General features: G+C 39.0%; 6 protein-coding genes, 1 long non-coding RNA gene and 1 other non-coding gene across 12 annotated transcripts in view; 3 read left to right on the top strand and 5 right to left on the bottom strand.

Annotated features, from left to right (window-relative positions):
- The window catches only part of LOC140751293 (uncharacterized), a 7,755-nt gene extending 2,686 nt beyond the window's left edge, over nt 1–5,069 (top strand). The window contains exon 2 of the long non-coding RNA XR_012103291.1: nt 3,002–5,069. This is a non-coding gene — a long non-coding RNA (uncharacterized LOC140751293). The remainder of the gene's footprint in view (nt 1–3,001) is intronic.
- Nucleotides 5,070–12,568: 7,499 nt separating this feature from the next.
- On the bottom strand, nt 12,569–12,685 carry LOC140751420 (U5 spliceosomal RNA). Its single transcript, XR_012103329.1, has one exon. It is a non-coding gene; the product is annotated as a U5 spliceosomal RNA (small nuclear RNA).
- A 2,506-nt stretch (nt 12,686–15,191) lies between these two features.
- Nucleotides 15,192–17,329, top strand: LOC140751316 (uncharacterized). Its single transcript, XM_073085224.1, has one exon. The coding sequence runs from the start codon at nt 15,304–15,306 to the stop codon at nt 16,864–16,866; it is 1,563 nt and encodes a 520-aa protein (XP_072941325.1). The 5' UTR covers nt 15,192–15,303; the 3' UTR covers nt 16,867–17,329.
- Nucleotides 17,330–21,555: 4,226 nt separating this feature from the next.
- On the bottom strand, nt 21,556–33,264 carry LOC140751387 (protein C-mannosyl-transferase DPY19L1). Its single transcript, XM_073085291.1, has 10 exons — nt 33,069–33,264; nt 30,834–31,084; nt 29,710–29,918; nt 28,947–29,124; nt 27,006–27,913; nt 26,399–26,511; nt 25,662–25,821; nt 24,586–24,711; nt 22,345–22,506; nt 21,556–21,961 (listed from the first exon to the last, which is right to left on the bottom strand). The coding sequence occupies exons 1-10, from the start codon at nt 33,160–33,162 to the stop codon at nt 21,934–21,936; spliced, it is 2,229 nt and encodes a 742-aa protein (XP_072941392.1). The 5' UTR covers nt 33,163–33,264; the 3' UTR covers nt 21,556–21,933.
- A 6,084-nt stretch (nt 33,265–39,348) lies between these two features.
- LOC140751353 (uncharacterized) lies at nt 39,349–53,533 on the bottom strand. The gene is made up of 9 exons (XM_073085257.1): nt 53,411–53,533; nt 49,204–49,277; nt 48,591–48,689; nt 44,674–44,805; nt 43,628–43,702; nt 41,263–41,336; nt 40,867–40,960; nt 39,797–39,956; nt 39,349–39,474 (listed from the first exon to the last, which is right to left on the bottom strand). Exons 1-8 carry the CDS (start codon nt 53,415–53,417, stop codon nt 39,819–39,821), a joined length of 693 nt encoding a protein of 230 aa, XP_072941358.1. The 5' UTR covers nt 53,418–53,533; the 3' UTR covers nt 39,349–39,474; nt 39,797–39,818.
- Nucleotides 53,534–55,904: 2,371 nt separating this feature from the next.
- LOC140751220 (modular serine protease-like) lies at nt 55,905–71,179 on the bottom strand. Its single transcript, XM_073085084.1, has 12 exons — nt 71,175–71,179; nt 65,346–65,462; nt 64,745–64,879; nt 64,158–64,338; nt 63,278–63,390; nt 62,812–63,014; nt 61,616–61,825; nt 60,374–60,535; nt 59,464–59,585; nt 58,291–58,467; nt 57,097–57,256; nt 55,905–56,118 (listed from the first exon to the last, which is right to left on the bottom strand). Exons 1-12 carry the CDS (start codon nt 71,177–71,179, stop codon nt 55,928–55,930), a joined length of 1,776 nt encoding a protein of 591 aa, XP_072941185.1. The 3' UTR covers nt 55,905–55,927.
- A 2,646-nt stretch (nt 71,180–73,825) lies between these two features.
- Nucleotides 73,826–116,399, top strand: LOC140751388 (modular serine protease). The gene is made up of 17 exons (XM_073085293.1): nt 73,826–73,996; nt 87,094–87,145; nt 90,511–90,621; nt 92,453–92,506; nt 93,036–93,152; nt 93,712–93,762; nt 94,285–94,401; nt 95,129–95,263; nt 95,557–95,737; nt 96,244–96,338; nt 97,243–97,445; nt 97,625–97,834; nt 104,555–104,716; nt 111,716–111,837; nt 112,226–112,402; nt 113,257–113,416; nt 114,626–116,399. The coding sequence occupies exons 1-17, from the start codon at nt 73,963–73,965 to the stop codon at nt 114,826–114,828; spliced, it is 2,184 nt and encodes a 727-aa protein (XP_072941394.1). The 5' UTR covers nt 73,826–73,962; the 3' UTR covers nt 114,829–116,399.
- Nucleotides 116,400–119,007: 2,608 nt separating this feature from the next.
- LOC140751390 (modular serine protease-like) lies at nt 119,008–143,285 on the bottom strand. Of its 5 annotated transcripts, none has more exons than XM_073085295.1 (9): nt 143,139–143,285; nt 142,562–142,595; nt 141,481–141,692; nt 139,235–139,444; nt 138,479–138,640; nt 138,042–138,163; nt 137,781–137,963; nt 120,097–120,253; nt 119,008–119,346 (listed from the first exon to the last, which is right to left on the bottom strand). In XM_073085295.1, the coding sequence occupies exons 1-9, from the start codon at nt 143,170–143,172 to the stop codon at nt 119,150–119,152; spliced, it is 1,311 nt and encodes a 436-aa protein (XP_072941396.1). In that variant the 5' UTR covers nt 143,173–143,285; the 3' UTR covers nt 119,008–119,149. The 5 variants fall into 5 exon arrangements, with proteins under 5 accessions (XP_072941396.1, XP_072941398.1, XP_072941399.1 ...); XM_073085297.1 differs by lacking the exons at nt 137,781–137,963; nt 138,042–138,163; nt 138,479–138,640; ... (2 more) ...; nt 142,562–142,595; nt 143,139–143,285 and adding exons at nt 120,844–121,020; nt 121,105–121,226; nt 121,543–121,704; ... (2 more) ...; nt 129,235–129,268; nt 129,814–129,957; XM_073085294.1 differs by lacking the exons at nt 119,008–119,346; nt 120,097–120,253 and adding exons at nt 132,868–133,206; nt 135,375–135,531.
- Between the last annotated feature and the right edge of the window lie 894 nt (nt 143,286–144,179).

The following is a 144,179-nucleotide window of genomic DNA, read 5'->3' as shown; positions in this document are numbered from 1 at the left end:
AGAAAGTGCAAATTTATTTGCCTTATGCAAAAAATATGCCGATGTTTTTTATGTAGAAAACGAGCCACTTACATTCACCAATAATATCAAACACCGTATAAAAACTACCGATGAATTTCCTGTTCATTGTAAGACATATAAATACCTTCATGTGCATAGAAATGAAGTACGGGCTCAAATAAAAAGTATGATTGATCAGGGAATTATCAGACCATCTAGTTCTGCGTGGAGTGCACCCATCTGGATTGTACCCAAAAAGGCAGATGCTTCGGGTAAGACTAAGTGGAGACTTGTGGTTGATTTTAGACGACTGAATGAAAAGACTATTGATGACAAATACCCCATCCCTAATATTAACGACATACTTGACAAATTAGGTAAATGCCAATACTTTTCGACTTTGGACCTAGCTAGTGGTTTTTATCAAGTGGAGACTCACCCTGATGACATACATAAAACTGCATTTAGTGTTGACTTTGCTCCCGGACACTTTGAATTTTTAAGAATGCCCATGGGTCTTAAAAATGCCCCATCAACCTTTCAGAGAGTCATAGACAACGTTTTACAAGGCTTACAGAATGAAATTTGCGTAGTTTACTTAGACGATATACTTGTATTTTCCACCTCACTACAAGAACATATAGTTAATTTACGTAAAGTTTTTGACCGACTTCGTCAATCCAATTTTAAGATTCAAATGGACAAATCCGAGTTTCTGAAACATGAAACACCGTATTTGGGACATATTATAACATCTGACGGAGTAAAGCCAAACCCTGACAAAATTAGTGCTATTTCAAAGTATCCAATTCCCAAAACTACAAAACAAATTAAAGGATTTTTAGGCTTGCTAGGTTATTACAGACGTTTCATACCTAACTTTGCAAGACTGACCAAACCACTAACTAGCTGTTTAAAAAAAGGTGCAAAAATAACCTTGTCTGAAGAATACATTGAATGTTTTAATCACTGTAAAACACTACTGACAAACGATCCGATATTACAATACCCTGATTTCACTAAGGAGTTTAATTTGACCACAGACGCATCAAACTTTGCACTTGGAGCTATTTTATCACAAGGACCTATAGGTAGTGACCGACCAGTAGCGTACGCATCCAGGACTCTTAATGACAGTGAATTAAATTATTCTACAATTGAAAAAGAATTGCTAGCAATTGTGTGGGCGACTAAATATTTTAGAGCATATCTGTTTGGCCGAAAGTTTAAAATCTTTACAGACCATAAGCCCTTGCAATGGCTCATGAACTTAAAAGAATCGAATTGTAGGTTGACAAGATGGAAATTAAAATTAGCCGAATATGACTTTACAGTAATTTACAAAAAAGGGAGACTTAATATTAATGCAGACGCTCTTTCTAGAGTTGAAATTCATAATGAAGATTTAAACCCAATAGCTGTTAATATCTCAACTTGTTCATCATCAACTGTTACCGCTCCAGATGATAGACCCTTTATAAGCCAATCGTCGACTGACACAGCACCAAACATAGAACCCTTAAGTAGTCCATGTTCCACAGTAACAGCAAACTCTCGTTTTTCTATTACTGACGAATTCATACCTGCGAATGACGTTGAAACTGTCAGATCACGTAGTGAAACCATGCATACCAGTAATGAAGATCCTGTACTTGAAATACCTATTGTCAATGACCCTTTGAATAAATATCATAAACAGTTAATTCTTAATATTTGTGAGCATCCATCTAACCGTAAACCAAAAGTCACAACACCTTTCAACACGTATGAAAAAGTAGTTACAGATATTTCAGCTAATAATTTTCAACAAGATTTAATAAATACAGTAAAAAATTTCATCGACCCAAAAATTCTAACTGCTCTTCTTGTAAATCCGCCTGAAAAAATGCTTACAGTTGTACCAATTTTGCAAGAATTCTTTAAAAATTCATCAATAAGATTAGTCCTAGTTAAGCATGAATTAGAAAATGTCAGCAGCTATTTTGAGCAACAAGATATTATACGCAAGTATCACGAAGGTAAAACGAACCATCGTGGTATCACAGAAACCTATTTATCCCTTTATCATAGATACTTTTGGCCTAAGTTAAAAGAATCTATAAGTAAATTTATAAATTCATGTACTACATGTAGTAGAGCTAAATACGACCGTCATCCAATTCGTCCAGAATTTAAAATTGTGCCACCTCCTAGTAAACCTTTTGAAATGGTACATGCAGATGTATTAACAATTAATCAAGAAAAGTACTTAACTGTAATAGACGCATTTTCTAAATACGCTCAAATATACAAAATATCTGATTGTACAGCCCCAAATATAGTAAAAGCTTTTCTTACCTTGTGCACTCATCATGGATTTCCAATTAATTTAACTACTGACCAAGGAACAGAATTTACTAATCAGGTATTTAGAGAATTTCTTCTGTTACATAATGTACACCATCACACTACTGCACCTTATTCTCCTAATGAAAACGGAATGATTGAACGTCTTCATAGCACCATACTCGAACACTTAAGGTTATTAAAACTACAGTATAAAAATGAATCCACTTCTACTTTAATGAATTATGCTATAATTGCCTACAATAGTTCCGTACATAGTTTAACAAAATGCAGACCCTTTGACTTAATATCTGGACATTTCGATCCGCGTGACCCTACTGACTTAAACTTAAATGAACGACTAATGCAACAATACATTCAAGACCATCGTCATAAAATGGATTTAGTATATAAAATTATTCACGACATTTCACAGACTGAACGTAACACACTTATGTCTCAACAGAATGCACGTAGAGAACCACAGATAGATTATGAAGAAGGACAAGAAGTTTACATTAGGAACCCGGTAGCTACAAGACAAAAAATTGCACCGCGTTACATACATGATAGAGTTATTTCAAACTTACCTGTACATATATACACTTCAAAGAAGCGCACACCCGTAGCTAAAAATAGACTGAAACGTAAACGCAAAACGTCTGGATTGCTACAGATGTCTGGTGATCCTGATACACCTGGCCCAAGCACAAGACATTCGACTTGACAGTTTAAATGATGGTCCTGGCATTCTTCCTTTCAAACTCGGACCTGCAAAAATAACCTCACATTATCACACCTTTTTACATGATATTAATTTTGATGAAATTCAGAAGCAATTAGATTTGACTAAAACTCAGTTAACTGATGTCACAAATAACTTAACTACTAGAGGCTTCGCTCTTTTTAAATATCAAATCATACACTTGTCTGACAAAATTAAGGAAATAAATTCTCAATTAGATACTTTTCTGCCAACAAAAAGAACCAAGCGTGGTTTAATCAATCCATTGGGATCCATAATTAAAAGTATTACGGGAAACCTCGATTATAATGATGCTTTACAGTATAAGCAAATGTTTCATATCTTACAGAAGAATGATGTAGATTTAGCTAATAGTTTAAATAATCACATAAGTTTATATAAGCAGATGTCTTTCCATCAAACAGAAATATTAAGTAATTTAAGTAGCAATCAAGTTAAGTTAGAAAAAGCTTTGACACGCTATATTAATACTACAAGTAATAATACTATACAGCTTACCCGTTATGTCCAATTGTCGCAAATATTAACACTTATAGCTGAAAATATTCAAGATTTGCGATTAGAGATAGATAGAATAGAAAATATTTTAGCGTTTAGCCGTACAAGTACCGTACATCATTCTGTTTTAAGTACTAGTAATGTAATTGATATGTTAAGCAGATTGAAAGATATATATAACCAAGATCAGATTATTAATTTAGTTGATGCTCGACTCTACTATGATTTAATTAGGTTAGGATGTTATTTCGTAGACAATAAACTCATTATTGTTCTTAAATTTCCCATTGTATCTCCATCAACTTATGACCTTTACCGTTTGTGTCCAGTTCCTAATAAGCACCATGAAGTTATAATTCCCCCATCTCCTTTTGTTGCAACCAACTCCAAGGAATATGCATACATGGAGGCAGAATGCCCGAAGGTCGACACCATATTCATATGCAAGCAACAAATGAGCTATCAAACCAGAACATCTCAGGACTGCATCAGCACACTAATTCATTTACAGAAAATAGATGAAACGTGTCACCCCACGCCTATTTTTCTGTCTCAAGAGGCTCTACTGGAGCTTGACGATCAACACTATATACTATCTTTTCAAACCCCCACGAAAGTACAAACGCTATGTGGACAGGAACGCCATCAAATCATCGAGGGTAGTTTCCTTGCTACTATACCGAGAACCTGCAGCATCAGAACAACAGAATTCACTATCACCAACGTCAACGATAAACTCCGTGGACAGCATTTCGAAATACTTACATTCACAAATTCTGAATTATTAGCCTTGTCATCTTCAAGGAATCGAAAAGCTCATTTCAACATAACTGCAATAGATCTTAATAAACTACATGTCATTGAAGACCAAATATCAATGGAAACTTCACCAAAAGTAACCGACGCCACTTCGATGAGTACTTACCATACTACTCTTCCTCTGTACCTGTTAATCCTACTGGGTACAATTGCTCTCGCTATTGCGTACATAAGGCGATACCGGCGAAATAGAAAATCAGAAGACATATCAAAATCGAATGTTGAAATATCTCTTCAACCGTGTGCAACCTCAAGTGAGCATCACTCGTCGACAGCTACACGAGAGGACAAGAAGGCCGCAATATTTGCACTAAACGTAGGCAAATAGTTGCTCAGCTGGGGCGGGAGAAGTTACGTGTAAGCGACAGCCCTACACGTTAAGGCTGCATCGCGCCAGCCCTACACCGTTCTCACGCTGCATCGTGCTTGCGCTGCATCGGGCCTTCGCGGAACGGCCAACGCTGACGAGGCGCGCAGGTGGCCGTCCCACGCGCGGGTGGCCGTCCCACGTACAGGTGGCCGTCCACCATGGAATCAGTTCACCTCCATCGCGGAAAGTGACTCGACCTATCCCATCAATTTATTTTTTTAATTTCATTTTTGTTAAAACTTGTGTAAAATTTGTGTTAAATTTAAATAAAAATTTAATTTGTTCGCGAAATAGACTGCAATTATTTCCTCGACGCCCAGCTCCCATAACTATGGCATAGATATGTTTCAGTACATTTGAGTTATAGGGAAATAATATTATTATTTTTCAAAACTAAAATCAATCTAGTAACTTTGCCTGAACTTTCCCTAAGGCGCTTTCTCTCGCCTCGAAAATCGTTAATCCTGATAATGTTGATAAGGACAATGGTAAAAAATTATTAAAATCGTGTATTGTCATCGGTTTTTGATATTTTTTCAAAGTTTTGGATTAAAAGAGCGTTCAAAGTGGATAGAAATCAGGTTCAAAGATTCCGTTACTGTTACGTACATACATACATACATACAACCCAAGCTAATAAAAGCGTGTTAATATAAACAGGACTATATTCAACGTTTTAAAATATGTAAAATTCTTCCAATCGATTGCAAAACTAAGCTACATCTAATAAAGGAAAACTTAAATAGGACTATCTTTTGCAGAAGGTCACACGTAGTAGCTCAACTCGTAAAATTAAAGGCAAAATATTTTAAACCTAAAACAACAAATTATTTTAGGAAGCGTAGCCTTAAATATGTTATACCAGACATTTGGAATAGTCTTCCATTTCTGGCTGAGGCTACCAGTTATCACATATAAAAATTGACAAATAATACAACCGGTTTCTATGTCACTACAAAGTAAATAATAATTCGCCAAGTACGAGTCGAACTCGCACATGGAGGCTTCCGTACCGCCGAAAAAATCCTGTTTGTTGTATGGAGACCTCCTTTAATATTCAACTTTATTTTATTTTTAGTATTTGTTGTTATAGCTGCCACTGTTATGCATCCTCTGTAAAAATTTCATGTGTCTATCTATTACGCTTCCGGAGATATAGCCCTGTGACAGACGGACAGACGGACAGACGGACAGACAGCGAAGTCTTAGGAATAGGGTTCTGCTGCTGGATTGCTGGACTGATTTTGATGAAATTTGTTGTGTGTGTTCAAGGGGACTTGAGAATCGTTTAGATTCACAATTTAGTCCGTGGGAAAAGGTTTTTTTAATTAATTTTTAATTCGTAAGTACTTGTTAATTTTGGAATGTTTCACATTGGATTCGACAGACTTCGCTACCATCGCAGTTTCAAATATTCTGTCTATTTTTCAAACCCGTAAGTGATAAGGGTTGTTCACCCTTAACATTATTTTTATTTATATGACAACACAACGTTTGCCGGGTAGTTTCATATAAAATATAGCCTATGTTACTCGTGGATAATGTAGCTTTCGAATGGTGAAAGAATTTTTAAAATCGATCCAGTAGTTTTTGAGCCTATTCATTACAATCAAACAAACAAACAAAGTTTTCCTCTTTATAATATTAGTATAGAAGTAAAGATTAAACTTATTACCGTCTGATTAATTTTACATACATAAACATTAAAACGAATATAATTAATATATAAATTTAGTATTCATTAAAATTAATCTAAATATATATAACTCAAAGGTGACTGACTGACATAGTGATCTATCAACGCACAGCCCAAACCACTGGACGGATCGCGCTGAAATTTGGCATGCAGGTAGATGTTATGACGTAGGCATCCGCTAAGAAAGGATTTTGATCAATTCTACCCCCAAGGGGATAAAATAGGGGATGAAAATATTACTTCGTAACGCGAGCAAAGCCGCGGGCAAAAGCTCGTAATATATACATGTTACATACCAGTCAATAAATCGCAAAATAATAAAATGTCCTCTGAAAATCGTCTTCAAACACACAAAAAAAGCGATTTAAAAGCACAACAGTCCCTATAGGTTTTATCCGCCTTAAACTTGACACAACTTGGCACAATTACTGTATTTTGCACATTTTGAAAATCACGATAGTACACGAGACACGTTGTAGTTAAGAGTTCGGGATTTTGTGAAGAGCGACGCGACCAGTCCGCTACGGAGACCGCGGTCAACTGCTGCGCAAACGCATTACGCAACTCTACTCGAGCGCGCGCGCAGTACAGGGAATTACAACCTTTTTAATCGGCGTACGTTAAAAAAATGTTTTTTTACTTGCTTATTAGACTCATTAGTGTACTATTATTTTTTTGTTTTTTTTTTTGTTTCGTTGATACAAAAAAATATTAAAGTATTTCTCATTTTGATCTGCTCCGTTTTTTAACCGACTTCAAAAAGGAGGTGGTTATCAATTCCGCCGGTATCTTTTTTTTGTTAGTGGACTGATTTCAATAATTCTTTTTTTCTTGTATAGAGACGAGCTGGAAGTTGGTCCCATTTAAATATGATGAGGATCAGAGTAGGTTCTGGAGACAAAATATGTAACTCCTCAACCGATGGGAACAATTGAGTTGTGTTTGGAGATATTTGATGAATGAAATTGCAAAGCTAGGTCATCATTGACTATTTAGTTAGGTTAGGTTGGAACATATAAGACAATATAAAACTAAGCTCGCAGGGCGCCGTAGCGCCGTAACTTCTATGGAAGTCGGTTGTATTTTTTTGTTAATTTTTTGACGTGACAACGTCTTAAATTAGGTTGCGGCTGGGAGTCACTTATGAAAAAGTGTAACGCCCGGTAACGTTACGATGAGTCACCGAACGAGAGAGAGGCCCGCCGAATGCCTTGCGTCTCTCTCCCACTCAACTATGATCGGTCTGCCGCGCGCGCAGCACTAGAGACTAAACAAAATATATTTCTATAGTTAAAATTTGTGCAATTCTTATTTTCATTCAATTCCTTGTTCCTATTGTGCAATTTAATTATATTCATATCAATAAATATTCTACCGAGAAAAAGACGTTGTCACGTAAAATCTTCGCCCGTAAAACCGACTTTACAGGCAACCATTTTTTTTAAATTATAATTTGTTTAGATTCAATTTCATATAACAAAACAAAGGTATCTGAGATTCATAGACATTTCAGAAGCAATTAAGAAATGTGAAATATTAAATGTAATATTTTAATAATTGAATTGTTTTTATTATTATTAAGAAAATAAGTATGTGATAGAATAATTGTTATCAATAAGATAAAGAAAAATAAAAAGTAATTGCTTTATTATACGCAAAATAAAATAAAATGAAAATAAAATATTATGCATGGTGATGTACCAAAGGTTTTAATTTCAACGTTTTGACTTAACAAATGTATGCATAAAACACTTCAGACGGCCAAGATAACATATAGTTGTCTCTCTCGCACCTATACAGTTGCATATGCCGTGGGAATAAGACAATACTATTACTACAAGTGGTTTCATAAACACCTCGACCATTCGGTCTTGATTGAAAAGTAAGAAATAGGTTTAATTCCAGCCGTTTTAAATTGACCTTTAGGTTTAGGAAGCTAAAGTTAAATTTCCATAAGAGTTATCTCTTTTTCAGTATTTTAAATAAAAGTATGGTCGAAGTATGCAAATTTGGCGCTGTTTATTACTATTGTCTTAGCCGTGAGATGAAAGAAATAACGACAGTGTGATAACATAACGAATTTTGACGAAATCGACATATTTGTGGAAATGTTTTCGGCGCAATGACTTTCGATGCGTAGGCGCAGCAGACAGTCGACACGTCATTAGTTGCGAGCTGGTGACGTAGCTTCGTCTCTTTTGCACGCCGTTGTATATTATATGTTAGAGCGGGACGGAGTTATGTTTACATCATGGACCAAAATGTAGACGTGGCCCGAGTCGGATCTTCCCAGATGGGGCGGCAAATTTCGGTAGGAGGAAGCCGCAGTTTTATATAGCGCTTCAAGATTTTTTATATTATTATCATTACGAACACAAGTATATTACGATATATACTACGTAGTAATTTATCTTTACGCCATGTTTAAAATTATTTACTATTGTAAGTAATATTTATTTTTACACGCTTTTTATTAGCTTCACCTGTATGTTTGTATGTTTGTTTGTATGTTTGTAACCGACTTCTTTGGGCGCGATTTTGACCCACTTTAAACGGCCAGATTTCGTTCAAACTTTGTAGATTTATTTCACAATTATACTATTTACTGTTCCTTAATTGATTCCTAGATTCATTTAGATTTTCTACTTTTTAGTTAATTTTATCATAAAAGCGTGTTTTTTAGTTTTTTGAACTATATTTATTACGTACCGTGTACTATTGCGTGTAAAAAGTTTGAATGTTCAAGTCTGTACTATCGTAAAAAGACTTATAACATTTTCATAAATTAGACTTTACTGTAATATAAAATAACAAATGTTGTTTATCTTATATATAAAATTCTGGTGTCACAATGTTAGTTACCGTGCTCCTCCGAAACGGCTTTACCGATTTTCACCAAATTTTGTATGCATAGTCGCCCTCACTACTGCCGCTACCGGCCGGCAAACGCTTTCGCGAAGCTGGCATGGCCGTGGACTGCCCAGATTTAGCGGACATTACTGAGCAGTCTGAAAATTCTTCCGCCTCTGATGTGCACCTCTCAGATTGACGTTCTGACAACCTGATTTTTCTTACTACTGGCGATGTAGTGCGTGATGCCAGTGTTTTTTCCTCCTCCTCTTTTTTGTTCAAATCTTTAGTTAAAGACGCCATTTTGAATCCCACGAGTATGGGGGAAAGGAAGGTCCGCCCGGGCAGTGCCCCCTGTACCCGGGTAAGCCTAGGTGTAACCCGCCACGGTGTCGGCCTGTACCGTGGCGGGAGTCGCACTAAAGACTGGCCACCCGCCAGCCATGCATCCCCTCGCGGTGCGCTGCCGCTTGGGATTGGGGTTATTTTTGATGTGAAACATCTATAGCCGCACGTAAAATCGATTTCTGGCGTGGCGACGCATGCCGTGACGCTATACGATGGTATATATATACAGTATTATACAGTCTATATGCAGTAGTGTGTACGATGTGGCGACGCGTCGCCATGCGGATCGTAATATTTTATTTTATCATTATGACATATTTAGTTCCTATCACAATGTGTTCTTTTCTGCATATTACTTTTACAAAATAATGTCGATGTTTCACATCTGCCAGGCGTCCCGTGACGGCTCACATTTTTTATAGAGGTTTTCTTCCTCACGGTCCGGCCAATTAAGGCAAAACACTCGGTCGCACCCGAGGCCGCGAGACATGACCACGACACCTCTCGTAGGTGGGATTACGATATACGACGGTGATTAGGCACAAACAGTACCTAACCTGCCCGGCGGCAGGGTTAGTGCGCACGGAGCCCGTCCTCCGCTGTGGGAATCGTTCCTCCGCTGTGGGAGAAACGCCCAGTGCAGGGTATTCCCTTACACCTCCCCCGCCTGAGACACCCATAACGAGTCCCGACGGGGGGTGAGCCACTCTTAGTCTGGACCCTCCCCACCAAGCCTGCCCGGTATGGGTATTCCTGCCGGTATAGCCTTGGGGATCATAAGGTCACTCAAGCCCCCCCACCACGACAAGGTGGTAGCTCGTCGGAGAGGAAGTATCCCTTACCACACCCTTCAAACCAGAACACAGTAGCGCTTGATGCTGCTGTTATGAAGCAGAAATTGGTGTGGCGGTGGTGCCGCCGGAATCGAACCACATAGGGTTCTACCGCATTACTTTAAACTATCCGTCCGATTTATTTAGTGTCAAAAAAAAGTTAATCTATTTACAATATGCGTACCGAAAATGTATCTAAATTAATAGTAATTTATGCATGATTATTTTGGCTATGTGGGTTCCATATAAAATTTACGTATCATCGTATCGTACATCAAGATAGCTCTGACAGCTAAGTGTAGTACCTTTTTTTTTTTTTTTTTTTTGTCGAGGGGGAAACCTTCAAAAGGTACCCGACAACGTGGGAGCGACGCCGAGTTATGTGGGATTTTTACCGCACTAAAACCCCCCCGGTGGCCGTCCTCTGCGCTGCAGGTCAAAACACATATCTTTATCAATTGTATTCTCCAGGTCATTCTGATGTACTTATAGACTGTAACATTGTAAAGTATCATTCAAATCCGATTAATATAAGGCACAAACATCCATCCATATTCGTTACATATTATAAAGGTTTTGATGCGGTGCAGTTTCAAAAACTCCACATGTCCGATTTATATAAGTTTTTGTTTAGAATCTATCCGCAAATCTCATTTCCGTCGCCAAAAAATACTTCGTGACAATAAGCGACAAATTTACATTTTAGCGACTAACACATTGTTTTCCGGGAGTACGATCCCGTATTGTATGTAATTGGTTATGTTAGATAGAAACATAAAAGAAAATACAAAACTAATTGAGCAGGCCACACACATAATTCATTAATTTAATAGTTAATTTCACAATTGATAAAAATGTTATTAAATAGAATTGATTAGCAGCTCATTCGCGGCTTTACGGAATGTATCCCGCGTAGCTTTAGTAAATTAAAGAAGTCGTTATGGCGAAGTCAACATTCACTGATGAAGGACCAGAATCGACATGAAGAGAATAATAAAGGTCATTCACCATCTTGGTGATTGGTAACAGACATATTAGACATATTAGACACGCTGTTTACATCGTTATCCAACGAAATATATTGAGCGCCGACTTCAGAAATATGTACTAAACCAACATTTATTTCAATTATTTTTTACTTTGTAGTGACATAGAAGTCAGTTGTATTTTTTTGTTCTAATCATCAGATCATCATTGTGTCAAGGTAGGAAAGTACCGCAATGAAAAAAAGAAAATTGAAATTGGTTAAGAAATACTCGAGTTATTCAAGTTTATAAGAAATCGTGTTTTTCCAATTTCACCCGGAAAACTGGCGAAAATTTTCAAATTTCTACGAAATGGGACCCCCTGTGAAACTAGCCACATACAATGTTGTATGAATCATGTCATGTAAACTTCAATGACCCACCGAAAATGCTTTCATTTTTGATGTGAAACATCTATAGCCGCACGTAAAACCGATTTCTGGCGTGGCGACGCATGCCGTGGCCACGCTATACGATGGTATATATATACAGTCTATATGCAGTAGTGTGTACGGTGTGGCGACGCGTCGCCATGCGCAATCGAATTCAATAAATAGTCATCGTTATCTGGAAAATGATCGTAATATTTTATTTTATCATTATGACATATTTAGTTCCTATCACAATATGTTCTTTTCTACATATTACTTTTACAAAATAATGTCGATGTTTCACATCTGCCAGGCGTCCCGTGACGGCTCACAATTTTGATGTGAAACATCTATAGCCGCACGTAAAACCGATTTCTGGCGTGGCGACGCATGCCGTGGCCACGCTATACGATGGTATATATATACAGTCTATATGCAGTAGTGTGTACGGTGTGGCGACGCGTCGCCATGCGCAATCGAATTCAATAAATAGTCATCGTTATCTGGAAAATGATCGTAATATTTTATTTTATCATTATGACATATTTAGTTCCTATCACAATATGTTCTTTTCTACATATTACTTTTACAAAATAATGTCGATGTTTCACATCTGCCAGGCGTCCCGTGACGGCTCACAATTTTTTTCATTAATTTAGATCTATAAAACCTTGCGGACGCAAGGTGTAAAAAAATAGAGTTAGACTCATTTGAGTGTTCCCCTCCACGGAAATCTTTAGTAAAAGGCGAAAGATTTATGCGTTTTGAAGGGAAACCAGAGTGACGAACAAATGCCTTTGGAGGCTTATATGTATTTTGAAAACATTCTCAACAGCGTGATTCAGCATTTACCTCACTTTTGTTGTAGTGACATCTAGCGCGAGGGGTTGAAACTAACAAAACTGTCACTTGGCGCAATTAATTACAGCACGCGCCAATAGGTGGCGTCACATTTGACATAAATAGCCACAAGTTCATCTATACTATAATATTATAAAGAGGAAAACTTTGTTTGTTTGTTTGGTTGTAATGAATAGACTCAAAAACAACTGGACCGATTTTAAAAATTTATTCACCATTCGAAAGCTACATTATCCACGAGTAACATAGGCTATATTTTATAAGAAATATATTTTATAAATAGATTTTGAGGCGTTACAAAGTTTGCCGGGTCAGCTAGTGATGCATAAACGTAAACAGTTTTAGCATTATTAAAATTTTTGTGGTAGCAGTATCGACAATCACATTTTTTGCAAATTACGAACAAAAACAATTTTTGCTTACAAGTTATGATTTTACACTTTCTAGTATGCACTAAAAAGCAGTGATAGCCTAGTGGTTAAGAAACTCGGTCTCTCGATCGACGGGTCCAAGGTTCAAAACCCAGGCACCTCTGATTTTCAAAAATTATGTGCGTATTAAAAAAAATTATCACTTGCTTAAACGGTGAAGGAAAACATCGTGAGGAAACCTGCATACCTGAGAGATTTATAAAAAAGAAATCTCAAGTGCACGTGAAGTCTACCAATACGCACTTGTCCAGCGCCGTGGACCATAGTCTAATCCTTCTCATTATGAGAGGAGACCCGTGCCCAGCAGTGGGACAGTAATGGGTTGACGATGATGATGATGAAGTATGCACTTAGGCAAAAATTGTCAAATTTCGGTCTTTGCTAGTCGAATATTTATTAAACTGCATTCCAACACTAGATGGCGCTAGCGCTTCAGTACCGCCATTTCCGACATATATATATTTAAAAATATATTTTACAAATAAGATGTAATGATTTTATTAGTTTAACGGAGTTTAAATTTAAGAGTAAAAGAGACCAAGGCTAAATCGCAAAAAAAATAACAATCCTAAAAAAATGAATCTAACGTACGAGTAAGTTATCCACCACAAGCATTTAAAGTGGTTCTGGTTCTGGATCAAAGATAGCTTTGCTCTTCATAGGTCTTCTGACGAAAGGTAGATTAAATAATTTATTGTTAATTAATCAGTGACCACATCATTTTTGCTGATATAGGATCTTAAACTGAATATACCATACACGATACGCGAGCCCTTATAAAGCTGCGCTTTTTGCTAGTATTTTTTAATTGTAGCCATATTACTAGCCTATGTAAAACCGATGAGTTCCTTCCCCCTGGTTACGTCAAAATAATATTAAAAAAAGTTTTGTCGAAAATCTTTACGATTTGTTAACATGCTTTTATTAGCTTGGGTTGTATGTACGTATGTATATATGTACGGAACAGAGTAGCGGAATCTTTGAACTCGATATTATTATATTATTAAAACGTAAGTATTATTTCTATCCGCTCTAGACGTTCAGGTTAATTCAAAATTTTGAAAAATTATCAAAAACCAATGACAATACACGATTTTTATAATTTTGTACCATTGTCCTTATCAACATCCTCAGGATTAACGATTTTCGAGGCCAGATTGTTCGAACGCCTTAGACAAAGTTCATCGCAAAGTTACTAGATTGATTTTTAGTTTTGAAAAATAATAATGTTATATCCCTATAACTCAAATGTACTGAAACATATCTATAATGCCATCTTGTAGAATGATTTTTAGGATTCCGTGACAGTACTACTATGAAACTTTGTATTTGGCTTGCTGGATAAAAGTAATGAAACGCCTATTTCACCGCTTTTGGAAATTCTACTTCAGCCTTTTTCGGTGCAGTCGGGTTTTTGAGTTTTTTATTAAATTACTTTAACTATATTTATAAGTACTATTCTAGTATACTGTGCTGGCACTTTAGTGTGAGTTCCTGGGACAGTTATTGTACAAATGTATCATTTTATTCAAAATCGACGAGTTTCCGCTTTTCAATGACCTTTTTGCAGATTTTGTTTTTGTTAAATTGTTGTCAGTTTATTTTATCAGTAAACTTTTCAGGTAATATCGCGAGAACTATCACTGAAAACTATTAGGACCTCCAGGTATTAGCTAATTACACTAATCAATAGCTTTTTTTTCAATTTTCTAGAAAATGCTCTGCTGTGTGAAGTTAGCAGAGGATTATTTCATTCTGCTTTATCTCCGTGAAGTCGCCAGAACTATTCCTGAATACTATCAGGAACTATAGAACTCATGTGCATGCGAATAAAATTCTCATTTTTTAGTGCTCTGCCAGCAAGTGCTGTGCTAAGTTCACCATCATTGCTCTACACTGAGAATTTGTCTGTGGCTAATGAGACTTTATATGCTAAAAGGATAGAATTTAAGGCACGAATCAAAAACATTTTTTTTTTATTTGACAATGACATCATTTGAAATTGACATTCTATTCCTGTTCCCGCTCACTCCCGCTTCAATCAAATTACAAAACTTCATTGTTTTGATTTGAAACTTAAACTTTCTTTTCAACTTCTATAAGTGAAGAAATGTCTGCAGCTAACCTGGAAAAGTTTCTAAAAGCGCTCGATTCCTTAAAACAGGACTATACATGCGGCGCATGTGGAGAACTTTGTAAAGATCCAGTAACTTTGAGTACTTGTTTTCATATGATATGTGCTGCACATTTTGGCACTTTGAAATCTTGTCCAACATGTTCCATACCTTTGGAAGGGTGCAAAACGTTTAGGGACGACCGTTTGCAACCCTGTGTGGACTCAGCTAAGGAACTCGATAATATGTTCAGTGCTTTTCGGACTTCGAATGTCTTGCAAGACAAAACCGATAATGCAAAGCGCACTAAGGTACCAAAACTTGATAGTACAGAGCCGAACGATAAAGAAAATAAAAATGTATCTACAAGATCGAATAAGAAGAAACCGGAACGAACTGGTAAGCATGATTCCACTATTACATCTATTGGTTCAGTTAAGGCGCTGGAGAAACGCAACACCAAAGGCGAGACCGCATTGCATATCGCCTGCCGTCTGGGTAAGATTGACCGTGTAACCGAATTGTTAAACCAAGGTGCTAATACTAACACTAAAGATAACGCAGGCTGGACTCCGTTACATGAGGCTGTACAAAATGGCCGCTTGGACCTCGTTACATTACTGCTACAATTCAATACATTAGTCAATGTACCTGGGTTGAACAACGAGACACCGTTACATGAAGCGATTCGTAACAAACATAAGGACATAATCGTTGAGTTGGTAAGAAATGGTGCTGATGTTAACGCACGGAATTCCAAAGGGGAGACTCCCATTATGCTTGCATCTGAAGAATTGAAAGCAGTTATAGACGAAGCCGCTGACAATGTTATCCAAACCCAAGGAGTCAATGTAACGATGATTTCAGAACTCAAAAATGAACTAGATTTTGATGATATCCACATTTACTGTGTGTCTACTTCCCGCACTGTACACAGTAAACTAAAACTACTTTGTAAGCAACATAGTAATGTTAATATCGAAGCAAAGTTCACGAAAAAAGTCACTCATTTGGTGGTCGACACGGATGATGATAGAATTTGTACCTCATCATTAGATGTTTTACAAGGAATTGTGTATGGCAATTGGATTCTATCATCCCAATGGGTGAGTCAGTCAACGGATGAAATCTTACAACCATTCAAGGAGTATGAAGTTATCGGCATCGGCTCTAAAGATCGTTGCGGGCCAAAGAATGCTCGTTACAATACATATATGCAATTACCTGGCATTTTCAATGGCTGTCACTTCTATTTACACAATTTTGGAACGAAATACGAGATCTCCAAATCACTTGTCGTGTCAAAACCTATTTTAAATAAACTTATCACAGATGCAGGTGGTATAGTGCTGAGACGGGTACCGAACCCTGAATTAATACCAGACACAGAGAAATTAGTCCCGTACCACGCTAAAAAGGGTGGTAAGCTAGAAATATGTTCGCACTACATAATATTTAAGGATATGTACGAACCGATGTATAATATGAGACATTTCAAAGCTCTACCCATTGGATGGCTGATTGATTGCATAGAAAAATATGAGTTATGTGAACCTTGAGTTGTTTTTCTTCATGAATAGACAGCAGTTTTACTTATCTGAAATTGTATATTTAATATCCACTGTGATTTATATTTAAGAATTATTCTGTTAGACATTCAAAGCTTAAACAATAAAGGTTGGCAGCTAAGTTTCTGTAATTATTTTAAGGTTTATTTTTAAGTTCTCACTCTGAGAGTATGAATGTGTCTAGCAATTGATCAATAATTGTTTTGATTAATAAAACAAAGTACAAATGGACATTTATAACCAACTCTATATCTATATTAATAAGCAAATTACATGTTAATAACTTGATATATTGTTGAATTTTGTGGTGTAATTACAATTTTGTGTTATTTATGATATTGATAATTTTACAGAATTATTATTATGTTAGAACTATTATTGTTATTCTTTTAAAATTATATTGGTACCAAATTGGCATATAACAAATTGTTTCAATAAATATCATATTTCAGAATGGTGGCATTTTTTACCTTTTATTTTTCCTATCTTTAGAAATAAACGAGCATGCAGTCCACGTGACGGTACGTGGCTACTGTCGCTCAGGGACATCTGTAATCAACCCCAAAAGCCCAAATTGGATCAGTTACACTTGTGGTCGGCGACAGATGCTTAGCTTTGATTACATCTCATATAACATGTATATAATAATACTCTATGAGGTAGACTAAGCTAGAATGCCTCGGATAAGTATGTCTCCCTTACCACACCTTTCAAACTAGAACTCAGCAGCGCTTAACACTGCCGTTATAACAGAAATAGGTGTGGCGGTAGTGTCGGGTCCAAAATCTCGATTTGCGCAGGAGTTATAAAACATTCCATTTCACTATATTACAATTTTCATAACAATAAAACAAATACAAGAATATATTTTTATTTAACATTAAATTAACTGTTAATACAATTTTATTCATAAATGCGTTGTGTTAATACTATATTTTTTCTAAACTTACTACTTATACGCAATATACATCATGTGGCTGACTTACAATGGAGTTTTTCCGAAGACATTGGATTAAAAAGCGTACTTACACACCCACTTACGTAAGTTACACTTCTCTGGCCTATAATTTGTATATGTTTAAAATTGTAAGGGATTGTGCCAAAGATCAACTCTCAGACAAAATCACTGAACCTAGAATCCTAAAATTTGCACATAGGCTTTTCATATAGCGTAAATGATCACTACGAAAGGAATTACCACCGCGGAGGTGGCGGAGTAGCTATTGAAAGATTTAAAAACCGTCAATTTTAACAAAAAAGCTCAAATATTTGTGTTCGAATTTTTGTATACATATAAAAAAATTATATATTTGGCGTATTTGGAAAATTTGGTAAGAGGGTAAAATAGGGGTTGGAAGTTTGTTGGAAGCAAGCGACCAATAGACGAAAATAAATATGCACATATACAAATAAATCATGTGTTTCATCTGCGCGCGCAACTTTTTCCTGAACCAAAAGAAATATAACTTCAATATCTTCTAAAATGCTGCATAAATTCGAAGAGGTCCTTTGAAGAGCTATATCTGTAATCAACCCCAGATAGGATTAGATATTCCTACCTGAGGTCGGCCACAGATGCGCCGCTACCAACGAGGACTAAGCTGGACGCCTCGGAAAAGTATCTCTCTTACTAAACTCTTCAAAACGGAACACAGCAGCGCCTACTGCTGCTATTAGGTAGAAATAGGTGTGGCGGTGGTGCCGCCGGAGTCGAACCACAAAGGGTTCTACTACCTTCGAAACACATGAGGCGAGCTTCGTCCTTACGTGGCAACGCATGGCTTCGGGTACCTGTTCTATGAGTTGGTTACATATACCCATACGGCAGTGACAATATTATTCAAACTTCAACTTTTTTTAAACATGACGTCACATATCACAAATAATCTATATTATAATACTATTTATAAAACCACCTTATATTATTTTTCTATTTAATAATACTACTTAATTATATTTAATATTGTATGAATAATATAAAAATATATGTATGGAAGAAGAACTTTAAATTTCATTTATGTAAGTACTTACTTTTTAATGTAATGTTTAATAATTTAATTTTTTCATACATTTTGTAATCAAAAGATTACGGATTTTCTTAGGCAAGGTACCTTTAAAATATAGAGGTTTTAGGAGTAAATATTGCTTAAAATATATTGGATTTTCTTAGATATAGAATTAGAAACTCAAATTTACATATTTTCGGCGTTTGGTGTTGAAACTTTGGGTCCATGAGGTCCGATGCCTGGTTGTTTAAACATGTCAACTCGTTTGGTCGACGTCTCTAGCGACCCCAGAGCTGGCATGGATTTCGCTCAAAGAATTGCTTTAGCTAGTTAATTGTATCAGGCGTTACTTTGCGGAAATCCATGCTATTAAGTTAAAATTAAAACTACTTCGCAACAATCCGCTACAAATATGTATGATGGTATATATTTTAAACCATGCAGTATGTACCTCCCTCTAACAAAGGATGCGTGCAGATGTTATTATAAATGATTCCCATAGGTACATGAATGTTGAAACTATATGATTATAGTCCGCGTCAAACTGCTAGTCCGCTGTACGCGGGCTTATACAACATTTTTAAAGTACGAAAATACAGATAGGTCAAAAATCATTAAAATTCAGTTAGGCCACTCTGGTTCTAGAAGCCTCAATAGTCCGCGCCAAACTGCTAGTCCGCTCTGAAGTTGTTGCGAGCAGGTGTAGACATACAATTTGTTATCGCGACGCGATTCATTACCACGCTTTTATTAGCTTGACCTGTATGTATGTATGTATGTAACGGAATCTTTGAACTCGATTTTACCCACTTTGAACGGTCCGATTAATTTAAGATTTTAAACAATTATCAAGAACCGATGACAATACACGATTTTAATAATTTTAACCCATTCTACTCATCAGGATCGTCAGGAATTTCCTTTTCCGATTTTCCTTGTGTGATTTTAACGTGGTTTTTAGTTTTTAACTATAATTATTTCTATATTCAGAGCGGACTAGCAGTTTTACGAGGATTATACCAGGCGTAAATATGTTGATAAGTCCGACTAGTAGTTTGGCGCGGACTATAACTTATTCACGCCTAATTCTAATAATAATTAAATTATTCTACTTATAATTTAAAATATTCACAAACCACTTTAATACAGATTATTCAATTCATTACAAAAATACTAGATCTATATACTAAGAAATGACTGTTTTTACCTAATTGTGGAAGCTAATGTTTTTCGGGCGTATCAGCGTATGTAAATATGTATGAATATGGAATTTCGTATGTAAATGTTATTTTAAATATAGATTGAAGGTGGTAGAACACTGAAATAGGTGTGACGGTGGTGCCGCCGTCGAACCACAAAGGGTAACAAAATCTATCGCTATATTACTATCCTAAGCCCCATTATTAATAATCAACCTATCCAACGTTTTATCTATCAAGACCGACATTTGTCAATTTTTCATAGTAGAAATTGTCAAATTTAACTTCGATCTTTAGTCGGCGCTATTCAGATAGATTGAATATTAATAATTGGCATAAGTTAGACATCCAGTGTTGCTAATTTAACGAATTTGTTGCAAAATTAAAATTCAGTCTTAGCTACTTTCAATTTCGTTTCTTTTATAGTCCGCGTAAAACTGCTAGTCCGCTCTGAATATAGAAATGAATCGCGTCGTTATAGCAAATTGTATGACTACACCTGGTCGCGACTTCAGAGCGGACTAGCAGTTTGGCGCGAACTATAACATACATTTTTGCAGTTAGCAACACTGGATCTCCTTTACATCAATTTAGCATCTTTATCTACATATAAGTACATTAAGGTTGAACATTAAAAGTCGCTAAAATACTAAGTATGTATTTTTAGTAACTTTTCATTGTAGTTTTAGTAACTTTTGTGATAGCCTAGTGGTTAAGAAACTCGGCCTCTCGAGGCGTCCGAGGTTCAAATCCCAGGCACCTCTGATTTTTCAAAGTTATGTGCGTATTAGAAATTAATTATCACTTGCTAAACCGTGAAGGAAAACATGAGGAAACCGGCATAGCTGAGATTTATAAAAATAAAATCTCAAAAGTATGTGAAGTATACCAATACGCACTTGTCCAGCGCGGTGGACTATGGCCTAATCCTTCTCATTCTGAGAGGAGACCCGTGCCCAGCAGTGGGACAGTAATGGGTTGATGATGATATATAAAGATATGTCTATAGATAGATATAGATGAGAAGTACTTAAGTATAGCGACTTTTAATACTGAGACTAGCAACACTGAATCTCTTCCATTATCTAATCCAGAATATTTTTATCTTGTCATCAACCCATTATTGTCCCAATGAGCACGGGTCTTCAATCATAATGAGAAGGATTTAGGCCATAGTCCACCGCGCTGGCCAAATGCGTATTGGTAGACTTCACATACCTTTGAGGTTTTTACACGCTTTTTATTAGCTTCACCTGTATGTTTGTATGTTTGTTTGTATGTTTGTAACCGACTTCTTTGGGCGCGATTTTGACCCACTTTAAACGGCCAGATTTCGTTCAAACTTTGTAGATTTATTTCACAATTATACTATTTGCTGTTCCTTAATTGATTCCTAGATTCATTTAGATTTTCTACTTTTTAGTTAATTTTATCATAAAAGCGTGTTTTTTAGTTTTTTGAACTATATTTATTTTGTATATAAATCTCTCAGGTATACAGGTTTCCTCACGATCTTCTCCTTCACCGTTTAGCAAGTGATAATTAAATTTTAATACGCACATAACTGAAAAATAAAAGGTTAGGAGAGCCTAGGATTTGAACCGAAATATTTTTATGTATTTATAAATAAATAGCAGTTTTAGCAACTTTTAATTTTGAGGGTGGCAACTCCCATTTTTGGAACTAGCAACATTAAATTTTTCCGGAAATTTAGTATCTATTACAAATTGATCATTTTTGTAGCTAGCAACACTGATTCTCTCCTTTACATCAATGATATTTTAATCTATCTATTACAAATTATAATGTCCTCGATACAACCGCTAGGGGTCGCTCGCGGACCGCGCCGTATATCAAGTGTCGAAAGCACGAGGCATGTACCTGTAAAATAATAAATAATAATTAAAAATATACACTTTATTTTTTTATATAATATTAGAGTAACAGACAAGCATGCAGTCCACCTGATGGTAAGCTACTGCCGCATGGACATAACCGTTCTTCTTAACATTAAACAATAAATAAATAAATCTGTATTCAACCCCAGATAGAATTGGATATTCCTACCTGAGGTCGGCCACAGATGCGCCGCTACCCCTGAGGACTAAGCTGGAACGACTCGGAAAAGTATGTCTCGCTTACCACACCGTTCAAACCAGAACACAGCAGCGCTTAACGCTGCTATTACAACAGAAATAGGTGTGGCGGTGGTGCCGCCGGAGTCGAACCACAAGGTGTTCTACCAACTTCAATATATCTCTTACCGTACGCTAATATCGTGTATTCGGAAAACAGCGTAGTGTTGGTTCCGGAAAACCGGATAGAAGTGATCCACCGGCGTCGTGAGTAACGAACGACAGAGTACCGGGTTCGACCTCAGGGCGGGCACCTCCGCGTCCCATATGTTCTCGAAGGTACAACCGGTACTGTAAAATAATTTCAATATTAATAATAATGTGTTTTTATAATTAACTAGCTGGACCCGGCAAACGTTGTGTTGCCATATAAATAAAAAAAAAATAACGATGAACAACCCTTATCTGTTATCACAACTTTTTTGATGTGAAACATCTATAGCCGCACGTAAAACCGATTTCTGGCGTGGCGACGCGTCGCCATGCGGATTGTAATATTTTATTTTATCATTATGACATATTTAGTTCCTATCACAATATGTTCTTTTCTGCATATTTCTTTTACAAAATAATGTCGATGTTTCACATCTGCCAGGCGTCCCGTGACGGCTCACATTTTTTACACGCTTTTTATTAGCTTCACCTGTATGTTTGTATGTTTGTTTGTATGTTTGTAACCGACTTCTTTGGGCGCGATTTTGACCCACTTTAAACGGCCAGATTTCGTTCAAACTTTGTAGATTTATTTCACAATTATACTATTTACTGTTCCTTAATTGATTCCTAGATTCATTTAGATTTTCTACTTTTTAGTTAATTTTATCATAAAAGCGTGTTTTTTAGTTTTTTGAACTATATTTATATTTATTACAAATTCAGTCAAACTAATTTAGTCAAAACGTAGTTATAGTGAAGTAGTTTGAAATTCGATTCCTCAGCCGAGGTTTGAATCTCAGGCACAGCCCTTCGATTTTTTGATTTATTTTAATGGCAAAAAAACATCGTGAGGAAATCTATATGCCTATTTCGCACAGATCTTTTAATAAATGCCTTGGAGGTATGTGAAGTCTACCGTAACGCCAATATTGACAGGCGTGGTAGTGTGTGGCCTAACTCACCTCTCATACGGAGTGTGCTAAGCGGTAAGACAGTAATGGGTTGATGACCAAAACTAATTTTGTTAAAGGAGAATGCCCATTCTTGGTACTGATTTTTCTCATGCGTCAAAATGAAAGTAATATTAAAATTATTTTAATTAGGGATGACTGAGAGTGTTATAAACGTAGGAGTAGACAAATATAATCAGAAAGCTTTGAACTGCTAAGCTATCGGGAGTTACACGTGTTATTGTGAGTCAACCATAAAACACAGACATATGCTGTCGTGGGATATTTTTTATATAATTTTAAGGAAAACATTTCCGTCATACATCATTTCTGTGTAGCTTTAACCATTAAGGTTTCACACGCGACGAAAGCTTAAAAAATGGAGTAACTTCTCCCGTTTTCCCCACATTTCCCTTCACTGCTCTGCTCCTACTGATTGTAGCGTGATTAAAAGTATACTATAACCAGCTCAGGAGTATGAAAAATAATTGTGCCAAGTTTCGTTAAAATCCGTCGAGTAGTTTTTGTTTCTATAGCGGTTATACATACAGACAGACAGACAGAGAAAAATTTTACTGATTGCATTTTTGGCATCAGTATCGATCCCTAATCACCCCCTGATATTTATTTTGCAAATATATTTCATGTACAGAATTGACCTCTCTACAGATTTATTATAAGTATAGATCATGAGTGTTTTAATAATTTAGTGGGGTTACTACCATCTCTTAAAACAATATTATTTTAATCATACATTGAAATTTCGTACCACAACCTCGTTAAAGTAAGATTGTTTTTACAGTATTAACATACATACATACATACATACATACATACATACAATCCAAGCTAATAAAAATGTGAGCCGTCACGGGACGCCTGGCAGATGTGAAACATCGACATTATTTTGTAAAAGTAATATGCAGAAAAGAACATATTGTGATAGGAACTAAATATGTCATAATGATAAAATAAAATATTATTACGATTTTTTTCCAGATAACGATGACTATTTATTGAATAAACATTTATTTTCATTAAATACAAAAATTTACGAATTCATTTCAAACCGTACACACTACTGCATATAGACTGTATATATATACCATCGTATAGCGTGGCGTCGCCACGGCATGCGTCGCCAGAAATCGGTTTTACGTGCGGCTATAGATGTTTCACATCAAAAGCGTGTTAAAAATAACGAGGGCACAATATAAAAATCCCACATCTACTACTACTACTACTAGTATTGTACAGTACTCACAGACTCTTCCCATAGCAGTACTTGGACTCTACGATGAGGAACGTGGCTCTAAGTCTACTCAACTCCTGATAGACTTCTTGAGATGTGAATTTCCCGTATACTTTGTATACGGAGTAGGCTCTTTGCCTGTAAAAATACAAATATATATTAATGTTTTATTAATAAACGTGGTAAAAAGGCAGCGATAGCCTAGTGGTTAAGAAACTCGGCCTCTCGATCGAGGGGTCCGAGGTGCAAATCCCAGGCACGCCTCTGATTTTTCGAAGTTATGTGCGTATTAGAAATTAATTATCTCTTGCTAAACGGTGAAGGAAAACATCGTGAGGAGACCTGCATACCTGAGAGATTTATAAAAAAAAAAAACTCATAAGTATGTGAAGTCTACCAATACGCACTTGTCCAGCGCGGTGGACTATGGCCTAATCCTTCTCATTCTGAGAGGAGACCCGTGCCCAGCAGTGGGACAGCAATGGGTTGCTGATGAATAAAAGCAGTGGTCTTGTGGCATTTAATTAGGCCTCCGGGTTCGAGGTTCCACTTCCAGGCACGAACGTCTTCGTGTGGACAGTAGCTAAGTGGCCGACACGGGAATCGAACCCGCAAACAACACATACATACACATGTGCATACATACACGCATGCACATATACATACATTTAAAAACACACACATCTGAGCACAGATCCCATTTTTCAAAGTCAGTAAAACATTACCCTTTGCAGCCGACTACAAACTTAAATAAAAAATATCGGTAGTCTGTAAAGTCGGTTTACTGACGATAGTTGAACGTAACAACGTCATATGAAAATACTGATGGAATGGTTGCATTTTTCAAAAGAAAAAAATAATTTTATTTGTCTGATGTCTGATAGATATTTTGTATGGATATAGAGAAGGATCAAATACGCGGAGACCGATTGCGCCTCTTTGTCGCTCGTTCCCTCTCGCTTGCACTTCAAGCCTTACATGGAACGCCTCAGAGCGAGGTAACGCCGCATGAGTCATGTGTTTTGGTGCGTGCAGCCGGCTCCATCGAATTATAAGACGTTGTCACGTCAAAAACAAAATGGCGTCACCTCGCCTCCTGGTTCTCATAGTGCGGATGTATTATGATGGGTCGTCGTGTGGCTAGCAGCACGGTGGCTGACAGGGGCATCGAACCCGCGAACGCTCCCACTCCGGCCCGCTCCGAGATCCACTCTAACAACTCCTCTTGTGGGTAGTCGTTGAACTCGCCTGAGGGTAGTCAAAGAAGAGGAAGGATTAAAGTATATTTTTTCAATAATATAGCAATAGCAGACGAGCATGCAGTCCACCTGATGGTAAGCTACTGCCGCCCATGGACATCTGTAATCAACCCCAGATAAGATTAGATTGTTACCTGAAGTCGGCCACAGATGCGCCGCTACCACTGAGATATACTTTTCCGAAGCGTTCCAGCTTAGTCCTCAAGGGTAGCGGCGCATCTGTGACTGACCTCAGATAGGAATATCCTATCCTACCCTCCTATCTGGGGTTGATTACAGATGTCTATGTGGCAATAGCCACTTACCATCAGGTGGACTGCATGCTCGTCTGCTACTCCTGTATTATATACTAGCTGACCCGGCAAACGTTGTACCGCCTCAAAATCTATTTATAAAATATATTTCATATAAAATATAGCCTATGTTACTCGTGGATAATATAGCTTTCGAATGCTGAAAGAATTTTTAAAATAGGTCCAGTAGTTTTTGAGCCCATTCATTACAACCAAACAAACAAAATAAGTTTTCCTCTTTATAATATTAGTGTAGATAAAGAAATAACTCACCAACATGCGCCATTTCACTCATCACATTTCTGATTAAAGCTGGTATGATTGGAAGAATGAGTATACACCAAATTATAGGGAAGAATCTGTTCCATCTGGAAGACTTTGAAAACCTGAAAATATAAGCAACTTTAAAAAAAATCTTTTTTAGACATCGTAAAAAAAAATAACATAATTTCCATCTCTTTTTACCACGCTTTTGATGGTGGTATATAGGGGAAGGAAAATCGTTAATCCTGATTCGTGACAATCCCGATGAGGAAAATGGGATAAAATTATTAAAATCGTATAGTGTCGTCGGTTCTTCATAATTGTTTAAAATTTTAAATTAATCTGACCGTTCAAGTGGGTAAAAATCGAGTTCAAAGATTCCGTTACATACAAACATACATACATACATAGAATAGAATAGAATACTCTTTATTGCACACTTACAGTAGAATTTAACAGTATTAATTAAGGTAAAAACAGTATGCAATAGGCGGCCTTATCGCTAAGCAGCGATCTCTTCCAGACAACCTATGCATGGGAAAGAAAAAAGGACAAATAAGGAAAGTAGGATAGGATAAGCTAATAGAAGCGTGTTAAAAACGGTTAAAATACTCACGAGTAATAGTTCTTATTGAACGCCAACGCCGAAACTAAGCACATTTGGGTCGCGAATAGCAGCTTCAGTCTCATCACTAGTAACGCCATCACACCATATACAGCCAACTGTGATATGCTATAAAAAATAGCCGGTTCCACTTTTAAACCGGTTAAAAACGATACCAGTTTATCCTCATCGAGTTTCACTTCCAATTCTTTCGTATCTAAATCACTTTTGGGCTTCCGTTTCCTCACTTTAGTTTCAATATTTTCAATGCCACTGTCTTCATCTTCTTCCCGTTTTAACTCTACCGCTGGATCTTCCTTCTCTTTCTTGCACTTCACACTTTTGATCCAAAACGTTACAACGTTGAACACACTGAGACAAACCAACGGAATTAGGAAGCTGTAACACATATTCTTGATGGACGAAAGCGGTAAAAAGTCGAAAACCTCAGAACAAGTGTAGATTAACGTATGAAATGTTTTGTAGTCGGTAAACTTGGACTGTAAGATGGCCCAAACGTGAGCATCGTCTTGCACTTCCAAGAAATCGCTGATCAACTTCTTCAAATACAACGAAGCGGCTATAACTATGAGAATTCGTAATAAAACCAGCCATGTTTCTATATACAAGTCCGTTCGGTTCTGAATTTTTATACGAAAAGAGCTGAAGAATAAACAGTACGCCGATACGACCAAAAAGAAAGACGTATAAAGAGACGACTTCAACATATCGTTTCCTTGGAGCAGTAAGACAGCTGTATGTAGACCACAGAAGTGGGAGTGGAGGAAGATGGACAGAGCTTTGATGTCTATTATCTTTAGTTGCTCCATAACAAAGAAAATGGCGGTTTGCGTCAAGAATATGAATTGGGAGAATTGCCAGAAAAGCAGACACAGGCAGTTTAGCACGAAGATTGGGACCTGTAACAAAAAAAAATACATATTATATGACAAGTATTTTTTAAAAGGAAACTTAAGAAAATATTAAAAATTTTATGACAATTTTCATTTACTTTTTATTTTTAGTATTTGTTATCATAATAGCCATTGGAATAAACGCATTGTGAAAAATTTAACTATCTATTTAATACTTTCTAGGATCACCCTCCCCCCTTCCTACCCCCTCCCGCTATATATATATGTTACTCTTCCTTTTGGAAGCGTATACACATGCATTTCCTTCTCTACACTATACACTTTTACCCCACTATCTCTCTAGTACTAGCGAAAACCTGGATGACTAATATTTTCTATCCCTACATCTACACCTGCATCTACCCCCTTTTCCCATGTCACCCATCCCCTACCCCTATTCCAACATTCTACCCCCTTCACCGTACTTTTACATACCGACATCTGCACCTCCAGTTCTGGTGACGTCCCTACATTCCACCCCTCGCAGCTGGATATTTGTACCACCTCATCCCCTACCTGCACTGGCACTCGCAAACCTCCCCGTATCCACTACATACATGCATCAGCACATTACTTACATTTTCCCCCAGCACCACCCCCACTCTTTCCTCCCTACTCACACCTACATTTGCCCCCAGCACCACCCCCACTCTTTCCTCCGTACTCACACCTACATTTGCCCCCTAGCACCACCCCCACTCTTTCCTCCCTACTCACACCTACATTTGCCCCCAGCACCACCCCCACTCTTTCCTCCCTACTCAGACCTACATTTGCCCCCTAGCACCACCCCCACTCTTTCTCCCCTACTCACACCTACATTTGCCCCCCAGCACCACCGCCACTCTTTCCTCCCTACTCCCACCTACACTTGCCCCCCAGCACCACTCCCACTCTTTCCTTCCTACTCCCACCAAGATTTGCCCCCAGCACCACCCCTACTCTTTGCCCCCTAGACACACCTACATTTGCCCCCCAGCACCACCCCCACTCTTTCGTCCCTACTCCCACCTACATTTACCCCCCCCCTCCCCCCTACCTGCATCTGCACCCCCCCGGCGCGGGTCCGCAGCCGGCCGGTGAGCAGCCAGGCCTGCAGCAGCAGCAGCGGCAGCGCGAGGTTCTCCCGCTCGTTGGGCGCCCACTGCACCCGCGTGCACTCCGCGTGGTTCGCGAAGTATTGGAGCGCCGCCACCAGCCCGCCTATGATGCTCCCGCTGGAAGAATTATATTAAAATCATGGATTAGTAAAGTTTACTCACTCCTAACAACAAAATCTAACCAGTTTACTGTCATCTATTTTCGTGTTTGGAGAATATTAAAAAAATGTAGTTTTTTGAGGATTTACGAAACGAATTTTTCGCCGCACTTTTTCTTCGACTTCGTGTTGTTTTTACACCACTTAACTGCACATGTCAGCAAATAACACCATGACAGTCGGAGACTTAATGGCAAAAAAGGTTGCCATTTACGTATATCTGCCATTTGTGGCTTCCTTCAATTACTCCCCCGGTGGCCGTCCTCAACGCTTGTTGGAGAATTCCGGGATCTCCGAGGGAACACAACCGGAGTCCTCCAAGCGCGATGCCCCGATCGGGCTCTGCCCTGAGGGAGCACTTTTACCTGGGAGACCACACATACCGTCGTCCTTCCCGGGGTTGCTTGCTGGACGGTTCGAGCTCCCACTCTTGCCGCCCGCAACCCCGAAAGCCCCCTTTTAGTCGCCTCTTACGACAGGTAGGGGATACCGTAGCCCTATTCTATTCCCGAGACTACACGTAACCTAACGTAGCCTAACTCACCTCAACACAGCAGCATGCAGGAACAGAGCTGCAACCGTCAACCCAGCAAGCCACCAAACCGCTTCCAGATAGAAGAACATCGGATGAGCCAGTCCCACACAACTCTCCACTGGACTCCGTCCGTCACCACGGTTCACCATATGGCACTCCAGGTGTGTGGCATTGTTCACCCAGGGTGTCAGGTAGCGGTACACAGCTGCTATTATAACCTGAAAATCGCATTGGCCCTGATAAGATTTTTAATTTTTGCAACAATATTAGAGCATTTTAATATATTACTCCTTACAGTTGTCATAGGTATGTGAAGTCTACCAATACGCACTTGGCCAGCGTAGTGGACTATGGCCTAATCCGTCTCATTCTGAGACAAGACCTGTGCCCAGCAGTGGGGCAGTAATTGGTTGGTGATACAGACAACTATTAACTCATCATCGTCATCATCAACCCATTATTGTCCCACTGCTGGGCACGGGTCTCCTCTCAGAATGAGAAGGATTAGGCCATAGTCCACCGCGCTGGACAAGTGCGTATTGGTGGACTTCACGTTCCTTTGAGATTTTTTTTATAAATCTCTCAGATAGTGAGGAAAGCAAACATCGTGAATGTTTGCCTTCACCGTTTAAGCAAGTGATAATTAATTTCTAATACGCACATAACTTTGAAAAAAAATGTGAGCCGTCACGGGACGCCTGGCAGATGTGAAACATAGACATTATTTTGTAAAAGTAATATGCAGAAAAGAACATATTGTGATAGGAACTAAATATGTCATAATGATAAAATAAAATATTACGAATTTTTCCAGTTAACGATGACTATTTATTGAATAAACATTTATTTTCATTAAATACAAAAATTTACGAATTTATTTCAAATCGTGACTACTTAATTATCGCACAGTCGATTGCGCATGGCGACGCGTCGCCACACCGTACACACTACTGCATATAGACTGTATATATATATACAATCGTATAGCGTGGCGACGCGTCGCCACGACATGCGTCGCCACGCCAGAAATCGGTTTTACGTGCGGGTATAGATGTTTCACATCAAAAATCAGAGGTGCGTGCCTGGGATTTGAACCTCGGACTGCTGGACCGAAAGGATCATTATCAACTCACCTCTGGGTAAACATTGAACCGGTTCAAAGCATTCACCTCATGTGGATATTCAACCAACTTATCGTACATCAGCTTCGTTATCCCAGCTATAAACTGCTTCTCCTCGACAACGGTTTTATAGTATGAGTAGTAGAAGCCCATCTCCGTGCGGAGAGACATCTCTCTTTCCAGGTCGGAGAGGTACGAGAAGCTGATGTTGTTCTCGAAGAGATTTGAGACATATCTGTAGTGTATGTAGCCGAGGGAGAGCGCTGGAAAAAAAATAATTATAATGCTTTCTTTTTATAACATAGGAGTAGCAGACGAGCATGCAGTCCACCTTATGGTAAGTGGCTACTGCCGCCCATCGACATCTGTAATCAACCGCAGATAGGATTAGATATTCCTACCTGAGGTCGGCCACAAATTCGCCGCTACCCCTGTAGACTAAGCTGGAACGGAATATTATAAAAAAGCCTAGTTGTTAACAAACTCGGCTTCTTTATCAAGGGGTCCGAGGTTCAAATCCACGGCACACACCTCTGATTTTTCAAAGTGTATTAGAAATTAATTATCACTTATTTAAACAGTGAAGGAAAATATTTAAAACCATGCCAGAGAGATCTTTAAAAAATAATTCTCAAAAGTATGTGAAGTCTACCAATACGCACTTGGCCAGCGTGGTGGACTATGGCCTAATCACTCATTCTGAGAGGAGACCCGTGCCCAGCGGGACAGTTATGGGTTGACAAGCGAGCCCCTATAACTGCATACAAATGAGTTCGTTATAATAACAATTATAAACAACTAACAGTATATTTCGTTACATCATCTACACATACTCAGATTCCAAACAATTAGTTTTAATTAGTTTGTTACTTTAACTAATTAAGAAACTAATAAACGCGACCTCATTCTCAACAATTTTATCAGTTAGAATTAATCTTTATAAATAAATAAATAATTTAATAAATATAGTTCAAAAAACTAAAAAACACACTTTTATGATAAAATCAACTAAAAGCTAGCTTTCCGTATTCTATTTCATTCTTTCATACATGAAAGGTAAGATAAGGATGTATGTTGATCTCATTCTACTGAAAAACGGAGTTGCTCACTGACAAACATACAAGTGAAGCTAATATAAAGCGTTTAAAAAATAGTATCTAAAATGTATGTGTTTATTTTACCCTTATAATTCTATATACTTGCTTCTTTCTAGTATGCAGTCTCTCACCTGTTTTCTCTAATTATTTCACTCTTTACTAATATATTTTGTGTACATTATGTTAGTGTTCAATAAATATATAAAATGTGTCATTTTTTATATAGGATTGGAAGGTGGTAGAACCTTCTGAGGTTTGACGCCGGCGGCACCACCGCCACACCTGTTTGTGTTATAACAGCAGTGGTAAGCGCTGCTGTGTTCAGGTTTGAAGTGTGGTAAGGGAGACATACTTATCCCAATAGCTCCAATTTAGCCAACAGAGCTAGTAGTAGCGGCACATCTATAGCCAACCTAAGATAGGAATTTAATTTATGGGGGGTTGATTACAAATGTCTACCATCATCAACCCATTACTGTCCCACAGGGCACGGGTCTCCTCTCGGAATGAGAAGGATTAGGCCATAGTGGACTAGTGCATGTTAGTAGACATCACATACCTTTAGTTACATATGTACAGAAACAGATTATAGATATCTATAGGCAGCCACCACTTACCATTAGGTGGACTGTATGCTCATCTGCTACTTCTATATTATTACTAGCTGACCCAGCAAACGTTGTGTTACCATATAAATAAAAAATGTTAAGGGTGAACAACCCTTATCACTTACGGGTATGAAAAATAGATAGTAGCCGATTCTCAGACCTACTGAAAATGCATATAAAATTTGGTGAAATCGGTAAAGCCGTTTCAGAGGAGGTAACTAACATTGAGACACAAGCATTTCATATATAGGATTATAAGAAACTTGAAAGATAGGATATTATTGGATCCTATTGAGGGATCTGTAGTCAATCAAAAATTTTCGCCCTGGCAGGACGATCTGTGCGTGTAACACACTTATTTGCTACACTTCAAAATCAAGTGATAATTAATTTATCATATGTATATAACTTTTAAAAAAAAAAAGATGCGTGCCTAGGATTCGAACCTCGTACCACCAGCTACGATGCCGGATTTCAACCCACTTTCACAGTTATAATAGTAATAATAAATAAATGCAAATTCAAAGTAAAAGTTGCTTTACCAAGAGTGACTATAACTGTTCCTCGAACAATCCTTTCAAAGAAAACTTTACGCGGCTTGCATTCAGTACCACTTTCCTCTGTGTTTTCATTCATTGTTCTTAATTATGTAGACATTTCCAATTTAATTAAAGTTTATATTGTAATTCAGAAACAAATTAACTTCTCACAGTGAGATATTCATGCCAAAACTGTCAATTTGACATTGCAATAATGTGAATCTGTGATTGATTGTCATTGTCAATCTAGTTTCTTTTTGTCTTGGCATCATGCATTTTGCGCATAACGATGCGAATGTCAGTTTTTTTACAGAATTTTTTTATCAACCAACATGACCACTGAAATTTAAAAAATCATATTGTGGATTGAATTTTTTTAGACAATCCATTTGCAATATAATTGTCGACATATTTAATTCGACGTAAAATACTTTTCATCCATTAACCAGCTCGGTGAAGGTCGTTTTATATCTGTATCTTAGATTATTTGGTTATTTATCACACGTTCACGCTTTAACTATAATACGGACGATACGCTACCGTTCCCGAGGGATAGATAAAAATCTCTGATCGCGAGCGAAGCCGCGGTTAAAATATAGTATAAATATAGGAAGTGTTTGGGCCTCAGCGGACACAATGAAAATACCTTTGGTATCTTTTAACACGTTTAATACTAGATTTTAAATATATTTATACAGAGATGTTGACTTGACTGGTTACAAATTGTGAGAGAGAGAAATGTAGGTAGGCTAAACGCCTTATTAAAATTGCGTGCATTTTAAAACGACGTCGAAATGTTGCGTTGCTACAAAACTATTATCAGGCGTAAACAGGAAGTAATCAAGCACTTTAGCCAGTTGCTGTAACAACTACCTGCTTAGCAAATGACAATCTATAATCATATCTAGATACGAATGGCACGGGCTGGAGAGTGGCCGACGACCTAGTCACGTTGTCTGACCATCGCCACATATTGGTGGACGTAGTGTTACAGCTTCCGGCTGTAGACGCCCGCCGTGCAAATGATCAGCCGCGTCGATGGGCATTGAAGCGGCTCAATCGAGACCTGCTCGTTGCTGCTGCCCACGTCGTTGACTGGTCTAGTGCCGCCGAAGGGGATGACCAGCTCGAACCCGAACGGGAGGCGATCCGGCTCAGGGATGACATGGCGGCCATCTGCGATACCGCGATGCCGCGTGTCAGACCTGCCTGGAGACGTCCTGTGTACTGGTGGACGGAGCGCATCGCACGGTTGCGTGCAGCCTGCCTGCGTGCCAGACGCCAGTACACTCGGGCTCGACGTCGCCGGTCAGCCGGCGCTGCGGAGAGGGAGGAGAAGTACGTGGAGTACCGGGTCGCAACGACATTGCTTCAGGGCGCAATCGCCGAAAGCAAGGCCCGGAACTGGAGCGCACTCGTGGAGGGGCTTGACCGGGACCCATGGGGACGCCCCTACAGGATGGTGCTCGGCAAGTTACGTCCATGGATGCCTCCTCTCACGGAAACTCTCGACCCGCTTTTCGTGGACACAGTGGTGGACAGCCTGTTTCCAGGAACCACTGACGAAACGGGTCCTCGCGCCGCGTCGCCGGATCTCCCTGGTTGGTCAGACGACTTGGCAGTCACTTCTTGCGAGCTCGACGGAGCCATAAGGCGCATGACGAGGCGAAAAACTGCTGCGGGGCCGGATGGAATTCCAGGCCAGGCTTGGGTCTTGGCGCTGACAGTGCTGGGGGGGAGGCTTCAAAACCTGCTCACCGCCTGCTTGCGCTATGGACGATTCCCGACCGTGTGGAGGCAGGCGAGGTTAGTGCTGTTGCACAAATGGGGCAAGCCTCGGGACTCCCCATCAGCCTATAGACCCATCTGCCTGTTGGATGAGGCGGGTAAGCTATTCGAGAGGATAATTTCTTCTCGAATTAGCCAGCACTTAGCGTGCCACGGCCCGGACCTCTCCGAAAACCAATTCGGCTTCCGGCAGCGTCGTTCGACGGTAGACGCCATTCTCCGCGTCCGAACGCTCTCAGTGCAGGCCATATCCCAGGGTAGAGTAGTCTTGGCAGTAAGCATTGACATTGTCAACGCTTTTAATTCTCTACCCTGGAGAGCGATCATGGAGGGCCTGTCTGCGCATCAAGTGCCTTCCTATTTACAGGAGGTTTTGAAGGCCTACTTATCAGACAGGCGTATCCGCTTCCCAGGTCGCTATGGGAGCGTTCACGAGAGGAACGTCATGCGCGGGGTGCCGCAAGGTTCGGTACTGGGTCCACTACTGTGGAATATCGCATATGACGCAGTGCTGAAAACGGTGCTCCCACTAGGAGTGAGCATCGTTTGCTACGCCGATGACACCCTCGTTCTCACAGAAGGGGTGTCTTTTTCGAGAACGGCTCGGCTAGCAGAGCTCGGGGTAGCACGCGTCATAGCGAAGATCCGCGGGTTGGGCCTACAGGTAGCGTCCCAGAAAACCGAGGCGATATGGTTCCACGGCCGTAGGCTAAGAGTTGAGCCAGCTGAGACCTCAGTGCGTGTCGGCGAAGCGGATGTCCGGATAGGCAGGTTCATGAAGTACCTTGGCCTAATATTGGACAGCCGCTGGTGCTTCGACGAGCACTTCGATCGTCTCGTCCCTCGGATTCATAAGGTAGCGGGTGCCATGCACAGACTGCTGCCGAATCTCGGGGGACCAAGAGAAGAAGTCCGCCGTCTCTACGCGGGTGTGATACGCTCGATTGCGCTCTACGGTGCGCCGGTATGGTCGGACAAACTGTCTGCCAGCCGGCGTCGTGCGCGGAAACTGAATTCCGCGCAACGTACGATCGCAATCAGAGTCGCCCGAGGTTACCGTACCATTTCGTATGAGGCGGCGACAGTCCTGGGGCGGTTTCCGCCCCTGGACATTCTGGCGGATATGGACGCACGGGTCTTTCATAAGATCCGAGTCCTCCGTCAGAGGACTGAACTCTTCAACGAAGAGACGATCGGAGCGCTTCGGAGGAGAGCCAAATGGCGAGCTCTGAGGTGCTGGCGCGAACGGCTTCACGAGCCTAGGAACATACGCCAAAGGGTGGTTGACGCTATCCTACCGAACTTTCGGGCCTGGCTGAAGAGCAGGGGTAGAGTGACCTACCGCCTTACTCAGATACTCACCGGACATGGCTGTTTCGGTGAGTATCTGAAAAGGATACAAAGAGAAGAGACGGCCCGGTGTTACCATTGCGGGCACGACGAGGATTCCGCACAGCACACGCTGCAGTTCTGCCCGGCGTGGGAGTCGCAGCGGCGGATCCTCGTCGAAAAAGTGGGACCGGATCTCTCTCCGTCGGCCATCGTCGGAGCGATGGTTCAGCGCAGCGAAGCCTGGGACGGCATGATCACCTTCTGCGACATGGTCATGTGTGCGAAGGAAGACGCCGAGCGAGCAAGGGAGCGCGCTGAACCCGCTCGGAGGAGAAATCACCGCGGCCGTACTTAGCGGTCCCCGGCGAGGTATCCCTGTAGTTCCGGGACAAGAATAGGGCTACGGTATCCCCTGCCTGTCGTAAGAGGCGACTAAAAGGGGGCTTCTGGGGTCGTGGGTGGCAAGAGTGGGAGCTCGAACCACCCAGCCAACGGCCCCGGGAAGGACGGCGGTATGTGTGGTCGCATACCGTCGTATGCACCAGACGGTGCGGTGAGCGATAAGCTCACCTGGGCGGAGCCCGACGGGGCAATGCGCTAAGAGGACTCCGGTTGCGTTCCTTTGGAGATCCCGGAGTCCTCTACGCAGCGCTGAGGACGGCCACCGGGGGGGTTTTAATGCGGTAAGAGTCCCACATAACCCTGTGTCGCTCCCAAGGCATCGGGTACCTTTTGAAGGTTTCCCCCTCGTCAACAAAAAAAAAAAAAAAAAAAGATACGAATGAAATCCTTCATTAGGTTGGCAACAGATATGTTGCAAATGTTAAAGACGAAGTTGGAATGCGATCATCCCACGGGAGTGGCAACGTATCTTTGATCGGGGTTTGATCTCTATTTTCCCCGTTCTGTATGAAGCTGGGACTTGTAAGAAAAAAATCTGACATTCCCGCGTGGTGGAGCGTGGTAAAATCCTTTGTGGTTCGACTCCGGCGGCACCCCCACGCCTATATCTGTCTCATAACCCAGAACACAGCAGCATTAAGCGCTGCTATGTTCTGGTTTGAAGGGTGTGGTAAGGTGGACATACTTTTCCATGGCGTTCCAGCTTAGTCCTCAGGGGTAGTGGCGCATCTGTAGCTGACCTCAGGTACGAATATTTAATCCTATCTGGGGTTGATTACAGACGTCCATGAGCGCCAGTAGCCACTTACTATCAGGTCAACTGCATGCTGGTTTGCTTCTATATTATAAAAAAAAAACAATACCGTATTTTTAGTCGAATAAGTCTATGACACATTTGTAAAGTAAAATCAACTTTTGATGTGAAACATCTATAGCCGCACGTAAAACCGATTTCTGGCGTGGCGACGCACGCTATACGATGGTATATATATACAGTCTATATGCAGTAGTGTGTACGGTGTGGCGACGCGTCGCCATGCGCAATCGACTGTGCGATAATTAAGTAGTCACGATTTGAAATAAATTCGTAAATTTTTGTATTTAATGAAAATAAATGTTTATTCAATAAATAGTCATCGTTATCTGGAAAAAAATCGTAATATTTAATTTTATCATTATGACATATTTAGTTCCTATCACAATATGTTCTTTTCTGCATATTACTTTTACAAAATAATGTCGATGTTTCACATCTGTCAGGCGTCCCGTGACGGCTCACATTTTTTTTATACTTGCGGCATAGATTAGTAAAGATTACTCACTCCTAACAAGAAAATGTACCCAGTTTTGAGAATTGAAATAGTTGCGTAAAAAAGTTTTGCCACGTCTCCGTGCTAAAATGTCCCTAAAATATTTGAAATAATTAATTATTTATTATGTAAATTACGCAGTATTAGTTATTTGTTCGTAAATTTTCTCTAAAAATGTTTTTCTTTGTCAAGAATTCAAAAAAATAACTTACTAATAAGCCGTTTGTGGCTTCATTCAATTTCAAGGCGGCGAAGTATCTTTACTAATCTATGACTGGGGGTCTACATTTAACTTTCTGCCCTGGCAGAAGATTAGTCCGCCACTGCTTACTGAACTGCATGCTCGGCTACTTCTGTATTCTAAAAACAAATGCTGGCTATTTCTTACATAAAAAGTAATCCCTCATAATGAAAGTTCGATTTTTCCCATTGACCTACATTGCACCCTCTTTTACAAAGTTTTTAGTCACGCTACGGGTATATCGCGTAATAATAAACGACGTTTAAATCCTAATTATGGAGTGCATACTGTGTAACATGTTATTTAAAAAGTCAGATAGAGTTAGAAGTTAAATAGATATTTCAAAACGTAAACTGCAAATTATTATACTAACCATATAATATTATAAATGCGAGAATGAGTTTGTTTGTTTGCTAGGCTTTCACGTCTTTATCCCTGTTTTTCTGTATCCCTGTTCGGGACCAGAATAGGGCTACGGTATCCTCTGCCTGTCGTAAGAGGCGACTAAAAGGGGGCTTCCGGGGTTGCGGGTGGCAAGAGTAGGAGCTCAACCGCCCAGCCAGCGACCCCGGGAAGGACAGCGGTATGTGTCGCATACCGTTCGCACCAGACGGCGAGCGCCAAGCTCTCCTAGGAGGAGCCCAAAGGGGCAACGCGCTGAGAGGACTCCGATCTCCTTTGGAGATCCCAGAGTCCTCTACGCAGCGCTGCGGACGACCACCGAGATGGTTTTAGCGCTGCTGTATTCGGTTCGGACGGGTGTAGTAAGGGTATACTTTTCCGAGGCGTTCCAACTTAGTTCTTAGAGGTAGCGATGCATGTGTGACCAACTTCATTATACTTACCAATACTTCCTATCAAATAACATTCAATCGAGAGGTCCGAGACTCAAATCCCAGCACGCACCTCTGATTTTTCAAAGTTATGTGCGTATTAGTAATTCATTATCACTTGCTTAAATGGTGAGAAACATCGTGAGGAAACTTGCATACCTGAGAGATTTATAAAACAATCTCAAAGGTATGTGAAGTCTACCAATACGCACTTGTCCAGCGCGGTGGACTATGTCCTATAATATTTCTCATGCTGAGACCCGTGCTCAGCAGTGGCACAGGGTTGATGATGATAATGATGAAGTAAAATAAAATACTATATACAAGCTTTAAAAATGTATTAAAATCCTAGAATCCAATTATATTTCTTTTTTCTTTTAATCAAGTTTTATCCATCCAACCAAGTCGGGCTCGTCCCACGACCAACATAAGTACGTCGTCAGTTCCTTCGATTGCCGGGGAGACACGTGCCCCACGCGTGGGCTTGTGGGGTGATGAGGCCGCTGTAACAACATACAAAAACCGTATATAATGGTAAAAATAATCAAACGCTTTCTACAGTCACAACCCCACCCTAGGATTCCCTGTGTCGTGTGTGCCATGGACACACACATAGACGAATACACAAACACCCAGACCCAGAAACAGAAATCTAAATTCATCATTTAGATATCTGTCTGGCCGGGGATCGAACCCGGGACCCTTTGCGCGTCAGACCGGTATGGTGACCGCTCCGCCACGCGGGTCGTCACATTAACATGGAACATTAAATTAAGACCCATTTAAAATTTTGGTAATAAAACTAAAAAATAAACTTAAGCCAACCGTCACCGCGGCGCGGTGATCGCTAGGTGTGCGAGCGGGACGCACTGCACGCACGCCGTACGAGCGAGCAGGACGCCAATACCGCGTGCAATACTGACACATACACGTATAAAGCAGTTTCGTGTGCGTCCCACCATTCTATGAAGGTTTCTTTGCAATTCTGAAAGCAAAGTAATAAAACAATTTTAATTAATAGTTATTTTGCAAATCTGAATAACGTTTGAACATCATTATATTTTATTGCAGTCCACCTGATAATAATTAGCTACTGCCTCCCATGGACATTTGTAATCAACCCCAGATAGGATTATATTCCTACCTGAGATCAGCCACAGAAGCACCGCTTCCTAAGGACTAAGCTGGAACTCCTCGGAATAGTATGTTTCCCTTACCACACCCTTCAAACCAGAACACAGCAGCGCCTAACACTGCTGTTATAACAGAAAGTGTGGCGGTGGTGCCGCGGGAGTCGAACCACAGAGGGTTGTACCACCCTTTCGTAGAGTAGTGTAGTCCGCGTCAAACTGCTAGTCCGCTCTGAAGTTGTTGCGAGCAGGTGTAGTCATACAATTTGCTATGGCGACGCGATTCATTTCTATATTCAGAGTGAACTAGTTGTTTTACGTGGACTACACATAGTTTCATCATTAGTAGGGTGAGTGAGAGTAGGGATAGAAAGTGTCATAATATTATCGTAGTGTAGTAGTTTGAAAGGTAGTAGAACCCTTTGTGATTCAACTCCGGTGGCACCACCGCCACACCTATTTGTACCTATTAACAGAAGTGTCAAGCACTGCTGTATTCTGGTTTGAAGGAGTGTGGTAAGGGAGACATACTTTTACGAGGCGTTCCAGCTTAGTCCTCAGGGGTAGCGTCGCTTCTGTGACCGACCTCAGGTAGGAATATCCAATCCTATGTGGGCTAAATTGCATATCTCCATTGGCGGCAGTAATAACTTACCAGGTGGACTGTATGCTCGTCTGCTACTCCTATATTATATAAAAACAGTTTCATAATCATCTTGAGTAGGATGAGTGGGAGTACGAATAGAAAAAGTGTTATAATAATACCTTCCTAAAAGATTGAGATGCCGTGCAATTGTCAGGAAAACCATTGACTCCACAACACGACCACGGCAGAGCAACTGTACTTGCATTTTGCGATCTGAAAACAAGTATTTTATTTAATAAAAAATTAAAATATAGACTGTTTTTTACACAGGGTTTTTAGGGTTCCGTACTCAAAGGGTAAAAACGGAACCCTATTACGAAGACTTCGCTGTCTGTCCGTCTGTCCGTCTGTCACAGGGTTCTGTAAAAATTTCAAGTGTCTATCTATTACGGTTCCGGAGGTAGAGCCCTGTGACAGACGGACATACAGCGAAGTCTTAGTAATAGGGTTCCGTTTTTACCATTTGGGTACGGAACCCTAAAAACCTGTAAATCTGCTACATTTTTAAAACGTACTCATTCACTTCGCAGCAGCTGAAGGCAAGACGTAGAATATGTCCCAATTGGCCATCTCGCTCTCTTATACCCTTCTGGAAAGAGATAACAAATATTATGATAAAACTACACAATTTCTAAAGCCTTCGCCTGCTCTTTCTGTAAACTTCCTTAAAGAAAATGTAAAAAGTTGCAGTGATAGATTTATATTTAGACATGTTAATAGCAAAGAAGTAATTAAAGTGTTCAAAGATATAAATATTAAAACTACTGAGGATTTATGGGGAATGTCTATAAAAATTTGTAGTTTTATTATTGAGACTATAGCTCCTTACTTAGCCAAAATTTTTAATTTATGCGTAGATCATGGTTGCTTTCCTGATCTAATGAAACAAAGTAAGGTCATTCCTCTATTTAAGTCTGGTGACAACAAAGATCCTAGTAATTATAGACCAATTTCTGTCTTGCCTGTTTTTAGTAAAATATTTGAAAAACTAATACTTAATCAATTATTAGTACACTTTAATTTTTATAATTTATTCCATAATAAACAGTTCGGCTTCACCAAAGGTAGATCAACCGTTGATGCGGGTGTTGAATTAATGCGAAACATTTTTGACGCTTGGGAAGATGCGCAGGATACTATAGGTGTATTCTGTGATCTTTCTAAGGCATTTGATTGTGTAGAACATAAAACTCTCTTGTTAAAGTTGGAATATTATGGTATACGCGGTACGTCTCTAAAACTGCTTAGGTCTTATCTAGATAATAGAGTACAACGAGTTCAGGTTAAGGGACACAAATCGTTAGGTTCTGGTGTTAAAGTAGGCGTCCCACAAGGCTCTATTCTGGGGCCATTCTTGTTTTTGGTATACATTAATGATCTACCGTATGTAATGCAGGACTTATCAAAGGTTGTGTTGTTTGCTGACGATACTTCCTTAATATTTAAAGTTAAAAGACAATCTAACGACGTGAGCGCTGTCAATAAAGCACTTGACATAATTCACAAATGGTTTAGCGCAAACAATCTTGTATTAAATAATAAAAAGACTAAATGTGTCCGATTTGCTCTGCCTAATGTTAAAAAGCTGACGATGAATGTTACCCTTAACAATGATCACTTAGAATTTGTAGATGAAACAGTTTTCTTAGGGATAAATTTAGATTCTAAACTACAATGGAGCCCTCAGATAGCAAAGTTATGTAGTAGACTTAGTTCGGCAGCCTATGCGGTAAAGAAGATAAGACATCTTACCGATATACCAACCGCTAGGCTTGTTTACTTTAGTTATTTTCATAGCATTATGTCTTACGGTATTTTGCTGTGGGGTAACGCTGCTAGCATAGATGTCATTTTTATACTTCAAAAACGTGCAATTACAGCCATTTATAGTCTTCGCCCCCGTGAGTCCTTACGAGAACTGTTTAAATCTATAAATATTTTGACAGTGCCTAGTCAATATATTTATGAAAATATCTTATATGCTCGCAAAAATTATTCTTCTTTGGAAAAAAATTATAATAGGCACAGTCATAATACTAGAAATAAAGATAAATTGGCCATACCTCAATTTAGATTAAGCAAGGTGTGTAATTCTTTTATGGGGAACTGTATTCGTTTCTACAATAAAATACCAAAAGACATTATCGATCTATCCGAGAAAAGGTTTAAATCTACTATAAAATTAACTTTATGTAAAAAAGCTTATTATAATGTAAATCAGTATTTAAATGATAAATCCGTATGGTATGACAACTCCAGCTCCAACATCAAAAATTAATTATATGTACCACTATGTAAAATTGTATATTATTTACTCTTTAAAAGATGCAAATATGCACACGTATGGAGTTTCTTGCGCCGCTTCTTCTCCATAGCGAAATACCTTCCGAAGCGGTGGTAGTTTGTTGACTTTCAAAAAGTATTCTATATGAATCAATTTTGAATAAATGAGATTTGAAATTTGAAATTTGAAATTTGAAATTTGAAATTTGAAATTTGAAATTTTGAAATTTGAAATTTGAAATTATGTAAGATAATAAACAGTCATTATACTTAGTCGAAAGTTAAATGTCTCATCCACTCTTTACTGTCCCACTGCTGGGCACGGGTCCCCTCTCAGAATGAGAAGGATTAGGCCATAGTCCACCGCACTGGCCAAGTGCGTATTGGCAGACTTCACATACCTTAAAAACTTTATTAAGATTTCTGAGGCATTCATGTTTCTAACAATGATTACCTGCACCGTTTAAGTAAGTGATAATTAATTTCTAATTATAAAAAGTTAATTGAAAGTCTAATTATTTTTCAATTATGTTACTGGTACAAATAACTACAAGTATCTTAATATACATCTAATGGAATAATAATATTTAGAATTACCTCAGCTATATTTGATGAGAAATAGAACATTAAAGCACATTCTAGAAGCAGAAGAAGCAGCACCAGAGTTGAATACTGAAATGTAACAAAAATATAATTTGTAACGAAATTAATAAAAAATACTGAAAGATATTAATTAATGCTGAAAAGTCTGATTTCATCAGTTTCATTATAGTTACAACTCGTACATACTAAAAAAAAACAAGATGCTTTTTCTAACTTTAATTTTTTAAAGCGATAATAGATGGCACTGAACACAATAATTAGTTGTTTGTTCAATTTTACCATGTTTTTATTAGATTTACCTGTATGTATGTAACGGAATCTTTAAACTCGATTTTTCCCCAGAGTGAACAGATAAATTCACAAGTTTGAACAATTATCAAGAACATGACAATACACGATTTAATAATTTTGTCCCATTCTCATCAGGATTCACAGAATTAACGATTATAAGTTATGCGATTTTAGCTTGGTTTTTAGTTTTTAACTTATAATTATCACTTTTATTTTATAAACCAAACATAGAGTGCACTGCAAACGTAAAACTATATTTTATCGTCTTAACTACTTTTTACATGGACAATATATAGCGTTATATATGATTTTAGACTAAAATTATCGCGGAATTGAGACATTGTATTATGTAACGATATTTCGGCAATAAAAACGCATATCGTGAGTACTCGTTACATAATAAAATATAGCGTTATACGCCATTATTTAACACTAGCTGACCCGGAATACTTTGTACCGCCTCTAAATCTATTTATCAAATATATTTCATATAAAATGTAGCCTATGTTACTCGTGGATAATGTAGCTTTCGAATGATGAAAGAATTTTTATAATCGGTCCAGTAGTTTTTGAGCCTATTCATTACAATCAAACAAACAAACGAAGTTTTCCTCTTTATAATATTAGTATAGAAAACCAAACATAGATGGCACTGCAAACGTAAAACTATATTTTATCGTCTTAACTACATTTTTACATCGACAATATATACACCATTACTTAACTTTAAGATATATTATAGAACATACCATGAACAGCAAAAATTGTGAACAGGTGATGGCACCATAGAACCCCATGAAGCATATAAAGAAGACAAAACATGATAGAACAGCCAGCCCTATACCAACATATAGGCTTAAACTTTCTTTTGTGAGTAGAACCTGCAAAGAAATATATCATCATCATCATCAAGCCATTATGAAAGGCGACCTGTACCATTGCTGGGTACAGGTCGCCTTTCAGATTTCTTATAATATAAGAATAGCTGACGAGCATGCAGTCCACCTAACAAGTGGCAACAGCCGCCGATGGATATCTGTAATCAATCCCAGATAAGATTAGATTCTAACCTGATTTCGGCTACAGATATGCCGCTACCCCTGATGACCTGATGTCACTAAGCTGGAACGCCTTGGAAAAGTATGTCTCTTACCACACCCTTCAAACCAGTACACAGCAGCGCTTAACACTGCTGTTATAACAAAAAAAGGTGTAGCGGTGGTACCGCCGGAGTCGTACCACAAAGGGTGCTACCACCTTTAAATATATTTAGCCCGCGCCAATCTGCTAGTCCGCTCTGAAGTCGCGAGCAGGTGTAGTCATACAATTTGCTATGGCGACGCGATTCATTTCTATATTCAGAGCGGACTAGCAGTTTGACGCGGACTACACCTTTAAATAGCTTTAAAAGGACTGTTGATACATACTCGTATAAGCTGACTTCCTAAAAGTACAATATCAATTTGACCCGGTTAATATAATTGCCGGTATTGTCTGGTGCCGTGTACTGTTCGATTAAATAATTATATCGCGTGTCGCCCCATCAGTTATAATTTGTAAGCCCCATGGGAAATAGACACACACCTGTACACACACATACCATGTATGGAATTATACAGAGACTTTTAAAACTGTACTATGTACATGGGTCGATAAACCTATAAATAATACCAAAAATACTTAAGGAAGTAACGGGTTGTCCTCAACCCATTACTGTCCCACTGCTGGGCACGGGTCTCCTCTCAGAATGTTAAGGATTAGGCCATAGTCCACTGCGCTGGCCAAGTGCGTGTTGGTAGACTTCACATAGCTTTAAAATGTTTTTAATTTAATTAAGATCTTGGGTATGCAGGTTTCCTCACGATGTTTTCCTGCACCGTTTAAGCAAGGGATAATTAATGTGTAATACGCACAAATTTGGAAAAATTAGAGGTGCGTCCCTGGGTATTGAACCTCGGACCACATGATCGAGGCCGTCTCAACCACTAGGCTATCACTGTTTTGTCCCTGTAGTTCTGGGACCAGAATAGGGCTACGGTATCCCCTGCCTGTCATAAGATGCAACTAAAAGGGGCTTCCGGGATTGCGGGCGGCAAGAGTGGGAGCTCGAACCGTCCAGAAAGCTACCCCGGGAAGGACAGCGCTTTGTGTGGTCTCATAATGTCGGAACACCATATGATGTGGGAGGAACGAAAACTGCTCCCCAGGGCAGAACCCAATAGGGGTTGGAGGACTCCGGTTTTATTCCATCGGAGATCCCGGAGTTCTCCAACAAGCGTTGAGAACGGCCACCTGGGGCGTCGCTCCTACGTCGTCGGGTACCTTTTGAAGGTTTCCCCCTCGATAAGAAAAAAGGGTATGTCAGCATAAGGGCGATGGGCATGGAATTTCGTGGCTCGGGGGTTCCCTCTGTTCCCGGGCAGATTCTCGGTTGGTTAATATCCCCCGGATGTTTGATATTTATTCATAATAATACAATGTTATTTAAAACATTATAATATACTAGCTGACCCGGCAAACTTTGTACCGCCTCAAAATCTATTCATCACATATATTTCATATAAAATATAGCCTATGTTACTCGTGGATAATGTAGCTTTCGAATGGTGAAAGAATTTTTAAAATCGGTCCAGTAGTGTTTGAGCCTATTCATTACAACCAAACAAACAAAGTTTTCCTCTTTATAATATTAGTATAGAATAAGGCCATTTAAATGAAATCTTGTAAATATATATAAGGCGTATCCAGAAGTCCTTATTCCATGTCAGTGCATGGTGGTACGTGGCACGGGGTATTCAGGTCAGACTATATTACATTATGCTCGCAACTTATTTCATTTGATACTTACAATCGATTTTCTAGTATAAACTAACCGATAGAATAGAATATACAGTTATTTATTAATATTTATTGAGGCATCATAATATCTTATATTAAAACGAGCTTTTGCCCGCGGCTTCGCTCGTGTTACGAAGTAATATTTTTATCCCCTATTTTATGCCCTTGGGAGTAGAATTGATCAAAATCCTTTCTTAGCGGATGCCTACGTCATAACATCTACCTGCATGCCAAATTTCAGCCCGATCCGTCCAGTGGTTTGGGCTGTGCGTTGATAGATCACTATGTCAGTCAGTCACCTTTGAGTTATATATATTTAGATTCTCGTGTCACAATGTTAGTTACCGTACTCCTCCGAAACGGCTTTACGAATTTTCACCAAATTTTATATGCATATTCAGTAGGTCTGAGAATCGGCTACTATCTATTTTTCATACCTCTAAGCATAGATTAGTAAAGATACTTCGCCGCCTTGAAATTGAATGAACCTACAAACGGCTTATTATAGTAAGTTCTTTTTTTGAATTCTTGACAAATAAAAACATTTTTAGAGAAAATTTACGAGTAAATAACTAATACTGCGTAATTTACATAATAAATAAATAATTTATAATAATAATTTCAAATATTTTAGGGACATTTTAGCACGGAGACGTGGCAAACTTTTTTACGCAACTATTTCAATTGTCAAAACTGGGTACATTTTCTTATTAGGAGTGAGTAATCTTTACTAATCTATGCCTCTAAGTGATAAGTGTTCACCCTTAACATTTTTTTATTTATATGGCAACACAACGTTTGCCGGGTCAGCTGGTTTTTTCTAACATTGTAGCCAACGAGCATACAGTCCACCTGATGGCACTGTACGAGCCAAGCGAGGTCCCAGGGGAGGTCAGGTCATCACCCCTTCCCCCAAACCGTCGAGTCCGACACGCACTTGGTCTGTATTTTTCGTTGAAAAACCCTGGATGGATTCCGCCGGGTCCTCGGGTACCTTTTGAAGGTTTGCCCGTCGTAAAGAAAATAGGGATAATCGTTAGTTTAAACTATAAAAAGCTACCAAAAATTAACATTGGACAATTGACTCAAACAAAATAATGTCATATTTCGATATTGTGTAGGTAATAACGGATAGATTCATTATTGATAACGGACGTAAGCCGTATCGAGCAGGTGTGTAGAATTTAAAAATGTAACATCTAATCATAAGCTGAATAAGTAATCGACAGCGGCTTTTGTGAGTGAGGAATTATCTTATATATTTAATTCTCGTGTCCCAATGTTAGTTACCGTACTCCTCCGATTTTTGATACCAGTGAGTTTTTACGGTTTGACAAATAATGACTGTTTTGGTATTTGTTTACGTATTTGCCCATACAAATTCCAATCAGCGCCCCTAGCGGATTTTATCAGAACCTAACATTAAATGTCTAAATTGACAAAATGGCGCTTTATGTTTGTCTCTCTTTTTTGCGAACATGTGAGGCAGACCAAAAGTCTTGAGCACTTATTGTTACGTTTACTCAGTCTACTGAAGCAAACGGAACAGAATAATGGATTGAGTAAACGTAACGTCTAATTGTGGGATGCTTTGAAAACTCATGGTAAGGGTACAGGACTCCGGGATCACCAAACTGAGTCCTCAGCGCGTTGCCCAGTCGGGGTCTACCCAGGTGAGCATAAGCTCGAAACACCGTCTGTGCACGACGGTATGCGGCCACACATACCGCCGTCCAACCCGAGGTCGCTTGCTGGACGTTTCGATATGATGGCCATCACCTACATACGAACTAACAATGCAGTTAAATGATAGATTCATAGATCTTACCTTCATATTAGTCGTTCCAAGGGTTTGTATAACAAATAACAATGTATTTTTAGATGCTATAATCCACAAACTGAAGGCAAATAGAAGGATTGAAAATACCTGAAAAATAACAAAAACTTTTAAAGACAAATTTCTATTTTGTAAAAAAATATTGAGATGTAAGTAAATGATAATATTATGTGAAGGAAGTTAAATCATTCAGATGTAGGCGAACCAAAACAAATGTGTAAGAGGTATTTTTTTTATAATATAAAACTAGGAAACGAGCTTGCAGTCCACCTGATGGTAAGTGGCTACTGCCACCCATGGACATCTGTAATCAACCCTAGATAAGAAAGATGCCTGAAGACCACAGATGCGCCACCACCCTTGAGGACTAAGTGGGAACGTCGGATAATTATATCTTTACCACACTTCAAACCAGAACACAGCAGCGCCTAACACTGCTGTTATAACAGAAATAGGCGTGGCGGTGGTGCCGCCGGAGTTGAACCACAAGGGGTCTACCCCATTAACAAATTGCATTACCAATTACAAATTCCATTAATCATAAGCAACAATTTAATCAGCTATTTGATTATCATGACTTACGATAAGCTAAGCAATAACTTACCATTGTAACAATATTTACTGATATCAGAATTATTGCAGACATTTTTGAGACTTTTGTCCAATTGTAGGCCATTTCTGAAAAATAAAATATTTTGATAAAATACGAAGAGTCAAATGTGTTTGATGAAGAAAAACACGAAGTTTTACACTGCTAGAAGAAAGATTTTTTATTAACTAAACTAGCCTTTACCCGAGCCTTTGCTCGCATTCAGTGAGCCTTGGTAACGGTACTTTAAAAAAAGTACCCTATGTTCTTTTCTGGACCCCTGACAACGTATGTACAAAATTTCATGACAATCGGTTAGTAGTTAAGGCGTGAAATAGTAGCAAATGTAAAGGTGATATAACATTCTGTGATTCGACTCCGGCGGCACCACCGCCACACCTACTATTTCATTCATAACAGCAGTGTTAACCGCTGCCGTGTTCTGGTTTGAAGTGTGGCAAGGGAGCCATACATTTCCGAGGCTTTCCAGCTCAGTTCTCAGGTGTAGCAGCGCATCTGTGGCCGAATTAGGCAATAATCGAATCTTACCTGGTGTCTAATATTACTAAGGCAGTGATAGCCTTTTTTTTTTTTTTTTTTGTTCACGAGGGGGAAACCTTCAAAAGGTACCCGGCGCCGTGGGAGCGACGCAGGGTTATGTGGGATTTTTACCGCACTAAAACCCCCCCGGTGGCCGTCCTCAGCGCTGCATAGAGGGCTCCGGGATCTCCAAAGGAACGCAACCGGAGTCCTCTTAGCGCGTTGCCCCGTCGGGCTCTGCCCAGGTGAGCTTGACGCTCGCCACACCATCTGGTGTGTACGACGGTATGCGACCACACATACCGCCGCCCTTCCCGGGGTCGCTTACCGAGCGGTTCGAGCTCCCACACTTACCGCCCGCAACCCCGGAAGCCCCCTTTTAGTCGCCTCTTACGACAGGCAGGGGATACCGTAGCCCTATTCTGGTCCCGAAACTACAGGGACAAAGGCAGTGATAGCCTAGTGGTTAAGAAAGTCGATCTCTCGATCGAGGGGTCCGAGGTTCAAATCCCAGGCACGCACCTCTGATTTTTCATAGTTATGTGCGTATTAGAAATTAATTATCACTTGCTTAAATGGTGAAGGAAAACATCGTGAGGAAACCTGCATACCTGAGAGATTTATATAAAAAAAATGTGAGCCGTCACGGGACGCCTGGCAGATGTGAAACATCGACATTATTTTGTTAAAGTAATATGCAGAAAAGAACATATTGTGATAGGAACTAAATATGTCATAATGATAAAATAAAATAGTATTACGATTTTTTCCAGATAACGATGACTATTTATTGAATTCGATTGCGCATGGCGACGCGTCGCCACACCGTACACACTACTGCATATAGACTGTATATATATACCATCGTATAGCGTGCGCCACGGCATGCGTCGCCACGCCAGAAATCGGTTTTACGTGCGGCTGTAGATGTTTCACATCAAAAATAAATCTCGAAGGTATATGAAGTCTACCAATACGCACATGGCCAGCGCGGTGGACTATGGCCTGATCCTTCTCACTCTGAGAGGAGACCCGTGCCCAGCAGTGGGAGAGTAATAGGTTGATGATGATGTCTAATATTACAAATGTCCATGGGCGACAGTGGCCAAAAATAATCAGATGGACTGCATGCTCGTCTGCTTTATTATATTACTTAGGACAATCAGTTAGAATGAATGTTTCGTACAAAAACTTGAATTATAAAACTATTTTTAAACTGTCCAGGGGTGTATGGGGAACTGCGTGGGGGTATTTTCTTTTAAAATATTCATAGCGTTGCACATTTTAAAGTATACCTATCTATCGGTTCGTCCGTTTGTATGTTTGTACTCGAAAACCACTAAGAGAAAACATTATTATATTTATTAGGGTCCTGTACCCAAAGGGTAGAAACGGAACCCTATTACTAAGACTCAGCTGTCTGTCTGTCTGTCACAGGGCTCTATCTCCTGAACCGTAATAGATATACACTTGAAATTTTTACAGTGTATGTACAAAGGTGGTCGCTATAACAACAAATACTAAAAATAAAATAAAAATGAAAATAAATGGGGGTCGCCATACAAGAAACCGCTATTACTCGACGTTTTTCACAGCTGTTCATATTTTCACAATGTATTTATGTAGCTGCTATAATAACAAATACTAAAAATAAGAAAAATATGATGATATTGGTGGTACGGAACCCTCCGTATGCGGATTCGACTTGCACTTGGCCAATTATTTCTGACTAGTTTTCACCCGCGGCTTTGCTGGCGATCAGAGGTAGATGACCATAGTTGTTTTTATCTCGTCCCTGTAGTTTCGGGAGTAGAATAGGACTATGGTATCTCCTGCCTATCGTAAGAGGCGACTAAAAAGGGGCTTCCGGGGTTGCAGGTCGCAAAAGTGGCAGCTCGAACCGCCCGTCACCGGCCCCGGGAAGGGCGGCGGTATGTGTGGTCGCATACCGTCGTACGCACCAGACGGTGTGGCGAGCGTCAAGCTCACCTGGGCGGAGCCCGACGTGGCAACGCGCTAAGAGGACTCCGGTTGCGTTCCTTTGGAGATCTCGGAGTCCTCTACGCAGCGCCGAGGACGGCCACCGGGGGGGTTTTAGGGCGGTAAGAATCCCACATAACCTCGTGTCGCTCCCACGGCATGGGGACCTTTTGAAGGTTTCCCCGTAAAAAAAAAGAAAAGTTGTTTTTATCTATCACTCAGGAACAACACCTTTTTTCGGGATAAAATGTATCCTATATCCTGTTCTAGCCTTGCCAAAATGTGTTAAAAAATTGATGACAATCGGCTTGGTACTTAAAACGCTTACTTAGCGTTCTATTTTAGTCCTGAGGAGTAGCAACGCCTCTGTGTCCGAACTCAGGTAGGACTCTAATCCTATCTAGGGTTGATTACAGATGTCCATACAACAATTGCCATTTATCATCAAGTAGTATGCACGCTTAAAATTTGAATAGTATAGGTACTAGCTGACCCGGCAAACGTTGTGTTGCCATATAAATAAAAAAATGTTAAGGATGAACAACCCTTATCACTTAGGGGTATGAAAAATAGATAGTAGCCGATTCTCAGACTTACTGAATATGCATATAATATTTGGTGAAAATCGGTAAAGCCGTTTCGGAGGAGTACCGTAACTAACATTGTGACACGAGAATTTTATGTATAAGATAAAAATGTAGAAGCAAAAGTCGCAGGCATAGCTAGTATAATAATAAAATGTCAGGAACTGGGAAAGTTGGCATTCCCGGGGAAACTAGTTAAGTGGTTTCAATTATTCAGGAAACAGCAATACGATATGAGGTCGTTGAACTTACATTGTTGGGTTTAAACCTTTTTTAACTGGCTTCACAAAGAAGAGAAGTTAACTATTCGCGTATATTTTCTTGTTTATTCAATACTAACTGACCCGGCAAACTTTGTACCGCCTCAAAATCTATTTTAATAAAATATAGCCTATGTTACGCGTGGATAGTGTAGCTTTTGAATGGTGAAAGAATTTTTAAAATCGGTCCAGTAGTTTTTGAGCCTATTCATTACAACCAAACAAACAAACAAAGTTTTCCTCTTTATAATATTAGTGTAGATAGGGGTAGCAGATGAGCATGCAGTTCACCTGATGGTAAGTAGCTGCTGCTGTCCATGGACATTTGTAGTCGACCCCAGATAAGATTTGATTCCTACTTGAGGTCTAATAGTTGCGTCGCTATCTCTGAGGACTAGGCTGAAATGCCTCGGACCTATGTCTCTCTTACCGCACTCTTCAAACCAGAACACAGTAGCGCTTAACACTGCTGTTATTAGACAGCAATAGGTGTGGCGGTGGTGCCGTCGATATAAATAAAGTAAATCTTAGTAAGAATGGCAAGCCTAGTTTTGGCTTAAATAATTATAGTTTAAAAACTAAAAACCACGCTAAAATCGCACAAGGAAAATCGTTAATCCTGATTCCTGACGATCCTAATGAGGTGAATGGGATAAAATTATTAAAATCGTGTATTGTCATCAGTTCTTGATAATTTAAAATTAATCGGACCGTTCAAAGTGGGTAAAAATCGAGTTCAAAGATTCCGTTACATACATACATACATACAGGTCTAGCTAATAAAAACGTGGGGAAAACGCAGCGTACACGCCAGCGGAAACGCTCAAACAAAGTGATTTATATATATGAACTACTTACTTGTCATGAATTTTTTGAACTAATATTCACAATTAACACCAACACAACACAAAATCAACTGGAGCAGCGTGGTCCATGCGGTTAGCATCACTCATATATATTTTTTAATTTTATTTTTGCATTACATAAAGTAATTAATAAACTGAAATTAATTCTAATTGTATTATTATTTTTTTCAAACTATTTCTTTTAGCAATACTCTGTTATTTATAAAAAATAGGTAAAAAAGTATTAAACATTGTAAATTCAATTTAAAATATAGCATTTAAAATATAAATGCATAATTGTAAATGCATTTTTAAATTTAGCATTTAAAATATAAATGCAATTTAAGAATAACGATAAAATTTTTAAATGTGTTTAAAATTGCTTTAAAGTTTAAAACTCTATTAGTGAGTAATAATGGTAATTACTTTGAGGTAAAGTTAATATGGAGTTGTATAACGCGCCTGCGTTACCCGCCTATCAAGATATGACTGACATAAAACAGCTGTTTATGTAACGTTTAGTATTTATGATATACTAGCGATTACACCCCGCTTTGCACGTTTTGAATATTACTTTAAAACAACACTGTAAGTATAGTATATAAAACTGCTAGTCCACTCTGAATATAGAAATGAATCGCGTCGCCATAGTAAATTGTATGAATACACCTGCTCGCAACAACTTCAGAGCGGACTAGCAGTTTGGCGCAGACTATACATTAAATATGCGGTTAATAATTTGATGAATTATTTATCAGAGAGTTCGTGTAATTTACACTGGTAGAACCCTCTGTGGTTCGACTCCGGCGGCACCACCGCCACACTAATTTCTGTCTAATAACAGCAGTGTTAGGTGCTGCTGTGTTATGAAGGGTGTGGTACGAGAGACATACTTTCCCGAGGTGTTTCAGCTTAGTCCTCAGAGGTAGCGGCGCATCTGTGGCCGACCTCAAGTAGGAATATCTAATCCTATCTGAGGTTGATTACAGATGTCCATGGGCGGCAGTAGCGACTTACCATCACGTGGAATAGAAACTCGTCTGCTACAGGAAAATAATGATGATTATTTTAGGATCTATTTTATTATCGTGTTTAAGAGATTATAATGTAACACTCCTCTTTTATGCCAGGGGCTTAAAATTAATTAGTTTTATTCAATAACTTACATCGCCATCTATCGGTGAAAACTTGAACGATTTAATGAAGTGAAATACAATGTATCAAACGGACTATAAGTTTCATAGTGAGTCTCATAGATGGCGTAAGTGTTACGTACTTTACAGATAACTAAATACATATTCTTATATATTGCATTAAAATGCTAATGTATAATGTATTATAACTTTGTTTCATTTATTATAATAATGTAGTATGTAAAAGAAATACCCTTTGTAATTCATTGAAAGTAATTTTACAAATTCGTTTTGCAGCGACTTCTAGGGTTGTAAAATTCTCGTCAGTTTAGTTTCGTAACAATAAAGTAGATGTCACTGTACGTAATTATCCTGGGATGATTTTTCTCGGAACAATAAAACTTAGTATATTTATAAAAGTGATCTTAGGCATTAAATTACGGTTATAATAAATACTCATCTTCATCAACCCATTACTGTCCCACTGACTACTGACCCACTGCTGGGCATGGGTCGTAGAACTTCTCTGAGTCCGGGAAGGCTAGGCTTCAGTCGCATGTCCCTGTAGTTCCGAGACTAGAATAGCGCTACGGTATCCCCTACCTGTCGTAAGAGGCGACTAAAAGGGGGCTTCCGGGGTTGCGGGCGGCAAGAGTGGGAGCTCGAACCGTCCGGAGAGCAACCCCGGGAAGAACGGCGGCATGTGTGGTCGCATGCCGCCGTAAACATCAGGTGTGCGGGAGGAGCCCAAAGTGCTCCCCCCAGGGCAGAGCCCGACCGGGGCATCGCGTTCGGAGGACTCCGGTTGTGTTCCATTGGAGATCCCGGAGTTCTCCACCAAGCGCTGAGGACAGCCACCGTGAGGGGTTTTAGTGCGGTAAAAATCCCACATATCCCGGCGTCGCTCCCACGTCGTCGGGTACCTTTTGAAGGTTTCCCCCTCGAAAACAAAAATAAAAGGCTTCGGTCGCTGTCGCCCTTACCACAACCTTAAAACTAGAACACAGCAGTACTTATATTGCTGTTATTAGGCAGAAATACCATTAAGCATTCTACCACCTTTAACGCTCTTTTCAACACACTCAGCTCAGCCCAACACACCTCATCTCAACACACCTAAACTCAGCTCAACACACCTAAGCTCAGCTCAATACAACTTAGTTCTACTCAACGTACCTCAGCTCAAATTGACACACGTTAGCTCAGCTCAACACATCTTAGTTCAGCTCAACACACAGCTCAACTCAACACACGTCAGCTCACCTAAACACACTTCAGCTCAGCTCAACATACCTCAGCTCAGCTCAACATACCTTTAATTACGAATTCACTTTCTTCTGCATCATATATTAGTTAAAAAAAACATTACACAAATAATCAACAGTACATTTATTTGTTTACAAATCAAAATTAATGTAATCCATAATAAAGTGTTCATGTTTGGATATCTCCGTGAAAGTGGTTCTCGCGTTGGGGTCGCACCTGTCGTCGTTGCGGGGCGCAGTGGACACTATGCCGCGGAGGTAGAACTTATCTGAGTCCGGGAAGGCCAGGCCTCCTCCACTGTCGCCTTCGCAAAGGGCCGTACCTGGAAAATACATCACAGTTTTATAATATAGGTAGCAACGAGCATGCAGTCCACCTGATGGTAAGCTACTGCCGTCCATACACATCTGTAATCAACCCCAGATAAAATTAGATATTCCCATCTGAGGTCGACCACAGATATGCCGCTACTTCTGAGGACTAAGCCGGAATTCCTCGGAAGTATGTCCCTCTTACCACACTTCAAACCAGAACACAGCAGAGCTTAACACTGCTGTTATAACAGGAATAGGTGGTAGAATATTTAGAAGGTGGTAGAACCCTTTGTGGTTCGACTCCGGCGGCACCACCGCCACACCTATTTCTGCCTAATAACTGCAGTGTTAGGTGCTGCTGTGTTCCGGTTTGAAGGGTGTGGTAAGGGAGACAGACTTTTCCGAGGCGTTCCAGCTTAGTCCTCAGGGGTAGCGGCGCATCTGTGGCCGACCTCAGGTAGGAATATCTAATCCTATCTAGGGTTGATTACTGATGTCCATGGGCGGCAGTAGCCACTTACCATCAGGTGGACTGCATGCTCGTCTGCTACTCCTATATTATAAAAAAAAAAAAAAACAGGAATAGGTGTGGCGATGGTGCTGCCGAACTCGAACCACAGAGCGTTCTACTTTACAAGTTTAGTACTAACCACCTCTTCTCATCTCACTGCAGTTCAGTGCTGCATCTGACCTTAGCACAGCTCAAAATGAAATTAAATATATTTGTTCTATATACGCCTGCGGAGGCACTTACTAATTGTCAGTTGGGAACGCGACATCAACTGAGAAGATCCGGTAAGAAACTCAGCGGGTTTGTCTCACTGCATCTCACCAAAACGCATCTCATCTCATCATGTTGGTGTTTTTTTTTAAATATTTATATCTAAACGATGAGGCAGACGGACTACCTAATGGAAAACAGTCACCGTCGCCTATGAACATTTGCAACACCAGAGGAGTCGCCAAAGATAATTATTAATAACTACCGTTCAAGAATCCAGCACAGAATTTGTCCGCGGTGATATACTCCCGGAAGGTGCTCGGGGACTCGTTGTAGCACTGATCGAACGGTACGTACGGAAGCTCTACCACTTGCAACACTTGCGAGGGTAAACCGTTAGCAGCGTTTAGACCCCAGCCGGCGATCTGAAAATATATATTTTTTTATAATATAGGAGTAGCAGACGAGCATGCAGTCCACCTGATGGTAATCTACTGCCGCCCATGGACTTCTGTAAACAACCCCAGATAGGATTAGATATTCCTACCTGAGCTCGGCCACAGATGCGCCGCTACCCTTAAGGTCTAAGCTGGAACGCCTCGGAAAAGTCTGTCTCCCTTACCACACCCTTCAAACGCAACACAGCAGCGCCTCACGCTGCTGTTATTAGGTAGAAACAGGTGTGGCGGTGGTGCAGCCGGAGTTAAACCACAAAGGATTCTACCACCTTCAAACTATTAACATTTTTATTATTATTCAAATTATTAACTTCAAATAAATTGGGGAATTAATTAATCTAATAAGGATAATGGGAAACTGTTATCAAATTATTGCATTGTCATCGGTCCTTGATACGTGTCCAAAGTTTCAAATTAATCAGAGTTGTAGAAGTTGGAGAAACTTAAGCTCAAAGATTCCGTTACATACATACATACATACATACAGACAGACCTATATACATACATAAATAGATACAACCCATTTATCAGTTTTAATAAAGCGCCCCACACTTTTCCACAGTTATATTATTTATTGTACCTTAATTGAATTACTATCTTAATTTGTACCTTAATTGATTTCCTAGAATGAAAATTTATTTCCACTTTTAAGTTGATTTTATCATAAAAGCGTGTTTTTCAGTTTTTTTAACAGTTACACATAAAACCCACAAACTCACAAACATACATACTTACATACAGGTGAAGGTATCACTAATAAGAACTAGATACACAATCAGCGACAAAAAAATGGCGCGACGAAAAGAGCACCCAAATGGACATTTGGGTGCGCTTTTAGGTTAGTTGTGTTTGAACGATCGGATAATAAACACGCCTCAGTACTTGTTTAAAAACTGCAAATCACACGTATAGTACGCTAAAAAATTATGGAATATCGTATTTTCGGCTTCGATCACTAATGTAATAGCGGGTTAAAAATAAAAGAATAATATTTAACTTACCGTCCCAAGTTTTTCAGGCTGAAGCTGCCTGGAATTCAACGAGTGTTCGAAATCTATGCATACAGGGCGAATGAAGGTTTGATATACTATTTCAGTCTCCAAAACGACTACTGCTATATCTGACTGGAAATTGTTTGAGGCGCCGCGGAATTGGGGCGGCATGTTGATTTCGACGATCTGAAAGAAGAAAGAAAATAATAGAAGGTAGAAATAATACAACAAGGAGTGAATGTATCTATCTTGTTCAATGATAGAAACTTCCTTTAACGTCCAAAAGATTTTGATTATTATCTTAAACATATTACGATTAAGTAGGTGGTTATGTATTGACAAATTTGCAAATGAGAGACTAATAAACAAAAAAAAAGATTTATTATACGCCCTTATGGTTTGAAGTCCCTATGGTATTAAAAAAAGAAAAATAAGGAAAGAATAATTAATTCGGTACAGACATCAACCAATTAATAGGCCATGTTTATCTACAGACACTGAACTTATCAGACACGGGCTGTGACAGACAAAATTATTTATCTAAACAACATGTGGCGATTTCCCGCTATTCGTCAAGAGATGGCGCTACAAGTATTCTGAATCACGCCATCGAAGTTTTATCATTATCTTGCATATATACAGCTCAGCTACGAACTGGGTCTGTTGGATTACGGCAGCTGCTCGGGCATGATCACCTAGCACACAGGGAGATGACTCGTATCATATCAAGATCTTCTTTTCCCAAAAATATATTAACTTATAATAAATATTACTCGAATCTGGATATCTTCCATTTATCCAAGAACAAATGCAAAAACGAAATAAAATAGTTACACTATAGCGTTAACTAAATACACTCCTTCTTATGAATGGTATTAAGAAAATGCGTATACACAAACTACACACACACACACACAAACAATCTATACACAGACAAACACACACACCCATGTGCACGAACGTACGCATAAATGCACACCGTTAATTGTCTGCCTATACTAATTGTGTAATCCTGTTTTGGCTTTATCTACAACATACTGTATACATATATTGCGAAAAGATTCTATGTATCGCTGGATTACCTAATAAATAAATTGTAGCTGTTTAAACTTTAAACATGTTTAAAAACTTCGATAGCGTGATGCAGTAGACCGCCATCTCTCGACAGATTGCTGTACTTACGTCAGAGTACTGGGCATCCTTGTCGTGTGTATCGTTCCAGGGCCGGTACACCTTGCCCAGCGCCACCGCGTACAGCGAGGCTGGTCGCTTACCCTCCGTGTCGTCCCAGAAGCAGTGAGCCGCTGGAAAACAATAATTATAGTTTAAAAACTTATAACCTCTAGCGGCTTAAGAGGGGGAGGGGGGAAGTGTCGGTCCACCCCGGGCTGGTTGCCCACAGTTGCTAAAAAAGAACATCAGAACCAAACAATCAAGTGTTAAACTCGTACTTAGCCAATATATTTTGACGTGACAACGTCTTATAATTCGATGTGGCCGGCTGCACGCTCAAAAAACATGACTCATGCGACGTTACCTCGCACTGAGGCGTTCCATTCAAGGCTAAGTGCAAGCGAGAGCGCGGAACGAGCTACTACGAGACACAATCGGCCTCCGCATTCGGCAGCGTTAGACATCTGTCAAACGACATTTTTAAAAAGAAAATTTTAATTTTATTTGTTTGATAACAAATTAAATTAAATTTTTCTTTTGAAAAATGCAACCGTGTCATCAGTATTTTCTTATGACGTTGTCACGTTCAACTATCGTTAGTAAACCGACTTTACAGACAACCGACTTTTTTTATTTCAAATATAGTGGTTAGGAAACTCGGCCTCTTGATCGAGGGGACCGAGGTTCAAATCCCAGGCACGTACCTCTGATTTTTCAAATTATGTGCCTTTTAAAAAAATAATTATACTTGCTTAACCGGTGCAAGAAAACTATATACCTGAGAAATTATGGTATGTGAAGTCTACCAATACGCACTTGTCCAGCGCGGTGGACTATGGCCTAATACTTCTCATTCTGAGAGGAGACCCGTGCCCAGCAGTGGGACAGCAATGGGTTGATGATAATAATTTATATATACCTGTAATAACAGCGGTGGTGGTGACCAGCGACCCACCACATACTTGCATGTACGGAGTCTTGGATTTCTTATAGATGCCGGTATGCCACGGCAACTCCCCATGTTTCGCACGACGACCATTTATGACGTACTCTTGACCTTCTGGGGTTATTTTGCCGCATACTGGAAGGAGAGGATTAATTTAGGACAAATATTAAAAAGCAGTGATAGCCTAGTGGTTAAGAAACTTGGCCTCTTCAACGAGGGGTTCGGGGTTGAAATCACCTCTGATTTTTCAAAGTAATGTGCTTATTTTATTAATTATCACTTGCTGGAACAGTGAAGGAAAGCATCGTGAGGAAACTGGAGACCTCCCATACCTGAGAGATCTTAAATTTTCAAGGGTATGTGAAGTCTACCAATACGCACTTGGGCAGTGGTAGATTATGGCCTAATCCTTCTCATAAGAGAGGAGACCCGTACCCAGCAGTGGGACAATAATGGGTTGATGATGAAGATTTAAAAACAAACACACTTAACATACTTAAGTTTTTATACTTTACAGGTACAACATGGAGAATAAATGAATGAGTAATTTGAGAACCAGAGGAGAGCATTAAAATTGATGACAAATACTCGTAAGTTTTGACGAAGGTATGAAAATGGAGAATAAATAAATGAGTAATTTGAGAACCAGTGAATGAGTAACTGACAAAAGAAAGTAATAATGAAATTAGTACATGTAGTAAAAAATAACGGGCGAGCATGTAATCCCAGATAAGATTAGATTCCAGACCAGAACACAGCAGCGCTTAACACTGCTGTTATAACAGAAATAGTACGGGTGGTGTGGGAGTCGATCCACAAAGCATTCTACCACTTATTTATTATTTATGCACACACAATAGAGATAAAAGAAATAGTGTTTATATATTTATAATGATTGTGAATAAGTGTAATTGGTGCGTAAATGCTCCTTTTTATATTAAACTAGCTGACCCGGCAGACTTTGTACCGCCTCAAAATCTATTTATCAAATATATTTCATATAAAATATAGCCTATGTTACTCGTGGATAATGTGGCTTTCGAATGGTGAAAGAATTTTTAAAATCGGTCCAGTAGTTTTTGAGGCTATTCATTACAATCAAACAAAGTTTTCCTCTTTATAATATTAGTATAGACAATAAATAAATAAATGTACAAATTGTGAAAATGTAAGTATGTATGTATGTACCACCTTCTTAGATCTGTAAATACAAACCTGCTGAACACTTAGCGATGTGACTCCACGCTCCATTCGGCTTGCAGAGCATGTTGGAGACGGTTCCGCGGTAGTTGGGTGCTTTGCACTTCGGCACGACTTTCGTGCCGGGGAACTCTCGCTCGTTGCATGGCCTCGCGGTCTGTGAGCTGTTCGTGTATGTGATGCAGCTGTAGTCGACGCTTGGGTGTGGGTGGAGCTCGCAGAAGCCTGCAGTTGGGTTAGGTTAGGTTAGAAAGGTTGGGTTAGAAGTAGAAAATAAGTGTGTCCCCAGTCCCCCTGATAGCTAAGTTGTCTACCGTATGACATTTGTAAAATATAAGATTTTCTTAAACTCCTTCTACCCCTGATAAGTTGGTGTGTCGGTGACACCAAGTCGTATAAGTGTTACCCTTACCACACTTGCAACCAGAACTCAAATTCAAATCTTGATTGCAAATTATATTTTTACTAGCAGCGCAAATTGCTAATATTTTTAAGTTCGCAAAATTCAAATCTTGCCAGGGGCGTAAAATTGACATCTCGCCGGAGGTACAAAACTCAAATATTACCAGAGGTACAAAATTCAAATCTTGCCAGGGGCACAAAATTCAAATCTTGCCAGGGGCACAAAATTCAAATCTTGCCAGGGGCACAAAATTCAAATCTTGCCAGGGGCACAAAATTCAAATCTTGCCAGGGGCACAAAATTCAAATCTTGCCAGGGGCACAAAATTCAAATCTTGCCAGGGGCACAAAATTCAAATCTTGCCAGGGGCACAAAATTCAAATCTTGCCAGGGGCACAAAATTCAAATCTTGCCAGGGGCACAAAATTCAAATCTTGCCAGGGGCACAAAATTCAAATCTTGCCAGGGGCACAAAATTCAAATCTTGCCAGGGGCACAAAATTCAAATCTTGTCAGGACCGCAAAATTAAAATCTAGTTAAGAGAATAAAATTCAAATCTACTGGTAGAAAAATTATATCTTACTGTGCCCTTAGCATCAAATAAATATAGTTAAAAAAACTGAAAAACACGCTTTTATGATAAAATCAACTAAAAAGTAGAAAAGTATTCTTCATTCTTTCATACATGCAGGGTAAGATAAGGATGTATGTTCTCTTTCTACTGATAAACGGAGTTACTCACTGACAAACATACAAGTGAAGCTAATATAAAGCGTGTTTAAAGGGCGTAAAAGTTTCGCTACTAACGTGAGCACTGCGGTATCTTCTCAAAACCAATGCCGTTGATGCAAAACGCATCGTTGTTCCCGTTCACAGCGTACCCGAAGTCGCATTCCACCTTGATGTAGACCACGTTGTACCTCTTGCCTGGTTCAGCAAAGGGATCTCCCTCGACCACGTATCTCCCATTCCCGGGGTATGGAGGCAGGACACATGCGCCTGTGTTTTCTCTGTAACAAATTAAATCAAAATATTACATGAAATATATTTGAAGGTGGTAAAACCTTTATTAATAAGCAATCTATGTTATAAGATTCCATTTGAGCCAAAAATGCGCAGCTATCTCTAAGGACTAAGTTGGAATACCTCCAAAAAGTATGCCTCCCTTACCACGCCCTTCAACCAGAATAAAGCAGCCCAGTCTTCACGTTTCAATATCTAAAGGTTTTGTTGAAGTTTGCCAAGCGTGTGGACGCGGCGTAAGATTACTTACTTTGTGGTATTCGTATTTGTTGCAGGTGTAGTGTTAGTCGGTTTGACAGGTGTCACGCTCGTCCTGTTGCACAGTTCATCGGATTCGTCCGAATTGTCCGCGCAGTCTTGTTTCTGGAAGAAGACTTTGCTTTTTCTTATTTGTTATTGAATACGCAGTAGTTGAGGGCCTTGTTGAAACGTCGTTATTAACTCATTACTGTTCCACTGCTGGGCACGGGTCTCTCAGTATGAGAAGGATTAGGCCATAGTCTACCGCGCTGGACAAGTGCGTATTGATAGACTTTTTTTTTTGCATGCAGTCCACCTGATGGTAAGTGGCTACTGCCGCCCATGGACATCTTGTAATAAACCCCAGATAGGATTACATATTCCTACCTGAGGTCGGCCACAGATGCGCCGCTACCAACGAGGACTAAGCTGATTTTTTATTTAACACGTTTTTATTAGCTTGGGTTGTATGTATGTATGTATGTATGTATGTATGTACGTATGTATGTAACGGAATATTTGAACTCGATTTTTACCCACATTGAACGGTCCAATTAATTTAAAATTTTGAACATTTATCAAGAACCGATGACGATAGACGATTTTTATAATTTTATCCCATTCTCCTCATCAGGATCGTCAGGAATTAGGATTAACGATTTTTCTTGTGCGATTTTAGCGTGGTTTTTACTTTTTAAACTATAATTATTTCTATTTTAAACAGCCCCAAGACAAGACAAAATTTAGTCAATAAGTTCATAATTAAGTTTGTGTTTCCATAGGTATGTGTATTTTTGGATTTCATTGTTTATTGTGTGTTATAATTTGTTGTTGTTGCTTAAGTTCTTGAAATAAATAATCTATCTAAATAATCTATCTATCTAACTTACCCCATCACAATCAGATCCTTTATCAACACAAGCACCATACGAACACTTGAACGCGTAACCCACACATGTGATGTCTGCGCATGCGCGGAGGGTCTCGTCAGACCCATCACCACAGTTTGGTGCACCATCGCAGAGGTCTGTTGCTGGGATCTGTTGTTTGTTGTCGCATGTGAACTTGCCTCTGAAAGAAGTAAGGCTGTTAGAACCAGAGTAGCCTAACAAAAAACGATTTACAATATGGAGAAAAGTAGGTAAGTGTATAGTCCGCTCTGAAGTTGTTGCGAGGTTGTAGTCATACAATTTACAATGGCGACGCGATTTATTTCTATATTCAGAGCGGACTAGCAGTTTTACGCGGAATATACAACATTTTTAAATTACGAAAATACAGATAGGATATGCAGCTTAACACTGCTGTTATTGCAAAAACAGGTGTGGCGGTGGTGCCGCCGGCGTCGAACCACAAAGGGTTCTACTACCTTCAAATTCCTATTTTAATATTTTGCCGCCCCCTAAATGCGGATAAAGCTGATTTTGCTGCCTCCGAAACTGTCCCATCCCCCGCTACGCAACCTTATTAATCTTACCTTACAACTTTTGTTTCATTGAAGCATCTGCCGAGTTCTTCATCAGAATTATCAGCGCACTCCTGAACACCATTGCAGGGAGCTGTACCATCCACGCAGGCTCCGTAAGCACAGCGAAAGTGATTGCTCTGGCACCTGCAGGAAATATAATACTCTAAATAAATCGTTACATCTTGAAGATTTTTTTCTTTTTATTATCTTTTATGCTGTATTTTTATTGTAATCAGGTTTATTAGGATTCCTTTGCTGGTAGCCTTCCTGCAAAACTTCCAATATTTAATAGCCAACTTTATGGTGTGGCTGGCCCCAAAGGAAGTATAACTTTTTTGTAATATAGGAGTAGCAGATGAGCACGCTCTCCACCTGGGGCTACTGCCGTGTCTGGACATCTGATTTTGTAATCAATCCTGAGGTCGCCCACAGATGTGCCGCTTTCCCTGAGGAATTAGTTAGAACGCCTCGGAAAAGTATATATCCGGAAGTAAAATATAGGCTATTAGGTAGAAATAGGTGTGGCGGTGGTGCCGCCGGATTATAAACACAAGGTGTTCTACCACTTTTACATGTTCTATCAACTTCAATAAATAAAAAATGTACATACGTTGAGTTCTTGCAAAGTGGGTAGGTCTCATCACTGCCGTCCTGGCAGTCGACGGCGCCGTCACACTTGCTGTCAAACCTGATGCACCCACCGTCACGACACTGCCATTGGTTCTTCCTGGATGATTAGTAAAAGTAGTAAATAATAATTAAAAATAAATAAGTCGCCAAGTACTATTCGAACTCGTATATGGAGGCTTCCGTACCACCATTCATTATTTTTTACTTATTTGTATTTGTCAGCGGCCACCGTTATGCAATCATTATAAAAAATCATGTGTCTATGTATTACAGTTCCGGAGATATAGCCCTGTGACAGACGGACAGACGGACAGACAGCCAAGTCTTAGTAATAGGGTTCCGTTTTTACCCTTTGAACACTAAAAATTAGGCTCATAAAAGTTTAAAGAACGTAAGTTGAAATATTACCTGCAATGATTTGACACTTGTGCAGTGATTCCCGATATTGCAGCACCAATTACTGTAACATAAAGGTAATTAGAACTAATAACTGAGGGAGAAGGAAGGTTCTCAAGTGGTCCCGTTTAGGTAAAGGGAGCAAAGTTCCTGTAGTTCCGGGACCAGAATAGGTGTAAGACGTCAAATCCCAGGCACGCACTTCAAATTTTTCCAAGTGGCGTATTAGCAGTTAATTGTCACTTACTTAAACGGTGAAGGAAAACGTGAGGAAACCTGCATACCTGAGAAATCTTTAAAAAAGTTTTCAAAGGTATATGAAGTCTACCAATTCGCACTTGTCCAGCGCGGTGGACTATGGCCTAATCCTTCTCATTCTTGTAAAGAGTTGATGATGATGACGAATTGTATTTTATACTGTAGATTGTTGCCTACAAAAGATCGTTAGGCAATTTACTTATAAGAAATTGTTACATTTAAATTTTTGGAAGGTAAAAAATGGATAAAATGATTGACAATAATGAGCGTTAATGGCATTTAATTGAAAAAGTTTATCGTTAACCATAAAAATGACATTAAAAGACAATTAATTAATTTAATTGAATACTATCTTGATGACTTAATGCTACATATTTAAATACTAAAGATAGAATTAATAATAAAAAATTGGTGGTACCCCCCGTATGAGAGTTTGATTCGCTCTTAACCAATTATTTTTATAATATTTGCTAGTTTATAGATAATACTAGCTGACCCGAAAAAATGTTAAGGATGAACAACCCTTATCAATTAGGGGTATGAAAAATAGATAGTAGCCGATTCTCAGACCTGAATAAGCATATAAAATTTGGTGAAAATCGGTATAGCCGTTTCGGAGGAGTACAGTAACGAACATTTTGACACGAGAATTTTAGATATAAGATTAAAAAGGAACTTACCAAGAAAACTAATAATAAAAGTATGCCACATATTTTAAATTGTACAAATAGAGCAACTATACTAATTTCATTTAACACACCGAATAACTTTAAACGACTGATTGAATTCAAGTTATAACTAATACATATTGTAATTAAGACCTTAAAAAGTAATAATATACAGATACCGCGTTCAAAATGTGTAATTTTGGCACCTTTATTCGAATTTAAGTACACAAGTAATTAAATTTCGTCGTAGTCATTAATTATATGAGACATTTAGGGGGGAGAGGGAGTTAAGCCAAAACTCGTCTAATTTTACTTTATTTTTAATATAGGAGTAGCAGACGAGCACGCAGTCCACCTGATGGTAAGCTACTGCCGCATGGACATCTGTAATTAACCCCAGATAGGATTAGATTCCTACATGAGGCCGGTCACAAATGCGCCGCTACCCCTGAGGACTAAGCTGCAACGCTTCGGAAAAGTATGTCTCTCTTACCACACCCTTCAAACCGATGGCTGCTACGTATAGCAAATATTTATAATTTAACAATAAAAAAACCCGACTGCACTAAAAAGGCTGAAGTAGAATTTCCGAAAAAATCATTTAATTAGTCAGTCAGTCAGTCACCTTGCTGTTTTATATATATACAAATATGTTTTTATAATCTCCGTTTAATTTCCTTTCATTTGATACCCTGCTCGATAGGTTCGGTTAACTTTTTTTTTAAATGTGTCAGTATGTCGCGCCAAAGTTCCGCCATTATGAATTATTTTTTCTAACACCTATCTAAGGACACTCGGGTCATTGAGACGAATATAATGACACCTTAATTGTCGACATTCATCCAGCCGTTTGTTAGATCCGACCAAATAAAGAAAGACAAACATACAAGATACCCGCGAAAAACATAACCTTTCCTCGGCACTCGGATAAAAATAAAAGGTAAATGAAAATTTGGTGGCACGGAACCCTCCATATGCGACTTCAACTTGCATTTGGCCAATTACTTAATTTAAGTTCAATTTAAATTAATTTTGCATAGTGGCGCTCTCTATGATTTTATTATAGAACTAAAATCAATTTCAATAGATTAGGTTTCGTCGTATTTCCACAAGATGCTAGCAGATGGCGCTGAAATCTCAATCTAAAATTGATGAACATTTAAAACAGATTATGTGTGATGTTGGTATAGTCCGCTCTGAAGTTGTTGCGAACAGGTGTAGTCATACAATTTGCTATGGCGACGCAACTCATTTCTATATTCAGAGGGGACTGGCAGTTTTACGCCGACTATACGGATCCCTCCAAATGCGAATTCGCCTTGCACTGGGCTAACTATGTAATTTAAGTTCAATTTAAATTATTTTTGCATAGTGGCGCACTCTATGATTCCATTATGGAACTAAAACCAATTTCAAAACATAAGAAGTGTCGTAGCTTTACAATGTGCTAACAGATGGCGCTGAAATCTCAATCTAAAATTGATGAACATTTTAAACAGATTATGTATCTTGGTACATACTATGGTAATGGAAATTTATTTTTTTTATTTTTATTTTATAATATAGGAGTAGCAGACGAGCATGCAGTCGACCTGATGGCAAGTGGCTACTGCCGCCCATGGACATCTGTAATCAACCCCAGATAGGATTAGATATTCCTACCCGAGGTCGACCACAGATGGTCCGCTACCTAGGACTAAGCTGGAACGCCTCGGAAATGTATGTATCCTTTACCACACCCTTCAAACCAGAACACAGCAGCGTTTAACACTGCTGTTATGAGGCAGAAATAGGTCATGTGTCTATTACGGTTCCGGAGATATAGCCCTGTGACGGACGGACAGACCGTCAGACAGCGAAGGTTTAGTAAATGGTTCCGATTTTACCCTTTGGGTACGGAACCCTAAAAACAAACAGTCGTATTTTTTCTATACATACTGACATAAATCTAAGCTTATACCACTACGAACTCTTCAAAGAGATTCGTTGAGGAAAACGGTAGGTATGTGTACCGGTTTTTGTAAATCAATAAAGTACCGACTCCCAGAGATATGACGTCGGATCATCGCATTATTAGTATTATATCATTACTAGCTGACCCGGCAAACGATGTGTTTATATGGCATAAATAAAAAAATGTTAAGGGTGAACAAATCTTATCACTTAGGAGTATGAAAAATAGATAGTATTCTCATTCTCATTCTCATTCTCAGACCTACTGAATATGCATATAAAATTTGGTGAAAATCGGTCAAGCCGTTTCGGAGGAGTACGGTAACTAACACTGTGACACGATTTTATATATATAACTAGCTGACCCGACAAACGTTGTGTTGCCATACAAATAAAAAAAAATTAAGGGTGACCAACCCTTATCACTTAGGGGGATGAAAAATAGATGTTGGCCGATTCTCATAGATACCGGATAAGCACAAAAAATTTCATCAAAATCGGTCAAGCCGTTTCGGAGGAGTATGGTCACGAAAACTGTGACACGAGAATTTTATATATTAGATTACACTTAGATTTCTGTATAATTAATATAAATATAATATAAATTAATCTTCTGTGGTTCGACTCCGGCAGCACCACTGCCACACCTGTTTCTGTTGTTACAGCAGTATTAAGCGCTGCTGTGTTCTGGTTTGAAGGGTGTGATAAGGGAGACACACTTTTCTGAGGCATTCCAGCTTAGTCCTCAAGTATAGGCAATACAAACCTTGTCCCTGTAGTTCCGGGATCCAGAATAGCGCAAAGGTATCCCCTGCCTGTCTTAAGAGCCGGCTAAAAAGGGGCTTCTGCCGTCGCGGGTGGCAAGAGTGGGAGCTTGAATCGCCCGGTAAGCGATCCCGGGAAGGGCGGTATGTGTGGCCGCCTATCGTCGTACACACTAGATCGTTTGGCGAGTTTTATACTCACCAGGGTAGAGCCCGAAGGGGCAAGACGCTTAGAGGACTGGTTGCGTTCCTTTGGAGATCCCGGAGTCACCACGCAGCGCCGAGGATGGCCACCGAGGAGGACGGGGGATTTACGGCATCGGCGACGCTTCCACGGCATCGGGTATTTTCGAAGGTTTCCCCCTCGTCAACAAAAAAGCGATATACATACATAATTTCAAGTATCTATCTCATCATCATCATCTACCCACTACTGTCCCACTGCTGAGCACGGGTCTCCTCTTATAATGAGAAGGATTAGGCCATAGTCCACCGCGCTGGCCAAGTATCTACATATTGGTAGACTTTACAACATACCTTTGGGATTTTTTTTAATCTCAGGTATGCAGGTTTCTTCACGATGTTTTTCTTCACCATTTAGCAAGTGATAATTAATTTCTAATATGCACATGACTTTGAAAAATCAGAGGTGCGTGCCTGGGATTTGAACCTCGGACCCCTCGATAGAGAGGCCGAGTCTCTTAACCACTAGGCTATCACTGCTGTATCTGTCTATTACGGTTCAAGTGACACAACCCACAGACGGACAGTTAGCAGAGGCTTAGTAATAGAGTTCCGTTTTCCATCTTTTGATACGGAACCCTAAAAATGATTATTATTATTGATATTGATTGTTTATTTTCTGAATGATGAAATCTCCTTAACGCCGCTTACAATAAAAAACAATTACGCATTATATTTACTTAATTATTATTGGAATAAGTCATTGTTTTTAATTGAAATAGTACAATCTGGTATTTCCATTCTAAACCCGTGAGTAAGCACCAATACGGCACCAAACTTTTTGCATTGTATTGTACTAAATACTTATTGTATTTCTTGGGTAACACTATTGGGTTTCACTATTGTGCGGTTAGTTATATTTTTCTTTTTTATCTTGCAGTGTACATTTTGAAGGTAAAACTCTCTGTGGTTCAACTCCGACGGCACCGCCACACCTATTTTTGTTGTGTTCGGTACTCTTACCATGAGTTTTTACGTTTTGACAAATATGACTGTTTTGGTATTTGTTTACGTATATGCCCATACAATTTCCAATCAGCGCCCCTAGCGGATTATATCAGATCTATAGTGTTAGTAACGTAACATTAAATGTCTGAATTGACAAAAGGCGCTTTATGTTTTGCCTCTATTTTTACGAACATGTGAGGTAGACAAAAAGAGTTGAGCACTTAATTATTGTTACGTTTACTCAGTCTGCTAAGTAGACGGAACAGAATAATAGACAGAGCAAACGTAATGTAAAATTTTGGGATGTCATGAAAACTCATGGTAAGGGTACTGGTTTGGTAAAGGAGACATACTTTTCCGAGGCGTGACGTCAGGTAGGATCTAATCTTATTTGGGGTTGACTACAGGTGTCTTATATGCTTATTATACTTTATTAGTCCAACATGCAATTGATCATGTGATGATCTTTAGTAAAGTTATTGTGCATAAGCACGCGAAGGTTTCTGAATTGGTACGGCCAATTTTCGGCAGATGGCGCCACTGTCATTCCAATGCAGGTACAAATTTTCAGTTATGTACGTCATGTTAGTTTTTAAAACGCGGACAAAACCGGACTCTACTAGTAGGCTATGTCATGGGGCCATCCATAACATCCATCTTCAAATGACATAGCAATTTTTTATCAGTTTTGTGTTTATAACGGGCCATCAATAAATAACGTCACACGAATTTCTTGATTTTCTTCCCCTATTGTAAAAGTTGGTCACATATCCCATGTCATCATCATCTTCATCATCATGTTCATCAACCCATTACTGTCCCGCTGGGCACGGGTCTCCTCTCAGAATGAGAAGGATTTGGCCGTAGTCCACCGCGCTGGCCAAGTGAGTATTAGTAGACGCACGGTATGCCATGTCATTCCCACAAATTAGAACTAATGGCAACCTAAAGACATGGCAAATGAGACATACATACATACATTCAAACATTACTATTCACCGTCGGATAGAAATAAGATGTTGTCTGAAGGCCCGTGTCTAACAATTTCATACCTACCTTTCTACCTATTCTACCTTTTTACCCCTTACCTACCTTAACCAAAACCTTACCTTACCTTATTACCTTTTTTTTTACTTTATACTTATTTCTACCTTTGGACCATATTTTTTAAGGCAGTAAAGTTTTGATAATAATAACACTATTAAGGTTCTGGGTAAAAACGGAACCTTGGGGTAGCAACGTGGATGTGCATGGTCCATCACACTGGCCAAGTGTGTAGTGGAAGACTTCACACACCTTTGAAAACTTTTCTTTCAGGTGTGTAGTTTTTCCTTCATTTCCGCCATTGATATGTCTTTTCTCATAGGTACACACGTAGCTTTGATAAATCAGAGGTTGGCACGGGGTTTGAACCTTAGACCCCTCGATTGAGAGGCATTTTGACCACTAGGTTATTGCTTCTTAATGATTATATTAACAATACGCATTAATGACACAAGCAGTGATAGCCTAGTGGTTAAGAAACTCCGCATCGAGGGGTCCGAGGTTCAAATCCCAGGCACCTCTGATTTTTCAAAGTTATGTGGTTATTAGAAATTAATTATCACTTGCTAAACGGCGAAGGAAAACATCGTGAGGAAGCCTGCATACCTGAGATTTATAAAAAAATCTCAAAGGTATGTGAAGTCTACCAATACGCACTTGGCCAGCGCGGTGGACTATGGCCTAATCCTTCTCATTCTGAGAGGAGACCCGTGCCCAGCAGTGGGACAGTAGTGGGTTGTTGATGATGATCATCATGATTAATGACATGCAATTAAGAAAGTTTTATCGTTATCTACGAAATCATCATGCCTAATAAAACACTGAGGTTATTAGGCAGAAAATAAAATAAAAATGGAAATTTAGTAGTACGGAATCCGTAAGCGTGTCAAATACGCACTTGGCCAATTATTAAACACTAATGTTTTAATAATAATATTGATAATATTGTTATACCATCTTCATTATATTTAAAGCAAACTAGCGTTATTGACGTCACATTTGAATAAAAAATCATTTGAGATTGAGGAAAGCACCTTGTACGTATAATGACCGGACTGACCGATTTGAATCGTTCAAAGTGAAGCGGATATCGCTTTAAGCGAATCGCTACGCTTATGAGGTTTTATATATCTAGTAACCAGCATTAAACATAGTATCATAAAAGAAGTGGTAGCCTTTTTTTGTATTTGAGGGGGAAACCTTCAAAAGGTACCCGACGACGTGGGAGCGACGCTGGATTATGTGGGATTTTTACCGCACTAAAAGCCCCGCGGTGGAGAACTCCGGGATCTCCGATGGAAAACAGCCGGAGTCCTCCGAGCACGATACCCCTATCGGGCTCTGCCCTGGGGGAGCTATTTACGCTTCTCCCGCACACCTGGTGTTTACGATGGTATGCAGCCACACACACCGCCGTCCTTCCCGGGGTCGCTTGCTGGACGGTTCGAGCTCCCACTCTTGCCGCCCGCAACCCCGGAAGCCCGCTTTTAGTTGCCTCTTACAACAGACAGGGGATGCCGTGGCCCTATTCTAGTCCCGGAACTAACAGGGACAAAGCAGTGATAGCCTAGTGGTTTAGAAACTCGGCCTCTTGATCAAGGGGTACGAGGTTCAAGTTCCAGGCACGTACCTCTAATTTTTCAAAGTTATGTGCGTATTACAAATTAATTATCACTTGCTTAACGGTGAAGGAAAACATCGTGAGGAAACTTGTATGCCTGATGAAGTTTTCAAAGGTATGTGAATTCTCCCAACACGCATTTGGCCAGCACGTTTGACTATGGCCAAATCCTTCTCACTCTGAAAGGAGACCTGCGCTCAGCAGAGGGACATTGCCATTCCAGCCTCATAACAACAGTGTATAAGGATAGCATACTTTTCCGAGGCGTTCCACCTTAGTCCTCAGGAGTTTGGTGCACCTGTGGCCGACCTCAGGTAGGAATCTAATCCTATCTGGGGTTGATTATAGATATCCATGGCCACTTACCATCAGGTGGACTGCATGCTCGTCTGCTACTCCTATATTATAAAAAAATCAGGTGGACTGCTCAAGCCAAACTCAATCTTATTTTTTTTTTGCAAAAACGCTCACCGCTTCTAACCGCGTAGATTTCACCACCGCTTCGCCCAAAGCCTGTTTCAAACGTATACTCGTGAATTGAGCTGTGAGCACATCAGTACGTAAAGAGCATTTGTACCGGGCGGGTGTTACGTCGCGAAATATATTGTTTATTTAGTTTAATACAAATTATGTAGTGTTGTTGTTGTTTTGTAGTGATTTAGCCATGTTTTACTAGTCAAATTGTGTTATTGTGTTACCAACATGATTTGGGATCTCTTGTTTATTAGTTTTCTTGGTAAGTACACATAATACAATATTTTGATGTGTTTTCCGGTTCGTGTAATAGGTTTGGTGCGAATCCGGGTTTGATGCTTAGGCAATGCTGTTTTGGGTGTTTTTTTGGTAAAACTGTACTTCGAATGACCGATTCGATTCGTATGACCCGTCGAATTTGATGTTGATTTTTTGAGGTCAAAGAAACTTCCCCTGTGAAGGGGGGGTTCAGCTGATTTTGGGTGGAGGGAGGGGGGAGGTCTTAGTAACTTAACCTGTGAAGGGGGGGTTGCGGATACCCCGCCCCGCCCATTTTTTTTTGTTTTTTTTTTTTTTAATTTTGACGTTACCTAAGTACTTCATTAGGAATTAAGACTAAAAAATTAAGGGATGTACATGATATTGAAAGAAACCAACCCCCTCCATCTCACCCCTCATAAATACTCTATAAACTAGTACATGCAGTCCACCTAATGGTAAGTGGCTCCTGACGCAAATTGACATTCGTAATCAACCCCAGATAGGATTAGATTCCTAACTGAGATCGGCCACAGATGCACTGCTACCCTTGAGGACTAAGGTGAAACGTCTTGGTAAAGTATGTCTCCCTTACCAAATTACATAAGTCTACTTTTCAAGATCGTAATTTTAATAAATTACTTAACTAAGAAACTAAAATTATTTTACTTAGGGTTTAAAGGTGGTATAATCCTCTGTGGTTCGATTCCGGAGGCACCATCACACCTATTTCTGTTGTAATAGCAGTATTAAGCGCTGCTGTGTTCTGGTTTGAAGTGTGGTAAGAGAGACGTACTGTTCTGAGGACCCAGCTTGGTCCTCAGGGGTAGCGGCGCAACTTTGGTCGACGTCAGGTAGAAATCTAATCTTAATTGGGGTTGATTGCAGATGTCCGTGGGCGGCAGTGGCTTACCATCAGGTGGATTGCATGTTCGTCTGCTACTCTTATATTATAAAAACATAAATAAAATCTGACTGTTTCCGAAAATCGCCACACACACAGAAAGTTCGTCGTTTATAGTTGAAAATTTCATAGAATACACGTCATAATAACGGTTATAATAATAAACAAATTAATTGTGACTTGCTTCAACGGAGAAGGAAAACAGCGTGAATCTTATATTTACGCTTGAGGATTTTGTAATAACATTATTATTTTCAAAACAAAAATCACGCTATAACAGTTATTGAAACTAAAAAGTAATAATTGTTGCAATCTAGTAACTTTGCGATGAACTTTCTCTAAGGCGCTAGAACAATCTCGCCTCGAATATCGTTAATCCTGAAGATGTTGATAAGGACAATGGTACATAATTATTAACATCGTGTATTATCGTCGGTTTTTGATATTTCTTCAAAATTTTGAATTAAACTGAACGTTATAAGTGGATAGAAATAGTGTTCCAAGATTCCGTTACATAGTTAAATACATACATACATCCCAAGCTAATAAAAGCGTTTTAAAAATAAGTTTCCACGGTGTATGAAGTCTACCTCATACGTGTTCAACTATTTGAACTATGGACCCTTAGGTCTTTGTATAAGTTTGTTCCTGTAGTTCCGGGACCAGAATAGGGCTACGGTATCCCCTGCCTGTCGTAAGAGGCGACTAAAAGGGGCTTCCGGGGTTGCGCACCGCAAGATTGGGAGCTCGAACCCCGGGATGGACGGCGGTATGTGTGGTCGCATACCGTCGTGAACACCAGATGGTGTGGTGAGTTTTAAGCTCACCTCCCCGTGCCGCTCCCACGGCATAGGGTAACTTTTGAAGGTTTCCCCCTCGTTAATAAAAAAAATGGCCTTAGGATAACTTATTTCTTTATAATATAGGAGTAGCAGGCGAGCATGCAGTCCACCTGATGGTAAGTGGCTACTGCCGCCCATGGACATCTGTAATCAACCCCAGATAGGATTAGATATTCCTACCTGAGGTCGGCTACAGATGCGCCGCTACTCCTGAGAACTAAACTGGAACGCCTCAGATAAGTCTGTCTCCCTTACCACACCCTTCAAACCGGAACACAGCAGCGCCTAACACTGCTGTTATTAGATAGAAATAGGTGTGACGGTGGTGCCGCCGGAGTCGAATTACAAAGGGTTCAAATTATTAGGGTTTCGTACCCAAGGGATAAATATGGAAATCTTTTAAAACGCCTCTGCTGTCTATCCGTCTGTCTGTTCTATATCTGGAAGCGTAATACAAAGACAATTGATTTTTTTACAGATTATGTATAACGGTTGTCGCTATAATAACAAATACTAAAGTAATGGAGCTTGAAAATAAATGGAGGTCGCCATAAAAAAAACTCTTTTCGGCGTTTTTGGCTTTAATTATTGAACCACAATAAGAAGAGACTTCAAATTTCCAGTTCAATAACAAATACTGGTTTGTTATTGAACTGGAAATTTTTATAGCCTAGTGGTTAAGAAACTGTGCCTCTCGATCGAGAGGTCCGAGTTTCAAATCCCAGGCACGTCTGTTTTTTTTATTTTAAAAGTTATGTCGGTATTAGAAATTAATTATCACTTGCTTAAACGGTGAAGGAAAACATCGTGAGGAAACCTGCATACCTGAGAGTTTTATAAATAAATAATAGTTAAAAAAAACTAAAAAATACGCTTTTGTAAAAAATTCGACCAAAAAACGAAAAAAAAATAATAGTTTAAATCGTTTCTTAAGGAGTTTACTCCTTAAGAAACGATTTGAGTTATAAGGCCCGGTACGGAAATTTTATGACGAGTAAAATCAAGTGTAACACGAAAAGTTGAGGCGTAACGGAAACCAAAATATGAATCAAGAGTGCTTTTATTAATTTAAAATACAGTAAGTTCAAATCCCATATGAAAGTAGTTATTACAATAAAAATAATTAGCAATATATAAAACATTAAAACGTCATTAACTAATTTGTTTACATTTTTGCATAAATTAAGTTATAGGTTTGATCATTTATAAACACTGTGAAAAATATGAACATTGGCGCCATAATATGATTAACAATCTTTTATGAACGTTTTTAAAGAAGAGTAACATATAAAATCAGTAAGCAATTGAATAAGATATAATATTAGCAAAATAAGTTTTTAACATAAAGAGGCTTTTGTAAGTTACTGATATATTAATTTAACTTATTAAAATGGATGCATTATTGATCAGCACCATCTATCAACGATAAACGGGCAAAATCAAAACAGTATTATTTAATATTTATTACAGAATTATTGCTAATGAATGATGTTCAAAATAAGTTATATAAAATTAGCAATACGTTTTAAATGAATTCTAGAATTATAAAACATTCAGAAACAATCCAAATTACATATAATAACATGTATATTGAGTCTCATATAAATTTCATCCGTAAATTGCAACAAGGATATTTTATAGATGGCAAAGAAATTATAATTATTAAGTTTTAAGTTATAAAACGTTTAACATTGTTTTAAATATAAATAATTATATTATATTAAAATTTACTTTAATATAAACAATTATATTAAGTTACCATTATAATATTTGGAACCAAAATACATAGATTGATAAACTTGCAAACTTACAATTTATAAAACTTGCCACTAGATGGCGCTATTTTATATTATTTTGTAACATACTTTATGTAATACGCATTATTGAAGTAATATAAATAATCCGAATAATTACAGATATATGTTTGTTTCTCTTATCATTTTAGCAGATGCGTTCATTTACCTACCCTTTTTTCTATTCGATATATATCATAATTATCATTCGTAAGGAGTAAACTCCAATCGTGCGTCGTAGCTGACACACACACACTTTTTGTTTTAAAATTTGAATTAAGAATAGTGTAAATAAGATAAAAATATTTTTTATTGTAAAAAAAGCGTTTTTTAAATTTTGACGTTACCTAAGTACTTCATTAGGAATTAAGACTAAAAAATTAAGGGATGTACATGATATTGAAAGAAACCAACCCCCTCCATCTCACCCCTCATAAATACTCTATAAACTAGTACAAGCAGTCCACCTAATGGTAAGTGGCTCCTGACGCAAATTGACATTCGTAATCAACCCCAGATAGGATTAGATTCCTAACTGAGATCGGCCACAGATGCACCGCTACTCTTGAGGACTAAGGTGAAACGTCTTGGAAAAGTATGTCTCCCTTACCAAATTACATAAATCTACTTTTCAAGATTGTAATTTTGTTAAATAAACTAACAAATATTTTACTTAGGGCTTAAAGGTGGTATAATCCTCTGTGGTTCGATTCCGGAGGCACCACCACACCTATTTCTGTTGTAACAGCAGTATTAAGCGCTGCTGTGTTCTGGTTTGAAGTGTGGTAAGAGAGACGTACTGTTCTGAGGACCCAGCTTAGTCCTCAGGGGTAGCGGCGCATCTTTGGTCGACCTCAGGTAGAAATCTAATCTTAATTGGGGTTGATTGCAGATGTCCATGGGCGGCAGTAGCTTACCATCAGGTGGATTGCATGTTCGTCTGCTACTCTTATATTATAAAAACATAAATAAAATCTGACTGTTTCCGAAAATCGCCACACACACAGAAAGTTCGTCGTTTATAGTTAAAAATTTCATAGAATACACGTCATAATAACGGTTATAATAATAAACAAATTAATTGTGACTTGCTTCAACGGAGAAGGAAAACAGCGTGAATCTTATATTTACGCTTAAGGATTTTGTAATAACATTATTATTTTCAAAACTTCAAATCACGCTATAACAGTTATTGAAACTAAAAAGTAATAATTGTTGCAATCTAGTAACTTTGCGATGAACTTTCTCGAAGGCGCTCGAACAATCTCGCCTCGAATATCGTTAATCCTGAAGATGTTGATAAGGACAATGGTACAATATTATTAAAAACGTGTGTTGTCATCGGTTTTGGATACTTCTTCAAAACTTTTAATAAAACTGAACGTTCAAAGTGGATAGAAATCGAGTTCAAAGATTCTGTTACATAGTTACATACATACCTACATACATACATCCCAGCTAATAAAAGCGTGTTAAAAATAAGTTTCCACGGTGTATGAAGTCTACCTCATACGTGTTCAACCATTTCAACTATGGACCCATAGGCCTTAGTATAAGTTACAATAAAATAATATGACATACTAACAAACATAATACTGAAAATTCGTACCTTCATTGGAATGAAAGTGGCGCCATCTGGCGAAAATTGGTCGTACCAACTTTGAAACCTTCGTGGGCTCATAGACAACAACTTTGCTAAAGATCATCACTTAATCAAATGAATAGGTACGATTCAATTTTTACTAATATCGATTAAAATAATCGAATTCTTGGTCCAAAAGATAAATTCTCCGATTAATCGATCTTAGATCGCCAACCCTAGTTCCCATGGGATTTCCGGGATAAAAACTATCATATGTCCTTTCTCGGGTCTCAAGCTATGTTTGTACAAAGTTTCATTAAAATCGTTTCAGTGGTTTAGGCGTGAAGAAGAGACAACCACACAGACAGACAGACGGAGTTACTTTCGGATTGATAATATTAGCAAGGATTAGGGTTTCGTACCTAAAGGATAAATATGGGAATATTTTAAAACGCCTCTGCTGTCTGTCCGTCTGTCACGGGGTACTATATCTGGATCCATAATACAAAGATTGTAGGTTGCCTAGAAGAGATCGATGATTAGCGATAAAATCGCCTATTGTATTTTTAAAATTATAATTTTCCTTGTGTATATTTCTTTTATGGGTACAATAAAGCATATTATTATTATTATTATTATTGTATTTTTTCAAAGTATGTGTAACGATTGTCGCTATAATAACAAATACTAAAGTGATGGAGCTTGAAAATAAATGGAGGTCGCCATAAAAAAAAACTATTTTCGGCGTTTTTGGCTTTAATTATTGAACCACAATAAGAAGAGACTTCAAATTTTCAGTTAGTGGTTAAGAAACTCGGCCTCTCGATCAAGGGGTCCAAGGTTCAAATCCCAGGCACGCACCTCTGATTTTTCAAAGTTATGTGCGTATTAGAAATTAATTATCGCTTGCTAAGTGGTGAAGGAAAACATCGTGAGGAAACCTGCATACCTGAGAGATTTATAAAAAAAATCTCACAGGTATGTGAAATCTACCAATACGCACTTGGCCAGCGCGGTGGACTATGGCCTAAGCCTCATTATGAGAGGAGGCCCGTGCCCAGCAGTGGGACAGTAATGGGTTGATGATGATGAATAAATACTAAATAATGAAATAATTCGCCAAGTAGGAGTCTAACTCACACATGGAGGCTTCCGTACCTCCATTCATTATTTTTTACTTATTTTTGCACGACTCATGATGCGAAGCATCAGAGAGTGCTTTACGATCGAAAAATTTTTTTCGCTTCATTTTGGCGGCTATTTTTATTATTATAGCCTTGATAGTTCACGGAATCAAAATATTTTGCATACCATTGTCGAGATAATTTAATGGAGATTAAATCCATACTTTTTAAAAATAGGTCAAAAAAATTTCCTGTCCGTCATGTGTGAAACCTGAAAACACTGTAACTTGTGAAAAAATCCATCATTTGAGTTAAATTTTTTTTTTAAAAATTCTAATCGACGATTGTAGGTCACTGAATGCGAATGATTAATTAATTCAGTGTCGTTTAATTGCAATTAATAAAAAACGAAAACTACAAGACTGTATATCTATAGATATTATGTACATTTATTCCACCAGGGGCGCTTGTGGGCGCTTGTGTACCTTCTTCCTACTACAGCTGTTTTTTCGGCAATTAATTTTGAACGACTTAAGTTTTTTTTTTTTTATATTTCATAATTAAATGAGCATTATGAGTCGTGCACTTTTGGATTTTCCAAACTTTTATTAATTTTATTATTTTCAACAATACTTAGTTATATGATACAATAATAGATGGCGTTGGGTGATGATGAATAATACGTAAACAACGTGCAATAAAATTAAAATAAGTATATTAAAATATGCTTTATGGTTCTTATTTATATTCTATTCTTATTAGTTATGCATCCCCTGTAAAAAAATCATGTGTCTATCTATTACGGTTCCGGAGATGTAGCCCTGTGACAGACAGACATACGGACAGACAGCGAAGTCTTAGTAATAGGGTTCCGTTTTTAATATTTGGGTACGGAAGCCTAAAAACAAAATGATTGAAAATGTGGTGGTACAGAACCCTCCATGTTCGTACGACTCGTTGGCCAATAATACTAACAACTATATTTTTTTGTATGTTACTATGATGATGAAGGAAAATATAAACAGATATCTTCTTAAATAAAAAACGCATCCTATTTCTATGTGGTAATAATTATGCGATCAGCGATTTATTAGATGTGATTATTGAAAATCATATTTATTGTTTATTTTTTGCATTTGTTTTCATACAAATCATTGAAGTAAATACATTTGGATTTTTTTATTATCTACCTATAGCGGACCAAGTCTAAGTATGTCTTTAAACTTAATATTCGATATACCTACACTTTAATTTTTTATCTTATATATAAAATTCTCGTGTCACAATGTTAGTTACCGTACTCCTCCGAAACGGCTTTACCGATTTTCACCAAATTTTATATGCATATTCAGTAGGTCTGAGAATCGGCTACTGTCTATTTTTCATACCCCTAACCTAAGTGATAAGGGTTGATCACCCTTAACAAGTTTTTATTTATATGGCAACACAACGTTTGCCGGGTCAGCTAGTTATGTATATAATTCTCCTATATTATAGGACGCTATATTCTTGAGTGTATATCACAATAAAAGAAACTGTAATAGAAAGTGATATTTGAATAAGTATATTTGATAATAATGATATTTATGACAGCATGACTTGACGCCAAAAGTCAATTATGTCTCTCTCCTCGCCTCACCTCACCTTGAAGGTAGAACCCTCTGTGGTTGGACTCCAGCGGCACCACCGCCACACCTATTTCTGTTTATAACAGACAGCAGTGTTAAGCGCTGCTGTTTTCTGATTTGAAGGGTGTGGTAAGGGAGACATACTTTTCTGAGGCGTTCTACCTTAGTCCTCAGGGGTAGCGGCGCATCTCAGGTAGGATCCTATCTAGGATAGGAGGTACGTCCTATCTGGGGTCGATTACAGATGTCCATGAGCGGCAGTAGCCCTTTACCGTCAGGTGGACTGCATACTCGTCGTACTCCTGTATTATAAGAAAAAAAACCTTTCCCTGCCCATCTGTCACCGCATTTCACCACCTTAGGGGATCCTTTCACTGCTTAATTATATCTGCCCCGTTACAATATTATAAATGGTAGGTAAAACTTGTATAGATCAATTAATAATCGACTCGTATATTGGGGAATTCCATCTGTGGTGGGGTTATACGTTCGAGATAGCTGTTTTCTTATCGAGTCCAGTTTTGCTAACGTCATCTTGTTAGCAGATAACAAAACCACAACAAAATTGATAGCCTTAGAATTTTTGATACGCTAATATTTATATTAAATGCTATTGTTAAAACTATTCAAATTAGTTTTATAGTATTACTAGCTGACCCAGTAAACGTTGTGTTGCCATATAAATAAAAAAATGTTAAGGATGAACAACCCTTATTACTTACGGGTTTGAAAAATAGATAGAATATTTGAAACTGCGATGGTAGCGAAGTCTCTCGAATCCAATGTGAAACATTCCAAAATCAACAACTACGTACGAATTAAAAATTAATTAAAAATACCTTTTCCCACGGACTAAATTGTGAATCTAAACCATTCTCAAGTCCCCTTGAACACACACAACAAATTTCATCAAAATCAGTCCAGTTGTTTAGGAGGAGCTCAGTGACATACACACGCACATAAGAAATATATATATAAAGATTTTAGTTAATTATTTTGTGTTATTTTAATAATAAGCGACGATGGTGCGATTTTATCAGTCTTAACATAACGGGGACCCCTTTAGTAACCTCCCGGCCCAATCTCATCTAATCTTACTTTGGGTAGAGAGAAGATTTCGGCAAATATCACATATTTTTTTAACAAGAAACAAAGTAAAATTACCATCATATAGTTAAAAATGTTAGTTATATAACGCATGTTTCTTGATTAATATGTGACCGAATCTTATACAATAACAGTCTTTCCCATTAGATATATCTTATATATAAAATTCTCGTGTCACGATGTAAGTTACCGTACTCCTCCGAAACGGCTCTACCGATTTTCACTAAATTTTATATGCATATTCAGTAGGTCTGAGAGTCGGCTACTATCTATTTTTCATACCCTTAAGTGATACGAGTTGTTCACCCTTAACATTTTTTTATTTATATGGCAACACGTTTCCCGGGTCAGCTAGTAATTAAATAAGAACATTAAGTTACTTTTTCTTTTTAGAATCAACCCAACGCGTTTACACTTGAAATAGTTTTTTTGAAAAATCTTACATGAGATTAGGGAAAGAGTTGGAGGAGGGAGGGATGGTCCAAATCTTACGACATGTCACTAGGGGCGGAGTAAATGTCCCCCTTGGGTTCCAAATAATACGATCACTCATCGTCACAACTATTTTTTTCACAGGATCTTAGTGTTTTAAGTTTCGTGATATCCATTTATAAGTCTCCATATGCAGGGTGAATTTTCAAATAGGCCTTCAGGACCAACCGAAACTATAAGGATTAGCAAACTTCCTAGAATTTTTTCCTTATAAGCAAAACTATCTGATAGTGGAATGATATAGAGAGTGTATGAGTATCAAAATGAACTCATTCGAATCCCGGCTAGGGAAAAATATATTAAAAAAAAACTAATGATTCAGTTTTAGTTTTTCTGCAAACCGGCCTTTTCCTTTCAGCATTTTTCGCTAATCCTTATAGTTTCGGAGTGTCCCCTGAAGGCCTATTTGAAAAATTCACCCTGTATACTTATTATAGAACGTTACGTTTACATACACATATAATAAATATCGCTAACACTTATGACCATAATGTATTTAATTTCCAAGAATTTGTACGATACCAAATTTTTAGAGGACGTCAAACCAGTTAAGCTCGTTCAAATCATTATATTTTATATACAAAATTTGAATATGTGGTTGAAATATTTGTGATTCGTCGCGGCTTCACCACAAACATCTTTTTGCAATAAAGCAAACGTGTATACAGTCTACCTGCGTAAGAGGCCACTGCCGGCCATCTATATTTAAACTCAGATAGGATTAAAGTACTTGAGGTCGGCCAGACGCGCTCCTGCTCCGTTTTTTTTTGCTAAGTACCTTCAATAAATATAGTTCAAAAAGCTAAAAAACACGCTTTTATGATAAAATCAACTAAAAAGTAGAAAATAATTTTCAATCTTGAAATCAATTTTGGAGTGCTCCATTTATCAATTTTCCAAAAGCAAAATTTTGAATTAAACTGAAAGTTCAAAGTGGATAGAAATCGGGTTCAAAGATTCCGTTACTGTTACGTACATACCTACATACATACAACCCAAGTTAATAAAAGCGTGTTAAAAAGTACCCGATGCCGTGGGAGCGACATAGGGTTATGTAGGACTCTTATAGCACTAAAACCCCAGGTGGCCGTCCTCGGCATTGCGTAAAGGATTCCGCGATCTCCAAAGTAACGCAACCGGAATCCTCTTAGCGCGTTGTCGTGCCGCGCATGGACATCTGTAATCACCCCCAGATAGGATTATATATTCCTATCTGAGGTCGGCCACAGATGCGCCGCTACCCCTGAGGAATAAGCCTAAGCCTCGGAAAACTACGTCTCCCTTACCACACTCTTCAAATCAGAACATAGCAGCATTTAACACTGCTGTTATAACAGAAATAGGTGTGTCGGTGGTGCCGCTAGAGTCAAACCACAAAGCATACCTTCAAATATACGAAATTGTACAGCAGTTACCATCAGTGGACTGCTGGTTTAATATTACAATATTAAAAAAAAAATTAACAAAAAAAAATACAACCGACTTCTATGTCACTACAAAGTAAAGTTATAGCAGTGATAGCCTAGTGGTTAAGAAACGCGGCCTCTCGATCGAGGGGTCCGAGGTTCAAATCCCAGGCACGCACCTCTGATTTTCAAATTTATGTGCGTATTAGAAATTAATTATCACTTGCTTAAACGGTGAAGGAAAACATCGTGAGGAAACCTGCATACCTGAGAGATTTATAAAAAATCTTAAAGGTATGTGAAGTCTACCAATACGCACTTGGCCAGCGCGGTGGACTATGGCCTAATCCTTCTCATTCTGAGAGGAGACCTGTGCCCAGCAGTGGGACAGTAATGGGTTGATGATGATGATGATGATGATGACAAAGTAAAGTTTAGTACATAGTTCTGAAGTCGGCGCTCAATATATTTCGTTGGATAACGTCGTAAACAGCTTTTCCAATATTGTTTATATTAATATGATATATAGATAAATATACTTAATGAAAAAAACTAACAAACGCACTAGTCGTCACTACGATTTTTGAAACTTCTCGATTTCTCTAGTATGCCATCATCAGACCCTGATTTCCTTATAATGGGATTACCTTGGAAATATCTTCTTTCCGAAAAATAATAATACTTTAAAAACTAAAAACCACGCTAAAATCGCACAAGGAAAATCGTTAATCCTAATTCCTGACGATCCTGATGAGGAGAATGGGATAAAATTATTAAAATCGTGTATTGTCATCGGTTCTTCATAAGTGTTCAATATTTAAAATTAATCGGACCGTTCAAAGTGGATGTAAATCGATTTCAAAGATTCCGTTACATACATATGTACAGATGAAGCCAATAAAAGCGTGGTAAAATAATCATCAATCGGTTCATAAACGACAAAGTTATCCGCGAACAATAATAAAAAAATATTAAAATCGTGTATTGTCATCGGTTTTTTGATATTTTTTTCAAAATTTTGAGTTAAACTGAACGTTCAAAGTGGATAGAAATCGGGCTCAAAGATTCCGTTACTGTTACGTACATACATACATACAAACGTACAACCCAAGCTAATAAAAGCGTGTTAAAAAACATATACGAGTGTATATGGTCGAATTGAGAAACCTCCTTTTTTAAAGTCGGTTAAAACAATAATAAGAATAGGTCAAATCGATGCTTTAAGCGAAATATTTTTTTATCAAAATAAAGGTGTTTCCTAGAATTCTACAATTATTGCCTGTTTATTAACTGTAAAGTAATTGTTTATATTATTATATATGACCGCGGGGATTTCCTTAAGTACGTTAAAGTATTTTAAAACGCACTATGTGGTAAATTTGAATAGACTAATAAGTCCCGAGCCGAAGTTTTGGTTTCGTCCAATCAGCCTAACCCAGCTACACTCACAGCCCCACACTAGGATTCCCTGTATCGTGGGTGCTCTGGACACTCAGAGACAAATACACAACCACGCAGACCTAGAAACAGAAATCTAAATTCATCATTTAGATGTCTGTCTGGCCGGGGATCGAACCCGGGACCCTCTGCGCGTCAGACCGGTATAGTGACCGCTTCACGACGTGGGTCGTCGCTACATACGAGTACATACAGTAACGTACGTAAGTATGTACATACAGTTGAAGGTAAAACCCTCTGTGGTTCTACCCGGCGGCACCACCGTCACCTATTTCTACTAATAACAGCAGTGTTAAGCGCTGCTGTGTTATGATTGTAAGGGAGACATACTTATCCGAAGCGTTTCAACTTACGAGTAGTCCTCAGGAGTAACTGCACATCTGTGGCTGACCTCAGGTATAGTTCTCGCCAATGCTAGTCCGCTCTGAAGTTTTTGCGAACAGGTGTAGTCATACAATTTGCTATGGCGACGCAATTTATTTCTATATTCAAATCAGACTAGCAGTTTTACGCGGACTATACTGATCTAATCCTATCTGGGATTATTTACAGATATTCATGGGCGGCAGTAGCTTACCATCAGGTGGACTGTATGCTCGTCTGCTACTCCTATATTATATAAAAAAATATATGCACAAAACTGCCGTATTAAACATCTCTGCAATGGGGTAAAAATGGGTAAAATTCAAATTCTGTGTTTTTACCCGACTGCCAAGAAAGGGTTATGTTTTTTTGAAATGGTAATTTTGTTTTGTTTTGTTTCAGCCCTAGCACCTACATTAGCAGGAGTTTTAAAAAATGAATTACAAAAGTGCAGGTAACGTTTTCATAATTGATATTTCGAATTTCAATTTTAATTGAAATAACTGTACTTTAAGGTATACTCCGCGCCCAACTGCTAGTCCGCTTTGAAGTTGTTGCTCACAGGTGTAGTCATACAATTTCCTATTGCAACGCGATTCATTTCTATATTCAGAGCGGACTAGCAGTGTTACGCGGACAATAGTATTGTGGTTTGACTCCAGCACCACCGCCACGCCTATTTCTGTTATAACAGCAGTGTTAAGCGCTGCTGTGTTCTGGTTTGAAGTATGGTAAGGGAGACATACTTATCCGAGGTGTTCCAACTTGTCCTCAGGGGCAGAAATGCTGTAGCCACCTTAGATAGGACTTTTATCTGAGGTTGATTACAGATGTCCATGGGCGGCATTAGCCACTTACCATCAGGCGGACTGCATGCTCGTCTGTTACAATGTAGAAAATTACTAAGCACTTAAACAAAAAACGGTTGTTACTGACACAACAAGATTTAAGATGTACAATAATCTTCTTATATATAAAATTCTCGTGTCTCAATGTTAGTTACCGAACTCCTCCATAACGGCTTTACCGATTTTCACCAAATTTTATATGCATATTCAGTAGCTCTGAGAATCGGCTAATATCTATTTTTTATACCCCTAAGTGATAAGGGTTGTTCACCCTTAACATTTTTTTATTTATATGGCAACACAACGTTTGCCGGGTCAGCTAGTAATTATTTATAATTATGTAACTTAATGCAAATGTAATCTTAAGTATGCACACGTATCTATGGATCTTGCATCTCTTCATCTCCATAAGTAATCTAATTAATCAATAAAGGTAGAACCAGTATGGTACCACCATCACACCTATTATAATCTGCGCCAAACTGCTAGTCATAAGAGAATAGGGCAACGGGATCCCCTGCCTGTCATAAGAGGCGACTCAAAGGGGGCTTCCAGGTTAGGAACTTCAATGTTTTGAAACAAGTTACGTAATATCATGGGGTTATGTACTACCTCAGATAAGATTTGACTTCTACCTCAGGTAGCTTACAGATGCATTGCCCCTAAGGACTAAGGAACGTCCCGGATAAATGTGTCTCTTACACCCCTCAAACCAAAACACACCAGCGCTTAACACTGCTGTTATAACAGAAATAGATGTGACGGTGGTGCCGCCGGAGTTTTACCTTTAATTAAACACCAATTGAACAGGAATATGTAACCTTTTTTAATACTATAATTCAGGGGTTCCCAATCTTTTGTAACCCGCGGCGCAGTTACAAGTTTAATATTCTTCCACGGCGCCCTGTGCCCTGTCCTAGCTAACTATTTGAAGAAGACAGTCGAAAGAAATAGGTAACTACAATAATAGTAGTTACCTTAGGTTGATCGAAACGAAATTTAAAACACCACAATATGAAATTGTACAATACGTTATTATAAAATAATTTAAACGGAAAACAACAAGAAAGACTTGAGGATAACAAAAATAAAATACGATATTTATTCAGTCAAATCAATGTGAAGGGTGAGCTAAGTGATCTCCGCGCAGTTTTTCAAAGCGGGGAATATCACTTGACACTGCTATTCTCATTTCTTGCTCCACATTGATCCGATATTTGTTCTTTATCACAGCTACATCTGAAAACCCAGCTTCACATAGATATGATGTTGCATACGGAATGAAAATTTTTAATGCTTTGGATGTTAAATTTGGATGTTCATTTTGAATCAATAACCAAAACGCCAATATCTGTGGTGTCCAATAATTAGAAGATCGGCTCACGGCGCCCCTCTTTACTTTCTACGGCGCACCAGGGCGCCGCGGCGCACACTTTGGGAACCCCTGCTATAATTCAAATATTATCTAAATATATATAACTCAAAGGTGACTGACTGACATAGTGATCTATCAACGCACAGCCCAAACCACTGGACGGATCGGGCTGAAATTTGGCATGCAGATAGATGTTATGACGTAGGCATCCGCTAAGAAAGAATTTTGATCAATTCTACCCCCAAGGGGATAAAATAGGGGATGAAAATATTACTTCGTAACGCGAGCGAAGCCGCGGGCAAATGCTCGTAAACTATAAAATATTGTTTATAAACTAAACATACTATACGATACGACAAAGATATAGAGAATATAGGTCATAGTTCATTTGATAAACTTATCCTTAATGATTAATATTCATTCTTTGATACGAGTTATTAACCAGACAAAATAAGATTTGAAAAATAAAATAATAAAGTTTTAAACTACTTAGTTGATAACGAAAATCCCAGTGCTTAAAATTATAGATTGACGACCCGCGTGGCGGAGCGGTCACCATACCGGTCTGACGCGTAAAGGGCCCGGGTTCGATCCCCGGTCAGACAGATATCTAAATGATGGATTTAGATTTCTGTTTCTGGGTCTGGGTGTTTGTGTATTTGTCTATGTGTGTGTCCATGGCACCCACGATACAGGGAATCCTAGTGTGGGGCTGTGAGTGTAGAAAGCGTTTATTTATTTATTTAAATTATAGATAACTAATAGTACCCGCGTCTTCGCCCACGTTTTAAAAATAAAACATAACACATATAAGTGAACATTTGTATAGTCCGCGCCATGCTGCTAGTCCGCTCTGAATGTAGAAATGAGTCAAAATGTACAATTATAGTCTGAATGTACAAATCTATACTAATATTATAAAGAGGAAAACTTTGTTTGTTTGTTTGGTTGTAATGAATAGGCTTAAAAACTACTGGACCGATTTTAAAAATTCTTTCACCATTCGAAAGCTACATTATCCACGAGTTACATAGGCTATATTTTATATGAATATAATAATATTTGATAAATAGATTTGAGGCGGTACAAAGTTTGCCGGGTCAGCTAGTTATAGATATTAGCGAGACGAAGACAGCGCGGGGCCCCTCCAGGCACCCCCGCTCTCGCCCACGGGTACATAGCTGCATTAGTATGCCCTTACGTTGCTACGGAATATATGCTTGGAGTTGTGCGCAACAACTTCAGAGCGGACTAACAGTTTGGCGCGGACTAACAGTTTGGCGCGGACTATACCTTCATCAGAATGACAGTGGTGACTTCTGTCGATAATTGGTCGTACCAGCTCAGAAACCAACATAGGCTCATGCACAACAACATTGCTAAAGATCATCACATGGGGTGCTTTTCGAAAATTGATAAGTGGAGCACTCCACGCTTTTTTCACAATTATACAATTTACTGTTCCTTAATTGATTCCTAGATTGAAAATTATTTTCTACTCTTTAGTTGATTTTATCATAAAAGCGTGTTTTTTAGTTTTTTTATACTATATTTATTTTTATTGTTTGTTTAATGTGAAATTATATATTTTTTCAGTTTAAACGAGTTTTTGTGTGACGGGGATACCTGTGTCAGCTTGGATCGGGTCTGTGATGGCGTGCCTGACTGCATTGATGGCTTCGATGAGCAAATCTGTTTACCTGGATCGTTAGTATATATAGTTTTCTACACAATAAATATAAAAGATAATCTTATATATAAAATTCTCGTGTCACAATGTTAGTTACCGTACTCCTCGGAAACGGCTTTACCGATTTTCACCAAATTTTATATTCAGTAGGTCTGAGAATCGGCTATTATCTATTTTTCATACCCCCAAGTGAAAAGGGTTGTTCACCCTTAACATTTTTTTATTTATATGGCAACACAACATTTGCCGGGTCAGCTAGTTTTATATAAAAAAGTCCATTGAAATGTTATGCCTGCCATTCACGCTACGGTGTACCGGAAAGGTCTACCTGTGCAGGTACGCCTGCGCGAATAGACCGGACTATGTGTGGGAATAGACCTGTGCGGTTTTGTAAACATGTGCAGGGAACCAGCGCTAGATCAAAAATCAATGCTTTGGTGTGACACCGTACGAGCGTTTGTCCAACGCCGCCGTCACCGAACCGACACCGAGAACGAGATGACGGCGCCGAAGGAGGGGTGCATACCTTTACAGCGTGCGGGTGTATGCGTGACAGCTGGAACAAACTACGAGTAAACCGGCGATATCGGTCGCGTCACGTCATATTAAAATCGGCCCGAAATAACCTCGTTCACGATATCGGCTCGGTGACGGTGGCAGTGGACAAATGGCCTACGGCGTGTCATCGTCTTCAATTGACGCCATCGCTACAGTACTGAGTACCGTACACGGTTCTGACGTGCGGTTGACCAGTACAGGCAAATCTGCGTACGTAACCTGTCCTGTAGCATTACCATGAGTTGGCATAGAAACGCCACTATAGAAATTGTAAATAGAAAACTATTGTCATTTTGCTAGTGAATAACATAACTACTATCGTTACGGTATTTCTTGACAACGTCTGTCAAATTAATGACTCATGGGACCGAATTTGTATGGCAATAGATCATAATGACATTCGCTAGCGATTTGATTTCGATAGGTTTTTTACGTATCGAGTTACGCCACTACGGATTTTAGTTCTACGAGTAACCACCAGAGGCGCTGTACAATTTTTCATACATTTATTTTACGCAGTCGCTAGCGAGTAATACTTTTGTAAACTCATGGTAGTGCTACTTTAGACCGTAGGGTGTATGGCTCACATTATATAAGGGTTGCAATTGTCAGAGGCCGCAATTCTATTTTTAACGTCAAGGGGGGTTAGTGTGAAGCTCAATTATTGTTTGCGGTTTCCTATGACACTTTACTATACATCTATGGCGGGGTCACAACTTTTGTCCCACGGCCGCCATCTTGAAAAAGGGCAAATAGTTTTCACGCTCTCGTAACTCGTTAAGAGATGGCGCTGTGTTTCTGAATCACGCTATCGAAGTTTTCTTAACATCTACACATGCGAGTTACAAACTACGACTCGTAGCACGACCAAGGGTGATATTTCATTGGTAAAATGTAATATAAGGGTGGTATCCACTCATTTTTCAATCTTTGTCCAATTTCAATGTTCAACATTTGATCAAATTTCTTTGACAGATGCCCATTCCACTCATCTAATATATTTGTCCAAGATACTTTTACAGTTTGTGTATGTAGTTGAGAAAATGGAAGAGCGACTGTTTCTGGCGATTGTTTTTGGCCTGAAAACGAGTTCTTCTAGCTGGAGAAATCTTTGGTCAAATATCAGTGTTGCTAGTAAATTAGGAAGTCATTCAATTTATTTGATCAAATATAGACAAAGATGTTTGAGTGGAATACCACCCTAAACGGGGTCATAACTATAACAAAAGTATGATGATATGAATGATGAGTTGCATCTAAATTGTTTGTCATATTTCGTTTTCCTTACAGTAACTCGAGCATGGTGTCAGGCGACTTCAGGACCAAGCGGAAATCTGACTGTTTGTAAGTGTGTAACAATAAGTAATATAATTTTCCTTATATAGTATTTTAGGGTTCCGTACCCAAAGAAACGGAACCCTATTACTAAGACTTTGCTGTGTGTCCGTCTGTCACAGGGCTCTACCTCCGGAACCGTAATAGATAGACACTTGAATTTATTACAGAGGGTGCATAACAGTGGCCGCTATAACAACAAATACTAAAAGTTTGAATATTAAAGGGGTCTCCAAAGAACAAACGGGTATTTTCGGCATCTTTCGATCTAACTATTAAACCGTACTAGGAAACATTTAAATGTTTACAATCTGTTTATTACTATATCTGCTATTATAATAAATATATATATAAGAACAATAAAACATATTTTCATATGGCTATCTTATAAAAATAAGTAAAATATAAGGAACCTTTGGTGGTACGGAAGCCGCCATGTGCGAGTTCGACTCGTACTTGGCGAATTATTTGAGAAGAAAACTAAAAATAAAACGACACTATCCTTTATTTTTATTAATATTAATTTATTTGTTTCTAGGGATGATGAATTCCAATGCCAAGATGGCGACTGCATCAGCGCCAACATGACATGTGACGGCATTATCGATTGCCTTGACGCAAGTGACGAGAGTAGCGCCCTCTGTGGAAATAACACGTATGTATTGTTTTTTCAAGGGGGAAACCTTCAAAAGGTACCCTGTGCCGTGGGAGCACAGAGTTATGTGGGATTCTTACCGCACTAAAACTCCCACGGTGGTCGTCCTCGGCGCTGCGTAGAGGACTCCGGGATCTCCAAAGGAACGCAGCCGGAATCCTCTTAGCACGTTGCCCCGTCGGGCTCTGCCCAGGTGAGCTTGACTCTCGACACATCGTCTGGTGTACACGAAGATCCTTTACACATACCGCCGTCCTTCCCGGGGCCGCTGGCGGTACCAGCTCCCACTCTAGCCGACTGCAACCCAGGAAGCCCCCTTTTAATCGGCTCTTACGACAGGCAGATAATACCGTAGCCCTATTCTGGTTCCGGAACTACAAGGACAAATACGTACCTACGGCTTCACTCGAGATCGGAGATCGATGACAAACAATATTAAAACGCTCTAACTACAAAACCGATCAAAATTGTGTACACACCTTATCAAGGGTTCAGTAAAGGACATAGGGTACCTTTTAAAGGGATGTAGTGAGTTTAAATAAATGTTTTTCTTTTACAGTGAATATTCTTTGGATTCGTACGTGAGGGACAAACGGCAGTCGGGGTGTCGGTGAGTAAAAACTAATCCTTTATTATTTAATCATTTATTTCAGACGTTATAAACAAAAAACACCAAAGTATAAAGAATACAGAGGTCCATATCATATATACCTTACAGACTAACGTACATATTAATATGTGATTATATTAAATAATAATAGGTTGTTTTCTAAAGGTGCTAGAATCCTCTGTGGTTCGACTCAGGCACAACAGCCACACCTATTTATGCCTAATAACAGCAATAAGCGCTGCTGTGTTCTGGTTTGAAAGGTGGTTTAAGAGACATACTTTTCCGAGGCGTTCCAGCTTAGTCATCAGGGGTATATCTGTGGCCGACCTCAGGTAGGAATATCTAATCCTATCTGGGGTTGATTACAAATGTCCATGGGCGGCAGTAGCCTTACCATCAGGTAGACTGCTCGTCTGTTACTCGTATTATAAAACCAACTGTTGTGTTGTTGAAATGCTTAAAGTGATGTTGAAAAACAACTGTTGTTGTGTTGTTGTAATGTTTAATGTTGTTGTTTTCCAGGCGGACTCAGTGGCAATGTCGGGATGGTACTTGCATCAGGTTTGATGGCAAGTGTGATGGCGTTGTCGACTGTGCTGATGGCAGTGACGAAACACATCCCCTTTGCAGATTTACTCCGTAAGTCATCTTTTGGAAAATCAAAACCTACTTAAAAAATAACATTTATTTTTATATGCATCATCATCATCATCAACCCATTACTGTCCCACTGCTGGGCACGGGTCTCCGCTCAGAATGAAAAGGATTAGGCCATAGTCCATCGCGCTGGACAAGTGCGTACCTACTGGTAGACTTTACATACCTTTCAGGTTTCTTTTTATAGATCTCAGGTATGCAGGTTTCCTCACGATGTTTTCCTTCGCCGATTTATATTCACCTTTATATCCATAACTAACGATAAGGCAGATGGACTACCTGGTGGAAAGCAGTCACCGTCGCCTATGGACATTTGCAACACCAGAGGAGTCGCCAATGCATCGCCGGCTTTGAAGGAGAGCTCTTTTTGCACCGTTCTTGAAGAACCCCATATTACCACGCTTTTATTAGCTTGACCTGTATGTATGTATGTAACGGAATCTTTGAACTCGATTTAAACCCACTTTGAACGGTCCCAATAATTTAAAATTTTGAAGACTTATGAAGAACCGGTGACAATACACGATTTTAACAATTTTATCCCATTCACCTCGTTAGGATCGTCAGGAATTAGGATTAACGAATTTCCTTGTGCGATTTTAGCGTGGCTTTTAGTTTTAAAACTATAATAATTTATTCTTTAAGCGCTCAAATCACAAAGGGTCTACTTACATTGTATTCATTCATTCAAATATCCTATTTCTTATAGATGCCAGGGTAATCTATTCCGCTGCACATATGGAGCCTGTGTGGATGGCATAGCACCTTGCAATGGTATTCAGGAATGCGCTGACAATTCGGATGAACTGCTACGACAATGTTCGAATGTAACCAGGACTGCAGGGTAAATATTATAAGTATTTTCTCAGGTTCGAAAAGCGCCCCCACACATTTTTTCACAATTATACTATTTATTAGTATTCCTTAATTGATTTCTAGATTGAAGATTATTTTTTGCTTTTTAGTTGATTTTCTCATAAAAGCGTGTTTTTTTTGTTTTTTAAATTATATTTATAATAATAATGTTAAGTTTGATCAAGTTTCATTGTTGAACGATTAGCATTTCATTTCTCTAGTGGTAACTAAGCCACATGTCGTATGTTGGTCCATAGATTTAAATTGAAAAATATGTTTTAGGGGTAAATTCAAGTGCGACAATGGTCAAGAGATAACTGTGACGGGCTTGTGCGACGGGGAGAAGGACTGCAGTGACGGATCCGACGAGGACATCCGCGCGTGCGCCGGCAAGACCTGTCCGTCGTACCTGTTCCAGTGCGCGTACGGCGCGTGCGTCGACGCGGGCTCCGACTGCGACGGGGTGAGCGCGGGACTGTGTTGTGTGTGCAGGGTACTGAGTGTGATGGGTGTGTTCGAGCAGTGAGCTGAGTGTAATGAGTGTGTGGGACCAGGGGATTGAGTGTGACAGGTGTGTTCGACCAGGGTACTGAGTGTGATAGGTGTGTTCGACCAGGGTACTGAGTGTGATAGGTGTGTTCGACTAGGGTACTGAGTGTGATAGGTGTGTTCGACCAGGGTATTGAATTTGATAGGTGTGTTCCATCAGGGTTCTTAATGTGATAGGTGTTGGTCCAGGATACTGAGTGTGATGGGTGTGTTCGACCAATCTTCTGAGTGTGATAGGTGTGTTCGACCAGCCTACTGAGTGTGATAGGTGTGTTCGACCAGGGTACTGAGTATGATAGGTGTGTTCGACCAGTGGACTGAGTGTGCAACAGTAGCCACTTACCATCAGGTGCTGTACCCTCGTGCTACCCTATATTATAAAAAGTCCAATACTATGTTATACTCTTTCGTACTTTCCAGAAAGTTGACTGCGCGGATGGGTCCGACGAATCCGACGAATTGTGCAACAGGACTTCGACGAATCACATTACACCGACGCCAGGAACGGCTGTTAGGTAACTATTATTAATTTTATGTACGCTTTTTACATCAATAACGTTTTTTTATTTATATGGCAACACAACGTTTGCCGGGTCAGTCAGCTAGTTTAATATGAAATAAATTAATAAATGGTAATCTAAATATATGTCGGAGAAGGACGGCTCTCATCGACATCATTGATAGAATCTATGGGTTTTGTGGGCGTTGTCATAGGGTAGATGCAGGCACAAATACAGTAATCACAGTATTTATTCTTCTTAACATTTATAACTTCGGATTTACAAAATAACTATACTATACTACTACTATTACTTTACAAACAAAGGTTCAAGGTAGTGACTACACGCTCCAAAGCACAACAAAATAATGATCCACCTCGATCACTCCCATCAGTTCTTATCAAAGTTTCCCCACCGCGCCGCCACATACCTCGACCCCACTAGAGACGTTTTAAAGTCTCTGCTCTGATTCTAATACGAAAGCTATACAATGACTTCGATTGATCAAGTACCAATAACATTACTAAAATACTAAAGTAACAGTATAGCTAAAGCTATATTATATAACTCTGACACTTCCTCCGACATATATATAACTCAAAGGTGACTGACTGACATAGTGATCTATCAACGCACAGACCAAACCACTGGACGGATCGGCCTGAAATTTGGCATGCAGGTAGATGTTATGACGTAGGCATCCGCTAAGAAAGGATTTTGATCAATTCTACCCCAATGGGGATAAAATAGGGGATGAAAATATTACTTCGTAACGCGAGCGAAGCCGCGGGCAAAAGCTCGTAAATTATAATAGTAACATAGTTTCTAAGTAATCTGTTACTAACACGTTATGAGTCCTTAGTTGCCAGAAATAATGGATTTTTTATTTTTTTTTATTAAAATACTATTTTTTATCCAGTCCAGGGTCCGGAAACTGCGTGGTGCCTGATAACCCGGCGAACGGCAAGTTCCACGTGCAAGGTGACCCGTTCGCATCACCAGGGAAACGGTTCCCAGCAATATATATCAACGCCACCTGTTCAGAAGGGTATGCTGTGGATGGCAACAATGAAGCAATTTGCAACAACGGAATCTGGTATCAGAAGGCACCGGAATGCAAGCGTAAGTTTCGTTTTATAATATAGGAGTAACAAATATCAATAAAAGAAAAATATTTTCGTTTATTCATATTTGTTTCTCATAGACGACGTGTCCAAAACCTAAGAACACCTCCACCCTTGTGATAAAATGGTATTTTATAGTATGGGTACTTTCCCTAAAATGTATGTTGAAAATTCCAGGTTTCTGCAGACTTAGGCCACATCACTCCGTAGATTACACCTGTACCAAGCGTATTGGTAACACTGAATCTTCAGGGCCTTGCGGCGAGATAGTGTTCCCGGGTACCACAGTCGTACCTGAGTGCAAGAGGCCCAACTACCACGGCACTGTCTCCAACATGCACTGTTCGCATAGCGGCGTTTGGGACCAGGTGGCCAAGTGCTCCGCAGGTTTGGACGGCACTAATTTTGGCTTAGGCGGCACTAATACCGGGCCAGGCGGCACTAATGTCAACTTGGACGGCACTAATGTTAGCACAGGCAGTATTGGTGTCGGTCCAGGCGGCACTAATGTCAACTTGGGCGGCACTAGTGTCAGCGTGAACGGCACTAATATTACGATACTTGTTAAGGACAAAGTTGAAGTGCATATAAGTACATTTCAATATAAACCCATAGTTTTAAAGCAAGATAGAGAATATGACATTGATGAGATGAGTTGGCGGTTTGGGAACAGTTATACAGGGAATACAATTGATACAGACAAAGGGAAAGTGGGGAAAAGCAAACCGAAGGTCAATATTAATGTTCAAAATGGCGATGTTACTATTGCCGCGAATGATGCCGTTGTTCGTATTAACTGATTTAGAGGGTCACCTTAATCTCATATTTAACGTTTCTGTCCTTTCTGCAAAATTTACTATGTTCTACAGTGGCGGCTCTAGCACAAATTTTAGGTGACATACACCATGCAGTCCACCTGATGGTAAGTGGCTACTGCCGCCCATGGACTCCTTTAATAAGCTCCAGATAGCATTAGATATTCCTTGCTGAGGTCGGTCTCAGATGCGCCGCTACCCCTGAGGACTAAGCTGGAGCACCTCGGAAAGGTATGTCTCCCTTACCACACCTTTCAAACCAGAACACAGCAGCGCTTACCGCTGCTGATATGAGGCAGAAATAGGTGTTGCGATGGTGCCGCCGGAGTCGAACCACTTAGAGATCTACCAGCTTCGAAAACTACATTACTGTAACTTTACTAATTCAAAAGCAAATAAAGTGAAGATGCAAATCCGATACAACGAGGGTGAGAAGTTCCTTGCGATATCATGCAAGCTTGTAGCATGGAACCGCAATAGCATAGACTTTGTGTAGAATTGATTTATTATAGCCTAGTGTAAACATTGAGCCTTATTATGCCATACAGTGTTGTAGTATTAAGCCTAATATTAAAGCGAGTTTTAGTGTTACATGGAACCACATTATAGCATATATTAAGTGTAGCATTGAGCCTTATTATGCCATACAGTGTTGTACTTTTAAGCCTAATTAAAACGCGTTTTAGTGTAGCATGGAAACGTTATATAGCATAGATTTAGTGTAGCATAGAGCCTTAATATGCCATACAGTGTTGCATGGAAGCGCATTATAGCATATATTAAACAATGTGACTATTTGTACAGGTACTGGACTAATAAATTATATTTATTCGTACATTTATTCATTTTTTTTTTTTTAATATATTTATTCGTACATTTATTATTTTTTTTTTCTTTAAAGAATGTGACAAATTCAATTTTTATTTTAATATATTTATTCGTACATTTATTCAATTGGTTAGGTTAGGTTAGGTTTTTTTTTTTTTTTAATTGATTTCGAACGGGCTTATGGCGATCGACGTCATTTTTTGATGTTAAGAGCTTAGTTTCTAAAATCGATCGGTAGAGCCGTTTAAAAGTTGTTAAAAAAAACATTTCAAAAAAAATTTTTTTGTAGTTTTTTGAGATTTCTCAAAATCTACCGGTTCGAATCGGATAATAATAAATTGTTTGTCCAGTACCCGTATTAATAATTATAAATTATTCGTACGGTAACCGTATTAATAATAATAAATTGTTTGTCCAGTACCCGTATTAATAGACTCAGCCCATATTAAATGTAGCATTGAGTCCTATTATGCCAAACAGTGTTGTAGTTTTAAGCCTAATTAAAGCGTGTTTTAGTGTTGCATGGACCCGCATTATAGCATAGATTTAGTGTAGCATTGAGCCTTACTATGCCTTACAGTGTCGGTAGCATCGAGTTTTATTATAGCATAGTTTTAGTGAACCATTGAGCCTTATGAAAGCATGGAGTTTTATTGTAGCATGGAATCGTAATATAGCATAGATTTAATAATAATAATAATACATACTTTATTGTACCCACAACATGAAATAATAAAGAAAACATACAAATATAAAACAATACAATAGGCGGCCTTATCGCTAATCAGCGATGTCTTCCAGGCAACCTTAAGGTGAGGAGTAAAAGTAAGGATGAGGATGATAAGGATTTAGTGTAGCATTGAGCCTTATTATGCCTTAGTGTTGGTAGCATCGAGTTTCATTATAGCTTAGTTTTAGTGAACCATTGAGCCTTATGAGAGCATGGAGTTTTAGTGTTGCATGGAACCGTTATATAGCACAGGTCTAGGTATCATTGAGCCTTATAAAGACTTAGTACATTAAGTTTTATTATAGCATAGACTTAGTGTAGCATGAAATTGATTTAGCATAGAGTTAGTAGCATTGAGCCTAAGGCCGTTTGTCCACCGCCACCGGCACTGAGCCGATATCGACAACGTCGGGGTTTGGGAGAGATTATTTCGGGCTGATTTTAATATGACGAGACGGCGATAGTTTGTTCACCGCGACGGATATCGGCGGTTTATTTGGTTCCAGCTGTCACGTGTGTGACGGCAGTGTATGGACAAGTTCCTATGTGTTTTATATAGCCGGCACATCGACCCGTCAAAATCATGGTGTCGATCTAGCAATCACGCCGATCTACTCGAAATATCGGCGGCCGGGGATGATCGGGTGACGGGCGTGCAATGGACAAGAGGCTATAGTAATAATAATAATATACTTTATTCACCACAATTGCAGTACACAGTACAATTTTTAAAACTAAATATATTAAAATAAAAATTAAAAAAATAAATTTAAGAAAAAAAAAAACAAAATCACAAAAAAAAAACAAAAATAATAACAAGAAAAAAATAAAGAAATAAAAACTTGAACAAAACAAACAAAAGGCAATAACAAAGCAAAGGTTATAATTATATAGTGCCGTTAAAGTACTGTGCGCTGCAACAATCGCGAAAGGGAGCAAACTCAGAATTATGCCTATAGCAAATGTATGTATGTACGCTTCGACGCCATCATCTCGTTCCCGGTGTTGGTTTCTTTAGTGAAGTATTTTATCATATACCTCGAATCATTAAATACATAGCATATTAAGTAATTTATGTATTATTCGAATCATTTGAGATTAGAAAAAATGGCGGCGAAACTCTCCTGTCTCACTCGCACTGTTGAAATTTTGGATGTTACTAGGGATGTCAGGAAGCTCTATTCCGTATCTCTTTTATTTGTATTCGAAATTATGGGATACCCGAAATAAAAATATATCCGATACCATAACCGAGCAAATTTCGAATTATTTCTGATAAGAGTCTAAATGACAGTTTTATAAAAAAAATCGCACAAGTAAAACCGAAGCTGTTTAGTTAAAGTCCGCGTAAAACTGCTTGTCCGCTCTGAATATAGAAATGAATCATCGCCATAGCAAATTGTATGACTACACCTGCGAGCAACAACTTTGGAGTGGACTCGCAGTTTGGCGCGGAGTATTATTTAAAAATAAAATTAAATCACTATCTATTTGTATTTTCTTCACTTTAACAATTCCTTAAAATACTGATACTGATACTATCGGATGCCAAATTCCATATCCATATCCGTATCCGAAATTTATATAATATTTTAAATAAATGCGTATCGATATCCAGATCCGTAGCCAAAATCCATAACATCCCTACTGTGTATGGTCTGAAGAAAAAGTTGTTGGTAATCGTTATTCGTTATTTATCGTTATAAACCTTAACGTTATTAATTATTATGAAAAACGTTTAGTGGCTTACAGTACTTTGTAATAAATGTAATTTTATGTATAAAATGTATACAATTTATAATTAAATTTAGTAAATAAAACAGATGGTAAAAGTAAACTACTGGCTAACTTAATGCAGTCTTAAGGAACATCGGGGCCCTTGGACACATAATAATTGGGGGCCCACTAGAACGTAATAATTTAAAAAACTTTTAAACCCGATTACATTATAGTTATTAAGATAAGTTAATAAGAAGCAAAATAAACGGAGTTACTAGAATATAATTTGTATTTTTAATTTATGAACAAGATATTAATAATAACCGAATATTGACGTTTTAGGGGCCCTTAAAATTAAGGGCCCTGGACTCGGGCCTTATGTGCCTTTAAGGTTTATAACGTAATAAGAATTGTAACTTTTTTATTATAATATTATACCAAAATGCAGAGTTAATTAAAAAAAAGTCGTACAGAGGTTTATTTTTTTTAATATTTCTTTCCAACGGGGCCCCAAAAACTTATTTACACAGGGGCCCTGGCGTTGCCTATGATGTCCCTGAAAATACGAGTAATAGTTGCCGCCATTTTATATTCTAAAGTTATGATTCGTAATTTTAAGCATTTATTATAATAAAACTTAAGAATATTTGTTTCATTTGTTGTAATTTTAAAAGGATGGATTTTAATAAATTTCTGTTAATTTTTTCAATTTTTTATTTGTCGTTTATCCTTTCCTCCATCCTTTTAAAATTACATATACACATACAATAGACATACATACAAAGTCTTAACAAATAATTATAGTTTAAAAATTAAAAACCACGCTAAATTCTCATGAGGAAAATGGGATAAAATTATTAAAATCGTGTGTTGTCATCGGTTCTTGATAATTGTTAAAAAATTTAAATTGTAGTGGGTAAGTGGGTAACAATCGAGTTCAAAGATTCCGTTACGTACATACTTTCATACATACATACATACATACATAGATACAATCCAAGCTAATATAAAAGCGTGTTAAAAAGACAGATACATAGATAGTTTTAATAAAGATTATATGACTTCTGTGGTTCGTTTCCGAAGTTATTATCAGATAGGATTATATTCCTACATGAGGTCATACTCATTTTTAAGTTTAAAAGTTTAAAACTGCTAGTCTGCTCTGAATATAGAAATGAATCGCGTCGCCATAGCAAATATTATGACTACACCTCCTCGCAACAACTTCAAAGCGGACAAGCAGTTTGGCGATAACTATACGCAAGTAAGAAGTTGCACTTCTTTGGCATTTTAAAAACATAATAAAAAGAGTACATACAACTATAATTACACAAAAAATAGTATTTATAGTAGTGAGAATACAAATTTTCCTATCGTAACATATGTATTTTACTAAAACTAAAACTGCCGTCCCGGTCGCACAGATGTGATTATCGCCATTCACAGAAATTGCAAACATTTGGTCATCATTTAGGCTTATTTTTGTGATGGTAGGTACTATTCAGTCGCCCTTCATTTTAGATTTTTGAAATATGTATCTACGACATTCCACTTCTTTTTATCATTCAATGGAATAAAGTCTCAATTATTTTATTGTTGTTACAATAAAAAGGGGATACACAAATAATTAACTATTGGTAATTCTAAGTTTCGATTATTTGAAAGTTAATAGATTATGGTTTCTTCCGAATCGATTATGGTTCGAAACCGCAAGTTGTAGCCGTAAATTGTCGTAAACCGCCAAATTTCCCGACTGATATAATATTGCAACGACAAGTATCATAGGGCTACTTTTTGATATAGGATTTTTTTCTGGACATATTTTACCTAAAATGAAATGTGCAATAGAATTTATAAATTCAACTAATTATTCTTGTATACAAATTATTGATGTGAAACATCTATAGCCGCACGTAAAACCGATTTCTGGCGTGGCGACGCATGCCGTGGCGACCACGCTACGCTATACGATGGTATATATATACAGTCTATATGCAGTAGTGTGTACGGTGTGGCGACGCGTCGCCATGCGCAATCGAATTCAATAAATAGTCATCGTTATCTGGAAAAAAATCGTAATATTTTATTTTGTCATTATGACATATTTAGTTCCTATCACAATATGTTCTTTTCTGCATATTACTTTTACAAAATAATGTCGATGTTTCACATCTGCCAGGCGTCCCGTGACGGCTCACATTTTTTAGTTATTGTACGTTTAAAAGTATTTGACTTTCCAATTACGTTTCCAAAGTTAGTTCAAAACTTTAATGACATTAGGATGGCATGTGTCAAAATGGGCCGATTAAATTGTTACGTAAATAATCGCTAAAACATGGATTTTTTCTGTTCTATATTATAATTTGAATTTAAATTAGTATATTGTCACTCTATCACTTTGCATGACTTTATAAAGATGTACTTTATGAAAATGTTTATAACCTCTGGAAGTTGGTCTGAAGGTCATTGTATGAAATTCTTCCTGCTCGGCAACCGGGCTATAGCCATCTTCATGGTGTCGATTTATCTGTCGTTTTTGGTAAAAAATCACATTCATCTTTTTTCTAAACACCCCAAAAGAAGTAAAACTTCATACGTGACGCATTGCTGCATGCGTCACTTATGAAGCCTAATCTAATTTTATTATGGATTTTTTTTATAATATGAGAGTAGCAGACGAGCATGCAGTCCACCTGATGGTAAGTGGCTACTGCCGCCCATGGACATCTGTAATCAACCCCAGATAGGATTAGATATTCCTACTTGAGGTCGGCCACAGATGCGCCGCTACGCCTGAGGACTAAGCTGGAACGCCTCGGAAAAGTCTATCTCCCTTACCACACCCTTCAAACCGGAACACAGCAGCGCCTAACACTGCTGTTATTAGGTAGAAATAGGTGTGGCGGTGGTGCCGCGGGAGTCGAACCACAAAGGGTTCTACCACCTTCAAAATTCAAATTATTTTCATATTACAGCATCAGTCACTAAGTTAATGTAAATTTCATTTTTATCCAGAATGTGGCAGAATCACTCCCGAAGGAAAGGAGTACATTATAGACGGGAAGCGGGCGAGGCACGGGGAGCTGCCCTGGCACGCGGGGATATACAGGAAGAACAGTAAACCTTACAAGCAAATTTGTGGCGGCTCCCTCACAAGCAAAAACACTATTATCACTGGTATGAAAATATCTATATAATATGTATAATCTGTTAACAACAATATAAATTTAAACAAAAAACAATTAAACACTAAGTATTTAAACTAAAATTTTATAAATAAAATAAATAAGCCAGCACACTGCATGGTGTCAATAGTTATAAATATTTTATTGATAGATATTGAGTAGAAGGATTATCATTTTGATAATATCTTAAAAAGCACCCCACGCTTTTTTTACAATAAAAAATATTTTTATCTTATTTACACTATTCTTAATTCAAATTAAAAAAAAAATATTTTCTATTTTTTAGTTGGATTTTCTATAAAAAGTGTATTTTTTTAGTTTTTTTAAACTATTATTATAACAAAACTTTTATTTATTATAACAAACTTGGATTGTTTAACAAAAACTTAGATTTAACAAAAGGGGCCTCGACGGAAGACGCTGGCGCGCAGACGCATTCACTCGCGCGGCTCCAAAGCAACTTCGCTTTATTCTCAAAAACACGGCGCAAGGCATAAGCTCAGGCGCATGCGCGGTATCCTTGCACATCGTACGATCGCTCCTGATTGGTCAGGCGCCGGCAAGGACATCGTACGATGTTTGGGGATCCGTCGGGCAAATCGAACCTTCCTTTTTTTAAAATAATAAAACCGAAAAGTGTTCCCGCGCTACATCCTCCCCCTATAGCCCTACTTAGCGCCCTCGCAGTTGGGTTAGCATTCCGCGATTAATCGACGAGGCCTACCGCGCCTACGCTTTTCCCTCACTGGAGGTTCGATTGGACCTACATATGGCGTTAAATGCGAGACGTGATATCTACCTATCTCATCATCGCTACGCGTACTTTGTAGCACGTAGGATGTGGGGCTTACTTTACATTTGATTTTGTATGGGCCGTCGCGACGTGGCACAAACTTCACGGACTGTCCGCGACCTACCTCGTTCTGCCCCTGAGTCCTTAGTAAAACTAAATCTCCCACTCGATACGCGGGCGGCGTCCTTCGTCCCTTATCAGCGTTCCTTTTCTGGGTATCCTGCGCTCTCTCATGGGTATCTCTGGCGTCTTCCAACGTGCAGGCTATCCTCTTCAGGTATGGAGTAATAGCTGGCACAAAATTATCATTCTCAACGATAACTCTCATATCCGACGCAGAATCTGATGGTGCTCTCAGCTCTCTCCCAAAGGTAAGATAAGCTGGGGAAAATCCGGTGCTAGCAGTGATCCCAGAGTTCATAGCGAACCTCACCGACGCAAGATGCAGATCCCACGTAGAATGGTCTTGACCTACGAGTATGGCCAGCTGAGGTTTGAGGTCTCTATTTTTCCGCTCAATCGGGTTGGCTTGAGGATGATAATATGGAGTGAGTGACTGAGTTATCCCCAACACGTGACAAACCTGCTGCATCACCTCACTCACGAACTGCACACCATTGTCACTGATTAGACGACGTGGCACGCCATACCTAAGAAACACCTCGTTGGTCAAAGTTAGAGCGCACTCGGCGCTGGTGGCCTGCTGCAGTGGAAAAAGTTCCACCCAACGTGAACTTACATCTTCCACAATCAGGATCCATCGATTCTTCCTAGACGTCTCAACGAGGGGTCCGAAGAGATCCACAGAAACTACTTCGAATCGTCTGGACACGGCCGGAGTTTGCAACAATCCCGCCGGCTTCCTGTTATCCGCCTTATGTCTCTGGCATAGTGTACATCCTTTTATATAATTAGTCGCAAATTTGCGCATGCCGGGCCAATAAAACCGCGCGCGCACTCGGTGCAATGTTCGCTCCACACCTAAGTGACCTGCTGTAGGTGCATCATGTAAATCCTCCATCACTTTCGCGCGCTCATGCTCTGGCACTACTAGACACGCTTCTTCATCTTCGTCGGACTCCAAGCTGTACCTGTATAAAATGCCGTCAGATATAGTGAAACCTTTATCTGACCAGGGTCTCCCCCTTGAGGGTTCGTCAGCTTCAAGATCGTCGATGATCTTGCACACCTCTGGGTCCTTTCACTGGTTTTCACGGACGTCAGCTTTGCTTCGCCTCGGCATATCTACAATTGCCATATACATATCGGAGTCCGGGTCTTGCGCACATGCTGGGCGTGACAGCGTATCTGCCACTACGTTAGACCGACCGGGCGTGTATTCGATGACAAGGTCGAACTCCTGCAACACCAGAGCCCATCGAGCCAGTCGTCCGCACGGTGACCGTTGGCTCATAAGCCAGCGTAGTGGCTGATGATCTGTCCGAACAGTAATCTTCGCTCCTTCTATATAGCCACGGAACTTACCTACAGCCCATACGACCGCCAAGGCCTCGCGCTCTGTCGTCGAGTAATTTCGTTCAGCGCTAGTAAGGAGTCGGCTCGCATACTCTATCGGTCTTTCGTCAGGGCCCTCCCCCTGCATCAAAACCGCACCTAAACAGTATGCACTGCTATCTGTGCAAAGAATAAAAGGTTTCGTCTCATCTGCTTGTCGCAGAATTGGAGCACTTACCAAAAGATTTTTAATATGCTCGAACGCTTGTTTTTCTTCAGCACCCCACTTCCAGGAGCTGGTCTTCTTCAATAGGTTCGTGAGGGGTCTCGCCACCTCTGCGTAATTATTGATAAAACGACGAAACCAACTTGCAGTTTGTATAAAACACTTTAACTCTTTGACATTATTTGGGCTTCCCATACTCTCAATCGCAGCAGTCTTTTCGGGGTCCATTTGGATACCTCCCGGAACGATCACATGGCCCAAAAACTTTACCTGATCACACGCGAAATGGCTTTTCTCCCTGTTAACACGCAGCTTGAACATTTCCAGTCGCTCGAAAACCGCTTCCAGATCTGCTAAATGTCTCTCGAAGGGCCCAGGAGATAGTACTACCAAATCGTCCAAGTAAGCAAATAGTTCAATACCTTTCAGGTTAGATCGAAAACGATCAATGAGCCTCTGAAATGTAGCTCCTGAATTACGCAATCCCATTGGCATACGTTTAACCTATACGTACCTAATGGACTCGTAAAAGCTGTCTTGTCTTGATCTTCAAGTGCCACGTTCACCTGATGATATCCCGACCTTAGATCTAATGTCGTCATGAAATTACTAGTCTTGGCTGCATGCAGTATGTCTTCCATGCGAGGGAGCGGGTACCGGTCTGGCTCGGTGACGGCATTGAGTTTCCTGTAATCAATACACAGTCTCCATCCACCCCCTTTCTTCGATACTAGTACGACATTAGAGGCCCAAGGGGACTCACATTCCTCGATGTAGTCATCTCGAAGGAGCTTCTCTAGTTCGTTCTGTAGAGCTTCTTTCCTATTTTGGGATAAACGATATGGCGGCGACGCGATTGGCTCCTGGTTTGGCTTTACCTTTATATGATGTACTGCGAACTCCGTTGCAGGTCCATTCAGGGCGAACTGCGCGGTTCTTCGCTGTATAAAATCATCTAAAGTACGTCTCTGCTGGTGAGTAAGTTTGATTCCCTCATCGGCGCGCAAGGAGAGATCTGCGGAACTGGCGAACATCAATTCTTTCGCGGGGGCGTTCCGCGAGTGCTCTTGCCTAAAATAATAGTGACGATCGGGTTCGTCCGCGAATGTCCACTTACCCTGCGCAACGTCCATCACTATACCCGCACGGGACAGAAACTCGATACCAAGGAGTGTCCTAGTATTATCGCCAGGCAGTACCAAAAAATCCGTCTGTATCTCGCGACCTTCTACGGTCACTGTAACGCTGGCTTCCAATAACTCCCGTTCTACTCGAGAGCCATCTGCTAAACGTATCCTATATTCGACATTCCTAAATTTTATGTTAGAGTCTAATAATATTTTATACAGGGACGGACTGGCTATGCAATGTGTAGCACCAGTATCCATAACTGCCACACCTCGACGACCCATAACGCTAATATTCAATAACGGTTGAATAGCACTCTTACTTGTAACGGTACTAAAATCGACATCAAAGTAGTGTTCGACGTCAGACTCGCATCTGACGTCGTACGTGCACTTGACCTCTGACCTTCCGTCGACGTCAGAGTCCTGTACGCTGTCGACCCTATCATCGACGTCAGACCCGTGTCTGGCGTCGGACGTACACTCGAAATTATACCTACTTTTGACGTCTAACTTCTGTACATGATCAGACCTACCAACGACGTCGGACTCGTGTCCGGCGTCGGACGTACATTTACGGTCACATTTACGCGCGGTGTCCGAACCTAACATTTTCGTTCTCGTCGCTTCGACAACAGCAACGTGGAAATCTGTGGGCTTAGCGTTATAATTATTACACACGTCGCATTTCGACCTAATCACGCCTACTTTCCCACAACCATAACACTTAATTACTTTATTCGGTCCACCTACTCGTGACTGATTAACACACTCATCTACTGAATGCCCGAATTTTCTACAAGCGCTGCAACGCGGTCTCCTTGTATTACGCGGTAACTCAGTCGAATCAGTAAGCGCGGGAAAACTTTCATTGGACTTACCCGAGGTTCGCTTTGCACTTGCCTGACTGGATTTTACTTCTCGTGCCGCGTCTTCCGCTACCCGTGCCCTCTCAATCAAATGATTTAAATCTATCACACACTCGCGGGGAACACGTTTGCGAATACGCCGGTCTAGGAGTCCGTACACAATGTCTACTTGTAACTCGTCCGCTAAACGATATGGCAATTGCGCAATAAGGGACCTAATGCCATTAATAAATTTGTCACTTTGCACTTCTCTTTGCTCGCGGGCAAACACCTCACGCAACACTTTGTACGCTGGTCGAGGAGCACCATACATGGCCCGCAAACGCATCTTCGCGTCCGCCCACGTAGTCACGTAGTCTCGTACGCCGCGCCACCACACGGCGGCGTCCCCGGAGAGGAGCATAGGCAGGCCTCGCAGCGCGTGCACGTCGGAAACATTGGCGCACTCTTTATACACTCCCACGGAGTCCAGAAACGCCTCCAGTACTTCTGGGTCGTTTAATGCGCCGTCAAACCGCGCCGTACACGCGGTGAAGTTGCCGCCTGCGGCCGGTACTGCCCCGTGGTCTATGAACGACGACGTCATCGCAGCCGTCGTCGGACTCGTCGGGCCAGCCGCTACCTCAGGAGACGACGCCTCGGAGTTCACGACTCCACGAGGCGCCGCGAGCAGCGCGTTGATAAGCGCCTTATTTGCCTCCGCTTGCGTCTTCGCGATGTTTTCCAGTAAGGTGGACAGAAATTGTTCAGAAGGTCCATACTGCGTCGGCGCCGTCGCGCCGGTAACAGGCTCTTCCCCAGTGGAGCTAGAGTCCTCCACTGGAACGACGTCCTCCTTCTCCACAACACGCTGTCTCGTCGTCGGCATTTTCCACTATCCGAAACTAAAGAATACGTTCGGCCGCTAAGTTGGGCGACAATTTATAATAAAACTTTTATTTATTATAAAAAAAACTTGGATTGTTTAACAAAAACTTAGATTTAACAAAAGGGGCCTCGACGGAAGACGCTGGCGCGCAGACGCATTCACTCGCGCGGCTCCAAAGCAACTTCGCTTTATTCTCAAAAACACGGCGCAAGGCATAAGCTCAGGCGCATGCGCGGTATCCTTGCACATCGTAGGATCGCTCCTGATTGGTCAGGCGCCGGCAAGGACATCGTACGATGTTTGGGGATCCGTCGGGCAAATCGAACCTTCCTTTTTTTAAAATAATAAAACCGAAAAGTGTTCCCGCGCTACATTATTTATTTTTCATTTTTTGGTCGAATTTTTTATAAAAGCGTATTTTTTAGTTTTATTTAACTATTATTTATTTTTCATTTTTTAGTGATTATTTTAGCGATTATTTTAACGATTATTACGTAGCGTATTATCAAGTTTATCTTTCGAATCAGCATCAGCACCTTTGCTTAGCAGTGCAAAAATGAATATTGGGTCATTGTTTAACACAGCTGTATGAAGTGGTGTTTTACATTGGTGTTTATTTTTATTGTTAACGTGAAAATCCCAGAGGAGTTGTTGAATGACATCCGAATTGCCAATGCTAACTGCTTTCTTTCATAATTTATACCATATCCCAGGTCCTCTATCTCGGATAAAAGTAATCACGGAAAAAGGATGATAGAGCATCTTTTAAAAACAGGCGCTGATGGCAATACTCAAGAGAAAAACGGTCAACTGCTTTACATCTAGCCATTTCAAAAGGACGTCGTCCAATCATCGATTTAATATTACAGCATGATGATGTTAATATCAAAAATAATTCTAGAATTTCTTCTCTTTGTGTTGCTGCTGCCTGCAGAGATTTTAAAACTGTTAGTAGTTTAATTAATTTTACAGCTCGAGTTAATAATATAAGTTGTGACTATGACGATGAGCTGAAATCATATATGCCTTTACATTTAGCAGCAAGAAATGGGAACAATGAAATAGTGGAAATCTTGTTAAAGGAAGGTGCAGATGTTGAAGTGCTGAATGAATAAGGATGATGAGACACCGCTTCATGATGCTATTAACAACGGACGCGTCGAAGTTGAGGTCAGGTCAGGTCAGGTCAGGTCAGGTTAGGTTAGGTTAGGTGATCGGCGCGCCTGGTAGATTCCTTTATTGGTCTTAACGCAAACCTTCCGGGTCTCAGGAAAACAAAAATCGCTGATCCTGATTATCCTAGTAAGGATAACGGGTCAGAATGTTTAAAATATTGAATTATCATCGGTCCTTAATAAGTATGCCAAATTTCGAGTTAATCCGACGTTTTGAAGGGGGTTAAAATCATGTTCAAAGATTCTGTTACATACTAACATACCAACATACATACGTCTGAAGCTAATAAAAGCGTATTAAAAACATAACACTTCCTTGGCAGTCGGGTAAAAATACACCCTGTTATTCCCCCATCGGATAGTGTCGCTTATAAGGATCTAATTTTGGCAATTAATGCTAAATGGCATAATTAAAAAAAAACATTATTAAGTAACATTTTTTTTATTTAAATGAATAATAATTGAATGAATTTTCCAGCGGCTCACTGCTTCTGGGACGATGTGGAGGGCAAGAAGCCAGCCTCGCTGTACGCGGTGGCGCTGGGCAAGGTGTACCGGCCCTGGGGCGACGAACACGACAAGGACGCACAGTTCTCCGACGTAAGTACAGCAACTCATCAAGAGATGTCGCTACATCATCATCGACCCGTTACTGTCCCACTGCTGTACGGGTCTCCTCTCAGAATGAGAAGGATTAGGCCATTGTCCACCGCGCTGGACAAGTGCATATTTGTAGACTTCACATACCTTTGACATTTTTTTTAATCTCTGGGGAATGCAGGTTTCCTCACGATGTTTTCCTTCACCGTTTAAGCAAGTGATAATTATTTTTTTTAATACGCACATAAATTTGAAAATCAGAGGTGCGTGCCTGGGATTTGAACCTCGGACCCCTCGATCGAGAGGCCGCGTTTCTTAACCACTAGGCTATCACTGCTTTTTATATGGATATGCGGATTAATTTATGAAATTATTATTTGATTTTCAGGTCGCCGAGATTTACATACCGCAACAGTTCCGTGGCGCCTCCGGCAATTTTCAATCTGACATTGCCATAATGATCCTTGAGACCGAGATTGAGTATCAAGTATTCATTCGCCCTGTCTGTGTCAACTTTGACAACTCCTTCGACAATAGGCAGCTACAAGATGGGAAGCTGGGAAAGGTAACCTTTTTTCGAGGGGGAAACCTTCAATAGGTGCACAGTGCTGTGGGAGACACGGGGTTATGTGGGGTTTTTACTGCACTTAAACCCTCCTGGTGGTCGTACTTGTCGCTGCGTAGAGGACTCCGGGAGCTTCCGCTGCTGTGTTGTGGTTTGCAGGGTGTGTGTGTAAGGGAAGCATATTTATCGAGGCATTCCAGACCTCAGGTAGGACTTTTATCTTATCTGGGGTTGATTACAGATGTTGATGGTCGGCAGTAGCCACTTACCATCAGGCGGACTGCATACTCGTCTGCTACTCTAATATTATAAAAAAATACCAAATATTTTTTTGGTATTTGATATTGATAGTCATGACAAGCTAACTTTTATATTAATACGGCTGATCCGTTGTGTTGCCATATAAATAAAAAAGTCTTAAGGGTGAACAACCCTTATCACTTAGGGGTATGAAAAATAAATAGTAGCCGATTCTCAGACTTACTGATATGCATATAAAATTTGGTGAAAATCGGTAAAGCCATTTCGGAGGAGTACGGTAACTAACATTGTGACACGAGAATTTCATATATAAGATAAAATATAATAAACAAAAACACGAAAAAACTTACAAGCGCACTAGTCGCCTCTATAATTTTTGAAAGTTCTCCCCATTTTATCTTGTTTGCCATCATCAAACCCTGATTTTCTTAACATGGTGATTCCATTATGTCCCATTAGTCCATTATGTCTTTTTCCAACAAAAAAAAAAATCGGTTCATAAAAGACGAAGTTATCCGCGAACAAACATAAACAAACATATATACGGTCGAATTGAGAAACCTCAAAAAATAATAAAAAAATATGTATTTCAGATCGCCGGCTGGGGTCTGACAGCTGCTGACGGTAAACCTTCCCAAGTGCTGTTGACGGTCGAGTTACCATTCGTCTCATTTGATCAGTGCTTCAACGAATCTCCAGCTGACTTCCACGAGTATATCACAGTGGATAAAATATGTGCTGGCTACAAGAATGGTATGTTTAATTTTACTTTGAGGTATTTTGGTCTGGACTTCAGGAGTTTTTTTTTTATAATATGGGATTAGCAGACGAGCATGCACTCCACCTGATGGTAAGTGGCTACTGCCGCCCATGGACATCTATAATCAACCCCAGATAGGATGAGATATTCCTACCTGAGGTCGGCCACAGATGCGCTGCTACCCCTGAGGACTAAGCTGGAACGCCTCGGAAAAGTTTGTCTCCCTTACCACACCCTTCAAACCGGAACACAGCAGCGCTTAACACTGCTGTTATGAGGCAGAAATAGGTGTGGTGGTGATGCCGCCGGAGTCGAACCACAAAGGGTTCTACCACCTTCAAAGTTTAGGGATTTTAGGGAGTTTAGGGATCAAACATTTAAATGATTTTTTTATTGGACATTAGTAGCGAAGGAGCATGGAGTAACAATTTTACCAACAAATACTAAATTTACAATTACCTTTAAAATAAATGGGGGTCGCCATGCAAGAAACTAGTTTTCGGCGTTTTTCACTTTATCCTCTAAAGCGAAAAAGATCGACAGTTCAAATTTCCACAATGCATTTACTTCTATGCTCTAGCGGAGCAGGCGGAAGGGGCCTCCGTCCCGGGCCCCCGGTCCTGGGGGCCCCCAAACACAGTAAAATTAGCTAAAAAAGCAAAAAGGTCGCCATAATTGTATTTGACGGCGAATAAGTCAATAACACATTTGTAATTTTGTAAAAATGATATCAAGTTTTTACTCTGGCCTCCATTCAACTTTCTGCCCTGGGCCGACCGTAGTCCACCACTGCTTCTGTGGCTGGTATAATTATAAATAGTAAAAGTTAAAATTAAAAATATGGTATGAAGGTGGTAGAACCCTTTGTGGTTCGACTCCAGCGGCACCACCGCCACACCTATTTCTGCCTAATAGCAGCAGTGTTAGGCGCTGCTATGTTCCGTTTTAAAGGGTGTGGTAAGGGAGACATACTTTTCATTCCTCAAGGGTAGCGGCGCATCTGTGGCCGACCTCAGGTAGGAATATCTAACCCTATCTGGGGTTGATTACAGATGTCCGTGGGCGGCAGTAGCCACTAACCATCAGGTAGACTGCATGCTCGTCTGCAACTCATATATCATAAAAAAAGAGGTACGGAACTCTCCGTGTGCGTTCGACACGTACTTGGCCAACTATATACACTCCTAAACTTCTTGCATCAGGTACGGCCCTTTGCGAGGGTGACAGCGGCGGAGGCCTGGCCTTTCCGGAGTACGAGAAGGGGATACAACGGTACTACCTCCGCGGCATCGTGTCCACAGCGCCACGAGACAATAGGCTGTGTGATCCCTTCCAAAGGACAACTTTCACGCAGATCATCAAGCACGAGCATTTTATCAAGGATTATATCACATTTGACGCGTAACGGGCTGTAACGTAACGTGATTGAATGTGATGTGACGGCACGTGACGTGACGGACGTGATACTTGCATACAAAACAGAGTACTATACAAAATAATGAATGTAAAACAGTAAAATAATACCTAATTACAGCATAACAGATGTAACTTACCATCAGACTGTACCCTTAGTTTGAGTTTTTACGTTTTTACAAAAATGACTGTTCTGGTATTTGTTTATGTATTTGCCCATCCATTTCCAATCAGCGCCCCTAGCGGATTATATCAGAACTGATTGGAAATATATAGGAAATACGTAAAAAAAAACAAAAACAGTCATTTTGTCAAAATGTAAAAACTCATACTAAGGGTACTGTATGCTTATTTACTACTTTTATATGCCATTTATACATTAATATAAAGTATATATAAAAGAGATAAAAATAAATTGATAAAAAATTATAATGATCCAAATCGATCTTTAAAACACAATGTAAAGAAAATATAAAATGAAAAGATACAGTAATATAAATGACATTTAATAAACTAAGAATCACATACTGGTTGTATCGTTGGTGCTATATTGATATTATATGAATAAATAAGTTTTAATTGAGATTTTAAAGGTTGAAGCGAATAAATTTTAAAAGGATTAAGCCGTTTGTCCACCGCCGCCGTCATCGAACCGATACCGAGGACGAGATGACGGCGCCGAAGTAGTGGTACATGCATTTACTGTAGCCGCTTGTCCACCGCACGTCCGTCACCCGAGCACCGTCATCCCGGCCGCCGATATTTCGAGTAGATCGGCGTGACCGCTAGATCGGCACAGAGATTTTGACGGGCCGATGTACGTGCAAAATAAAACACGTTTGAACTTGTCCATACACTGCCGTTACACGCGTAACACCTGGAACAAATTAAACCGGCGGTTCGGTCGCGGTGGACAATCTATCGCCGTCACGTCGTAAAATGACATAAAATCGGCCCGAAATAATCTCGTTCTCGGTATCGGTTCGGTGACGGTGGCCGTGGACAAACGGCCTTAGAGCCCCATCTGGCGTTGTCCACAGACGCATCGTCACCTCTGAGGACTAAGGAACGCTTCGTATAAGTATTTCCGAGGCGTTCCAGCTTAGTCCTCAGGGTAGCGGCGCTGGCCAACCGCAGGTAGGAATCCAATTATATCTGGGGTTGATTACAGATGTCCATAGGCGGCAGTAGCCTACCTGGTGGACTGCACGCTTTTTTGCCACTCCTATTTTATAAAAATGTTATTTTTTTATTTCTATCGATTTTTTGCTCAATTTTTGTAGTGTCGTAAGTAAATTTGTTTTGTAAATCTATATGTCCTTCATAGTTTATTATAATAGAATCATATGTATTCCATGGAAAAAAATTATAAGTTTTGAAAAAAATGTATCTATATGAAATTTTACCTAACTTATGCGACACTGCGCCCTTGCAATAGTGTAAGTACGGTATTTATAATATACAGGGTGTATACCTTCATGCGACAATAAATGAAAACACAAGACCTACTCCTTCCTTGGAACATGTTATAATAATTAAAAAACACTAATTAAAAAAATAAAACTTTTTTAAACTTAATAATAAATGATGGGATAAAAAATAGATCACCATTTTGCACGACTCATGATGCGAAGCATCAGAGAGTGCTTTACGATCGAAAAATGTTTTTCGCTTCATTTTGGCGGCTATTTTTATTATTATAGCCTTAATAGTTCACGGAATCAAGATATTTTGCATACTATTGTCGAGATAATTTAATGGAGATTAATTCCATACTTTTTAAAAATTGATTTACTGCAATAGAATTGGTAAAAAACACCAAAATAGGTCAAAAAAAATTCCTGTCCGTCATGTGTGAAACCTGAAAACACTGTAACTTGTGAAAAAATCCATCATTTGAGTTAAATTTAAAAAAAAAAAATCTAATCGACGATTGTAGGTCACTGAATGCGAATGATTAATTAATTCAGTGTCGTTTAATTGCAATTAATAAAAAACGAAAACTACAAGACTGTATATCTATAGATATTATGTACATTTATTCCACCAGGGGCGCTTTTGCAGTACCTTCTTCCTACTACAGCTGTTTTTTCGGCAATTAATTTTGAACGACTTGAGTTTTTTTTTATATTTCATAATTAAATGAGCATTATGAGTCGTGCACTTTTGGATTTTCCAAACTTTATTTATAAACATCTGTTAACTAACGTGATAATAGCGGCAACAGCGCAGTGTCATGTCGTAAAATCTCTTACTGCGAGTGGCTCGGGAGATGGATAGGTTCATGTGGTTAAATTTATTGTCGTATGCATTTTTTAATAGTTTTTATGCATTTTGTATGTACAAAGAATAAAGAAGTTATTAAAAAAAATTTTCTTTTTTATTAATATTTGACGCCTTAATTTTTTTGCCACGTCCATTTGCTGTTTGCCACAAACTCAGCACTGTAGCGGACTAAAGGGGGGAGGGGGGAGCGATCCCTGTGGGGTCCCCAAACACAGGTCGTCAGAACCAAGAGTCTGTGAAATGTGTATTAATCAGCGAAAAAAAGGTCACAGGAACCGTACGTATTTTGCGGCGAATAAGTCTACGACACTTTTGTACCTTTGTAGATTAAGTCAAATTTTTGCAGCGGGGGCCTCCATCCACTTACCGCCCCGGGCCTCTGACCTTAGTACGCCACTGCCACTACTACCACTACTTTCTTTTTTTGTTTACGAGTGGGAAACCTTCAAAAGGTACCCGACGACGTGGGAGCGACGCCGAGTTATGTGGGACTTTTACCGCACTAAAACCCCCCCGATAGCCGTCCTCAGCGCTTGGCGGAGAACTCCGGGATCTCCAATGGAACACAACCGGAGTCCTCCTAGCGCGATGCCCCTATCGGGCTCTGCCCTTAGGGGAGCAATTTACGCTCCACCCGCACACCTGGTGTTTACGACGGTATGCGGCCACACACACATCGCCGTCCTTCCCAGGGTTGCTTGTTGGACAGTTCGAGCTCTCACTTTTACCGCCCGCAATCCCGGAAGCCCCCTCTTAGTCGCCTTTTACGACAGGCAGGGGATACAGTAGCCCTATTCTAGCCCCGGGACTACAGGGACAACTACTACCACTACCTACCTACCTGGGACGAGGCGACTAGGAAGCATTGCCCTCCCTGGTATCCGCCGCCTCGTTCACGAGCATCACCGCTTCGAAGACTAGTGTCACCTTTGACTTATATCCGCATTGCACGCTCTTAATCCCTTCAAAAGTGCATAGCACCCTAGCAGTGGTAGCTTTTTAACACGCTTTTATTGGCTTGGGTTGTATGTATGTATGTACGTAACAGAGTAACGAAATATTTGAACCCGATTTCTATCCACTTTGAACGATCAGTTTTATTAAAAATTTTGAAAAATTATCAAAAACCGACAATACACGATTTTAATAATTTTGTACCATTGTCCTTATCAACATCTTCAGGATTAACAATTTTGGAGGCGAGATTGTTCGAGCGCCTTAGAGAAAGTTCATCGCAAAGTTACTAGATTGATTTTTAGTTTTGAAAAATAATAATGTTATTTCCCTATAACTCAAATGTACTGAAACATATCTAATGCCATCATGTAGAATGATTTTTAGGATTCCGTATTCAAAGGGTAAAACGAAACCCTCCGCTGTCTGTTCATGAGTCACAGGGCTTTATCTCTTAAACCGTAATAGATAGACACTTTTTTTTACAGACGATGCATAATAATGCTCGCTATAACAACAAATACTAAAAATTAATAAAATAAATACAGTTCAAAAAACTAAAAAACACGCTTTTATGATAAAATCAATTAAAAAGTAGAAAATAATTTTCAATCTAGGAATCAAATAAGGAACAGTTAATAGTATAATTGTGGAAAAAGTGTGGGGTGCTTTACGAAAACTGATAAATGGAGCACCCCACGTTAGTACTCTGTATTCTACCCATTTGGCCAGGGCGGTGGACTATGACCTTATCCTTCTCATTCTGAGAGGAGACCCGTGCCCAGCAGTGGGACAATTACCATCAACCCCAGATAGGATTAGATACCTGTATTGCATGGTTGATGCCGATGTACCCCTTCAAACGAGAAATATACGACATAAATATATAACAATAATTCTTTATTTATTTTACCAGAAATAAAACCCAACGTTGCTCGCTATATAAAATATTTATTAAAAGTAAACGTTATAACAATTTTATAACGTCACATCTTGTATTATCATTTATATTGATCTGTATTTATACATCACGTTTCGTCACGTTACGTTTCGTCTCGTCTCATCACGTTCTGTCACGCGTAAATTGTGTACTGTTTGATAAAATTCTCGTGCGTCAATATGTTTGTAAATGTCGTTATTCCGGACGGTTGTAGGCTAAAGTCATTCCGTGGCGCAACTGAGGCAATGCCGCGGAGGTAGTACCGTGGAATGCCCCGCTCGTACTCCGGGAAGGCCAGGCCTCCGCCGCCGTCGCCGTTGCAAAGAGATCCTTAAACAGACATTATTATATATTGTTAGAAATGACGGTAGAAGATAGAAATTTTAATTGTCAAATGAGGGTATTAAACAAAAAATAGGCGTATAAAGAGGCGCTGATGATCTCCTACTGGGTAGTTACTTTCCGATCGTTGTAAAGAAAGTTACTCTGCCACTTTTGACGTGACAACGTCTTATAAAAAACATGACTCGACTCATGCGGCGTTACCTCGCTCTGAGGCGTTCCATTTAAGGCTTGAAGTACAAGCGAGAGCGCGGAACGAGCAACAAAGAGGCACAATCCTTTTGAAAAATGCTATGGAAAAATGCTAGCATTCTTATGGCGTTGTCGTCAGTAACTATCGTCAGTAAACCGGGTTTACAGACAACCGATTTTTTATTGTAAAATTGCTCTCTTGTGTTTAATTTATTTAGAAAAGTTAAGGATTTAGAAAGGTTAAGGACCTCGGTTTATAAAAGTTGGTTTTAAAATAATTTCATGACGATTTCTATGACGATGACTTTCTGTGGTTCGACTCAAGCGGCACCACCACCTCATCTATTTCTGCCTTATAATAGCTGTGTCGGAAACAGATTTGTTACAACCCCAAACTAAGTTGGAACGGCTCGGATAAATATATCTCTGTACCGCTGTTAGGCACGAAAGTGTATGGCGTGGAGACGGTGCCTCCGAAGTCGAACCACAAAGGGTCTTCACCTTCAATAAGAGCTCATACAAAGCTGTCACAGCAATAAAACATACCGTTCTTAAAGCCAGCACAAAACTTATCCGGTGTGATGTACTCGCGGAAATTAGGCGGCGATTCGTTGAAGCACTGATCAAATGGGACGAATGGTAACTCGACTGTCGACAGCACTTGGGCGGTTTTATCGTCAGCCGTCGGACAATAACTAGCGATCTGAAAGTTTGGGTAAAACTGATAAGTGCTTATAGTAGATGATCCCAGTACAGGACGACCTTCACTGAGTTGGGGGCTCTATCATCTCTTAAAACAATATTATTTTCATCATACATTGAAATTTAGTACCACGACCTCGTTAAAGTTAGATTGTTTTTACAATATTACAATAAACAGTTTTGTATGATGTCGGTCGAAATTATTCTGTTGGTCATTAGGAACGATGGTAAGAGTAAATTAAATAATTGTCAAATTAAGATTAATTAAAAGCGGGCGTATAAAAGGGCACTGCAGATCATCTACTGGGCGCCCCCAGCGAAGTTGAACGGCTTAGGGAACCGGCAACGGTGACCAAGCCCTCCCTTCCAGCCCATAGTCTTAGGGTGCTTTTCGAAAATTGATAAGTGGAGCACTCCACGCTTTTGTCACAATTATACAATTTACTGTTCGTTAATTGATTCCTAGATTGAAAATTATTTCCTACGTTTTAGTTGATTTTACCATAAAAGCGTTTTTTTTAGTTTTTTGAACTATATTTTTATTATTTAGTATTGAGGATAGGACTAATATATGATTTCCAAAATCTTTACCTTTCCCAGTTTCCCATCTTGTAGCTGCCTATCGTTGAAGGAGGCGTCGAAGTTAACACAAACAGGGCGAATGAATGCGTTATACTCAATATCGGTCTCAACGATCAGTATTGCAATGTCCGATTGAAAGTTGCTTGCGGCACCCCTGAATCTTTCCGGTATGTGGATCTCGGCGACCTGAAATTTTTATCAAAATTGAATAATACACATGGAATGGGTGGAATTCAAGATCTTTAACTCAAGATCAAACTGGTAACTCACGTCAGAGTACTGGGCATCCTTTTCGTGCGTGTCGCCCCAGGGCCGGTACACCTTGCCCAGCGCCACCGCGTACATCGAGGCTGGCTTCTTACCGTCCACATCGTCCCAGAAGCAGTGAGCCGCTGGAAAATTTGTCAATTCATATTTCATTAAAACTGAGCCTTTTCCTTCCCTTTGCTATTTATCATTACTTCCCAGAATTTGATTCTTATGACCGACAGCCGACACTATCAGACGGTGGAATATTACAGGTGTTCTTTCCAAAATTTCCCATTCCAATTTTGTTTTTTTTCTTTCAAAACCGGTCTCGTAAGTTTTCAGCATTTTAGCTAATTCATATAATTCTGAATTTGGTCATGGCAACACATTTAAAAAAAATACACTGTTTATACATATAATTTTATTTTTAAATATAAAGACAGATAGATATTTTCATACCTGTGATAATAGTTTTCTTGCTTGTGAGGGAGCCGCCACAAATTTGTTTATAAGGTTTAGTGTTCTTCCTGTATATTCCCGCGTGCCAGGGCAGCTCCCCGTGCCTCACCCGCTTCCCGTCCAAAATGAGCTCCTGCCCCGCGGGAGCGATTGTGCCGCATTCTGATATCAAAACACAAGTAGATTAGAAGGTGGTAGAACCCTTTGTGGTTCGACTCCGGCGGCACCACCGCCACACCTATTTCTACCTAATAACAGCAGTGTTAGGCGCTGCTGTGTTCCGGTTTGAAGGGTGTGGTAAGGGAGACAGACTTTTCCGATGCGTTCCAGCTTAGTCCTCAGGGGTAGCGGCGTATCTGTGGCTGACCTCAGGTAGGAATATCTAATCCTATCTGGGGTTGATGGGGTTGATGATCCTAACAGCAGTGATAGCCTAGTGGTTAAGATACGCAGGAGGCTCAAATCCTAGGCACCTCTGATTTTTCGAAATTATGTGCGTATTTGAAATTAATTATCACTTGCTAAAACGGCGAAGGAAAACATCGTGAGGAAACCTGCATACCTGAGATTTATAAAAACTAAAATCTCAAATTTATGTGAAGTCTACCAATACGCACTTGGCCAGCGTGGTGGACTATGGCCTAATCCTTCTCATTCTGAGAGGAGACACGTGCCCAGTAGTGGAACAAACATATAGTAGATGTACAAGTTACCAGATAGATATAATATATGCATAGCATAATGTGGACTGACTGGTATACCCTTAGTGTGAGTTTTTACATTTTGACAAAAATGACTGTTGTAACTTTTTTTTGACAAAAATGACTGTTGTGTAATTGTTTACGTATTTATCCATAAATTTCCAATCAGCGCCCCTAGCATATGTATGGGAATGGAAATGTATGGGACATACGTAAACAAATATAAAAACATTCATTTTTGTAAAAACGTAAAAACTCATACTAAGGGTACAGTACCGCCTGTACTGTATTAGTGCCGTCCAAGTAGACAATAGTGCCGTGTAAACCAACAGTGACACTAATATCGCCTGTGCTAACATTAGTGCCGTCCAAGTTTATTTATTTATTAGTTGTACCAACAAAGTAAACACTATAACATTGAATTGGATGCAGCTATACAGTAATAATCTTGATAAGTGTTACCTCAGTTAGAGGTACACACTACATGCAAAACATTTAGAAAAATTATTAAATAACAATACAAAAATGATGATAAAAATGTTATAAATTACAATGTTATAAATTAAGTTAACATTAGTGCCGCCTGGCCGTTTAAGCCTTAATTAGTGCCGTCCAAACCTGCGGAACACGTGGCCACGTGGTCCCAAACGCCGCTAGGCAAACAGTGCATGTTGGAGATAGTGCTGTGGTAGAAAGGCCTCTTGCACTCAGGTACGACTGTGGTACCCGGGAACACTATCTCGCCGCAAGGCCCTGTAGAGTCAGTGTTACCAATACGCCTGGCACAGGTGTAGTGCACGGAGTGATGTGGCTGGAGTCTGCAGTAACCTGGAATAGGTATAATGTATATTGTACATTTTATTAGTGATAGTCTCACATTTCTTTTATTTATTTTTAGTACCTACTTGTTATCATAGAAGCTATAGAAGTTAATGTATTGTAAATTTTGAGCTTTCTAGTTATTATGGCTCAATAGATAAATTGAATAAATATACTTAGTTCAAAAAATTTAAAAACACGCTTTTATGATAAAATCAACTAAAAAGTAGAAAATAATTTTCAATCTATTTGAATATCTATATTGTGAAAAAAGTGTGGGGTGCTTTTAGAAAACTGATAAGTGGAGCAGTGGATGTGTTATATATATTTTATATATCATTTATTACTTATTTCGCAAAAGCAATCCAGCATTTACGCTCCATAAAATGTATAACTTCAGTAATTCAAAGTTCCGGTCATTATTTTACCTCGTAAAGGGTAGAATTTCATTATTTTTATCCAACAAGCCAGATGCAAAATTTCATAGTGTTTGTTTCAAAATTGACGATTGTTTAAATGAACTTTTAACCCTTATTTTACACACTACGGGGTTAAATAGGTGTGTCCTTGTTCCTATCCAGAAAGCCAAATATTAATTTTTAAAGTTGCTTCAAAATTAAAGGATTTCAAAAAAACTGTTTTCCCCTATTTTACCCTCTTAGGGATAGAATTTGCAATTGCAATTTGCAATTTGAAAAGGCCTTTCTAAGTACTTATTTACGCTATATACCTTTGTGTAAAATTTCAGAACTCTAAGTAGAGCGGTTTTGGCTGTACGTTGATTTCTGAAAAATGAAAATGTCATTCAGTAAGTCAGTCAGTCAGCCAGTCAGTCAGTCAGTCAGTCAGTCAGTCAGTCACCTTGCTGTTTTGTATATACAGGGTGAATTTTTAAAACGGGCCTTCAGGGCCAAATCCGAAACTATAAGGATTAGCGAAAAATGCTGAAAGGAGTTACGAGGCCGATTTTGATAAAAACTAAAACTGCATCATTAGTTTTTTAAAATATTTTTTTCCTTAGCCAGGAATCGAACGAGTTCATTTTGAAAAAAATGACACCTCTATATTATTCCACTATCTGATAGTGTCGCTTATAAGGATCAAATTCTGGGAAGTAATGTTATGTGACAAATTAAAGGAAAAGGAACATTTTGAAGAAAATACGTATTTTTCCATACATTGGCATACTAATCCTTAAGGATTATACATAACAAATAATTTATGTATAGTTCTAAACAGAGAACTTTAGAAACAGACATAAGTCATACCATTGAAGAATTTGTTGGTTAATCAACTAATTATTCGATGTTATGACTATAACATACGGCTTAGCATGAGAAAGTAATAGTTTGGCAAATAAGTTACCGCCGTTTTTGAGATTTATTTTTCAATTAAAATAGATAACTGATTAAATAGTAAATTCTTATTGTTTGTTGTTCACAACTTCGTTTCAACGTTGAATATGATTTTCTATATCTCTTTTTTACCCGACTGCCAAGGAAGGGTTATGTTTTTCGCGCGTATCTTGTATGTTTGTCTTTCTTTATTTGATCCGATCTTCCAAACGGGGGGATAAATGTTGACAGTTAAGGTGTCATTATATTTGTCTCAATGACCCGAGTGTCCTTAGATAGGTGTTAGAAAAAAAAAATTAAAAGGGCGAATTTTTGGCGCGAAATAGTGACACATTTAAAAAAAAAAGTTAACTGAACCTATCGAGTGGGGTATCAAATGAAAGTAAATTAAACGTAGATTATAAAAACATATTTTTATATAAATAAAACAGCAAGATGACTGACTGACTGACTAATTAAATGACTTTTTCATTTTTTAGAAATCAAAGTACAGCCAAAACCGCTCAACTTAGAGTTCTGAAATTTTGCACAAAGGTTCGCTATATAGCGTAAATAAGTATTAAGAAAAGCCTTTTGGAAATTCTACCCCTAAGAGGGCAAAATAGGGGAAAACAGTTTTTTTGAAATCCTTTAATTTTGAAGCAACTGTTACAAAAATTTGTATTTGGCTTCCTGGATAGGAACAAGGACACACATATTTATCTCCATCCGAAAAATTAACCCCGTAGAGGGTAAAATAAGGGTTAAAAGTTCATTTAAACAGTTGTCAATTTTGAAGCAAACACTATGAATTTTTGTATTTAGCTTGTTGGATAAAAATAATTAAATTCTACCCAATACGAGGTAAAACAATGACCGGAACTTTGAATTACTGAAGTTATATATTTTATGGAGCGTAAATGGTGGATTGTTTTTGCGAAATAGTAACACGTTTTAAAAAAAAAGTTAACCAAACCTATCGAGTAGGAAATCAAAATAAAGGAACTTACTCGTAGAAGAGATTACACATACATTATATAATATATACATATAACTCATCGAGATGACTGTCTGACTAAATGAGTAGTGTTGCTGTGATAAAGATCAACGCAAAGGGAAACCGCTGAACTTTAGAGTGCTGGAATTTTACTCATAGGTTCTTTATATAGCGTAAATGAGCAATACGAGGATAAAATAGGATTATATTGTTAGAAAGTCTTGATTTTGAAGCAGGTACCTACTATGAAACTTTGTATTTGGCTTTCTGGATAAAAATAACAAAAAGCCTATTTCTCCGTTTTTGGAAATTCTACTTCAGCTTTACTAGTGCAGTCGGGTTTTTTGATTTTTTAATTAATTACTTGTTTAGTAATCACTCGGATTTGACTCTAAAAAGTAATTCTCGCAAATTGTCAACTTTACATCTGTATTAAACAAAACTCCGTCCATAGCAAGGAGCATTGAGGCTTTTCCTTTAGTTTGTTATTACCCGACTGCCAAGGAAGGGTTACGTTTTTCGCGCGTATCTTGTATGTTTGTCTTTCTTTATTTGAATCGATCTTACAAACGGCTGGATACATTTCGACAGTTAAGGTGTCATTATATTCGTCTCTATGACCCGAGTGTCCTTAGATAGGTGTTAGAAAAAAAAAATCAAAAGGGCGAATTTTTGGCGCGAAATAGTGACACATTTAAAAAAAAAAGTTTACGGAACCTATCGAGTGGGGTATCAAATGAAAGTAAATTAAACGTAGATTATAAAAACATATTTGTATATATATAAAACAGTAAGATGACTGACTGACAGACTAATTAAATGACTTTTTCAGTTTTTAGAAATCAAACTACAGCCAAAACCGCTCAACTTAGCGTTCTGAAATTTTGCACAAAGGTTCACTATATAGCGTAAATAAGTACTAAGAAAGGCCTTTTGGAAATTCTACCCCTAAGAGGGTAAAAAAGGGGAAAACGGTTTTTTTGAAATCCTTTAATTTTGAAGCAACTGCTACAAAATTTTGTATTTGGCTTTCTGGATAGGAACAAGGACACGTCTGTTTATCCCCATCCGAAAAATTAACCCCGTAGAGGGTAAAATAAGGGTTAAAAGTTCATTTAAACAATCGTCAATTTTGAAGCAAACACTATGAAATTTTGTATTTAGCTTGTTGGATAAAAATAATGAAATTGTATCCAATACGAGGTAAAATAATGACTGGAACTTTGAATTACTGAAGTTATATATTTTATAGAGCGTAAATGGTGGATTGCTTTTGCGAAATAGTAACACGTTTTAAAAAAAGAAAGGAGCAGCAAGGAAACGCCGCCGGCGTTTTGGGAACCATGCCTCACACGGCAATTTTAGATGGCTTATTTTATTTATAATTTTGTAAATAAGTCCATTTTTAGTTTATATTTAACATTTAATGTATTTTAGTAATTAGAAATGTATCAAAAAAGATAACTAAACCTATCGAGTAGGATATCAAAATAAAGGAACTTAAAAGAGATTACACATACGTTATATAATATATACATATGTATAACTCATCGAGATGACTGTCTGACTAAATGAGTAGTGTTGCTGTGATAAAGATGCAAAGGGAAACCGCTGAACTTAACAGTGCTGGAATTTTAATCATAGGTTCTTTATATAGCGTAAATGAGCGCTACGAGGACAAAATAGGATAATATTGTAAGAACATATTTTGTTTTTGAAGCAGATACCTACTATGAAACTTTGTATTTGGCTTTCAGGATTAAAATAATAAAACGCCTATTTCTCCGTTTTTAGAAATTCTACTTCAGCTTTTATAGTGCAGTCGGGTTTTTTGATTTTTTAATTAATTACTTGTTTATCATTACTTTCCAGATTTTGATCCTTATAAGCAACACTATCAGATAGTGGAATAATATAAAGGGTGCATTTTTTTTCAAAATGAACTCGTTCGATTCCCGGCTAGGGAAAAAGTTATTTTAAAAAAGTAATGATGCAGTTTTAGTTTTTATCAAAATCGGCCTCTTAACTCCTTTCAGCATTTTTCGCTAATCCTTATAGTTTCGGATTTGGCCCTGAAGGCCCGTTTTAAAAATTCACCCTGTATACTAATATGTTTTTATAATTTCCGATATATTTCCTTTCATTTGATACCCTACTCGATAGGTTCGATTAGCTTTTTTTTATAAATGTGTTACTATTTTGCGCCTAAAATCCGCCATTTTATTTATTTTTTTCTAACTTCTATCTAAGTACACTCGGGTCATTGAGACCTATATAATGACATCTTAACTGTCGAAATTCATCCAGCCGTTTGTTAGATCCGATCAAATCTTCGATCACTAATCAAATAAAGAAAGACAAACATACAAGATACGCGCGAAAAACATAAACCTTCCTTGGCAGTCGGGTAAAAAGTATTGTAATGAAAATTTACCCGTACAATAGTGGTATTTAAATGAAGGAACCTACAATGTTTCCTTTAGTACCAACCCTTTCTACAACCTTCAAAGTGCTTCAAAGAAGTTTGAAGGTAGAACCCTCTGTGGTTCGACTCCGGCGGCACCACCGCCACACCTATGTCTGCATCATAACAGCGTGTTAAACGCTGCTGTGTTCTGGTTTGAAGGGTGTGGTAAGGGAGAATTATTTTTTCTGAGGCGTTCCAGCTTAGTCCTTGGTGGTAGCGGCGCATCTGTGGTCAACCTCAAGTAGGAATTTCTAATCCTATCTGGGGTTAATTACAGATGTCAGGTGGACTGTATACTCGTCTGTTACTCCTACATAATAAAAAAAATCACTTATCGAGTCACTCACGCGAGCATTTTGGTGGTTCCTGACTCCAGAATCCGTAGCTGCAAACAGCCGTATCGCCACCGTCCACTCCGTAACCCTCGTCGCAGATGGCGTGGAGAGATAAACTTGGAAACTCTTTTCCTGGTGTCGCAGAGATTTCGCCATGGACTTCGTACCGTCCATTCTCTGGGTGGACAGGCATCACACAGCTTCCGGACCCTGGACTGGAAACACTGTGGTAAGGCACACTTTCCGAGGCATTCCAGCTTAGTCTTCAGAGATAGCGGTGCATGTGACCGACCTCAGGTGGGAATCTGTTCTTCGAATGAGCGGCAGTAGATATTTAATATCAGATGGACTGTATGCTCTTCTGCTACTTCTATATTATATATATTAACAAAATAAAACACTTAAAAATTTAGCCTATGCTGCTCCTACAATTGAGACGAATATGACGACACCTCATTATGTCAAAATCTATTAAGTTGACTGGGCTGCAGAGCGTGCCAAAGTATAATACATACAATACATACGCTTGAAAAGCATTACCCTCCACTATCAGGTAAAAGTAACTTAAATAAAACAGCTATTTTTCATGACGTTATCAATAAAAAATGGGTATTTAATGGTCCGCCATCTTGGGACATCCGCCACTTTAGATTTGGATTGACGTCACTATAAGTCTGGCCGAGTAGGATCTTTTATGACTCAGCTCGCACGTTCGTAATGGCACGACTATAAGCTAATTGTATAGTCCGCGTCAAACTGTTAGGTCGCTCTGAATATTGAAATGAATCGCGTCGCCATAACAAATTGTATGACCTGCTCGCAACAACTTCAGAGTGGATTAGCAGTTTGGCGCGTACTATACGTTATCATATAACAAAATGTGTTTGCAAAATACTTCAAACAGCTCAATCGCTTGGAGTTAACTGATTGAAAGGTCGCAAGATTTGACCCACAAGTACATACGTACGTGATAAGGCAAGTTAAATATAAGCTTGTTATCATAGACTATATTTTTAATAATAATAAATAAATGACATACTTCTTGCCACCCACTGCTAAAGTTGTAAAAATACCTGTAACATAAAATAAATAGATAACTATTAAGAGGATTGGTTTTAAATTAGGTTTTGGAGGATATTTGAGGTTAAATGTATCTACTCAGTGGCAGACTAAGGTCGTCGGATGCCGAAAGTTGAGGAGGATACGTATTTCAGTGATGGGTTAATTCCTGCTAAAACACTAACTTTTACCTGTATAATTTGAATTTTGCGATTAAAGCATATTTGCTCGGGGGCGTTGAATAAATATTGAAGGTGGTAGAACCCTTTGTGGTTCGGCTCCGGCGGCACCACCGCCACACCTATTTCCACCTCACAACAGCAGCGTTAAGCGCTGCTATGTACTGGTTTAAAGGGTGTCATACGGAAGACATACTTTTCCGAGGCGTTCCAGCTTAGTTCTCAAAAGCGGCGCATCTGTGACTTACTTCAGGAATATGTAATCCTATCTGGGGTTGATTACAGATGTGCATGGGCGGCAGTAGCCACTTAAGATCAGGTGGACTGCTTGTCTGCAACTCCTATAGTATAAAGAAAATATATATTTTTAATTTACTTACCTAGAAAGTAAATAAAAGTCGTAACGATCACCATTTTGAAATGAGTCTCTTCACGACCTCATACACGGTCAAGGTTACTAAGCTAACTGACCGTTTTCCTTATATTTAAACAACTTTACCTCAAGTTGTATCGTAAATATATAAATATTCTGCATATTCTTGAACCGGTTCCGTATAAAATTGACTCGTTTATTATTCTTACTTTAATAATACTGGTTAGACGACCCGCGTGGCGAAGTGGTCACCTTACCGGTGTGACGCGCACAGGGTCCCGGCTTCGATCCTCGGCCGAATACATGTGGGAGAATGCTTCATTTCATATATAAATATTCCGTTTTTAAAATCACATGATATTAATTTCGAACTACCGCTCCGTATTAACAATTGGCTACCTGTATCATGGTATAAAAAGGGGCGCGCAACTGTCAACAGATCAGAAGTTGTCCAATAGTGGGCACGGCACGGTGGTGCTCTGAACTGTTTGGTGTTTTGCTTGGGTGTTATTGTTACTATGGTGGCATTAACGCTTATTCATTTAATTATTTTAACCATATTTTTATAAATATTGGTTAAATTAGTTGAATCGAAATACCATTGTAGATCTACCTACCGGCGCGCCCACATACTATCTAATATAAAATATAGCCTACTAGTTTTTGCCCGCGGCTTCGCCCGCGTTTGAAAGAAAATAATATGACATACTAACATACATAAAACTTAAAATTCGTACCTTCATTGGAATGACAGTGGCGCCAGCTGGCGAATATTGGTCGTACCAACTCTGAAACCTTCGTGGACTCATGGACAACAACTTTGCTAATGATCATCATTTGATCAAATGCATAGTTTACGATTCAATCGATTCTCCGATTAATCGATCTTAGATCTTCATCCCTAGTTCCCGTGGGACTTCCGGGATAAAAACTTTCTCGGTCCTACGTCCTTTTTCGGGTCTCAGACTACCTTTGTACAAAATTTCATTAAAATCGGTTCAGTGGTTTCGGCGTAAAGAAAAGACAAACAGACAGACAGACAGACTTACTTTCGGATTTATAATATTAGTAAGGATATTACTCATGGATAACGTAGCTTTCGAATGGTGAAAGAATTTTTAAATCGGTCCAGTAGTTTTTAAGCCTATTTATACAACCAAACAAACAAATAAAGTTTTCCTCCTTATAATAATAGTGTAGATAGGAGTAGCAGACGAGCATGCTGTCTACCTGATGGTAAGTGCCTACTGCCGCCTATGTATGTACCTACTCTACCTACATTGTAATCAACCCCAATAAGATTATTCCTATCTGGGCTCGGCAACTCATGAGCCGCTACACCTGAGAACTAAGCTGGAATGCCGTTGAAAATTATGTCTCCCTTACCACACCATTCAGACCAGAACACAGCAGCGCTTAACACTGCTGTTATATGCAGAAGTTGAGCATAAAACAAATACATACTAACTATTCCTGTTAATTTTATCAATGTGAAAGTGAGATTCGTTGTAAATACATACTTGTAATACCAAAATAAAGTACTGTTCCCGAGGCACAGATAAAAACAGCTATTGTAGATGGAGATAAGACGTTGGAGGCCCGGGGCGGAAATATGCAATTGGAGGCCTCCAGTGTAAAAACTCGCCTGTGCTTCGGTGATCGTTTGTTTTCGCTGAGTGATACACATTTCATAGATTGTTAGGTTATGATGACTTTTTTTAGCAACTGTGTTTGGAGGCCCCCCAGAGGCCACCGAGGCCCGCTAGAGTTGTCACCACCTCTGATTGCGAGCGACGCCGCGGGTAAAAACTACTAATTCATAAACCATATAAAAAGTTTCATATTATTATTTGCACAGAGCTATCTTTAAAAATGTAGGTCTGTGATTATTCGGCATATAAGTGTCCGTTCACACAGACCGGCTCGAAGAGCATCAGCCCGCATGTTCTTTTCACACAGATCGGATGGTATACGCTTGGAATTGACCGGAACGGAGCCGCCAACTATGCTGCTAAGTATAACTCACATGGACCGGCTGGTAAAGATCTGAAAACGGATGAACTCGCAATAGGAGCCGATCGGCTGCGCGAGGGAGAATGAGCACGCAGGCAGAGCCGGTCGGCTCCTCTTATTTCACACGAAGCGCGTTCAAGCAATCTTAGTCGAAGAATCTTAGTGACAAAAGAAGTGCACATGCAAAAATAAACCTTAATGCAATTAAGTACTTATAACTGTTTCTAACGTGATAAAAATCTGCTCTCCTCTCCGAGCCGGACTGTGTGAACGGACCCTAATATTCAAAGGTCAAGGTATTTTTAAATAAGATTACACTAATAGGCAACTATAATTCTGCTTGTGGGGATTCCCAAAACCAAGATGTTTTATTAATAGATTTTTAGCGTTCCGTATCTAAGGGGTAAAAACGGAACTCTATTACTAAGCCTCCGGTGTCAGTCCGTCTGCCGCAGGGCACTATCTCTTGTACCGTAATACCTTTTTTTATAATATAGGAGTGGCAGACGAGCATACAGTCCACCTGATGGTAAGTGTCTATTGCCGCCCATGGACATCTGCAATCAACCCCAGACAGGATTAGATATTCCTACCTGAGGTCGGTCACAGATGCGCCGCTACCCCTGAGGACTAAGCTGGAACGCCTCGGAAAAGTCTGTCTCTCTTACCACACCCTTCAAACCGGAACACAGCAGAAATTAATAAAATAAATACAGTTCAAAAAACTAAAAAATACGTTTTTATGATAAAATCAATTAAAAAGTAGAAAATAATTTTCAATGTAGGAATCAATTAAGGAACAGTTAATAGTATAATTGTGGAAAAAGTGTGGGGCGCTTTACAAAAACTGATATATGGAGCACCCCACGTTAGTAGTCTGTAGTCTATCCATTTGGCGAGCGCGGTGGACTATGGCCTAATCCTTCTCATTCTGAGAGGAGACCTGTATTGCATGGTTGATGCCGATGAACCCCTTCAAACGAGAAATATACGACATAAATATATAATAATAATTCTTTATTTATTTTACCAGAAATAAAACCCAACGTTGCTCGCTATATAAAATATTTATTAAGAGTAAACGTTATAACAATTTTATAACGTCACATTTTGTATTATCATTTATATTGATCTGTATTTATATATCACGTTTCGTCACGTTACGTTTCGTCTCGTCTCATCACGTTCTGTCACGCGTAAATTGTGTACTGTTTGATAAAATTCTTGTGCATCAATATGTTTGTAAATGACGTTATTCCGGACGGTTGTGGGCTAAAGTCATTCCGTGGCGCAACTGAGGCAATGCCGCGGAGGTAGTACCGTAGAATGCCCCGCTCGTACTCCGGGAAGGCCAGGCCTCCGCCGCCGTCGCCGTTGCAAAGAGATCCTTAAACAGACATTATTATATATTGTTAGAAATGACGGTAGGAGATAGAAATTTTAATTGTCAAATGAGGGTATTAAACAAAAAATAGGCGTATAAAGAGACGCTGATGATCTCCTACTGGGTAGTTACTTTCCGATCGTTGTAAAGAAAGTTATTCTGCCACTGTTGACGTGACAACGTCTTATAACAAGTAATTAATTTAAAAAATCAAAAACCCGACTGCACCAAAAAGGCTGAAGTAAAATTTCCAAAAGCAGTGAAATAGGCATTTCATTATTTTTATCCAGAAAGCCAAATACAAAGTTTCATAGTAGGTGTCTGCTTCAAAAACAAAAGATGTTCAAACAATATTATCCTATTTTATCCTCGTAGTGTTCATTTACGATAATAAAGAACCTATGTGTAAAATTCCAGCACGCTTAAGTTTAGCGGTTTCCCTTTGCTTTGATCTCTGGCACAGCAACTCACTCATTTAGTCAGACAGTCATCTCGATGTGTATATACGAGTATATATGTACTAGCTGACCCGGCAAACGTGTTGTGTTGCCATATAAATAAAAAAATGTTAAGGATGAACAACCCTTATCACTTAGGTGTAAAAAAAAATAGATAGTGGCCGATTCTCAGACCTACTGAATATGTATATAAAAATTGGTGAAAATCGGTGAAGCCGTTTCGGAGGAGTACGGTAACTAACACGATAATTTTATATATAAGATATATTATATAATGTATGTGTAATCTCCTCTTAATTTCCTTTATTTTGACACCCTACTCGATAGGTTTGGTTAACTTTTTTAAAACGTGTTACTATTTCGCGAAAAAAATCACTATTTACGGTCTATAAAATATATAACTTCAGTAAATCAAAGTTTCGGTCATTATTTTACCTCGTTAGAGGTAGCATTTCATTATTTTTATCCAACAAGCCTGATACAAAATTTCATAGAGTTTGCTTCAAAATTGACGATTGTTCAAATTAATTTTTAACCCTTATTTTACCCTCTACGGGGTTGATTTTTCGGAGGGGGATAAATAAGTGCGTCCTTGTTCCTATCCAGAAAGCCAAATACAAAATTTTATAGTAGTTGCTTCAAAATTAAAGGATTTCAAAAAAACTGTTTTCCCCTATTTTACCCTTTAAAGGGTAGAATTTCCAAAAGGCCTTTCTTAGTACTTATTCAAGCTATATAGAGAACCTGTGTGCAAAATTTCAGAACTGTAAGGTCCTTGGTTTAGGCTGTACTTTGATTTCTGAAAAATGAAAAAGTCATTTAGTTAGTCAGTCAGTCAATCACCTTACTGTTTTATATATATACAAATATGTTTTTATAATCTCCGTTTAATTTCCTTTCATTTGATACCCTACTCGATAGGTTCGGTTAACTTTTTTTTTAAATGTGTTACTATTTCGCGCCAAAAATCCGCCATTTTGATTTTTTTTTACTAACACCTATCTAAGGACACTCGGGTCATTGAGACAAATATAATGACACCTTAACTGTTGAAATTCATCCAGCCGTTCGTTAGATCGGATCAAATAAAGAAAGACAAACATACAAGATACGCGCGAAAAACATAACCCTTCCTTGGCAGTCGGGTAAAAAACATGACTCATGCGGCGTTACCTCGCTCTGAGGCGTTCCATTTAAGGCTTGAAGTACAAGCGAGAGCGCGGAACGAGCAACAAAGAGGCACAATCCTTTTGAAAAATGCTATGGAAAAATGCAAGCATTCTTATGGCGTTGTCACGTTCGTCAATAACTATCGTCAGTAAACCGGGTTTACAGACAACTGATTTTTTATTGTAAAATTGCTCTCTTGTGTTTAATTTATTTAGAAAAGTTAAGGATTTAGAAAAGTTAAGAACCTCGGTTTATAAAAGTTGGTTTTAAAATAATTTCCTGACGATGTCTATGACGATGACCTTCTGTGGTTCGACTCAAGCGGCACCACCGCCTCATCTATTTCTGCCTTATAATAGCTGTGTTGGAAACAGATTTGTTACAACCCCAAACTAAGTTGGAACGGCTCGGATAAATATATCTCTGTACCGCTGTTAGGCACAAAAGAGTATGGCGTGGAGACGGTGCCTCCGAAGTCGAACCACAAGGGGTCTTCACCTTCAATAAGGGCTCATACAAAGCTGTCACAGCAATAAAACATACCGTTCTTAAAGCCAGCACAGAACTTATCCGGTGTGATGTACTCGCGGAAATCAGGCGGCGATTCGTTGAAGCACTGATCAAATGGGACGAATGGTAACTCGACTGTCGACAGCGCTTGGGCGATTTTACCGTCAGCCGTCGGACAATAACTAGCGACCTGAAAGTTTGGGTAAAACTGATAAGTGCTTTTAGTAGAGGATCCCAGTACAGGACGACCTTCACTGAGCTGGGGGCGCTATCATCTCTTAAAACAATATTATTTTCATCATACATTGAAATTTCGTACCACGACCTCGTTAAAGTAAGATTGTTTTTATAATATTACAATAAACAGTTTTGTATGATGTCGGTCGAAATTATCCTGTTAGTAACGATAGTACGAGAAGAGTAAAGTAGAATTAATTGTCATTGAAGATATTAATTAAAAGTGGGCGTATAAATGGGCACTGCAGATCATCTACAGGACAGTTATTTTGCGAACTTTGTAAAGAACGTACGAACGAACGAACTCTGCCACTTTTGTTGCTCATGGTTTTTAAATCATTACCTTGCGAGGTTATTAATAATTCATTATATTTTTTGCAGGAAATTTATGTTTTTAAGCAAAATATGACAATTTCAGTTGGTTTTATATAGATAAGCGAATAAAGAAGGTTTAAGTTTGTTCAACTGCGTATGACGGAACACAATCAAGACTGTGGTGCGAAAGAGATGTCACTAGTGTTGATATCTCGTTTCATTTTGGATAAAATATAGACAAATTACTCATTATTTTACATCACACGGCAGGAAAACATAACTGTTTTAAGGTCGTGGTACAAAACAAAATAATGTTAATGCAATATTGAAATAAAACTTTCTTGAACTACTTATGATGGTTTTAACCCTTAATAAGCCATAGGACCATTATTTCCCACCTCAAAGCCCACAAACTTATTTTTATTTTTTTTATTTTTACAGATATAATAAAATAAATCGAAAGTATATTAAGATCGGTAGTTTTTTTAAGTTTTTTTCTAACAACACTTCTTTCTAAACGTCAGCTGTCAATGTCAATGGTCATTCAAAGTGAAAATTTCATTTTAACGGTCATTTTCTCCCAAAATTTGAAATAGTTTTTGAAACTACGCCCAGAAAAATTTCTATAATTAGTATGCAATTGTTTTTATTTCGTAAAGTAGAACATGTATTTTATCTATTACTATAAAGATAACATACGAAATAAGTTACGTTAATATATTTTTTGTCATTCGAAAATAGTGGGAAATTATTAACCTATAGCCGGGTATGAAATCTTCAAGTGGGAAATTGTTTCCCTATAACCCTTAAGTATTACGAAATGTCTTGATTAGTTAAATAATAAAAAAGAATTGATTAATTATATTTGTTTAATCTTATAATAAATAATTCATTTAATGTTGCATTGTCTATTTTTTCCCCTGTATAAAAATCGACGAGTAAAGACGCTGACAAAAGTTAGTCAAGTGGTAAATTATTATGTTCATGGCTATAGGGAAATAATTTCCCACAAAATATAACTTTTATAGGTTATAGGGAAATAATTTCCCACTGCAAAAAACTATTTGCTACCTACTATTTTTTTTTTTGTATTCAAGTCTTTAATCTCAATATAACCTCGTACTGGTATATTAAAATCAACTTGTTTGAAGCCATGGCCGATTAAGGGTTAAAAGATGGTGGTAGGCCCTCTGGTTAATGGATGAAAATTATTTTAAGTCGAATTATATATGTCGATAATTATATTGCAAAAGGGTTACGTCATACCATTAAAAATCGACAGATAATACCGACACCGTGAAGTTTGCTAGTATTTTTTTACGGTACACAAGTAGCGAACAAGCATGCAGTCCATCTGATGGTAAGTGGCCACTGCCGCACATGGATATCTGTAATCAACCCCAGATAAGTTTTTTTTTTGCAGATGGTAGAGCCCACTGTGGTTCGACTCCGGCGGCACCACCGCCAAACCTATTTCTGCCTATTAAGGACAGAGAACGGTAGTAACCACTTACCATCAAGTGCTTGCTTGCTCGTCTGCTACTCCAATATTATAAAAAATAAATATAGTTCAAAAAACTAAAAAACACGCTTTTATGATAAAATCAACTAAAAAGTAGAAAATAATTTTCAATCAGGAATCAATTAAGGACCAGTAAATAGTATAATTGTGAAAAAAGCGTGGAGTGCTCCACTTATCAGTATTCGAAAGTATCAGGTCCTGAAGTCAGCCTCAGATATCTACGCCGCTACCTGTGAGCACTAAGCTGGCCTGCTTCCGCTATTACGAACTTATTCTGATTACTTATAATGATTATCCAACAAAAACTATTTTTTTAAATACTTAGTATTGAGGATAGAACTAATGTATGATTACAAAATTTTTACCTTTCCCAGCTTCCCATCTTGTAGCTGCTTATCGACGAAATCTACGGAGAAGTCGAAGTTGACACAAACAGGGCGAATGAATGCGTTATACTCAATCTCAGTCTCAAGGATCAGTATTGCAATGTCCGATTCAAAGTTGCTTGCGGCACCCCTGAATCTTTCCGGTATGTGGATCTCCGCGACCTGAATATTTTATCAAAATTGAATAATACACATGGAATGGGTGGAATTCAAGATCTTTCTGGCAAACTGGTAACTCACGTCAGAGTACTGGGCATCCTTGTCGTGCGTGTCGCCCCAGGGCCGGTACACCTTGCCCAGCGCCACCGCGTACATCGAGGCTGGCTTCTTACCATCCACATCGTCCCAGAAGCAGTGAGCCGCTGGAAAATTTATTAATTCATATTTTATTAAAACTGAGCCTTTTCCTTCCCTTTGCTATTTATCATTACTTCCCAGAATTTGATTCTTATGAGCGACAGCCAACACTATCAGACGGTGGAATATTACAGGTGTTCTTTCCAAAATTTCCTATTCCAATTTTGTTTTTTTCTTTCAAAACCGGTCTCGTAAGTTTTCAGCATTTTAGCTAATTCATATAATTCCGAATTTGGTCATGGCAACACATTTAAAAAAAATACACTGTTTATACATATAATTTTATTTTTAAATATAAAGACAGATAGATATTTTCATACCAGTGATAATAGTTTTCTTGCTTGTGAGGGAGCCGCCACAAATTTGTTTATAAGGTTTAGTGTTCTTCCTGTATATTTCCGCGTGCCAGGGCAGCTCCCCGTGCCTCATCCGCTTCCCGTCCAAAATGAGCTCCTGCCCCGCGGGAGCGTTTGTGCCGCATTCTGATATCAAAACGCAAGTAGATTAGAAGGTGGTAGAACCCTTTGTGGTTCGACTCCGGCGGCACCACCGCCACACCTATTTCTACCTAATAACAGCAGTGTTAGGCGCTGCTGTGTTCCGGTTTGAAGGATGTGGTAAGGGAGATACTTTTCCGAAGCGTTCCAGATTAGTCCATAATGTATGGGACATACGTAAACAAATATAAAAACATTCATTTTTGTAAAAACGTAAAAACTCATACTAAGGGTACAGTACCGCCTGTACTGTATTAGTGCCGTCCAAGTAGACAATAGTGCCGTGTAAACCAACAGTCACACTAATATCGCCTGTGCTAACATTAGTGCCGTCCAAGTTTATTTATTTATTAGTTGTACCAACAAAGTAAACACTATAACATTGTATTGGCAGCTATACAGTAATAATCTTGATAAGTGTTACCTCAGTTAGAGGTACACACTACATGCAAAACATTTAGAAAAATTATTAATAACAATACAAAAATGATGATAAAAATGTTATAAATTACAATGTTATAAATTAAGTTAACATTAGTGCCGCCTGGCCGTTTAAGCCTTAATTAGTGCCGTCCAAACCTGCGGAACACGTGGCCACGTGGTCCCAAACGCCGCTAGGCAAACAGTGCATGTTGGAGATAGTGCTGTGGTAGAAAGGCCTCTTGCACTCAGGTACGACTGTGGTACCCGGGAACACTATCTCGCCGCAAGGCCCTGTAGAGTCAGTGTTTCCAATACGCCTGGTACAGGTGTAGTCCACGGAGTGATGTGGCTGGAGTCTGCAGAAACCTGGAATAGGTATAATGTATATTGTACACTTTATTAGTGATAGTCTAACCTGCACATCTGAGAGATTTATAAAAATAAATAGCCAACTGTCTATTGAACTGGCACCGGAGGGTTCCCTCCCTACCATCAAATTTTCATTTATTTTTAGTACCTACTTGTTATCATAGAAGCTATAGAAGTTAATGTATTGTAAATTTTGAGCTTTCTAATTATTATGGTTCAATAGATAAAACGAATAAAAATAGTTTAAAAAACTAAAAAAACACGCTTTTATGATAAAATCAACTAAAAAGTAGAAAATAATTTTCAATCTAGGAATCAATTAACGAACAGTAAATAGTAAAATTGTGAAAAAAGTGTGGGGTGCTTTTAGAAAACTGATAAGTGGAGCAGTGGATGTGTTATATATATTTAACTAGTGGTGCCCGTGGCTCGCCCGCATTTTAAAGAAATAATATGACATACACAAAACGGAAAATTTGTACCTGCATTGGAATGACAGTGGTGCCATCTGTCGAAAATTTATCTTACCAACTCCCAAACCTTCGTGGGCTCTTGGACAACAACTTTGCTAAAGATCATCACTTCATCAAATGCATAGTTTCCGATTCTATAACTACTTACGAATTAAAAATTAATTAAAAACACCTTTTCCCACGTACTAAATTGTGAATCTAAACCATTCTCAAGTCCCCTCGAACACACACAACAAATTTAATCAAAATCAGTCCAGTCGTTTAGGAGGAGTTCAGTGACATACACACGCACATAAGAAATATATATATATATATAGATATATAATTTATTGCTTATTTCGCAAAAGCAATCCAGCATTTACGCTCCATAAAATGTATAACTTCAGTAATTCAAAGTTCCGGTCATTATTTTACCTCGTAAAGGGTAGAATTTCATTATTTTTATCCAATAAGCCAGATGCAAAATTTCATAGTGTTTGTTTCAAAATTGACGATTGTTTAAATGAAATTTTAACCCTTATTTTACACTCTACGGGGTTAATTTTTCGGATGGGGATAAATAGGTGTGTCCTTGTTCCTATCCAGAAAGCCAAATACTAAATTTTAAAGCAGTTGCTTCAAAATTAAAGGATTTCAAAAAAACTGTTTTCCCCTATTTTACCCTCTTAGGCATACAATTTGCAAAAGACCTTTCTAAGTACTTATTTACGCTATATACCTTTGTGCAAAATTTCAGAACTCTAAGTAGAGCGGTTTTGGCTGTACGTTGATTGACGTTGATTTCTAAAAAATGAAAAATTCATTCAGTTAGTCAGTCAGTCAGTCACCTTGCTGTTTTGTATATATACTAATATGTTTTTATATTTTCCGTTATATTTCCTTTCATTTGATACCCTACTCGATAGGTTCGATTAGCTTTTTTTTATAAATGTGTTACTATTTTGCGCCTAAAATCCGCCATTTTATTAATTTTTTTCTAACTTCTATCTAAGGACACTCGGGTCATTGAGACCTATATAATGACATCTTAACTGTCGAAATTCATCCAGCCGTTTGTTAGATCCGATCAAATCTTCGATAACTAATCAAATATAGAAAGACAAACATACAAGATACGCGCGAAAAACATAACCCTTCCTTGGCAGTCGGGTAAAAAGTATTGTAATGAAAATTTACCCGTACAATAGTGGTATTTAAATGAAGGAACCTACAATGTTTCCTTTAGTACCAACCCTTTCTACAACCTTCAAAGTGCTTCAAAGAAGTTTGAAGGTGGTAGAACCCTCTGTGGTTCGACTCCGGCGGCACTACCGCCACACCTATGTCTGCATCATAACAGCAGTGTTAAACGCTGCTGTGTTCTGGTTTGAAGGGTGTGGTAAGGGAGAATTATTTTTTCTGAGGCGTTCCAGCTTAGTCCTTGGTGGTAGCGGCGCATCTGTGGTCAACCTCAAGTAGGAATTTCTAATCCTATCTGGGGTTAATTACAGATGTCAGGTGGACTGTATACTCGTCTGTTACTCCTACATAATAAAAAAAATCACTTATCGAGTCACTCACGCGAGCATTTTGGTGGTTCCTGACTCCAGAATCCGTAGCTGCAAACAGCCGTATCGCCACCGTCCACTCCGTAACCCTCGTCGCAGATGGCGTGGAGAGATAAGCTTGGAAACTCTTTTCCTGGTGTCGCAGAGATTTCGCCATGGACTTCGTACCGTCCATTCTCTGGGTGGACAGGCATCACACAGCTTCCGGACCCTGGACTGGAAACACTGTGGTAAGGCACACTTTCCGAGGCATTCCAGCTTAGTCTTCAGAGATAGCGGTGCATGTGACCGACCTCAGGTGGGAATCTGTTCTTCGAATGAGCAGCAGTAGATATTTAATATCAGATGGACTGTATGATCTTCTGCTACTTCTATATTATATATATTAATAAAACACTTAAAATTTAGCCTATGCTGCTCTTACAATTGAGACGAATACGACAACACCTCATTATGTCAAAATCTATTAAGTTGACTGGGCTGCAGAGCGTGCCAAAGTATAATACATACAATACATACAATACATACGCTTGAAAAACATAATCCTCCACTATCAGGTAAAACTAACTTAAATAAAACAGCTATTTTTCATGACGTTATCAATAAAAAATGGGTATTTATTGGTCCGCCATCTTGGGACATCCGCCATTTTAGATTTGGATTGACGTCACTATAAGTCTGGCCGAGTAGGATCCCTTTATCGATATCAAGTTGTGCGGCAATGTCACATTCCTTTGACGTCATCTTTTATGACTCGGCTCGCACGTTCGTAATGGCACGACTATAAGCTAATTGTATAGTCCGCGTCAAACTGTTAGGTCGCTCTGAATATTGAAATGAATCGCGTCGCCATAACAAATTGTATGACCTGCTCGCAACAACTTCAGAGTGGATTAGCAGTTTGGCGCGTACTATACGTTATCATATAACAAAATGTGTTTGCAAAATACTTCAAACAGCTCAATCGCTTGGAGTTAACTGATTGAAAGGTCGCAAGATTTGACCCACAAGTACATACGTACGTGATAAGGCAAGTTAAATATAAGCTTGTTATCATAGACTATATTTTTAATAATAATAAATAAATGACATACTTCTTGCCACCCACTGCTAAAGTTGTAAAAATACCTGTAACATAAAATAAATAGATAACTATTAAGAGGATTGGTTTTAAATTAGGTTTTGGAGGATATTTGAGGTTAAATGTATCTACTCAGTGGCAGACTAAGGTCGTCGGATGCCGAAAGTTGAGGAGGTATTTCAGTGATGGGTTAATTCCTGCTAAAACACTAACTTTTACCTGTATAATTTGAATTTTGCGATTAAAGCATATTTGCTCGGGGGCGTTGAATAAATATTGAAGGTGGTAGAACCCTTTGTGGTTTGGCTCCGGCGGCACCACCGCCACACCTATTTCCACCTCACAACAGCAGCGTTAAGCGCTGCTATGTACTGTTTTAAAGGGTGTCATACGGAAGACATACTTTTCCGAGGCGTTCCAGCTTAGTTCTGAATAGTAGCAGCGCATCTGTGACTTACTTCGGGAATATCTAATCCTATCTGGGGTTGATTACAGATGTGCATGGGCGGCAGTAGCCACTTAAGATCAGGTGGACTGCTTGTCTGCTACTCCTATAGTATAAAGAAAATATATATTTTTAATTTACTTACCTAGAAAGTAAATAAAAGTCGTAACGATCACCATTTTGAAATGAAAGTCTCTTCACGACCTCATACACGGACAAGGTCACTAAGCTAACTGACCGTTTTCCTTATATTTAAACAACTTTACCTCAAGTTGTATAGTACATATATAAATATTCTGCATATTCTTGAACCGGTTCCGTATAAAATTGACCCGTTTATTATTCTTACTTTAATAATACTGGTTAGACGACCCGCGTGGCGAAGTGGTCACCTTACCGGTGTGACGCGCACAGGGTCCCGGCTTCGATCCTCGGCCGAATACATACAAATCTAATATAAAATATAGCCTACTACTTTTTGCTCGCGGCTTCGCCCGCGTTTGAAAGAAAATAATATAACATACTAACATACATAAAACTTAAAATTCGTACCTTCATTGGAATGACAGTGGCGCCAGCTGGCGAATATTGGTCGTACCAACTCTGGAACCTTCGTGGGCTCATGGACAACAACTTTGCTAATGATTATCACTTGATCAAATCAATGCATGGTTTACGATTCAATCGATTCTCAAAACTTTCTCGGTCCTATGTCCTTCCTCGGGTCTCAGACTACCTTTGTACAAAATTTCATTAAAATCGGTCCAGTGGTTTCGGCGTAAAGAAGAGACAAACAGACCGACAGACAGACTTACTTTCGAATTTATAATATTAGTAAGGATATTACTCATGGATAACGTAGCTTTCGAATGGTGAAAGAATTTTTAAAATCGTTCCAGTAGTTTTTGAGACTATTCATTACATACGAACATACAAACAAAGCTTTCCTCTTTATAATATTAGTGTAGATAGGAGTAGCAGACGAGTATGCTGTCTACCTGATGGTAAGTGCCTGCTGCCGCCCATGTATGTACATTGTAATCAACCCCAATAAAATTATTCCTATCTGGGCTCGGCCACTCATGAGCCGCTACACCTGAGAACTAAGCTGGAATGCCGTGGAAAATTATGTCTCCCTTACCACACCCTTCAGACCAGAACACAGCAGCGCTTAACACTGCTGTTA

The sequence above is a fragment of the Epargyreus clarus genome, unplaced genomic scaffold, assembly GCF_041222505.1.
Source record: "Epargyreus clarus isolate Ecla_fem2 unplaced genomic scaffold, WU_Ecla_fem_2.2 ptg000022l, whole genome shotgun sequence".
Lineage (NCBI taxonomy): Eukaryota > Metazoa > Arthropoda > Insecta > Lepidoptera > Hesperiidae > Epargyreus > Epargyreus clarus.
Note: the sequence above shows the minus strand (reverse complement) of the source record. Positions and strands in the feature narration are given on the sequence as shown.

Bases quoted from the DNA above. Each gene is read 5' to 3' on its own strand.
- LOC140751387 (XM_073085291.1), bottom strand. From the start codon at position 33,162: ATGAATGAAAACACAGAGGAAAGTGGTACTGAATGCAAGCCGCGTAAA. The intron at 26,512-27,005 runs GTGAGTATTTTA...TTATATTTTCAG, and splicing joins TTCAATAAGAACTATTACTC to GTTTTCAAAGTCTTCCAGAT. The intron at 25,822-26,398 runs GTGAGTTATTTC...GACTACCCTCAG, and splicing joins GAGTGAAATGGCGCATGTTG to GCGAGTTCAACGACTACCCA.
- LOC140751220 (XM_073085084.1), bottom strand. The intron at 63,391-64,157 runs GTAAGTTAGATA...GTCTTCTTCCAG, and splicing joins AAGGATCTGATTGTGATGGG to AAACAAGACTGCGCGGACAA. The intron at 61,826-62,811 runs GTTAGTAGCGAA...ACCCAACTGCAG, and splicing joins GAAGATACCGCAGTGCTCAC to GCTTCTGCGAGCTCCACCCA.
- LOC140751388 (XM_073085293.1), top strand. From the start codon at position 73,963: ATGATTTGGGATCTCTTGTTTATTAGTTTTCTTG. The intron at 95,264-95,556 runs GTAAATATTATA...AATATGTTTTAG, and splicing joins AATGTAACCAGGACTGCAGG to GGGTAAATTCAAGTGCGACA. The intron at 97,835-104,554 runs GTTTGGACGGCA...ATTTTTATCCAG, and splicing joins GGTGGCCAAGTGCTCCGCAG to AATGTGGCAGAATCACTCCC.
- LOC140751353 (XM_073085257.1), bottom strand. The intron at 40,961-41,262 runs GTACGTTTTAAA...ACTTGTTTTCAG, and splicing joins AGCTGCTGCGAAGTGAATGA to ATCGCAAAATGCAAGTACAG. The intron at 39,957-40,866 runs GTATTATTATAA...CTTTGCTTTCAG, and splicing joins CATCTCAATCTTTTAGGAAG to AATTGCAAAGAAACCTTCAT.
- LOC140751390 (XM_073085295.1), bottom strand. From the start codon at position 143,172: ATGGTGATCGTTACGACTTTTATTTACTTTCTAG. The intron at 141,693-142,561 runs GTATGTCATTTA...GCCTTACCACAG, and splicing joins TTAGCAGTGGGTGGCAAGAA to TGTTTCCAGTCCAGGGTCCG. The intron at 139,445-141,480 runs GTGAGTGACTCG...TACCTATTCCAG, and splicing joins GGAACCACCAAAATGCTCGC to GTTTCTGCAGACTCCAGCCA.
- LOC140751316 (XM_073085224.1), top strand. From the start codon at position 15,304: ATGTCTGCAGCTAACCTGGAAAAGTTTCTAAAAGCGCTCGATTCCTTA.